This window comes from Monodon monoceros, unplaced genomic scaffold (assembly GCF_005190385.1).
Source record: "Monodon monoceros isolate NGI ecotype Baffin Bay Population unplaced genomic scaffold, NGI_Narwhal_1 Super_Scaffold_21, whole genome shotgun sequence".
NCBI lineage: Eukaryota > Metazoa > Chordata > Mammalia > Artiodactyla > Monodontidae > Monodon > Monodon monoceros.
The window spans coordinates 38,631,228-38,775,406 of record NW_021703778.1 but is presented as its reverse complement, the minus strand read 5'-3'; the positions used below and the strand labels follow the sequence as shown (position 1 = coordinate 38,775,406).

The 144,179-nt window shown below is 44.2% G+C and overlaps 3 protein-coding genes across 11 annotated transcripts; 1 reads left to right on the top strand and 2 right to left on the bottom strand.

The window, feature by feature from the left end:
• Nucleotides 1-60,791: 60,791 nt before the first annotated feature.
• MRPL46 (mitochondrial ribosomal protein L46) lies at nucleotides 60,792-71,346 on the bottom strand. 2 transcript variants are annotated; one of them, XM_029237496.1, is made up of 4 exons: nucleotides 71,114-71,346; nucleotides 69,585-69,774; nucleotides 68,654-68,827; nucleotides 60,792-61,158 (listed from the first exon to the last, which is right to left on the bottom strand). In XM_029237496.1, exons 1-4 carry the CDS (start codon nucleotides 71,339-71,341, stop codon nucleotides 60,908-60,910), a joined length of 843 nt encoding a protein of 280 aa, XP_029093329.1. In that variant the 5' UTR covers nucleotides 71,342-71,346; the 3' UTR covers nucleotides 60,792-60,907. The 2 variants fall into 2 exon arrangements, with proteins under 2 accessions (XP_029093329.1, XP_029093330.1); XM_029237497.1 differs by having other exon boundaries at nucleotides 60,800-61,158; nucleotides 71,103-71,333.
• Nucleotides 71,347-71,471: 125 nt separating this feature from the next.
• MRPS11 (mitochondrial ribosomal protein S11) lies at nucleotides 71,472-83,067 on the top strand. 3 transcript variants are annotated; one of them, XM_029237499.1, is made up of 6 exons: nucleotides 71,472-71,594; nucleotides 71,926-72,054; nucleotides 77,089-77,187; nucleotides 79,305-79,434; nucleotides 80,898-80,963; nucleotides 81,729-83,065. In XM_029237499.1, coding segments are annotated over exons 1-6 (534 nt in total). In that variant the 5' UTR covers nucleotides 71,472-71,592; the 3' UTR covers nucleotides 81,837-83,065. The 3 variants fall into 3 exon arrangements, with proteins under 3 accessions (XP_029093332.1, XP_029093331.1, XP_029093333.1); XM_029237498.1 differs by lacking the exon at nucleotides 71,472-71,594 and adding an exon at nucleotides 71,654-71,793 and having other exon boundaries at nucleotides 81,729-83,064; XM_029237500.1 differs by lacking the exons at nucleotides 71,472-71,594; nucleotides 80,898-80,963 and adding an exon at nucleotides 71,654-71,793 and having other exon boundaries at nucleotides 81,729-83,067.
• Nucleotides 77,223-133,593, bottom strand: DET1 (DET1 partner of COP1 E3 ubiquitin ligase). Of its 6 annotated transcripts, none has more exons than XM_029237493.1 (6): nucleotides 133,437-133,529; nucleotides 126,241-127,333; nucleotides 125,204-125,272; nucleotides 123,272-123,459; nucleotides 113,730-113,921; nucleotides 77,223-78,901 (listed from the first exon to the last, which is right to left on the bottom strand). In XM_029237493.1, the coding sequence occupies exons 2-6, from the start codon at nucleotides 127,321-127,323 to the stop codon at nucleotides 78,895-78,897; spliced, it is 1,539 nt and encodes a 512-aa protein (XP_029093326.1). In that variant the 5' UTR covers nucleotides 127,324-127,333; nucleotides 133,437-133,529; the 3' UTR covers nucleotides 77,223-78,894. The 6 variants fall into 6 exon arrangements, with proteins under 6 accessions (XP_029093326.1, XP_029093325.1, XP_029093327.1 ...); XM_029237492.1 differs by lacking the exon at nucleotides 77,223-78,901 and adding an exon at nucleotides 97,256-97,323; XM_029237489.1 differs by lacking the exon at nucleotides 77,223-78,901 and adding an exon at nucleotides 109,856-110,494.
• Between the last annotated feature and the right edge of the window lie 10,586 nt (nucleotides 133,594-144,179).

The following is a 144,179-nucleotide window of genomic DNA, read 5'->3' as shown; positions in this document are numbered from 1 at the left end:
CCCTCCTCAAGCTCTCCCTGGCTTGGAAGACGATGTCCTTCAAAAGGATGGGGCAGGAGCCCCTCTGACGCTGCCACGGGGTGGCTGTGTCCTAGCTTGCACACTTGGGGACTAGGCCCCCCGGTGATTTATGCCTCCACACAATGAGGAGGGCGTAGCCCAATGCAGGCCCTCTGCTGGGCAGGGGGAAAGGAAAGAGGAAGCCCCTACTAAGCCCATCTGAACAGGACTCAGTGAATACTCACAACCATCCTGTGGGGTGGTGATTATTGTCCCCATTTTACAGAGGAGGAAACTGAGGTTCTAAGAGGTGCAGTGGCTCCCCAGTGTCATCCCTCTGGTAGACGGCAATGCCCAGGGCCAGGGCCAAGAGCTTCTGACCCAAGGCTGGTATTCTCAGCTTCCCCTTGAGGCCTGAGGTAGTGGTCCCCATCCTGACCAGGGGAGCTGAGGCTACCAGGGGAGACATCCCAATGGGCTGAGAGACAGCCAAGATAGGAGGAAGGAGGGCTGTGGGTTCTGATCCCAATGGAGTTCGTACGGAAATATCTAGATTACCCTCCTGTGCCAAGCCCCCCGCCGCCAAGTGAAGAGAAAGGTTTTGCTGGTGTGGTGTGCCTCCCCACGTCTGACTGTGATCCAGGGAACAGACAGAGCTTGCAAACCTGAAGTGCTAGATGGAAGGCCATTAATAAAACTCCTGGCAAGGCATGACCTGGGCTGCGCAGGGGTGCCCCGTTCATAAATCTGCCATGGCGCTCCAGCTTCCACACCATGACCTGTGTGACGGGATGACTTGACTTGAGCAGCCTGAGGAAGAGGCCTAGAGAGGAGCTGGGTGTGTCCTGAGCCCTCAGAGGGGCCTTAGAGCCCCTCGAGCCCTAAGCACTTCTCTCTAGACTCAGCAGTGGGCAGTTCCCACCCAGGGAAGCTACACACTTCACGGTTGAGGACTCTCCCTGGCCTGGAGCTCTGGGATCTCAGACAGGTGCTAGGCTGGTCTTTTCATCCAGAAAATGGACCTGGGGAAGCCAAGATCCTTCCAGCTCCCCGACTCTAGGATGCCTCTGCAAGTCTAATTGTGAGACTCAGTTTCCCTCTTGGGAGGGTAAGGAACTAACATTCTTGGAATAACTACCAAGATCCAGGCACCCTGCTTGTTCCACGCCAGTGAGTCCCCTTAATAACCCAACAAGGCAAGTCCTATCATGATCCCCACTTTGCAGAGGTGAATCTGAGGCTCACAAAAGTTAAAATAACTTCCCTAGGACTATGTATCTATTCCCCCAAATGACAGATTTAGTCACTCAGATCCTTTTGGGATATGACGAAATGTAAGTAAAAATAACACGGACAGAGGCAGGATTCAAACCCAGGCTGCTGGGCCTGCAAAGCCCCCGTGCTGTCCTATAATTTCTTCTTCTATGCCAGTGGTTTTCAATGGGGACATCTGGCAATGTCTGAAGATATTTTGGGTTGTGACTGCTGGGGGGAAGTGGTATGCAATTGACAGTGAGTGAATAGAAGCCATGGATGCTGCTAAACATCCTACAGTAAACAGGACAGCCCTCACCCCCAGCAACAAAGGATTATCTGGCCCCAAATGTAAACAGCACCACTGTTGAGAGACCTTGAACAGGAGCCAGATAGACTCGTGCTCTGGGCTTTCACTGCCCAGCACCTCTTAGGTCAGACCAGAGAGCTGGGCCAGTGATTTCCAAAGTGTCCAGTGGGGTACACTGGGTGTAAATGGCTATTGTGGGGGGGGATGGGGATGAGAGGCGGTTCTTGTCCCTGTAACTTTGGGAAACAAGGGGCTCAAATAAAGTAAGGCGTCTTAGGTACAGGACTTCTCAGTGTCAGTTTTAAGTCAAGCTGTCTAGACTAAATCCTCACTTATTCAGTCAAGCACTAATCTAAGTGTCACTGTGTTACTTTACATCTAAAGTGTCACTTTATAGATGTGATTAAAATCCATAATCAGTTACCTCTAAGTTAAGACAGATAATCCTAGATAATCTAGGTTGGCCTGATTCAATCGGTCCAAAGGCCTTAAGAGCAGAGCTGAGGCTACCCTGTGGAAGAAACACTGCTTGTGGCCTGAAGCTCCACCCCTCCCTGACAGCCTGCCCTTCAGACTCCAGATCTGTCTGGTCAGCCCCGACAGCTGCATAAAACAACTTTTTGCAATAAATCCCTATCGATTTTTCTATCTACCCCACTGGCCCTGTTTCTCTTGTTGGACTCTGCCTGATACAATTTGTACCATGATTCATAATCTCCAAGAGTAGAATGTAGTTTTACAACAATTCCCAAACAGATTTGGTCAGTGGGGCCTTAAGGTTGAGGAGCACCTCATGGGATTCATGTCTGGCAGATCTCCCTCCCTCTCTCTCTCCCTCCCTCCCTCTCTCTCTCTCTCTCTCTCTCTCTCTCTCTCTCTCTCTCTCTCTCTCTCTCTGACAAACTCTGATTTAGGCAAACTGAGCTGGCCGGTCATAAGGGAATGTCAGCTCCCTATGACAGTTGACCATGACCGTGTGCTCCCACTGTGGGCAGACGTTCTCATCACCATCATGTCAGCCACCCTCCAAAGTCTTGGCTGCTCACAAAACACGTCCTCCACATCAGCTCAGGTCGAACTCACTGGGACACCCCGGGCCCAGACGTTTGCTCTCAGTCGACGTCCTAGTCTATAGAGCAGAGCTGACAAGCCCAGCCCTTCACCAAGGGGGTAAAGACAAAATCAGACAGTTCATGGAGAGTCCCTGGCACACAGAGTGTGGTGGGTGTTCAACCAGTGCCAACCCCTCCTCTCTCCTCCCCCTGATAATGAGCTACGCTAAAACAGGCCTCCTATATCTCCTTATATAGATAAAGTATGAGTAATACCTTAAAAACCAATACCTTTAAAACCACTCAGAATGTTCAGCATTTGCCAAAAGATGCTACGGCGCTCTCCTAGGCCCATGGCCCACCCTGAATTTAACAGGCTCATGTTTACAAACCCAAATCCATGCATCTCCGAGGTTCCCACACATATCCCAGCTGTCCTTCCAAGATGTATGTTTGGAGAGTCTCTGGCAGTGTCTCCGCCAGCTGATGCCTCTCAGAGTGTTCCTGACACTCAGTCTGGGCCCCAGGCAGCCACTCAGGGGTGGTGAGAGGGGGAATCAGGCGACACTTCTGTTATCTAAGGAGCATCGGGACCCCAAGCTGCAGGGATCAGGCCAGAGCTCTGAAAGCAGGACATGTAGGAAACTCTAGCAGCTAAGAGCAGGGAATTGGAGCCCCAAGACACTGCTCACTCTGGGCCCCAGATTTTTCTGGCTTTCTCTCCCTCTCTCTCTCTCTCTCTCTCTCTCTCTCTCTCTGTCTCTCTCTCTCTGTCTCTGTCTCTCTGTCTCTCTGTCTCTCTCTCTCTCTCTCTCGGGGTGTATGCATTTACGCTCATGAGCACATGCACACACACCCTTTCCCAGGGCTCAGCCACCCTGTAACAATCCAATCACACCGAACAGTAGCCAAGAACCAGGAAGAAATGCAAGTCCCTTGATTGGACGGAACATAGATCACAGTTGATGCTGTAATGAGCATGCACTTCACACATGGGAGAGCAACTCAGCCCTCACTTGGACTCTATTTATCCTTTCTTACAGCACTGCGTCAGTGAGCGACATCTGAATCACCAGGACAGCTTGTTAAATACAGACCACTGGCCCCACCCCCAGAGTTTCTGATTCATCTGGTCTTGGATGGGGCCCAAGAATTTGCATTTCTAACAAGTTCCCAGGTGAAGCTGATGCTGCCGGCCCAGGGGCCTCACTTTAAGGACCACCACTTCACAGCTTAGATAAGCCAAGTCTGGACTCCCAAGCAATACCTGATCAGAATGGAATCAGTGAGTGTATGTTTTGGGGGCAGGGCAGATGCTGGTAGTGGTGAGCCCTGCCAAAGCCAGGCTTTCTGACAGCTGCAGGAAGTGACAGTTGACAGCCCAATAGCAAAGAAAGAGACAGCAAACTATAAAAAGCAGACATAGGAACTCAAAAAGCAAAGCAGTCTGAAGCCATCTCAGTGGTATAAAATTATTATATACCCCTAAATAAATCCTGAGGAAGCACTCTCTCGGAGCATTGAATAGTCATGATATTCACAGTGGAGGCCCTGAAATATGAAGAAAGTAACTCTTAGCCTGCTTAAGAGGGCAGGGAACATAAAATTAATTTTGAAAAAAGAAAATCTACAACTAAGTTGTTGGCAATAAAACAATCTGGGTGCTCAATGGATTATAAACGTGGCAAGCTGGAAAATTTACTCTGTGTGCTAATTCATTTACCTCGGTATCCATGGTTTTACTTTGTGTGTGCACCTGTGTATGTGTGCACCCACACATCTGCACAAGAACGTATTTTGCATAAATGCATTCCCTAACGCTCATTGCTACCCATTCTCAGGTCTATTCTTAAACATCATTTCCCCCTTGACCATTCAGGCAATGTTAGGTTCCCAACTAAAGTGCCTTAGATGCACCTATTGCATCTTTAATTGTTCAAGCCCTTGTCTTCCTTGCCAGAATGTGAGCATTGTGAAGGAATAGGATCGTGACTGCCTTTTTTTCTAGGAGTTTCCATTACCTAAGAGAGTAAAACACAGTAGGTGCCCATTCATGGCTGTTGACTGCATGACTATCACACACTTGCCACTTTTCCTTCGTGCTTTCACTGCACCTCCCCCCACTACCCCCTTTACAAAGACTAAGAAAATGTAGGGCAAGGAGCATGGAGAATGCACCTTTAAGCAGCCCATGTTCTGAAAGATGGCATAACTTGTGCTTACTCCTGTTAGCTAGGGAGACAGTCCTCTGGAGCAAGGTTTTAATCAGAATTTGCATATTCTGGGTGAGGCAGGGACAAGGAGGAGGATGCAAAATCAATTAGATTATTCCACTCCAAGTCTGCATCCGCTGGCTGTTCCTAACGAAGCCATCTTCTATCCCTTCGCCTTCCACTCCCCACCAACACACACAGGCCCCTCCTTATCCTCTAACTCCAAACGAACCACCCCAAGAAGGACAGGGCTTGGCACTCCTGGCCAAGAACACCAGCAGATGGAAAATGGAGACAAAAATGACTGAGAAAACCATGCTTTCCATAATTGATTCATTTGCCTGTAAATAAAGAGCATTAATGAGAATCAGCCTGAATGCCTCAGTAGCAGGAACACCCCATGGGCTGGTGGGGAAAGTAAAGATCTGTGCCCTCTGCACAGGACTGACTGCATCAGCCCAGCAGCATTCAAGGATATTGGAAGACTCTCTGCCACACTCCCCCGCCTGACAACCCCATCTTCCTCTCCCAGCTCCATCGCAGCCTGCAAGCACACAAATTCACTTCATGAGAACTCTGCAGAACTCCTAAGCTCATGAAGAACCCCACTAATACAGACGTGCAAGGATGGGATGAACTAGCAGCTGCCTCAGCCCGTGAAGATGGTTTTCTTCATTTTGCTTTTGGCCAGTTTCAAATGGGGTTATGATTCTCCCAAAACTTCTATCCAGAAGGTTGTTCCAAGAGAGAACATAACTTTTTTTTTTGAATTTTTGAAATTTATTTTTTTATACAGCAGGTTCTTATTAGTTATCCATTTTATACATATTAGTTGTATACATGTCAATCCCAATCTCCCAATTCATCCCACCACCACCACCACCCCCTCCACTTTTCCCCCTTGGTGTCCATACGTTGTTCTCTACATCTGTGTCTCAACTTCTGTCCTGCAGGCCGGTTCATCTGTACCATTTTCCTAGGTTCCACATATATGTGTTAATATATGATATTTGTTTTTCTCTTTCTGACTTACTTCACTCTGTATGACAGTCTCTAGATCCATCCACGTCTCTACAAATGACCCAATTTCGTTCCTTTTTATGGCTGAGTAATATTCAATTGTATATATGTACCACATCTTCTTTATCCATTCGTCTGTCAATGGGCATTTAGGTTGCTTCCATGACTTGGCTATTGTAAATAGTGCTGCAATGAACACTGGGGTGCATGTGTCTTTTTGAATTATGGTTTTCTCTGGGTATATACCCAGTAGTGGGATTGCTGGGTCATATGGTAATTCTATTTTTAGTTTTTTAAGGAACCTTCATACTGTTCTCCATAGTGCCTGTATCAATTTACATTCCCACCAACAGTGCAAGAGGCTTCCCTTTTCTCCACACCCTCTCCAGCATTTGTTGTTTGTAGATTTTCTGATGATGCCCATTCTAACTGGTGTGAGGTGATTCCTCATTGTAGTTTTGAGTTGCATTTCTCTAATAATTAGTGATGTTGAGCAGCTTTTCATGTGCTTCTTGGCCATCTGTATGTCTTCTTTGGAGAAATGTCTCCTTAGGTCTTCTGCCTATTTTTGGATTGGGCTGTTTGCTTTTTAATATTGAGCTGCATGAGCTGTTTATATATTTTAGAGATTAATCCTTTGTCTGTTGAGTCATTTGCAAATATTTTCTCCCATTCTGAGGGTTGTCTTTTTGTCTTGTTTGTAGTTTCCTTTGCTTTGCAAAAGCTTTTAAGTTTCATTAGGTCCCATTTGTTTATTTTTGGTTTTATTTCCATTACTCTAAGAGGTGGATCAAAAAAGATCTTGCTGTGATTTATGTCAAATAGTTCTCTTCCTATGTTTTCCTCTAAGAGTTTTATAGTGTACAGTCTTAATATTTAGGTCTCTAAATCCATTTTGAATTTATTTTTGTGTATGGTGTTAGGGAGTGTTCTAATTTCATTCTTTTACATGTAGCTGTCCAGTTTTCCCAGCACCACTTATTGAAGAGACTGTCTTTTCTCCATTGTATACCCTTGCCTCCTTTGTCATAGATTAGTTGACCATAGGTGCCTGGGTTTACCTCTGGGCTTTCTATCTTGTTCCATTGATCTATGTTTCTGTTTTTGTGCCAGTACCATATTGTCTTGATTACTGTAGCTTTATAGTATAGTCTGAAGTCAGGGAGTTTGATTCCTCCAGCTCTGTTTTTTTTCCCTCAAGACTGCTTTGGCTATTCAGGGTCTTTTGTGTCTCCATACAAATTTTAAGATTTTTTGTTCTAGTTCTGTAAAAAATGCCATTGGTAATTTGATAGGGATTGCATTGAATCTGTAGATTGCTTTGGGTAGTACAGTCATTTTCACAATATTGATTCTTTCAATCCAAGAACATGTTATATCTCTCCACCTGTTTGTGTCATCTTTGATTTCTTTCATCAGTGTCTTATAGTTTTCTGCATACAGGTCTTTTGTCTCCCTAGGAGGTTTATTCCTAGTTATTTCATTCTTTTTGTTGCAGTGGTAAATGGGAGTGTTTCCTTAATTTCCCTTTCAGATTTTTCATCATTAGTGTATAGGAATCCCAGAGATTTCTGTGCATTAATTTTGTATCCTGCTACTTTACCAAATTCATTGATTAGCTCTAGTAGTTTTCTGGTGGCATCTTTAGGATTCTCTATGTATAGTATCATGCCATCTGCAAAAGGAGACAATATTACTTCTTCTTTTCCAATTTGTATTCCTTTTATTTCTTTTTCTTCTCTGACTGCCAGGGCTAGGACTTCTAAAACTATGTTGAATAATAGTGGTGAGAGTGGACATCCTTGTCTTGTTCCTGATCTTACAGGAAATGCTTTCAGTTTTTCACCATTGAGAATGATGTTTGCTGTGGGTTTGTCATATATGGCCTTTATTATGTTGAGGTAGGTTCCCTCTATGCCCACTTTCTGGAGCATTTTTATCATAAATGGGTGTTGAATTTTGTCAAAAGCTTTTTCTGCATCTATTGAGATGAGATGATTATATGGTTTTTATTCTTCAATTTGTTAATATGATGTATCACATTGATTGATTTGTGTATAATGAAGAATCCTTGCATCCCTGGGATAAATCCCACTTGATCATGGTGCATGACCCTTTTAATGTGTTGTTGGATTCCGTTTGCTTGTATTTTGTTGAGGATTTTTGCATCTATATTCATCAGTGACATTGGTTTGTAATTTTCTTTTTTTGTAGTATCTTTGTCTGGTTTGGTATCAGGGTGATGGTGGCCTCATAGAATGAGTTTGGGAGTGTTCCTTCCTCTGCAATTTTTTGGAAGAGTTTGAGAAGGATGGGTGGTAAGTCTTCTCTAAATATTTGATAGAATTCACCTGTGAAGCCATCTGGTCCCAGAGTTTTAGAACATAACTTTTTAAGGCAGTACTTTTTCCTATTTACCACTAATATCCCAAAGGCACATTCCTTGGACAGACTTCCTTTCTCAGATATAAGTTAGGGTATCCTAGATTACGCTATGGTAACAAACTCTTTAAAATCTCATTGACTCTCAATTACAAAAGATTATATCCCACTCATGCTGCTTGTCTGTCACAGATCAGTTATGGCTCTGCTCCAAGAACCGTATTGAAGGAGCAGCCTACTGGAGATCACTGATCATCATGACAGAAGGAAAGTGAACTTGGCAGAAGCACACGCTGGCTTTTACAGCTTCTTTATTGGCTAAAGCAAGTCACATGGCCATGCTTAAGCTCAAACGGATGGGGATATGTAATCCTTCCCCAGGGAAGAGTACAAAATAAAAAGATACCAAGTATGAGTTGAACAGTTATACAATCTACCATAACCCTTGACTTCCCAGGCTTTCAACTTCCTCACAATACATTTGTAAGTTCTCACCCATACCATCGTCACCCACAGCACCATCATTCTCCATGACCCCATCACCACTTTCACCAGCCTCATCACAACCACATCAATATCCTCATTAACAACATTATCACTACCTGCCTTAACCCACGTTCCCTGGAAAAGAGAGCCTGCCTGGGGGAGAAGCTTACCTACTGACATTTAGTTTCAGAGTGCAATACCAGGGAAAAGGAGACTGAGGCAGGAAAGAAGGGACAGCAAATAGAGGGGATATTTAAGAAGCAAGCCACAGTTTCATAACAAATGCAACTGACTGTTGAGTCTTGCAGATCTTCAGATCTTAATGGTTCATCTGCTGCACCTCTTACAGAGTTTATTTGTGAGGAGGAATGGAGAAGAATTTATCTGTTGATCCCTTCCCAGCTCCCGTCTCCCATTAGTCAAAATCAGCTCTATGAAGCATTTACACCCTTGCTTTTCTGGAACGTGTAACCTGGTCTCCTGGGCAACCTCTAGAGGAGCCAGAGGTTCTGGGGGTCCAGGACAGAGCAGACAGTCTCTTCTTGTTCAAGGACCCTTCATCTGCAATGGTAGCAATGGCAGTGCTGGAGATCTGGTTTTCTTGCAGTGGAACAATAGTGTGAGCTCTCGCTAGGGCTGCTCAGCTGAAGAGCAAGGCAAGTGACCAAGGCCCAGGCAGAGGGAAGGTGTGGCCACATAGACCTGGGGTGGCACACAAATGGGGTCCAGTACAATTATCCACTGTGCCTTTCAGATCTCCTCATACCCATTTATAATACATGGATCTTATATCAGGTCAGTACACTTTCAATTCTTTCCCAAGAGGTGAGAGAGAAAATCCAGTTCTTCAAGGTAATGGCAAATTGCAATATTCCAAAAAGAACTAAAGGAGGTTAGTAAGCCAAACTTGGTACATCCGTACTACTGCAGTTGGTCCTAGAGTTGTTATAACTAACATTCACCATCACACTCATTCAGCATCCATTTTGACTAGTCTGCATTCCTTCCCTGCTGGAGTGACCTACACCTTCATACCCAAAAAGTCTAACTCCCTAGTTGCCTAGACCTTGTAGAGCCATTGTTGCTAGAGTTGCCTGTGCACCAAAATAAGCTCCCAGTGAATCTTCTAGGTTCCAGACATTGTCTTCCTTGTTCCCATTATGTAGCATCAAACCTAGCTCCTCATGGTAATCAGAGTCAATTATTCCCCCACCCAGTAACTCCTTTCTTTTTCTATTGGTTTCACTGGCATAAGGACCTAAAAGTTGCCAAGTGGTAGTTGCAATTTCTAGTTAAGTAGGATCCTTACTGTGCTCCCTGGAAGCCATAATTCCGTTCAATGAGCTCTGGGTCTAAGAACTGATAGAAATCTGGAAATCAGTCAAGGGACCACAATTTTTCACTCTTGTAGGTGACATCAACCTCCTGCTGGGCTGGCAGCTCTGACTTTTTCTGCATCTATTCATAGAGTTTCTCTCCCTTAATCTGTTTAGGTGATGAATTTAATTGATTGATTTTCAAATGTTATGGCAATCTTGCATTCTTGGAATAAGTCTCTTTTAGTCATAATATATTATTCACTGTGTATATTGCCAGACCAAATTTGCTAATATTTTGCTCAGAATTTTAAAATCTATATTCATGAGGGATACTGGTAATTTATTTTCTTTTAATGTCCTTCTCTGGTTTTGATATGAACAAAAGTATTCCTTCCTCCTCTGTCTTCTTAAAAAGTTTATTTAATATTAGTATATTTCTTCCTTAAGTACTTGATAGAGTTCACCAATGAAGCCATCTGGGCTGGGAGTTTTCTTTGTGAGATACTTTATAACTATTTGTATTTGTGAGACTTTTACATTTACACATTTATTTACCATTTCTGGTGCTTTCCATTCCTTCCTAAAGATCAGAATTTCTACCTGACGCATTTCTCTGCAACCTAAAGAACTACCCTTAGCATTTCTTGTAGTACAGGTTTGCTGGCAACAAATTCTCTCATTTCTTTTATCTGAAAAAGTCATTATTTCATCTCATTCTTAAAGAATATTTTCACGGGAGATATAATGCTAGATTGACCTTTTTTTTTCAAATTAGCACATTGTAGATGCTTTTCCACTGTATTCTGGCCTGTATGATTACTGATAAGAAGTCAGTGGAAATTTGAGTCATTGGCACCATACATGTATCACTTTTCTCTGGCTGCTATCAAGCTTTTCTCCTTATGTTTGGTTTTTAGCACTTTGACTATGATTTGCCTAGATGTAATTTTCTTTATATTTATCCTTAGAGTCACTAATCTTGAATCTGTCCATTTATGTCTTCACATAATGGCAATTTTCAGCCATTATATCTTTTTTGTTTGTTTGTTTAGGTGCTATCTACATGACTGTTTTTTTTCTCTTCCACTCATGGAGACATTTATTGAACAGACATTTACAAGCAAATAAGCACAGAAGAACCATATAATCTCTTCTGTATCTTGCTTAAGCCCCAGTCCTTTTTAGGTCAGTAGTTGTCAACCTCAGCTGCACCTGGGAAGCTTTAAAAAATACTGATGCCTGAGTCCCATCTCAGAGATTCTGATGATATGGATATGGGGTGTGGCCTGGGCACTTGGGCATAGGTTGTTTTTTTTTTAATATTGTCAGGTTTATTAATCAGCCATTATATCTTCAAATATTTTCTTTTCTGCCCTATGCTCTCTCTCTTCTCCTTCTGGGACTCCAATTCCAAAGACATTAGACCTTTTGATGTTGTCCCACAGCTCCCTGATCCTCTATTCTCTTTTTTATTCAATCATTTTCACTCTCTACTTCAGATTATAGAATTTCCACTCATCTGTCTTCAAGTTCACTGGACTCTCTATCACCTCCATTTTCTCTGACTTATTTTTTACTTTATTGATTTCTACAGTTATCTTTATTATTTCCTCTTCACTATTAACTTTAGGCTTAATTTATTTCTTTCTTTTTCTAGCTTCTTAAGGTGGAAGCCAGATCACCGATTTTAAACGTTTTTTCTTAATATCAGCACTTCAAGCTGATATAAAGCTATAATGCTTTATTTTTATCCCAAATTCTTACATGTTGTGTTTTCAGTATCATTTAGTTCAAAGTACTTTCTCATTTCCCTTATGATTACTTCCATGACCTATGGTTACTTTGAAGTGTACTGTTTAATTTCCAAATATTTGGGGATTTTCCAAATATCTTATTGTTATTGATTTCTAATTTAGTTTCATTGTGATCAGAGAACATACTCTGTATCATTTCAATCTTTTGAAATTCTTGATGAATTTCATCAAGACTAGTTTTATGGCCCCGTATATGTTCTAGCACAGTGCACATTCCATATGCGTTGGAAAAGAATGTGATTGTACATTCTACAGATGTTGGGTATATTGTTCTATAATTGTCAGTTAGGTCAAGTTGGTTCATAGTGTTGTTCAAATTTTCTACATACTAACTGATGTTTTATTTACTGGTTCTGTGAATGACAGTGACATGATATTAAAATATCCAACAATGGTTATAGATTTTTCTTTTTCTTCCTTTATTTCCAAACATTTTGTCTTCATACATTTGCAGCTTGTTAGTAGACGTACACACATTTAGATTGTTATATCCTCCTGATGAATTGGCCCATTTATTCTTATAAAAAACCCTCTTATCTCTGTGATACTTTTTAACTTGTCTGATATTAATATAGCCATTTCAGTCTTCTTATGCCAAGTGTTTACAAGTTATATATTTTTCCATCCTTCCATGTGTCTAAGTCTTTAGATTGAAAGTAAGTTTCTCATAGAAAACATATAGTTGGGTCTTACTCTTTTATCCCTCTGATCTTTATCTTTTAACTGGAGTGTTTAGTATTAGTCTCCATGTACATTTTAAAACTTTATTGATACGGTGGATTTAGTTCTATCATCTTACTATTTTTTGCTATATGTCCCCTATGTTTTTTGTTCCTCTGTTCTTCCTTTTCCTACTCTCTCTTGGGTTAATCAATTTTTTTTTTTTTTTAGTATTCCAGTCTATCTCCTCCATTGGCCTTTAAGCCATACCTCTTTGCATTATTTTTTGGTGGTTCTCTTAGGATTACAATATACATATTTTATTTAGCACAATGTACCTTGAATTAATATTATGCTACTTCACACACAAGAAGTGTGAAGTAAAACAGTACAACAGTGAAATTCCATTTCATCCCCCACTCTTTGTACTATCATTGTCATATATTTCCCTTCTACACAATACATTGTTATTATTTTCATTCTAGAGAATTGTCATTTAAGTAATTTTTAATCTTTCTTTTCCCATATATTTACATTTTTATTACTCTTCATTTTCTTCCCTGGATTCAAATTTCCATCTGGCATCATTTTCCCTTTTCTTCAAAAATGTCCATTAGCATTTCTTACAGTGCAGGTCTCTCAGCCTTCACTTATCTGATAATATCTTTATTCTTGCATTCATTTTTGTTTTTTTTAAATTTTACCTTCATTTTTGAAAGATTTTTACACTGGATATGGAATTCTAAGTTGACTGATTATTTTTTTCAGATTTTAAATATGTCATTCCATTCTCTTCTGGAATGTTTTTATGAGGAGTCAGCTGTTATTCTTATCATCTTTCCCCTGTATGCTGCTTTTTTAGACTTTTTATCTGGATGCCTTTAAGACTTATTTCTTATCCATTGCTTTCATCATTTTGATCATGTGTGGTTTTCTTTGTATTTATCTTCCTTGGGCTTTGCTCTCTTTTTTTCTATAAATTGCTGGTTTTGATCAAATTGGGAAATTTTTAGTCAGTATTTGTTTAGTTATTTTTTCTACCCCATGCTCTTGTTCCTTTTTCTTTCTTTTTTTCTTTTTTTTTCTGGGACTCCAAACACATGTATTCTAAGCTCCTTAATATTTCTTTCAAAGGTTGTTAAGACTCTATTCTTTTCTTTTCACCTTTTTTCTCTCTCTGTTTCACTTCAGATAATTTCTATTGACTTGTCTTGAAATTCACTCATCCTCTTTTCTATTCTGTCAAATCTGCATTAATCTTATCCAACAGAATTTTTATTTTGGATATTTTATTTTTTAGTGTTAGCATTTCCATTGATTCTGTTTTACAGTTTTCATATATCTTTTGAAATTCCTCTTCTCCTCACCCACTATGTCATCTTTTCCTACAGACTCAACATATTCATCACAATTATTTTAAAGTTTTTGCTAAAACTGACATCTGGATCATCTCTAGGTCTGTTTCTATTTACTGTTTTTTCTCTTGACTTTGGGTCCCATTTTCCTGTTTCTTCTCATATCAAATATATTTTTTTATTACATCTAGGACATTGAGGATGATATGTTATAGGGCTCTGGATACCATTATCTTCCTTAGAAGAGTATTGATTCTTGTTCTAGTAAGCAGTTAAATTACTGGCAGATAACCCTGATCTTGTGGAAGCTTAATTTTACGTTTTGTTAAGGTAGGTCTTTTCAGTTTTTCCTTTATCCTAAGGAGCAGTCTTTAGTCCTTGTACATAGTCCTTACTCCCAGAGTTTGACCCTTCTCACATTTTAACAAAAAGCCTAAGGTATTGTCAAGCTCTTTTACCTTGGCAGAACTTGAACTCTAAATCATGTATCCACAGCACTGGGGAGTTGCTGTAATATCTGCTTAGTAAGATTGCTAGTGTTTTCTTCTGGGATTCCTTGGAGTCTTGCCCTATGTCTTCACAGTCACCTAAGGATTTGAAAAAAGATCTGCAGATTTGGGAGCTCCCTCTTACATGACTCCCTCTTTTCCTGGATATCCCCCCTTAACTTTCAGCCATTCTAGCAGCCCTGAACTCCAACATCTGTCTCCTCAGTCCATTAGTAATTCTGTATGAGCTCTATTCCCATACATTGAACAGACTAGGGAGTGCCCTCAGGGGAAGGAGAGGGAACTGTGAGTCTTACCTAGGGTGTTTGCTTCTTTCTTAGATTGCAGCCCCTCCAGTTTCTGCCTGCTTTTAGTCACTCTACTATGCCTTCAAGTAATTATTTTTTTGTATTTTACCAAGAATGTAAAATTGTTGTCACTAGGGAAGTTAGTCTGATATAAGGTCCTCTGCCATTATCTGAAACCAGAAATCTCTTGAAATATTTTTATCATACAAATTGAGCAACATCCTAGTCAGTTCTCCATATATTTCATCACTTAAACTCAGTCCTCCTGATTTCTGTCATTTATTTGGTGAGTATCCCAGTAGCCTTCCTGGTAAATCCATTTTGGTTTGAATCAGCCAGAGCAAGTTGTTTACAACAAGGGCTGAGACTAATACTTAGGGTTTGTATTGACCTGTATGTTGCTCAAACCTTGACTACATTGAGAAGCTTCAAAGACCTCTCCACAGTCACTGGCTATGCATGGCTCTCCCTGAAAATAGCACCTCAGATCACTGCCACCTTTAATACTTTTTTTGAATTTTATTTTATTTTTTATACAGCAGGTTCTTATTAATTATCTATTTTACATATATTAGTGTATATATGTCAATCCCAATTCATCCCACCACCACCCCCACTTTCCCCCCTTGGTGTCCGTGTTTGTTCTCTACATCTGTGTCTCTATAATATTTTTTAATTTTTAATTAAAATTTTGACTTAAAATAGTTTTATAATGATCATATTTTTGCACTTGGATAAGTAGATTCCTTCTTAATACTATTAAGTCATTTTACCGCCTGGTTTGGACCAGCTTCACTAGCCCCTTCACTCTGTACCCTTATTAGAATTATTCTCCTTTTCATCAATTCTAAGGGTCTAAAACATTCTCACCAAACCATTTGCCTTGCTCTCCACCAATGCTACGCCCACACACAGACACACGTCTTCCTTAGCCAGTAAAGACAGATGTTCCAAACTCTCACATCCTTTCCTCCCAGTGACAGGCAGAGAAGAATTCCAATTAGTAAAGGAGAAAAAGACATATATTTGGAACATGGTGTAAGACACCAGAGGCAGAAGTCAGGAGAGAAAGAAAATTGTGAAAGCAAGGATGCTGATCTAGGGAATTTCAAGAAGTCCTCACGAGCTCATTTGATTGTGCACTGTCCAGTCATTTTCAGAATTCCAAACAAAGTGCCGCACTTGTTAATGAGTATGTTAATGACCCTTTAATTTACTCAGTGAAGACCAATTCATAAAACATTTATGCTCCATTATGTAGAATTTTCTCTGTCCCTTTGAGGTGAATCTTTATCTCCTCAGAGAAACTAAGAATGGGAATGGGCAAAGTCTCTTTACTGGGTCCCTGGATCACTCTTCCTGCTAAAGTGAAGAAGGCATGAAAAGAAGGAGAATGGAATTTGGTAGCAGACAGACACAAAATTAAGTCTCTACTCGGCTTCTCACTAGTTCTGTGGTCTTGGGCAAGTCAATTATGAATAACAATAGTTAATACATACAGAACGTTAGGAACTGTGTATTACTAAAATACGTTAAAAGTTTTATTTCATTTAATCCTTATAAATTCCTATTGAGGTAGGTACTATTATGATTCCTATTTCACAGAAATAGGAGAAAGCATCATGACAACATGCTATCTGAGTCTTGCCATAGTGCACAGCTTTTATTCATGGTGTTTGATGTTTGGTTTCATGAATGCTGTGCATCAGATGAAAGAAGCAGCAGGATTGCAGTCTCACTGTATGGTTGGGTATATCTCCTGGCTGTGTCAATTTCAGCTTTGTGGCTTTCAAGCTTGGGTCCTGAACCTTCTAGGAATTCTGAAAATTGTTAGTATACTGTATTCGTTTTCTATTGCTGTGTAACACATTGCCATGAACTTAGTAATTTAAAACAGCACACGTATATGGAATCTAAAAAAAAAAAATGGTTCTGAAGAACCTAGGGGCAGGACAGGAATAAAGAGGCAGACATAGAGAATGGACTGCAGGACACAGGGAGGGGGAAGGGTAAGCTGGGACGAAGTGCGAGAGTGGCACTGACACATATACACTACCAAACGTAAAACAGATAGCTAATGGGAAGCAGCTGCATGGCACAAGGAGATCAGCTCGGTGCTCTGTGACCACCTAGAGGGGTGAGATAGGGAGGGTGGGAGGGAGACACAAGAGGGAGGGGATATGGGGATATGTATACATATAGCTGATTCACTTTGTTATACAGCAGAAACTAACACAACAATATAAAGCAATTATACTTCAATAAAGATGTTTAAAAAAAAACAGCACACGTTAATTATTTTATAATCTCCATGGATCAAGAGTCCAGCACCTTTTAGCTAGGTCCTCTGCTCAGGACCTCATGTAAACCAAGATGTCAGCAGCTGTGTCCCTTCAGGAGGCCCAGCTAGGGAAAGATCTAATTCCACACTCTCTCAGGTTATTGGCAAAATTTATTTCCCCATGGCCACGCGATCACAGTCCCTATTTTTCTGTCAGCTGGGAGCTACTACCAGCTCCTAGAGACTGCTTTTGGGTCCTTGCCACATGGTCCTCTCTACAATATGGCAGTTTACTCCTTCAGGACCAGTAGAAAGGCATCTGCTTTTCTTCTCATAACTTTTAAAAGATAACCTGATTAGGTCAGGCCCACCCAGAAAAGTCTCACTTTTGATTGATTCACAGTCAGCTGATCAGGGATGTTAATTACAGCAGCAAAATCCATTCTGCCATATAATAAGCATAATCACATGAGTAATATCCTGTCATATTCAAAGTTTCTTCTCACACTCAAAGAAAGGGGATTAGACAAGGCATGTACTCCAAGGGGAGACAATCTTGGAGACCATCTTAGAATTCTGCCTACCACAGTGCCATAGACTAAATGTCTCTGTCCCCCAAAATTCATATGTTGAAACCTAATCTCCAGTGTGATGGTATTAGGAGGCGGGGCTTTGGAGAGGCGATTAGGCCATGAGGGTAGTGCCCTCATGAATGGGATTAGTGCCCTTATAAAGGAGACCCCACCCCAGAGAGCTCCCTTGCTGTTTCTACCATATGAGGACATGTGAAAAGACGTCTATGAACCAGAAAACAGGTCTAACCAGACACTGAATCTGCAGGTTCCTTAATCTTGTACTTTCCAGCCTCCAGAACTATGAGAAACAAATTTCTATTGTTTATAAGCCACCCAGTCTATGGTACTTTTGTTACAGCAGCCCAAACAAACTAAGACACATATATATACTATTTTAATTCTCTTCCTTCTTAAACTTGGCAAAATGGATTCTGTCATCTGCAGGTGAACCCTAAGCAAAACAGTAAATAATATAAAGAGCAATAAATCTTTGAAGAAATCAGAAGACAGGATTAACAGGCTGTCTATCCTGATGGGGTAAGGATACAGTTATCAATAAAAGATGTGATATTGCTAGTTTATAACACTTAGAGACAAAATGATTTCTTAAATTTTGCCTGTGTCGACCTGAAATGAAGAGTACGGAATGAAGACTTTGGTGGTCAGAGTGGCAGCTATGATAGAACATTATTAGAGCCTTGAGGAATACAAGGACTGTGTAGACTAGGATTTATAACTGCAATGGTAAGCTTAGAGAATAAAACTTAAAAGGCTGGGGTTTTAAGTTTTCTGCTCAAAGTATGGTCAGAGAACCAGAGTTTCTATGACTACCAAGAAAGAATGACTCTCTTATCTCTAGCAGGGCTGATGTAACTAAGATCAAACTCAGAGTCTGCCTGTAGCTTGTTTAATTATACATTGCAGCTTGAACTCAAAACCCTATCATGTCTTTTGAAAGGGCAGTTGTTAGAATAGAGTAAGAGCTCAAGAACTGGAAAAGTTATATTCTGGAGGATCCATATGACTCTGAGTACTCCAAGCCCAAAGCCCACCGAGCTTCCTTCCCTGTGTCACCAGGCTGGCTCTACCTCATATAAAGACCCTGTAATGACCTCACCTGGCATAGTTACATTGTAAGAATTCCCCCTGTCACCTAAATCTATCCTCTCATTGCCTCCAGATCTATAGTGAGGGTCAAATGACAGTAATCTCCAAGAGGCCAATTACAAAGTTGTACCTGGCAGAAGATGGCCAACATACCAAAAGAAATGTAGGAGTTTGCCACTTATATTGTCCAAAGTATGGGAAGAGACTTCTGGTTCTGGGTAAGATGGAGTAAGCACACTTTACCATGTACCTCCAAGTTAATAACGCTATAAAACCTGGACAGAATTCATGGAGCTAGTAGAAGGTGGGGAAAACTTGAAGTATCGATGAACTGGTGGTGAGTGTTCTTTTTTTTTTTTTCTATGATATCTCCCAGCCTGGACTCAAGAAAGTCAGAAATCTGAAAGTGGGCACCAAACATGACAGAGAATGCTCAGGAGGAACCCTCTAGTTCTGGCTCCAGGAGCAAGAAAGGGAACTCCTAACGCTCAGGGAAAGTGAGAAAGTCCTCCATTTTTCTTTCTTTCTTTTATTTCCTCCTCTCCATCCTCTTGTGCTCCAACCCCCAGGCAATCTCATGGAGATAGAACAGGAATTAACAGCGGGGAGCCTACAGATCCTTAAATTCTGAGGAAGGGAAAACTTCATCTCCAACTGGAGGGCCCGTGGTCCCAAGAGGTGGAGGCAAACCCCACAGCTTTTTTTGTCTCTCTTATTCTTCCTGTCACTTGCTACCAGATGCAGGCATAGCTGTGGGAAATTTAAGACAGAGTGGCAGTATATATGGCCTCAGTGTTCTGGCTAGAGAACAGAAAAGAGAAGCACCTGGAAAATCCCAGAAAGATTACAGAGAGGGAAAATCTAGGAAAGCGATCCCATAAAGTAGTTTATAAACTCTGAACTCACCCCTGAGCTGCACATGTATGGATCTGGCCCTAACCAGTATACCAAAGACTGAGAATTGGACTATAAGATGGACCACCATTCAGGCCCCAGACTGGTCACCAGGTGGCAGACCAGGTTGAGACACATTCAATTAGCACAACAGACTATGAAGACCCAACTGGCACTGAAAACAACAACCCACAAAAGGCTAGTTGGAATGTGCAGTCTGAACCTAACTGAGTCGATTGCTTGCCATAACAAAATATCAGCATTCTCCCTACGATTTAAATAAGACCTAGAGTCTCCTAAAGTAATATTTTAAATGTTCAGGATATAATTTTTAAAATTACTCAGTATTAGAATAACCCCCAAAATTTCAACTCACATGGGAAAAGACAACCAACAGACGTCAATGTTGAAATGTCACTAATGTGGGAAATATCAGACAAAGACTTTAAAGAAGTTATTTCAAAAATCCTTAAGAAGTAAGGATCAATTAAAAGGAAAATAAAGATAGAATGTCTCTGTCAAATAGAACCTATAAAGGAGAACCAGATTTCTTTAAAAAAGAGAAGAAACAGATAAAAATTTTAGAACTGAAAAGCACAATTCCACAAATTAAAAACTCACTGGATGGTCCAATAGCAGAATTGGAAGACTCAACCAGATAAAGATATCAATTCTCACCAAATTGATCTATAGTTCAATACAATTCCATTCAAAATCCTAGCAGGAATTTTTATAGATATAGACAAGTTAATTCTAACATTTACCTGGAAGGCAAAGGAATTAGAATAACCAAAACAATTTTGGAAAACAAGAAAAAAGTTGTAGGAATCATACTACCCAATAGGAAGGTCTACTGTAAAGCTAGGGTAATGAAGACAGTATAGTATTGGCAAAAGGATAGGCAGATAGGTCAATGGAACAGAACTGGGAGAGTAGAAATCAACACATATTTAGGGACAACTGCTTTTGACCAAAGGTGCAAAACCAGTTCAGTGAAGAAAGTATCTCATTTAACAAATTTGCTACAATAACTGGACATTCATGCTCAAAAAAAAATTAACCTCATTCTAAACCTCACAACTTATTTTCTTTAATGGATCAGAGATCTAAATGTAAAACTTAACAGTATAAAACTTTTAGGAGAAAACACAGGAAAAAAATCTTTGTGGTCTGGGTTACACAAAGGTTTCAAAGATCTATACCAAAAGCATGATCTGTAAAGAAAAACTGACTTCATCTAAATTACAAACTTTTGCTCTTTGAAAGGCATTGTTATGAGAGTGAAAATGCAAGCTACAGACTGGGAGATATGTGAAATCACGTATCTGACAAAGGACTTCTGTCCAGAATGTATTTTTTAAAAACTCAACAGTAAGAAACCAGACAACTCAATTTTAAAATGGGCCAAACACCTGGACAAAGAGGATAGATGGATGACAAATATGCACATGAAAAGATGTACATCACTAGCCATTAAGGAAACACAAATTAAAACATACCTATTAGGATGGCTAACGTAAAATAGAAAACTGACAATACCAAGAATGGTGAGGAACTGAAACTCTTATACATTGTTGGCAGAAATGCAAAATAACATATTCACTCTAGAAAACAGTCTGGCATTTTCTTATGAAGTTAAACTGATACCTACCATATGACCCAGCAATCCTACTCCTCACGTATTTACCCTAAAGAAATGAAAACTTACATTCACACAAAAACCTATACATGAATGTTTATAGGAGCTCTAATCATAATTGCCAAAACCTAGGTATAACCTTCAAAAGGTGAGAGAGTGAACAAACTGTGGTATATCCATACAATGGAAAATTCATCAGTAAAAAGGAACAGACTGTTGATACACACAACAATGTGGGTGAGTCTCAAATGCATTATGATAAATGAAAGAAGCTAGTCTCAAAAGGCTACATACTACATGATTCCACTTATATGACATTCTCAAAAAGACATAACTACAGTGATGGAGAACAGATTAATGGTTTCCAGAAGTTACGTGTGGGGGAAGAATATGACGACAAAGGGGTAGCACAAGGAAGATTCTGGGGGTGAGGGAATTATTCTGTAACTTGATTTGGTGGTAATCACATGAATCTATATGTGTGTTAGAGCTCATAGAATTATATGCCCAAAAAAGAGTCGATTTTACTGTATGTTAATATAAAACTTAAAAAAAATTATGAGGAATATGTGTGGGAATGAAGGGGGTCTCATGGACCTAGAATAGGGAGAGAGGGACATAATTTTAGATCAGGTCAAATTTTCTATGTGTGAACATCTACAAGAGATTCTGGATGCAAAATATTGACTCAAGCTACTGGGAAGGATTCCATTTATTTTCTTGGTTGATGGACTAAAACTAGAGTCAACAGGAACCTACATGAATTTGAGATGCCAGAAAGAACTTGATATAATATAGAGGAAAGAATCCAAAAAGCTGGGGAGATAAGAGTATAAGATTTATCATGTGTTCACAACTCCCACCCCAAAAATAACCCACAAGACAGTTCAGAAGATAATCTCTTCATCATAGTATTGAGAAATACATTGACGATGAAGAGCACCAATACCCTTTAAAATCACATTAGGTAAAATCACACTAACTACTGTGCGTAGAGTATAAAAGTAGGAAATGTTGCCATTATGAAGAGCTCCTTGATTTAAGTGACAAAGATGGAAACAGGATGACAAAGGTCAAGTAGATGTACTCAAATACCAGAGAAAAGGGAGATGCAGTTACCATAATACGTAGCAGAGCCAGAGTAACAAACAAAATGGTTTTACCTACAGGGTTTTACCTATAGGGATATTTGGAGATAATTAGGCCTCTATGACTTAAATAAATGGGTTACCCCCTAAGGTTTTACTCAATGTGCATAACAACAACAACAACAAAAATCCAGCTAGACTTAGTAAGCAGAGAAGATTGATTGGAGCTACTATTATAGAAACTCACTACTTCTCACCCAGTTCCCAGCCCTAAATCAGTTCAAAGAGCCAGACCTTTCTGATTGCAAAGGAGATGGGGTACCCTTAAAAAAGAATTATGTAGTAACATTATAAGCATGTGCCATAACACTTTCACCTGACTGTTACCAAAAGGACACAAATTATGTTTCAGGATCACTGTACCCTAGGGGGGTGGGGGAAAGGAATTCCTAGAACTCTGAGGGACTACTTGACCCTGGCTCAGAGCTAACACTAATCACTGGCAACACAGAATGTCACCATGGTCCACTGCTAGGGTAGAAGCCTGTGGAAGTAAAGGTTATTGGAGTTGGATATGAGTCCCGCCACGGTTATTTCATCAGTTCATGGTTGTATAGCCCATAAGACTGCCAGTTTTGTGGGGGATACAAGCAAGAGAAGGCTCTGCCACACCCTGGATGTTGTGCAAAGCTCTGCCACTAGGACTTCATGACGTGGTAAATTTGTGGCTGATTGAGAGCCTTGTAGAGCCTACGGCCAGCCCCAATATGAGCACCACAGCTGAGCCATCTGGGGCTTTGAAACAAAGCCCTGCCCTTTGAGTGGGCAGATGTTCTCTTGACTGTTTGCGGTATGGGCTACACAGCTTCCAGGTGTTCTTGCTAGCCCTTCTGGTCAGGCAGGGCCAGGCTGCTTTTACCCTGGCCAGACTGCACCACCGACTTGGCTCTGCAGATGAGCAAAGTGCTGGCTGGGCTACTGTTTGTGATCTGCAGGGAAGAACTCGGTCGGCCTAGATCCAAGTGCTAGTTGTTACAAGCCCATACCCCATTCTCCATCACAACCAGAATCCCACTGATGGAACTCCACAGATTCCCCTGCAAACCCCAGGGGGCCAGACCAGAATGGGGACTCCCCAGAAGTGACCCACAATGTTGGGGGAGCTGTAAGTGCCCCTTGGGCTCTCTTTTCCCACTGAAGGATCCATAGGCTCTGGGGAAACCTCACCATATGGTTCTAAGATTCTCTCGTTGGTGTCTTGTCCATGAATAGCTGCTAGTTGCTTTTCTTGTGAGTGTGAGTGAAATCAAGAACTACTATGTCGTCATCTTGGTGATGTCACCTCAACAGTTCATAGCTTGTTATTGGCCCTGGAGGAGACAAAAATGTCAAACAATGGGAAAACTGGTGGCCTTGAAATTAAGTTGCCCATCTCTAACTAGGGGTGGCTAGCCAGCATTACGATGTATCCAAAAACACTTCATGATCAGATGGAAGTGGTACGTAATGTATAAACTTAGCTGATCCAATAGATACAAGAAAATTGCATGACTCATATTCCCAAGATGTCTACTCCCTCCACATTTCCATACCTCCTTCAGCCTATGCCTAGAGCCTTAAGAGGTGTTCCACATGACCAGCTGACTGAAAAGGTAAAAAGTAGAGCCCCATTTTCAGGTAGTTCTGCACAATATGCAGGCTTTAGACGAAAATGGACTATAAGCCCACATAGAGATAGTCCTAAAGAACAGTAAGGAAAACAAATCTCTCCCAGGGGGCACACTTGTAAGAGTATATCTCATGTTCCACTTTATATGGAAAGAGAGTTGCCCTGGGTTGTGGATCTTCTAGGTTTCACAGGCAGTGGCTAAGGGTTTGATCAGACTTGAAGATAACTAGATTGGAGGATTGGTGACAAGGACTATTGGAGAAGAGGCACGTGAATGGACCTCTCAGAACAAAGTGTGGAAATACTTTGTGGTTTCTACTGAGGAGGAAGCTCACAATAAACAGGTTATTAAATAATCTCACAAAATGTAGCCCTACAAAATGTAGTCTATTCTTCAAGGTTTTTTTTTTCATTTTCAGAATTTTTTTATACATGTTTATTGAGTATAATTGCTTCACAATGCTGTGTTAGTTTCTGTTGTACAACAAAGTGAATCAGACATATGCAAACATATATCCCCATATCCCCTCCTTCTTGAGTCTCCCTCCCACCCTCCCTATCCCACCCCTCTAGGTGGTCACAAAGCACCCAGCTGATCTCCCTGTGCTATGCGGCTGCTTCCCATTAGCTATCTGTTTTACATTTGGTAGTGTATATGTGTCGATGCTTCACTCACTTTGCCCCAGCTTCCCCCTCCCCACCCGCCGTGTCCTCAAGTCCATTCTCTATGTCTACATCTTTATATCCTTTAAGTTAATGACCACAGTTTCACCCCTAGAAATAAGAGGTGGGAGCAGCTCCTCGCATCATGATGACTAATGAACCACTTGCTAAATTTTTGCCTTCTGTGACTTTGGGTTCTACTGATGTAAAGGCCTTTGAACCAATGGGAGGGATTCTTTTACCAGGGGACACAATAATAGGCCCATTGAATTGGAACCTGAGACTTCAACATGGACATATGAGACTTATGCCCTGTTGGACAAAATGACTGATCCGGATTATCAAAGTAGACTGCTGTCACACATGAGGGCAGAAAGGACTATTTCTGTAAACCAAGGGACCCCCCTGGGGCACATCTAAAATTACCATATCCAGTGATAAAAAGTTAACAGTTCTAACCCTATATGGACAGAGCCAGTAAGTATTCAGGTTCCCCAAGAATGAAGATTGGGTCACCCCACCAGATAAAGAATCACAGGCAGCTGATTTGCTGAAGACAAAGGGAACATAAATGGGCACTGGAGGAAGGACATTATAAACGCCCTCGCAGTGTCACAGCCAGCTGCATCAGTAAGTTCTGTGGCAGCTAGCCACATTTTCTTCTTTGCCCGCTGTGTCATGTACATATCTAGTATTTAATAAAGTTTCTTTTTTTCTTCCTTCCCCTTTTCTCTAATATTTTATATAGTCTATGTGAGTCTACAATTTAGTCCACAGGCTACAGAGTATCAGTATGATATTACGACAACCAGAGGAGATATGGTCATCACCCAGAAAACCTGAACTTGTATCTAGGTGCAGAAACTAATGAAACTTTGGGTCCTTCCTTTGAGGAAGTGCATTTTGATTGTCCAAGTGATAGTTGTATCATTTTAAGCAAGCACAGGTTATTGCTACTATTATGGTTGGAAATGCAAGTATGAAAACATAGCACATATGGATGCTAGGCAGCCAAGGGGTAGGTCGTAGTAACATCTGTAACTTTTGAATGCTTCCACATTGTAAAGCCTGCCTTTCCGAGATATAATCCAAAAACTACATTTTCCCGGCTTCCTTTTAAATAAGGTATAGACGTGAGACTAGCTTCCTTTAAGTAGATGCATCGGCATGAGACTGGCAAAGCAGAAGGGAGAACAGTGAGGGTACGAGCAAGTGTGAGGTCTTAGGTAGTTTTGCAGGAGCAGTAACAGAAGTTCTGGTGCAGTGGAGGTCCCATTTGTTGCTTTTGTAGGGGTTAAGCAGAAGGTCACAACATCTTCCAGATGATAAAATAATGTCATCGAATGGATAAATATGTGGTCCTTATATATAATGGAATATTACTCAGCCATAAAAAAGAATAAAATAATGCCATTTGCACCTACATGGATGGACCTAGAAATGATCATACTAAGCAAAGTAAGTCAGACGGAGAAAGACAAGTACCATATGATATCACTTATATGTGGAATCTAAGATATGACACAAATGAAACAGAAACAGACTCACAGATATAGAGAACAGACTTGCAGTTGCCAGGGGTGTGGGGGCAGGGGAGGGATGGGTTGGGAGTTTGGGATTAGCAGATGCAAATGATTATATAAAGAATAAACAACAAGGTCCTATTGTATAGCACAGGATATATATTCAATATCCTGTAATAAACCATAATGGAAAAGAATATGAAAAAGAAGATATATATATAACTGAATCACTTTGCTGTACACCTGAAACTAACATAACATTGTAAATCAACTATACATCAATATTTTTTAAATGTCATTGAGATTTTGCTGTCTCCATCCCCAAGCTTTGCTTTCCTCTGCACTGGGTATCCTCAGGTGAGATTTCTGAAGCAGGTTCTCCCTCTCACAGTGGCTCCTGGCAGCTCCAAATTGAGTAGGAAGAGAGTTTCACCTTTGAAAAAAAATAAGTCCCTAGACTGAATCTCATTGATCCAGTTCGGGTCAGATGTTCATCATTGAATCAACTGTTATCCAAAGGGATAGAATATGCCAGATCTGGGTGATATGCATACCCCGAACAGGGAGAACAAGATGAAGTCTGAAGGGGAGAATGGGTTTCATCCCATGTATTTCCTCCCATGTATTTCATCACCCAAAAAGCACCTGGCCTTAAAGAACGGAGGAACAAACTATTGAAGTGATGGTACCAGCAGAGAAACAACACCTGGTGAGGCTGAGGGTTGCCAGACAAAATGTAGTATATACTTTAAGTTAGCAACTACTAACCTAATGGTGGTTCTCAAACCAAATTCAGCATGTTGCTAAAGGAAAAGAGAATGGATGCTGGGTAAGCAGAAACAACAGCTGTCCACCAGCCAGGAAGCCTGGCTCCTCCCTTTAGCTACAAATGGGACAGAGAGCTAAGACCCTGACTATTTCCACCTTGTGATCCCAGCAGCACTTTCAGTTTGCTGGACTAAAATTCAGAAGGCCTGGTACCCAATTCTGATGTCTGTGAACTTGGGAAACTCCCTTAACTTTTCTGGACCTCCATCCCCTCCTTTGCCAAATGAAGAACTAACAAAGCCTGCCTGGTGAAGATTCAACAAGATAAAACTCAAAATTGTTTCAAAATCTGTGAAGCACTCCATAAATGTAATGGATCATCTTTATTGCTCCAAGGAAACCAGGGGTAACCTGAGCCTAGCTCATCCTATTTGCAAACAGTAGGGAAATTGAGGTGGATGGAAGATGATAAGACAAAATAGAGGGGTTTAGGTTGGTACTACTCTCACATGCCCTTCACCACACAGATAGGACCAACCCACCTCTCTCTGGGATACTGATCAAATTCTTCTGAGCTCTTCCCCTTCCCTGCATAAGAGTGAAAATAGCAGGTGAGCTGGGACCAAAGACTTAAACTGGTAAATATGTCTGACGCAGAATTCCTCACTGAGGACATTTCTTCTAGGAAAGTAATTGGATCGAAAAGCAAAGAGTCCTGCAGAAGGAAATTTATTGCAGCAATTATTAGGATAACAAAAGTTTGAAAGTAAATGCCCTGCAATAAAGGATTACATAATTACACAAATGATGGTATTATCTTCTCAGTAGCATGCTAGGAGGTCATGAGAAAGGATGACATGGATATCATATAGAAGGATATCCAGGATCTAATAGCTGAAAAGAGCATATAAAGTATGATCCTGTTTTTATCAACCAATCAATCATATAGATGTGTTCATATGCCTAGACGAAGATTGAAAAGATATAAAGTGGAGTCACATCATACATGCATTTAACTTCTCTGAATTCACCTCTATGCACTCCACAGAGGGTGGGGGTGGGAGACAGAGAAAAGCTTAAATAGTGCAGATCTGACCTGCCACTCTACTCATTGAGCCCATGAGTGAGATGGGGACACGAGGCTGCTGAAATTCCCTCTCAATTCCCATTTGCCTTCCAGGACGTGAGCATCCTCCCATGCTGAGTGTAATCTAATGTTTCAGGATGTGCATTTTTCATACTACCTGCCCCCTAAAAGCAACCACTTTTTCTGGGGCTCAACTACCAAACAGGGATCTGGTCCAACCCCAGAGGAAAATGGTTGGGTTGTATAGATTGAGAAGTGGTATGTCCACTCCCAATGTGACACATTCCTGAGGAATTGTCCAGGGTAATACTTCTCCTTATGGACTGACTTTATATCCTGATCCCCATGGTACCAAACAAAATGTCTACAGCAGGGATCTCTGGGTAAACCTGTTTCTTTTTTCTGCATCTCCAAATTTCCTAAAATGATCATGTATTTATGTAATATATTTTCAAGGGATAGGTAAGACCCCCCTGTCCTCATAGGTACTTGAGGTACCCTCTAGGAAGTTCCACGTAGGGATCTCAGCTTTGCCAGCCCACAGAGGCAGCTTCCTATTGGGGCTCCATAGAGCCGGCTGTCCTTCTGCCGTGGCTTGCAAAGCTGCTCTCTCCCTTTCCCTCGGCCCTTATCAACGAGGATCTCTGTGGGTTATAGCATTAGGCCAGGCTGGGCAGCACTGGATGGCTGCAGGGCCCAGGGTGCCAGGCAGCTCGGGGCCATCTCAGCCCATCGCTCCCGGGCTCCATCAACCCTTGTTAGTCCTCATTACCAGCCCGAGCCCAGACAGGCTGCCTCCACACTGGGTCCTTGATTTTTCTATTTTGAGAGGGTTACTCGGGCCAAATCATCAAATCAAGTTATGCCCCTGAGGTCTTAGGACTGCAGCACTCTGACAGCTCCCTCCCCCTACCAGTCCCCACAGGCTGGGGTGGTCCTACTGTGGTGCCCCAGCAGCATATAAACACACTCTCTCACAAACACACACACACACACACACACACACCCATGCTCACGTACACACACACACACCTATGCTCACGTACACACACACACACCTTCACAGGCTCACAAACACATTCTTTCACCCACACTCACACAAATAAGCATCCTCAATCCCAGAAACATAAACACCCACACTCAGGGGTCCTCAGAAGTCAAGAGAGACCCAGACCACTTGCAGTTTTGAGGCTTCCAGAATATTAAAGAATGAGAAATGGTTATCACCAAGTCCCCGTATTTGTAGCTGTTCTAAATGTTTACATGTAACAAATTATCATCATGTGTCTTAAATGTAATATAATTATCCACAAAATAATGATAGGATTTATGATAGGATTTATGAACTATTAATTCCTAGGGCACTGCAGGCTGTGTGCTTCAGTAATGCTATGTGCTCAGGGCCATGTGATGAATGTCTTCTCCTCTCCATCTTGTCAGCAGATCTTGGACTGCATGTATAACCTCATTTGAGGATAATATCAAGGGCCCCTTTCAGGACAGAGGATTTTCCGTAACCCCCAGATGGTTGGCCACCCTGCCTTGACTCAAGGTCTCTCAGCTCATTCCTGACATGGCAGCCTGGACCAGCTCTAATGAGAAGGAATGCAAAGCCAGCCATCCTGGAACTTCCATGTATCAGCACCCTCGTCCTCTTCCATCAAGCAGCCCTGGGACATGGACCATTGCCACTCCATTCAGGGCTTCTGTTCTGTCCACCTGTGTCTGGGAAAGTTTTGCAAATACACACACATGCACACTTACTTTCTCACTCACACTCATACATGTACTCATGCTCACACCCATACATGTACACACACACTTTAAAAGACAGTGTGGCATTAGGAGAAGACTGGCCTTTAGAAGCAAACAAGCCACCACTGGAAGCTCTCTTCCACCCCTTACGAGTAGTCATTTAAAGAGCCATTTGTCCTCTCTAAGCCTCAGTTTTCGAGATCTTTAAAGTAGATCCAGAAAAGATCTGCCTCATAAGCCACTGGTAGGTTGTCTCTGAGATATTTGTAAAAGCACCCAGCAAGTGCCTGACACATCACCTCTTTGCTGTATTTGATCTTCTTCTCTATCCATTCCACTGCTTGCAACTGACAGTAAGAAATGACTATCCCTCTTAGGGGGGGAAAAACATCCTAAATGCAAAGAAAAACTTGCTTGTCTATACAGTATGGGACAAAGAGTATCAAAATGGGAATCTAATATCTGAATTCTGGCTCCAGTTCTGCCAAAAATGAGTTGTGTGCCATTGGTTTTCCCATCTATGAAAGGGGTACACTGGAGTAAGTCCCTCGGCTCCTTTTCAGATTCAGTGTCTGGAATTCTCCTCAGAGGCTACTCTATTATCCAAAGTGCACACCAGGGACGTCCCTGGCGGTCCAGTGGTTAAGGCTCCACGTTCCCAATGCAGGGGGCACGGGTTTGATCCCTGATTGGGGAACTAAGATTCCACATGCCACATGGTGTAGCCAAAAATAAAATAGAATGAAGTGAAATAAAATAGTGAATTAAAAAAAAAAAACAAAGTACACACCAGCTTTCCCAAACTCAACTGGTGAAATTCATAAATTAGACCTGAGACCAGACATGTTCAATCCTGTCCAAATTTATAGCCCCTCAGGAAGACCATGACTCTGTCATAATACGGGAAGCCTTAACTCTTCCTGTGTCCTGCCCACTGAGCCAAAATGAACCTAGTGGAAGTAAAGGCCATGTAGGCCGCACTGAGGTAGAGGGTTCCAGGAGCCGGGTGGGACAGGTAGCCAGGGGCAGGGTAGTGGGAGGAAGACTCCAAAGGGGAGTTGAGGAAAGAAGGAAGGTTGATTTGCCGAGTCAGAAATAGAAGATCAGAAGCTGGGGCAATCTTGAGCAAGCTGGCATGTGGCATGTGAAGTGCTGAGGAAAAATGGCTCCAGACCAGTTTTAGGTGGTGCCAGCTGTATGGCACAGGGCAAGCCTCAAACCACGGACGGGTAGGCAAACCCTTAGCCAAGGCCCTGGAAATCACTTGGGCCAGTGCTTCCAGAGTGAGGCTAGATGGGGAAGACAGAGATGAGGAAATGACAGTGATCAAAAGGGTCAGTTCGCTTCTCAGTCTTTCCTAAGTTAATGAATCAAAGACACGCACAAGGAAGTATCAATATGGGACTTGACCAAGGAGAAATTCTGTCCCCATCCAGGGAATAAGGTGGCAAACATAGAAAACAAAGAAAAGCTTGCCATTCCTTATAATCCTTTTCTGGCAACCATTTGCACTACAACTTCTAAATAGATTCTCTTCCATGACAATGATCCACTGTTAGCTGTAGCTGCAAAAGCTGAATAACAAAGTTTCAAGACCTTGCCCAGCATCCCTCAGCCAGTAAGCAGTGGAACTAGGTCCAGTGTCAGGCTCAGCACATGCTGTTTAGCTCTTAAATCAAAGACGCCATTAATGTCAATTTTCAGGACAACTAGACCCTCAGTAAAAGAGGTAAGTATGGCTTTTGGAGCCAGGTGGGCCTGGGTTCAAATCCCAACTTCACCCTTTACTAGTTGTGTGACTTTGAGAAATTTTTTTAACCTCTTCATTCTCTATTTTATCATCTATAAAATAGACACAAATAATGCTTACCTCTCAATGTTTGTAAGGTTTTTAAGAGAACCTAGCTTATGTTTGTCACATAAGTACTCAATAAATAGCTATTTTCTTTCCCTCTCCTTTCCTGCCCCCATGTTCTCCATCACATGTCAAAGAGAAATAAATTGTGGTTTTCCTGAGTCTACCTGTGTTTCAGGTGAGCACACCTGAGTATTCATATTCCTTCTGTCTTAGGTTTGGAGCATCATGGGAGAAGGTGTCCTCCAAGTGTCAAGATCCCCCCAATTCCCAGGTCCTCTTCCCAGATCAACTGAGCCTCCATCTCCTTGCACAGCTGAGGGCAGAAAGTCATTGGGAGTCATTGGCTCCCAAGCTCACCATTGTGTCTAAGCACACAGCCAGAAGCCACCCTTCAAGGCCATTAATTAGCCACAGCCATTTGGAATGACTTTTTTTTTTTTCTGGCATGGTTAGCTGATAAGAGTTTCAGAACTAGTTTCCTTTCCATCCCCAGCTTCAGCTGTTTGTTCCCTCTACGTATATTCAGTGGCACAATCATTTCATCAAGAAACACCTCCTGAGCTTACTGGCCAAGCCCTTTGGTCAGAGCTGAGAGGATCCCCTACCCTTTGCTTCTAGAAAGAGAAGTCTTCTGCACTAGGGGTCCCTCCAGGGTCTTCCTGGGCTTTTGGGAAACCCATGGACCAACCACAACCTGGTTCACTCTCACCAAGGATGAGCACCAATTCAAACATCCAAGCAGAAGGCATGGTCCACGCCCCATGGGTGACTTGTTATCATCCTTGATCTGGCCAGATACTAAAGAACACATCATATGTTGGGCAAAGTAGAGTCCTGGACTCTGCCAACCTCTCTAGCCATCCATTTACCTCCACTCCTCCTTATGACCTACATTCATATCTTGCTGAAACACCTGCAGCTCTCAGCCTTCTGGTGTGTATTGCTTTCTGTATTGCTCTCTCTGATTGGAATGTCTTCCCTGTCATCTCCCAGCTCCTCCAGATCAGGAAAGGCTTTCTGGAGGAGGTGAGCCCATGGATCAGTCTGGAGGGGTGAGCTGTATCACCATTTTCCTGCCTAACTCCTATCCATCCCTCCAAAACAGTGCACATAGCTTCTCCCCAAGAAAACCTGCCTTGATCACCCTCCCCTCAAGCTAGATTGGATGCTGCAGCAGGTAACATTCTTCCATGAGTGTTTCTGGTTTGGGGTTGAGATGTGTTTTAGGAAACAGATGGCACACTCAAACTAGGTAATTGAGAAGAGTTTCATAAAGGGGCAGTTTACAAAGGTGTGAGCAGGGTTTAGAGAAAACAAAAAAGAGATAGTGCTGCACAGAGACTAGCAACAGAGGGCAACCTTAACCATCCAAGGCCTAAAGGAGACAACAGGAGGAGCTGCCAGCTGAACCAGGAGATAAGGCATGGATGGAGTGGAAGCAGCAGGGCTAGTCGTGGTTAATACCGTATATCAGGATGATATTAGCTTAGTAATGTTTGTATAATGTTAATACTTTAACACTTTTAGTTGATGTTTTGTAATATGTTTATACGTATTTTATATTTGAAGGTATTATGGTTTTAGTTTCACTGATTATTTAAAAATGAATTTCAAATACTTAATTTTTAAATACCAGTATTAATGCTAGTATTTTCACATCACATAAAATGAACAGTAAAATACAGTATTATAATTTTGTCCTGATATTGAAAATCAGTACTCTTGTGGTTGTAAGTATAAGAAACCCAACTCAAACTGGCTTAAGCAAAAAGAAAATTTATTACCTCACCATGTCTGAAAATTCCAGGGGGTGGGCTAGCTTCAGGCCTGGCTTGGAGCAAGGGCTTAAACAATGTCACCAGGACTTGCGTGACTCCGTGTTCTAGCCTGACTCTCTTCTCCTTCATGGGTTGTCTTGATTCTCAGACAGCCTCTCTCCTCAGGATTGCCAAGGACTGCAGCAGCTCTGGACCTCATACCAACTCAACTTCACATCTAATGGGGAGAGCCTCTTTCCCAAAAATCCACTGAAGTCACACTGCCTCTCATTGGCTCTGGTGGGGGGTTGGGTCCTTTGCTACAGCAATCTCTGTGACCTGGGTTGTGAGCTTCAACCACCCTGGAAGTCTGGGGTAGGCCCAGCTTTTCCTGAAACATAAAAGACTGAGAGTAGGAAAGAGGTGATTCCCCCAAAGCATAGGAAAGTACCCCCCAAAAGGGAAAGCTGATGCTGGGTGACCAAAAAACACCTCAGATACACCCACTGGGGTTCCCACAGAATCCTGGACTTCCCTCTAAAATGACTCCATTCACGTTATTCAAAAACAAAAACAAAAAAACCTCTTAGACAAAATTCCTAACAGACAGGAACTCTCTTGTACCCCCAATCCCTAGGAAGTGTCTAGCATTCTCTAGCTGCTCCATAATTGTTTGTACAGTGAACATATGACTACAAGTTCTTTGTGAGGGTGTCTTGCTGGAGACCCTCTCTCCAACAGGCTGATGGGACAAAGCTTCTTAGTTACCTTCTGAGTTTTGAATATACACTTGAGTGTGCCTAGGAATTTCTTGGAGAGCTTTTTAAAACACAGATTTCTTGGTCTCAACCTCAGAGATCCTGTTTCAAGAGGTCTGGGGTGGGGCCTGAGATTCTGCATTTTCAGCAAGCTCCCAGGTGATGCTAATGCTGCTAGTTTGGGACCTTTTCTTTGAGTATCACTGCTCAAGAGAACCTACAAGAGAGGCCCTGAGCGGGAAAAGCATTGTTCTGGTCAAGAGTCAGGCTACCCTTCATGATAAAACAACTACGTATATTCAACACGATGCTCCAGTGACTGCTATATTAACTGAGCATTTTCAAATGGCTTTGCTCGATGGGGCTTCTAATGAAAGGACTAGAATTTTCAGAACTATCTGGTAAAAGATTCATTCAATTAAAGCAATTAGATTTTTAAAGGTATTTGTCCCTTCATGAAGGCAAAGCCATGCTTTTCTAATTAAAAGCTAATTACTGGCCAATATGCCAGTCTCACTGCTTTCTGCACAATGAGGCAGAGGGAGCGGGAGGGCCTGGTGGCTGTGCTGGAAACCCCAAGAGTGAAGAGTGAAGAGTGAAGAGTGAAGGGTCCTGCAGAATGAAACTTACATATAGTAGCTTTGTTCATCCAACAAGCATCTTGAGCATTTTAAAAGAGAGATTTTAAAATACCTATGTAAACTGGACTGGGTAACTCCCCTGCTTAAGACCCTTCAAAGGCTCCCAAATGCGTGCCTCATCTCGTACCACTTGCTCCCTGACTTGGGGGCCAGTCACACCAGGCTTCTCTCTGTCACTTCCTCTAATGCAAACAAGTCTGCTCCTGTCTCAGGGCCCTTGCACATGCTGTTGTCTCCACCTGAAAGGCCCTGCCAGCCTCGGCTGAAATATCACCTCCTCACATAGACCTTCCCTCCTTCAGTCTATTTTTTACCTTTAGAGAACCCATCGATGAAACAGATTTCAGATTCTAGAAACATAACCAAATACAAGCAAAAATATAGCACATGGTCAATATCACATTTCAAGTCAGTAGAACAAAGGATGCAGTATTCAATAAATGATGTTGGAATAAGCTGTGTCTCTACCAAGAAAAAAAAAGGTTTAATCTCAACCTTCTTCCTTATACCAAAATAAATTCCTGATGGGAAAAAAAGGTTAAAATGTATAAAATAAAACCACAAAAGTACCAGGAGAACTTTTACATTCTTGGAGTGGGAAAGGCATTTTTAAAAGTATAATACAAACCCAGATACTATGATAGAAAAGATTGAATACACCGACAAAAAATAAAAGTCTTCTGTGAAAAAAAGAAGAGTTACACAAGAAGAGTAACAAACTGAAGGAAGTATTTGCAACATATATCACAGATAAAAGTTTAATTCCCTTAATATATGAAGAGCTTCTACAAATCAATAAGATCAGCAGTCTAATAGGAAAATATAGACAAGATAAAATAGTTAACAGTAACTGGAGTAAAATGGATTTTAAACATACAAAACCTATCAGGTTGGATAACTTGACAAAGCTAACTAACAGATTGTTGGCATGCATGTGAAGAAGCCGACATTCTCCTTCTATGCACTTTCAATGCATGTGACCTTTATAGAGGCAATAAACCATAATATTTAAAATGTGTAGAGTCTTCAATATAGCAATTGCAATTCCAGAAGATTATCCTTCGGATATGCTTGCCCATATATGAAATGACATATGTAGAGGGATATTCACTGAGGCATTGTGAAAAATTCAAAAGACTGGAAACAAATTTAATATCCTTCAATATCAGAGACTGGTTAAATAAATTATGATACAATCCATACCACTGAATATTATACAGCCTTTAAAATGACTGAGGCAGCTCCCATGAATTGACGTGGAGCATTCTCTAAGATGCATTATTATGGGGAAAAGCAAGTTATTGAAAAGGGTGTATACCATGAGAGAATGTGTGTTTAAAAATAAAAGAATATGCATGCATATACTTATATGTGCATTGATTAACTTTGGAAGGAAACTCAAGGGGCTGGTAACCAAGGCTGCCTTCCAGGAAGGGAACTGGGATGGGGGAGACTTCTCTTTTACTGCATACCCCTCTGTAACATTTGAATTTTGTATGTATTATGTATCAGATTGAATTCTTGATTAAGAATAAATGAATTAAAAGCCATTTCACAGAGGGAAACTACCAAAAGGAAAAAAAGCAGAAACAAAATATTACTAGTGATTGTGTGGTGGTACAAGGAGTGCCTTGTTCTTTGTATTTTTCTATATTTAACCCTGTTTCTTTAATGAGCATGTACTGATTTAAAATGGGAAAAAGAATCATTTTTAAAAAGGATTGGCAAAGTCACTAATCACCATCTTTCCCATTGAGCCGCGTGTGTTCCCAGCTGGATATGGCATGAAATACCCCAGCCATATCTGTTAATCCTGAGCCATTCTTGTAAAGACCCTCTGAGCCTCTGCATGTGGCTTTGGGGAAACAGGTCATCCCAGCTGCTTCTCTGGTCCCACTCCAAGCATGTTGGGGGTGGGACCTGTGCTTAAATGACAGCAGAGCTCTGTCTCCAGAGCCACAGTGGCCCCCTGAAAACTTGGAAAGACCACAAAAACACAGTTAGCATTTGAACAACACTCTGGAGTGTGCCAAAAGTATCTTGTACAACAAATGCCATGAGATGAAGCTCTAATTATTTTCCCCTTTTGAAAGCTAATGGAATTGATGTTGTGAGAAAGTGACTCATCCAAGCTCACACAGTTCCATGCCATAGGGTCAGGAGTTCAATCCCCATCTTCTAACTCCAAACTTGAAGCTTTTGCCACTTAATTAAGTTGTGGAGGTAGACACTAAACGTGCTCACCAAAACTGATCTCTTTTTCCTGGGCACACATCTAGATTATATTTCCCTGCCTTTGTTATAATTGTGTGGTCACTGAATTAAGTATGCCTTTTTATTCTGATGTCCTTACTGACCCTGGGGAAATGGCCTTCCCAGAGTAAGCAGATTTCTAGAGACAGTAAACTCTCCCAAGAGCACACCTCTCATATGCAAACTAACCAGTCCAAACCCAAACCCCCAACCCCTGATTTCTCAGGATCTTATCCTATGGGACACCATCCCTCTGCCCTAATCACCCCAGGGCCAGGTATCAGACAACTAGGGGCTACCCCTACACCCTGAGCCCCCAGAAAGTATTCAAACTAGTCAATCCTAAACCTGCTTACCCTGCCACGCCCATTCCTCCCCACTGAAAATACAATAAAGGCTTTTCTGCAGTTCCCCTCTCTCTCCCTCTGCTTCCTAACTGACCCTACTGCTTCCCCATGTGGTCATACATGGCCTAGCATGACCCTTCCTCTTGGGAACTGTGAGTAATAAACTATCTTTTCAGTGGCAGTTGTCTCCTTAGCTGCTAGCCTCACTGATGGAATGTGATCGGAAGTGAAAGATAACACTTCCAGGGCTGACCCATAAAAGCCCCCATACAAGTTTCTTTCTCTCTGTCTCTCTCAGTCTCTGTCTCTGTCTGTCTGTCTCTCTGTCTCTGTCTATCTCTCTCTCTCTAACTTGGATGTAGAGCATCCCATTAGCAAAGTATTTTGAGGTCCTAGAGGATGGTAGAGCTGCAAAATGGAAGGAGTCTGGGTGCTTGAATTACCACATGGGAGGCCACCTGTCAAACACACACATCTGAGCAAAAAATAAACTTCTATTGTGTTAGGACTTTGCAATCTTGAACTTCTCTGCTGCAGCAGTTGGATGATCCTGATTAATTCAGTTGCCAAAACGTGTCTTTGGTTACATCCACCACCTACCATAGCCCTGTCTTTCTCCCAGACTTCCATTCCCCCTCTCCTCCGGTCCCCCACCAACTTGAAGCTCTACAATCCTAAGTCCCCCTTGACAAGCATCCTATTATATCAGGTATATGCTCCCCAAATTCAATGCCACAAATGTCTCCTGGCACCTACCATGTGCCCGGCCCAGAACAGGTTGTGACACACAGGTGCCAGCCCTATGAAAGGGCTGGGGAGCAGCTACTGGAGGTCAGGAGCTAGGCTGGGCCCGGGGGACACAGGGCTGAAGCAGAGAATATCTGCCACCTTGGATTACAGACTCTTTGATGGGTAGGTGTGCAGGTTTCAACATCCAAAAAAAAAAAAAAAAAGGAGAAAGAGGAGGAGAGAGAATGAGATTGCAATTAATTGAGACTCAAAGAACTGAGGCAAGATGGATTATGGGTCCCAAAGAAGACCAGGGAGCAACTTGAGAACCTCAGGTCACAGGCAAAGGGGAGGCCCAGGGGCTCTAAAAGTGTAGGTAAGAACACTGGAGAGCACAACACCCAAGTCCCCCTTTTTGGGGGAGTTGCTAGAGCTATTTGCCTTCTGTCCTTGAAACCAAGCCTCCCTTAGGGACATCCCAGAAACACGCAGCGGCTCACCCTCTCCAGTGTCCCCATCCAGTTAAGAAGCTTGTGTCTACAGCCCTGGTCATGGGCCCTGGGCCCGCTGGACAGCTGAACACTCCTCCATCACAGTCGCACAGCCCTCAGCTGCAAACATATTTGCATTCAGCAAACACGTGGGGCTTGCTGTGAGAAGCTGGGGATGCAGCACGTGTGAGACACTGTCCTAATCATTGTTCCTAATCAAGGAACAGAAATGCCTCAGATAAGCTCAACTAGTAGAGGGTGTGATGGAAAGGCTACCAGGGAAACCCAAGGAAATATTGAGCAGGAAGTGAAAGTAACTCTCACAGGAGCTGGAAAATCATCCAGGGCATCTCTCCTCCTCTCTGTCCCCTGTCCCTGGGTGGCATAACCGTGTGTCCAGTCCGCTCTGTAGACTGGCTTCATCTAGGTACTATGTGGGTTCTGGCTCATCCACAATGTAGCTGAGGTTAAGGGGGAGAAGGGTGCCATGGAACAGAGAGTCCCTTCCAGCCACTGGGAGCGCTGTGAGCCGGATAAGTAGATTGTACAAGCAGAGATGCAGATGCACTCACATACCCACTGCTGACTGGCCCCAGCCCTCAAAAAGCTCACCGTCTACTGGGAGAGCTTGCCCTCAAGTATACTCTCCAACAAGGAAATGAGAGCAAGGCATCAGTCCCATTTCCCAGGGTGGAACAATAAGTTCAAAGAAGAAAGTCCCTATCGCAGGTGAGGAACTTAACTGAGTCCCTATGGGAGTGATCCACCGACACTTCACACAAACCCATCCTGTGTCCCACAATGACCAGCCTGGCATTTGGTTCACCTGAACCTGTAGCCCCACACAACCTCTCCATCCTCAGCCTGCCATCAGAAAGTCCTGTCATACTCTTGCATGAGCAGGATGCCAAATCAGAGGTAGCTTTATGACTCAACCAAACAGCACCATCCTTGCTCCCTAGGAGTGTAAATGTCAAGACAGACCACACTGGTCTAAAAGTATCTAGGATGTCCCATGCAAAAATACAGAATGTAAACAAAAACTAGTCACATGGTGGCAGAAGGAGGGCTGGACTTGAAATGCAGAGACCTGATTGCTTGTCCTGAAGTGGAAACCAGCTCATCAAATGAGGGTGGACAAGTCACGTCCTCTCTCTGCATCTAAATGACTTCTACAGTCTGCCCTTCCAGGTTCTTTGGTTGAGGAACATCTTGGGCAGTGTTAGTGGGGTGGGATGTAAAAGAGAAGATGATTCAGGCCTTCCCCTACTTAGTCAGAAAAGATTCCCTGCATGACATCAGGTCCCAGCATTGGTTAAAAGAGGGCAGGGAGAGGGCAGTAAACGACATCGAGAAAGAGTTTTCAGGCCTGGTGCCACTGGGGAGAAGGCGAGTCGTTGTCACAGGACAGGTACATCTGGCTGAACAGCAGACCAGTATCCTGTTGAAAGGTTTGCTCAGCCATTAAAAAAAAGAAGAAAATCTTGCCAGTTGCAACACCATGGATGGATTTTGAGGGCCTTATGCTAAGTGAAATAAGTCAAAGACAAATACTGCATAATCTCACTTACATGTGGAATCTAAAAAAGCTGAACTCGGGACTTCCCTGGTGGTCCAGTTGTTAAGACTCCATGCTTCCTCTGCAGGGGGCACGGGTTCAATCCCTGGTCAAGGGACTAAGATCCTGCATGCCATAAATTAAAAAAATTAAAAATTTAAAAAATAAATAAAAAAGCTAAACTCATAGAAACAGAGAGTAGATTGGTGGTTGCAGGGGGCTGGAAGGTGGGGGAAATCGGGAGGTACTGGTCAAAGTTGACAAACTCCCAATTACAAGATGAATAAGTTCTGGGATCTATTGTAAAGCACGGTGACTATAGCTAACAATACTGTATTGTATACTTAAAAGTTGAAAGAATAGATTTTAAATGTTCTCACCACAGCAATAACAAAAAAATGGTAACTATGTGAGGTGACGGATGTGTTAACTAGGCTTATTGCGGTAATCATTTTGCAATATACACCTGTATCAAATCATCACATTGTACACAATTTTCTATGTCAATTTTACCTCAGTAAAACTGGGGAAAAAATGATCTGGGTCCTGATGCTGCTTCATGGTCTTCAGTAGGTGAGGGTATGTATATGAAAGAGCCATAATAGTAGGGGGCAACCATGAAGTGAAATACTTGGCTTGTGTGGTCTTCTCCAAAGAACCTATTGAAGGATTCTTCAAGGCATCCTGTTGTGAGTCAGGAGGCACAAAAAAACCCATCCAAATTGTTCTAAGTCAGGAATTTCCTGGCAGTCCAGAGGTTAGGACTCCATACTTTCACTGCCGAGGGTGTGGGTTCTATCCCTGATCAGGGAACTAAGATCCCGCAAGCCACACGGCACGGCCAAAAAAAAAAATTGTTTTAAGCCAAAAGAGAATTTAATGATACATGTAGCTGAAAAGTTGACAGGCAGCGCTAGCTTCAGGCATGGCTGGATCCAGTCACTCAAAGAGTATCACTAAAACCTGATTCTTCATCTCTAAGGTCTTCTTTCTTTGGATACGATCCATTCTCAGAAAGGCTCTCCTGACAAAACCACAAGATGACTATAATTGCTCTAATGCCACATACTTCCAGGTTCAAGTCCTGTGAGAAAGCATGAGACTACTTCCCCAGTACTCAAACAAAAATCCCAGAGTTAAATCTCAATGACTCTGATTGGCCAACTTGAGCTATGTGCTTGTTCTTAAAACAATCATTGTCAGCAGGGGAATGGAATGCCCTGACTCTATAAGACTGAGCCTTATGTTCTACCCCTACCAGGGATGGAGTCTACTAAAACCACATGGGCTGAGAGATGGGGAGAGGTGGACCCCCAGATAAAAATGGAGGATACTATTACCAGATAATGGGGAAAGAATACTTGAGAGGCAAATAACACATGTCCACTATAACAAGTTATCCTAAACTTAATATATTGCTAAAAAGTGCATTTCCATGGCAGATGTAAATACACATTAAAAAAAAGAATTCCATCATAGCTACTTTCAGTGTATCTTATCTTCCTCCCAAGGGCTGATTCTTATTCATCATTCTACCTCTTGAGGTGCCTAATAGAGGACCTGCCTGGTAAACAGTAGTGCTTAATACCTGTTTCTTGGATTGAAATGAATATCTGCAGTGGACTTCATTAGCGCTGTATGCAGCACTTTATACAACTTAGCAAAGCATTCTTGTATCCATTATCTAATTTCATCTTCCCAAAAACCCTGTAAGAAAGGCATTATTAGTCTTACTTTATAGGTAAGAAAACTGAAGATGAGTGAAGCTAAATAGCTCATCGACCGGTAAGTGACTTGTCCAGCTGGTGAGTATCAGAGCCGAGTCTCAATGCAGGACTTCTCAGCCTAAAGTATGGGCTCCTTCCTCTCCACTGTGTGGTCACCCAGGGGAACAAGGAGAGGACATCAGCACCATGGTTTGGGTCCCTGCTGCCCCAGCCCAGCTAGATTCAGACACAATAAACCACTGCCCACCCAGTAAACTGGCCAGCAGGGTCTCTATCCCTACACATCTGGAGATAGTCTTGCTGCTAGGTCATGTGGCCTGGGGACTAAGCCCTGGGGGCAGGAATGAATGCTGGGCTGAGAACTGTGGTGCCAGGCAACCTAATGGATTCTCTGTTAGTGCCCCCACCTCCTGCCACCCTTCAGGTCTCTACTGAGGCTGAAGCAAGGCAGGGCTGAGTTATGAACCTAATTTATTGACGTATAAAATCCAAAGGCTTATTTCCCCAAGATTCCACTGATCATGCATTTTTAAAATAATAACTACAGCCACTGAAAACATGCCTATCCATTTGGTGACTGCCTTTGAAAGAATTGATATGCTTCTGAGCATTTGTTTACCTAATATTTCCAAATTAAATTTAGAATATTTACATATTGATATTAAATGTGTCACCTATTTTGAACTGTATATAAAAGTGTTTATAAAAACGATATACATTTCCAAGTATTTACTTAATCTTCTAAATTAACCTTTGAATTTCTACAAAGTGCCACGTTAAGCATGTCACTTATTTTTCTCTTAATGCAGTACATAAAAATATTCACAAAAATTGCATTGTTTTGGACTTCCCTGGTGGCGCAGTGGTTGAGAGTCCACCTGCCGATGCAGGGGACATGGGTTCGTGCCCCGGTCCGGGAAGATCCCACATGCCATGGAGCGGCTAGGCCCGTGAGCCATGGCCGCTGAGCCTGCGCGTCTGGAGCCTGTGCTCTGCAACAGGAGAGGCCACAACAGTGAGGGGCCCACGTACCGCAAAAAAAAAAAAAAAAAAAAAAAAAAATTGCATTGTTTTGATCATTTATCTGCTTGATCAAAAGCAGAAAAATCTGTATGTGTTTGTGCATTTATTTAATTAATTAAAGGTTTTAAATTTTCAAGAAGGGAAAAGATGGCCAACCAAGTATAAGAACTCCGAGAAACCACAAAGGAACTACTTATACAACTTTAGAGATGCAATGAAATAAACTGTCATGCTGAAATGAAACAGTCACAATGAAGATGTGCAGGAAAGACTACAAATTGGAGGAAAGAAAATGTTGCAGAACTGACTAGACAAAGAGATGGTGTGATATAAATCATCAATAAGTACCATGGACTGCATGTTTATGTCTCCCAAAATTCATGTGTTGGAGCCCTAACCCCCAATGTGATGGTGTTAGGAGATGGGGTCTTTGGGAGGTAATTAGGTTTAGAAGAGATATTAAGGATGGAGCCCCCATGATGGGCTTAGTGCCCTTATTAGAAAAGGAAGAGACACCAGAGTTTCTTCGGTCCCCCTTATGAGGACAAAGTGAGAAGGCAGCCATCTGCAAGCCAGGAAGAGAGCCCTCACCAAGAACTGAATCTGCCAGCACCTTGATCTTGGAGTTCCTAGATTCCAGAACCATGAGAAATATATATCTGCTGTAGCCACCCAGTCTTTGGTATTTTGTTATAGCAACCTGAGCTATGATCAACATGGTTGGGGCCCAAGATCGGAAATATGTAACAAATATGAACATCACAGTGAACTCAGACACTATTCACCTCTCACTCCCGCTGTTCCCCTCCATATTCAAAAGAACAGGTTCCTGATTTTTCAGTGATCACCTACCTATAAGCCCCCAGGTAAAAACTTTTGGCACAACTTCAAATACTGGAGAAGGATATGCTCTGTCAAGAGTTTTATCACAGAGCTCATTAAGGGTTATATTTGAGAAGAGTCAGATTAACTTTTCACAATGAGATAGATAAAAATATATAGATATGATTTTATTAATATCACAATGAGATCTGCTGAAATGAAGTGTGTTAGTTACACTGGATATGGCTCATTTCCCGGCCTCTGCCCCTGGGGCTGTTCTCTATCTTTTGGATCCTTCTGACAGAATTCCTGATCCATGCCTCAGGCTCTCACTAGACTTAAAAGAGCAGCCTTGCATTCTGTCCAGGTCTTTAAGATTATACACTATACTGGACTTGACAATTTGGACTACCAGTTAGCCCTATGCAGCTAATTATTTTCCCTAAGTGCTCCCCATCCCCCAACGCTGCGCGCACACACACACACACACACACAAACCCTAGCAATGTCAGTTCTTTCTCTTCCCCCCACAAAGAGATCCCATCCTATTTGCATTCAAGGTAGGGCTTGCTGTGATCCAAGGACTTAAGTGGTTGAAAGACTGTTGACCATGGGCACAAATGGCTTTAACAAGCAGATTCTTAACATTTTCTCTATCATAACACTTGTGAAATATGTGAAGAACATAAGCATGATAGACTCTCTAAGTACAGGAAGATTTTAACAAAAATCTCAAACCATTTTTGAGAGAAGTAAGATACTACAATAATTCACAGTTATCTCATCAATAATGGTGAATTACTTTATTTTATTTATTTTTTAAACATCTTTATTGGAGTATAATTGCTTTACAATGGTGTGTTAGTTTCTGCTTTATAACAAAGTGAATCATTTATACATATACATATGTCCCCATATCTCTTCCCTCTTGCATCTCCCTCCCTCCCACCCTCCGTATCCCACCCCTCTAGGTGGTCACAAAGCACCGAGCTGATCTCCCTGTGCTATGTGGCTGCTTCCCACTAGCTATCTACTTTACGTCTGGTAGTGTATATATGTCCATGCCACTCTCTGTTTGTCCCAGCTTACCCTTCCCCCTCCCCATATCCTCAAGTCCATTCTCTAGTAGGTCTGTGTCTTTATTCCTGTCTTGACCCTAGGTTCTTCATGACCGTTTTTTTTTTTTTTAGATTCCATATATATGTGTTAGCCTACAGTATTTGTTTTTCTCTTTCTGACTTACTTCACTCTGTATGACAGACTCTAGGTCCATCCACCTCACTACAAATAACTCAATTTCGTTTCTTTTTATGGCTGAGTAATATTCCATTGTATATATGTGCCACATCTTCTTTATCCATTCATCTGTCGATGGACACTTAGGTTGCTTCCATGTCCTGGCTATTGTTAATAGAACTGCAATGAACATTTTGGTACATGACTCTTTTTGAATTATGGTTTTCTCAGGGTATATGCCCAGTAGTGGGATTGCTGGGTCATATGGTAGTTCTATTTGTAGTTTTTTAAGGAACCTCCATACTGTTCTCCATAGTGGCTGTATCAATTTCCATTCCCACCAACAGTGCAAGAGGGCTCCCTTTTCTCCACACCCTCTCCAGCATTTATTGTTTGTAGATTTTTTGATGATGGCCATTCTGACCAGTGTGAGATGATATCTCATTGTAGTTTTGATTTGCATTTCTCTAACGGTTAATGATGTTGAGCATTCTTTCATGTGTTTGTTGGCAATCTGTATATCTTCTTTGGAGAAATGCCTATTTAGATCTTCTGCCCATTTTTGGATTGGGTTGTTTGTTTTTTTGATATTGAGCTGCATGAGCTGCTTGTAAATTTTGGAGGGTGAATTATTTTAGATCAGGAGATGCAAACATATGGCCTATGGCCTAAAGCAATCTAGCCCACAAAAGTATTTCCTTCATCCTACATAACATTTTTTAAATATTGGAATTTTTTGCTACCCTGAAAATGAGATGATTTCACACTAAAAGAACAATCATCTGGGTTTCCAATTAATAGAGCAGGTCATAAAAGACAGTCACTCTTACCATAACAATGAGAAAACATCAGATAAACCATAAAATCATATTTTGTAAACCCAGCAAAGAGTTAAGGATGGAGAGAGATCTAAATGAACTAAATTCTAGACAGAGACAAGCCTTTCATAAATGAATAGAGACCAGTGGCTGTTTTAATTCTTGGGAACATGGGCAGGCAGAGAGGCAAACTCGTAATAGATAGGGGTATTTTGCTGAATTAAAAGGAAACCAGATTAACTCATAATGACCATAAGGGCTGGCATAATGAATTGGGTTCTGATTGAGCCCTCAGGTAGAGATGGCAGTCACTACCTGCCAATCCTCCCCCAAAGGATGTTTATCAACTATGCAGCAGCATGTGGACTTGGGCTGGAAAGAGAGCAAGAAGTCTCCCATAGAATGAAAATATGACAGCAGGAAAGGAAATCAGAGAGAGAGATTAAAATCATTTAATATTTAGATCCCAGAGAAGAGGCCTGATCCCATCCTCAAGGCATTTGAAACCAATGATGATGAAACCACTATTTTACTGCTGAGAGAAAAAAGGACACCACCTTTCTGGGGATAAATATTACCTACTTCAGTTTCTACTGTTCTCTTCTACAAAACATCTAGCTTTTGATCCAAAATGACAATAAATGCAAAGAAGGATGACAACTCTAATCAAGAAAAAAATGGTCAATAGAAGCAGACCTACAGATGACCTAGATAATGAATTAACAGACAAGGACTTTGAAATGACAATTACAAATATTTTAAGAAATAAGTAGAAAGTATAAACATGATGGGTAAAATGATGGAGAATTTCATCAGAGACAGAAACTCTAAAGAAGAATCAAATGGAAATTTCAGACCTAAAAAAAATCTGAAATAAAGAAGCAACTCAATAATGGACTGAATAAAGCAGAAGAAAGGACCAGTAAATGAAAAAATAAAACAAAACAAAAAAAAAAGATCAACAAGAAAATAACAAAACTGAAGCACGAAGAGAAAAAAAGAACTAAAGTTTGAATAAATTGGTCCTTGGAGAATTAAAAAAAAAAAAGAACTTAAAAAAAATGTAGCATCAGAGTGCTGTGGGAAAAAAATCAAACAGTGTATACAAATACAGCTGGAGTCCAAGAAGAGGAAAGAGAAAATTAAGGCAAAAGAAATATTTGAAGGGAAGATGACCAGGATTTTCAAAAGTTTATGAAACATATCAATCCACAGACTCAAGTTTAGCAAATTTCAAGTTGGATAAATACAAAGAACATCACATCTGATGACATAATAGTCAAAACACTGATAACCAAAGATGAAGAGAAAATTAAGCAGCCAAAGAAAGGAGGGACATTAAATTTAGAGTAATAACCATATGATTTACAGAAAACTTCTCAGTAATATAAACATTGTTTACAGCAAACAATAGAATGACATTGTTTAGGTGCTGCAAGAAAAAACAGACAACCTACAATTCTATATGCTGTGAAAACATTATTCAAAAATGAAAGCAAACTAAAGACATTTTCTGGGACTTCCCTGGTGGTCCAGTGGTTAAGACTCTGCACTTCCACTGCAGGGGGCACAGGTTTGATACCAGCTCAGGGAACTAAGATCCTGTGTGCCACACAGTGTGGCCTAAAAAAAAAGACATTTTCAGAGAAATGAAAGAAGAGAATATTCAGCACTAGTAGACTGCACCAAAAGAAATACTATAAGAAGCTCTTCTGGCTGAGGAACAGATGGAGATCCAGATCTTCAGGAAGGAATGAAGAGTAAAGGGAAAGGGTAAATATTGGTGTATGTAAAATATCTGAAAAAATAACACAAATGGTGGGAGAGGAAGTAAAAGGAATCATACTTTCCAAGATTCTTACATTATTAAATGGACTAATACTAATTACACAATTTGTTAAATGTGAAAAAGTTAAGCACACGTATTATAATTTCTGTAATAGACATTTAAAATAATATAAGAAAGTACAGTTTAAAAGCCAACAGAGGAATAAAAAGGAATAATTGAAAATACTTGATTAATTCAAAAGAAGGCTGAAAATAAGAAACAAATATATAAGAAAGGGATTGAGATTGGACACAAAGTAAAAGGGCAAACTTAAAGCCAGCCATAATTATACTAAATGTAAATACACCAGATACTTCAATTTTCTTAAAAATAAAAGATTGTCTGGATAAAGAACTGAGCTCAAATTATGCTATTTTCAAGAGACACTTTAAATATAAAGATATGGTTTGAAAGTAAAGGGTGAAAAGAGATACACCATATAAATGTTAATCAGAAGAAAGCTGATGTAAAAAAAAAGAAGTAAGCTGGTGTAGCTATATTTATATCAGACAAATAGACTTCTAGACAAGGAATATTACTAGAAATAAAGGGAACATGTTATAACGATGAGTCAATTCATCAGGAAGACCCAACAATCATAAATGCATATACACCTAACAATAGAGCTTCAATATACATGAAGCAAAAACATAAGTAAAGGGCTTCCCTGGTGGCGCAGTGGTTGAGAGTCTGCCTGCCAATGCAAGGGACATGGGTTCATGCCCTGGTCTGGGAAGATCGCACATGCCACAGAGCGGCTAGGCCCGTGAGCCATGGCCGCTGAGCCTGCGCGTCCGGAGCCTGTGCTCCGCAACGGGAGAGGCCACAACAGTGAGAGGCCCGCGTACCACAAATAAATAAATAAATAAATAAATAAATAACGGGAGAAATAAATCTACAATCATAGATGAATATTTTTAATTAATAGAACAATTAGTCAAAAAACCAAGAGGTGTATAGAAGATCTGAAGATTATCAACTACCTAGATTTAATTAATATTCATAGAAAACAATATTCAACTGCAGAATATAACTTTTGTTAAATCTACTTGGAACAGTCGCCAAAATAATCCATATGCTGAGACATAAAGCAAGTCTTGATAAATCTAAAAGGGTTAAAATCATATAGAGTATGTTCTCTGACCACAATGGATTAAAATAGAAATCATCAACAAAACAAAACCCAAAAGTCTCTAAATATGTAGGAATTAAGTAGCGCCCTTAAAAAAAAAAAAACAACAACATAACTCCAAGCATCAAGGAAGAAATCCCAGGGAAATGAGAAAATATTTTGAAGTGAACAAAGAGCATACTAAAATCTGTGGGATGCAGCTAAAGCAATGCTTACAGGGAAATTTATAAATTATAAATTTATAGAGGGTATTATAAATTATAAATTTATAGAGGGTATCTATTAGAAAAGAATGAGGTATAAAATCAATGGCCAAAGATTCTACCTCAAGAAGCTAAGAAAAGAAGAACAAATTTAACCCAAAGTAGAAGAAAGAAAATTAAAATATAAGAGCAAAAAATCAATGAAATAGATAAAAGTAATAGAGAAATCCAAAAAGCGAAAATTGTGTTATTTAAGACTAATAAAATTGGCTAATGTCTAGTAAGAATAGCCAAGACAAAAGGAGATTAGACATAATACTAATATTAAGAATAAGAAGGAGGATGTTATTATACATCATATAGACATTAAAAAGACAATAGGGGATATTATGAAGCACTTTATGTTAATAAGCAACTTAGAGGAAATGAAAAATATCCCTTGAAAACACCACTGAAACTGAAACAAGAAAAAGGAAATCCTATTTTTGTTAATTTAATCTGTAGTTAAAAACCTTATATAAATTAAACTTCAGACCCAGATGGCTTCACTGATGGATTCTACCAAACATTTAAGGAAAAAAATAACAGCACCACCAAGAAAGTGAAAAGGCAAGCCACAGACTGGGAGAAAATATTCACAGCACACATATCTGACAAAGGACTTGTGTTCAGAATACATAAAAAATAGAGAATATATATATGTATATATATATTATATATATATCATATGTATTACATAAATAAGGCACCCCAATTTTTAAAAGAGGGCAAGGAATTGAAAAGGAACACCACAAAAGAAAATACTGAATGGGCAATAGATATATGTAAAGGTGCTCAGTATCATTATTCATTGGGATATACAAATTGAAACCACAATGAGATACCACTACACACCCACTAGAATGGTTGAAAGTGCTGGTGAGGATATAGAGCCACTAGAGCTCTCACACATTGCTGGTGAAAATGTAAACTGACATAACCTCTATGGAAAACTGTCCATGTCTAATAAAGTTTCAAAGACTTATACCATGGCCCAGCAATACTACTCCAATGTGTGTATATAGTATATATGCTATATATATCCCCAAGATAAATGAGTGCATATGTCCAGGAAAAAAGACTTACACATGAAGGCTCATAACACCTGTACTCACAATAGCCAAGAAGTAAAAACAATCCAAATATCCCTCAAAGGGAGCATGGGTAAACAAATTGTGGTATTTGGTAGTACTCAGCAATAAAAAGGAATGAGCTACTGATAACATGCCAGATGAAAAATCTCAAGAGTACTGTACTGAACAAAAGAAGCCAGACTCAAAAGAATACATACTGTAAGATGTTAATCATAAGAAGTTCAAGATCAGACATAGCTCACTTATGGATATAGAGGTCAGTGGTTACCTTTGGGGAGGGAGGGGTAGCTACTGACCTAGAAAGAAGCACAACAGAACTTTCTGAGAAATGGAAATGTTCCATATCTTTATATGGATGGTGGTTACGTATGTAAAATGTATACATATGTAAAAAATCATTAGGATTTATATATTTTATTGTATTTAAATTATGCCTCAAAAATACAACTCCACATATACCCTCTTTCTTTTGAAAAAATGAGAAAATTTGGCAACACAGGGCCCACATTTGGCCACATTTGGCTGGGGGAATGCACGTGCCACTTCACCACAGACGCCACCACTCTCTATTTTCACCTACATACAACTCATCACACTCATTTCTGCTACCTGCCTGGCTCCAACCAGATCCAACCACCTTGGCACATGGGTCAAGCTGGGAGTCCTGAGTGAGGGCACCACAGCAGCCACCCACCAAGACAGCCAGGGAGTGGACTAGTCAGACTCTAGTTGTCTTTCTGCCTGGTATTTGGAAGTAGGTCTTCTCCTTCATACTTAGCCAACGATTCAAGGGGCAGGAAGCCTCAAAAGAGAGACCGTGATCTTCTGAATAATAAAGATTGTTCAAGCAATCAACTGAAGGAATAAAAGAAATGTGATGGTATTTGCATTCCAAGCTGGCGAAGCAGGTCATATTGATTACATTTTTTAAATCACTGAAGCAAATCATGTGCAAACTCTACATTAACAGAGATGTACACTATTGCCCCTGTTCAACCTCCAGATAGATGCAGGGCTCCATCTTTGTCTTATGGCTGTGCTGGGGAACACTCTGGGGATGGGGCCTCTCAAGGTAGCCAACAGTGGTGGGCCAGGCATCATGTCCACAAGCCATGGTCACTCAGCTTACTGGCCTGATACTTCTAGTCTATAGACCTGTGATACCCAAATAATTTATCTACTGGTCTGGCACATCAGAACTGATACTGGCCAAATCACAGGGGCAGGGTCCTCATAACTCTTTTAGTTAAAGGACCAGTGGGAGCTCCGGGAGGATCATGAGGGGAGGCCAGGGTCAACGGAACAGTAGGAGAACTCTTGAGGCAGTGGCTATTTACCAACCAGTACGAAAAATTTTAATATTTATTAAGCAGCCTTATCACACCAGTAGTAATGGACCAGAACTGTGCTGAAACCAGATCACACCAACTCCTGAGAGCCAACTATGAGCACCTCTTCCCTATCCCTCATTTAGTGGCACCACAGTAGTGGCTCAAAACCAGCCATGGTGGGAGTGTTAACACCATGGAAATTGGCAAATGCTACAAAACAGCACTCTCTCCCCACTGCCCACCACCTCCAAGAACCTGTTCACCAGCACACTGCTGGCACCGACTAAATATCAGCCACAACCCCACACACAGGACAGTCTCTGGACTCGGGACCCTGGTGCCAGGCAATCTTCTAAGTGCTTTAATATACACACTCATTTGATCCTCACAGCTACCCCACAAGGTATGTTCCATGTGTATCCCCATTTTGCAGATGAGGCACAGAGAGGTCAAATGACTTGCCCAAGATCACAGAGCTACCAGGGGGCAGAGCTGAGTTCAAACTTGGCCATCTGGAGCCAGAGCCCACATGCTTCTCCCCTACATGACACTGTCCTGCCTCTTGTCTTCCTCCCTCAAACATTTCAGTGGGCTATGGGCTTTCTGTCAGCCATGAAAGCAGAGCCCAAATTACTAGCTACAGAAAACCTGACTTCCCATTCCTTGGAGGCAGGAAAGGCCTGGGCTTCAAAAGCACACTCTACCTCTTAGGCTAGACTTCTTATGGAGGATGGGAGATCTTTGCATCTAATCTTGAGAAAAATTCTCCTCCCACCATCCCAACCCCAGAAATGTGCCTAATGAGACCTTCTAAAATGCAAGTTTGAGTTTTCATTACAAGAGCAGGTGGACTGTCCATATGTAGTAGCATTGGTAATGAATGGGTTTCCACATCCCTGCTTGAGCTACAGCTGCCCTGCCCTGCCTTCCTCTCTCTGGTACTGGGGGTAGAAATCCTTCCAGGACCCTTGGAAAATCCTGGCCTGGCCCCAGGCACAACAAGCACATCCAGCCCTGGCCCCAGCCCTGCTCAGGGGTCTGAGAAGACCTCTGGGAGGTCCTGGCTGGCAGTGCCGAGACCAGATAGCAGGGGAGATTACTACAATTTGATTTCCACATAACCCATAACTTGGATGAGTGAATGTTCCTTCACATGCATTATCCTGTAATCCCAGGGAAAGTTGTGCGAAGAGCCCAGCTCTCCCTACCTCCACAGACCCTGGTATGCTGAGTAATCCCTGCTCTACTGGGTGGGGGTTATGAGGGCCAAGGAGCCCTGCCAGGGGCCCGAGGAGAGGCTCTCCCCAGGGCCGTGCTGGCTCCTCAGAGCCTGGTGTTTGTGAGCTGGAGCAGAGTTCCCGAGGCTTCCAGAAGGCACCAGCTCTCACACTGGAGCCAGGCAGCCTGCACAGGGCATCTGGGAAAAAGCCTGGGGGTGGGAGTCAGGACTCCCTGGGTCTCCTGCCTTTGCCTCTGGCTCCGTATAAGGCCTGAGATAAGAGACCCTCCATCTCTAGGCCTCGTTACCCCAAACGTAAAGAGAGGAAGTAGAAGCACAGGTGATTTGAGGGGCTCACCCATTTCACCTGCTGCCATGTGTGACCTGGTCAGCACTGTCTCCCTGTCGCAGCTGACAGAATCACCCAAACCACCCTGAGGCGGGTGCCCACCCTACTGACTGTTTCCAGTACCCAGGGGTATCCTTCATGGCTCATGGGGACACTGATCTAAGTCCCAGCTCTGCCGCTTACTAGGTGTGTGGCAAGGGCCATGCCACTCCACTTCCCCAGCTCCTGGTTCCCTGCACCTGTCAATTAGGGATACCTACCTACCTATAGTGTGCTGCTTTCCTCGAGCACACTATAAAAATCACATAAATTTAGGACACTGGACTACAGGGAGAATATAGCATACCAGTCAGCTCGAAGTAAAGCTACATTAAACTGAATCAAATATGTGTGAAAACGCTTGAATGTTGGTGTTAATACTTTTTCTCTCCTGGCTCTGTCTTCCCTTTCAAATTTTACCTGTCCTGAGTGCCCACACCCTCTTCATGCTTCTGTTTAATCCTATGAGCTATAGTAATTCTAATGTGTTAATGACTTGGTGACTTCTGCCTCACCCTATCCTTCCATATTTGCAGTCATCTCCAATGCTTTAACTCAGTTTGTAACAGGCATAGGGCCACTCAGAGGCACTGGCATGCAGGGAGGCTCTGGGGAAGAGGAACTTGGGCTTTCTGACTCCGTGGGCCGCACAGCTTTTGGCCTGGGGTGTCTGGGGCTGTGCATGTCTTTGTGTGTGGCGCCTCCCTGTGGACGATTTATGTACTGCTTGGGACCCACCCTGACCACCAATCACCAACCCAAGGCAACGCCCACCAGCATTGCGAAGCCAACTTCCTAAGGCTGCAGATGAGAAAACCGAGGCCCACATGGGGGCATATTACTTGTTCAAGACCAAATAGTTCCTTAGACATTTTATAAACATGAATAAGTGATGGGTCATGGTCCCTCATGATTCTATAAGCAAGAACTGAGATAAGGAACAGCTTGCCCAAGTCAGTTTCACAACTAGGAATTTAGATTTGGGGGTATTGCTCAGACAACAGGTGCACCCAAGTCGTGAGGGACAGACACTCCCATTCTTCCCTATTTATCTCCGGCACTGAGAGTCCCCCTGCTTCTGAAACCATGTCTGGCCCCGTGATGCAAAATCGTGAGGCTCCACGAAAGCTCCCACGACTCAGCTGAAGGCCATTTACCCTCCGTTCTCCAAATGGGCTCCGTCTGAGATGGCCTGGACCCTCATGAGGCTGCGCTCACTGTCATCATTTGTGGTCCATCTAGAGAGGATGTGCCCCTGAGCCATCTAATCCCGGGGTCCAGCAAGCTCTGTCCCAGAAAAATCCTGGAACAGGGAAGGAGGCACTGTACTCATGCTTCCAACAAATACTGAACACCTACTCTGTACCAGGATTCCATCCAACAAAGACCTGAGCACAGCTGGAGGAAAGTGTCGGTCAGGGATGAGAATATTTTAAAGGGTAGGTGTTAGAGAAGCAGAAGTCAGGGTCCAGTTAGGGAAAAGTAACCCATTCCAGGTAGTTCAGAAGAGGGAATTTAATACAGAAAAACAGTTACAGAAGTGTTGGAAAGTATGGAAAACAGAAACAGAGGATGATGAAGCAACGCAGAGATTAGCAAGAGTAGAAGCCACCACCACCCCTAGAGCTGGAGGGACAGAGCAAAGAGGTGGTGCTGCCTGGACCCTTGCCATCTTGCAAGAACTGGAATCATGAATAAGTCTGCTAGCGGGAGACGGGACCACAGAGGGATGCTGGGAAGGCCACCCAAGCAAAGAAGGAGGAGAAATACCTGGCTTCTCCCTTCATCCTCCCACCTCTCACTGGTAACTCTTATTGGCCAAACCCAACTGGAATCCAGTGGCAAGAAAGCTTGGAAAATGTAATTTTCAGGGGTCAGCACCCCCCTCAACACACAGACACACACAGACACAGACACACACACACACACACACACACACACACATTGCAGAGCAGGGGAAGGGCAGGGGATAAATCTGAGAGCAACAGGCAAATGACCTGCACAGCGAACAGCACGTGAGGTGAATCTTCAAGCGTCTGTGTGTGATGTGAACGTGCAAGAATCTGCATGTGTATTCTGCTATCAGTTTCAAAGGCGTGTGCTTGCAGAATGTGCAGTGTGTGTTTCAGTGTGACTGTTCAAGGGTACATATGTATCAGATGGATTTCAGGGGTTTGTATAAGAGTGTGATGGGAGCAAGCATCCAAGCGTTTGTGCATGATGTGAACATTCAAAGGTATGTGTATATGTGATGAAAATATTTAAAGCTCTTGGGGGGTGTGTGTGTATCCTGTGAATGTTCAAGGAGGTGGATGTGTGCTGTGCATGCTCAAAGCTGTGTGATGTGAATGTTCACAGGCGTGTGACATGATGTGTAAGGATGTGTGTGAGAGACTAGTGAGAAGTAGGGATGGGAGAACGGAAGTGCACAGAGATGTTCTCTATGGACATGGGAGAAGATGGGGCCACGTGTCTTCGTTGGGGACAGATATGTAATCAAAACTTTTCATTCTCGCCTATAGACACAAAATGGCTATGAAGATGATGTTCAGAGAAGGTTGTATATGAGGTGTGACTAAAAGAAACGTACTTCTTTAGCAAACATACTTTTCCATCCAAATGAGTGTCACCTGCTTCAAAGCAGTCATCTTAAAAAATAATATTCTTAAAAAAAAAGAAAAGAAAAAAAGTTAAGTTCTTATTTTATTGACGCAGCCACAGTGCAATGAAGTTTCAGGACCTGCCTTCAGTTGGTTTGTATGCCATACATGAAATCTACACTCACTACTACAATCATCACTTATTCTTATTGGCTGAGGCTAGAATTACCCAACTGTAATCACTTAATCACTCTCATCACTAGCTTGACTTGGAACGTTCCTAAAATGCAAATCTCTCATCTTAAAAAAAATGTTAATTTGTCACCTTTGAGGCCAAGCCTCCTTTGGGTATATTGGTTATTTGGGTATAAGCTTCATTGTTTGATAATTAGCTCCTGCCGATGGGAGTATACTGGGAGCTACAGAAACAACTGGGAACCAAATGAATCCATAGAATCCCATCATACTCTTAAGAACTCAAACTATTATACTGCAACTTTTAAAGGGGAGACCAATAATCTGCCAATAGTGCAGGCATTTCCATCCACTGTTGATGAGCTTACTGCTCCCAGGGCTCCTGCTCTGGAACGAGCCTGAGATGGGTGAGGCAACTCCACTGTGTCCCGAATGCCTATCTTTGTGTGAGCATCTCATAATGCTGAGTGTGATTCTGAATCTCCTTCAAGTTCAACATCTTCAATCTCTTTAGTCTCCATTGTTCTCCACTCCAAATCCTCTTCATGTTCTCCCAAATTGCCCCCGTTCAGGCCTTTCCAGGGGTCCATGGGCCTGCAATAGGTTGCCCCTTGATAACAGGTGTGGGAATTCTGACACAAAGGTAATTGTCCAGGTAGCACCGGGCAGTGGGGGCTTTAGAATCACACAGCTCTGGGTTCAAATCCTGGCTCCACTGCACGCTGGCTATGGGACCTTCACAGAGTCCCCTCACCTCCCCAAGCTTGTCTGCTGATCAAAACACGGCGAAAGTAAAAGCTGCCACACAGGACTAACACGAGAATCAAGAGAAGCAGAGTATGCGAACACCCCCGGCATCTGTCCTGGCCAGTGCATGTCTCACCCCCGAGGACAGGGCACCGAAGGCTCTGCAGAGCCTGGGAAAAGAAGCTTCTCCAAGGCAGCGGCCTAAGGCCAGGCCTGGTGAGGCTGCAGGAGACAAAGTGGTTGTCAGGCAAATCCTGCCACCTCGTGGTGCCCGTGCGTAAGAGACCATCCTACCCGTCCTGAAGCCCCGCCTTACCCCCTCCGCCTCCAGCCTTCTTCTTATTCTGAGGGCGTCCCCTCCCCTCTTCTCAGCTCTGCCACCCCAAGGCTTCCTTACGTGTCCTCCCAAGGCCCCTAGTCCCGGGGTGTTCTCAACTTTAACTACTAGTCCTGTCATCCTCAAAGAGCCCTACTCTCAGTGGTCCTCATGTAACTGTTATTAGGGCCATTTTCTCCCTCCTGGGCCCAAAGAGAACCTGGGGCTCTTTCCCCGCCCCCATCTCCGTCTCTTCTTCAGCCACTCAGCAGCTAGCTGAACAAAACATGTTGCTGGCTCCCCTGGCGCATCTGAGGATGGCTTGGGGCAGGGAGAGAGGGAGAGAGGGAGGGAGGGAGGGAGGGAGGGAGAGAGAGAGAGAGAGAGAGAGAGAGAGAGAGAGAGAGAGAGAGTGTGTGTGTGTGTGTGTGTCTGTGTGTGTGTGTGTGTGTCCCTTGCTGTGGGCTAGCAATGGCCTCCCCTCCCAGTGCCAGCCCCTCAGCTGCAGCAGTGACTCACTGTCTGGACCCATCCCTGAGTCTTTACAGAGGCACCTATTCTAGATACTTCTGGAAGCAAGGACAAGAACAGTTTCCTCCTTCATGTCCTGTGGTTTAAGCACTGACATTCCAAGGCAGGTGGGAAGTGACTGATGGCCTGAAGTGACTGGCTATATCCAGGCTTCTAGGAAATAAAGCAGAGAAGGGCAGGGGGCTGAGGCTGCCCTAACATTGCAGGCAAACAGGCTTTAACTTGCTGTGTGTGCTTGCAGCTTAGCGACCTGTGAGCTCTTAATAATTGGGTTGCTGACCCTTCCACTGTGCTCCTTTTCCCCCTGCTGGGGTAACGGAATGGGTCAGCCAGTCCATTCTGGTTTTAGTGCCCCCAAGCCTGTGCCTAACAGTAGCTCTGGATTTCCTGGCCCAGGGTGGGAATCATGCCCAGCCAGATGGATGTGGTTATGGGACTGACCTGCCATCCACTCACTCTGAGATGGGCTGATGGAATCCATCAATGTCCAAATTACCCATGTTCCTCTCCAAATGGGTCAGAAATGCTTGGCTGTCACATGTATAACCTGAAAAAGGTGAGAATGGGAGTTGCAAAAGCTAAAGATGATACAGCTGAACTCCGGAGAATTTAGCAGCCTAAATATGTCAGAAGGAGGGAAACATTTACTGAGTGTTTATAATAAGCCATGCATGGTGCTAAGTACTCTTACATAAATTATCACATTACCTGAGAAACAGTTTCATCTTCATCTTACAGATGACAAAAATTAAGAAAGGTTAAGGGCTAGTTTTATACACAGATCTGGGTTCAAATTACTAGAGAGTAACCCTAAGCAAGTTAACTAACCTCTTTGAGTTTATTTTCTCATCTATAAAACAGGAATAACAATGTTTGCCCTGCTGTTTTAAATAGAAATGTACATTGTAGGTACAGGCTCCAGCCCCAGTACCTGGCACTCAGGGGTCATTCCACTGTTGTAAATAGTGACAGTAGGTATAATTTGCCTAAGGTCATAAAACAAATTCAAACGCAGGTTTTCTGATTTCCAAGTTCAGCGCTCACAGGGAAAGAAGCTGATTCACTTGAATATGTCTGTGTATGGCTATGAGGCAGGCCCTGCCCTAGGATTTGGAAGTTCAGTTAGGTGTGGGAGCCAGACCATTGTCCTATCAAGTGCTACGTGTAGAGACATGTTCAAGGTGCAGAAATGGCCCAGCAGGAGGTGACTCTTGAGGATCTGTTATCAGGAAAACAAGTTTATAAAAGTGATATTTTCTCCATAGTCCCCGCAAAGGGGAAAAACATGTGACTGGAAATCATTGGGGAAGAAAATGACCAGGTGAGGGCTAAACTTCTGGAGGAGACTTCTAGTGAGATGGTCTGTTTTTCAGGTTACACACACACACATACACACACACACACACACGCAGCAGCAGCAGCATTTCTCTTCTTAGAGCACACAAACACACCTCAAATTGCAACTCCTAACATCACACACAATATTCCTTCCTCCTCTCACTGTTTTCTTTAAGGACATCCCTTAAAATACAGAGATCATCACCTTTTACTTTGTTCCATGGCAATCTTTCCCCAAGGACAAACTAGAAATAGTTTTTTGGTTATGCTTGGCAGCCAATGGACAATTCAGGTTGGCACTCAGCATATGTGGTCATTTCTATATAATGCCAAAAAACACTTGCATTCTGCAAAATCACACTCCCCAAATAACAGGGCTTCTGGAGAAAGGGGATTGGGGCAGACCACTCAAAACCTCCAGAATTTTGTAGCCAGGGTGCTAACAAAACAGAATCCAGCCCCACATGATGCTAACACAGTTAAAACCTCCACTGGCATGTACACTGGTCCCTTACAGCCTGAAATCCTAGGGTTCTTTTCTTCCTGAGATGTAGGGTCTTTGAGATGCAGGTCCTAGCAGAGACTAGTTCCATCAAAATCAAAAATGTGATCCAGGACAGAGCCTTCTTCATCAGTTTTGTAAAACAAAGCAGGATTGCGGGGGTGGGCCGTGGTCTTCCTTTCCACTCAGTTTCCCCAGACAGCCTAACATAGTGGAAAAGCTAGTGGTGAGTCTTGAAGCTACTAAACTAGCCACTACTTGCAATAAAGAAAGTCACTTCTACACAATTTTCAGCTTTTTTCTTAAGGTATTCTATCCTTTCCCTGATCTCTTCAAAATATTAAAGTCTGGGGAAAACCTCACAGGAAGGAACCTAATTCCAGGTTATCCTGACACCATTTCTCTACTTACCAATTTTATATATGCTATTTCCCTTTAAAGAAACAACCCTGCAACAAAACAGACCATCTTATGAATGGCCATTAAGATTCTGGTATCAACTCCACACCAAGCAATTCTGTGACACCAGCTAGATGTCCTACAATTCAACTCAATTTTGACACTATCTACCTGAAGAAAGCATTGGCTCCCACAGGTTAAGGGCTCCATCCTACCAGACTCCTCCTCTCCCCCCTTAGGTGTCAACCACAAGTCCAAGTGGTCACTTGTGCTTCTGACCAACTGGTTATAAATCAGAGGTTCCAAGGACTCCCTCTTGTGTGCAATTAATTTGCTAGAGGCCAGACTGTTTAACCCAGAAGACGGCCTTCTGAGGGGAAACCAGGAAGTTTGATAGGATCCAGGACTGCAGTCTTGTTACTGGAACCACTATTCTGGGCAGAAAGAAGCATGCCTGAGACCCTCCCTCCCTTTCCCTCATTTTAGCAAATGCTCACTGAGTGCCCTCCATTGTGCCAGGCACCGGGCCCAGCGGTGACCCAAGCAACCTGGTGAGGGGTCAAGAGCCCCGACCCAGAGGCAAGAGATCAGCAGTCTCCTCCTGCACCATCAGTGACCTGCAGTAAGACTCTCAACCAATCACACCTGGCCACGACACCCACCCACCTTTTCTAAAATGGGAGATAACAGGCTGACCCTGCTTATTTCACATGACTGTTTCAAAACATGTAAGAAGTGATTATATTGTTTAAATATAAAATGCTTTAAAAAAAGAATGAGTGAAAATAGGAAGGGAGAGAAGGAGGGAGGAAGGGAAAGGAAAGGGAAGGGAAGGGAAGGAAAGCAAAGCAAAGCAAAGCAAAGAAAACAAGGAAGGAATCATTTCCTAGGCTAGATTGATACATTCTCATATCAAGTAGAAAGGGAGAGAAATACAAAACAGAAAATGGAAACTACATAGCAGTAGGTTTTTTTTTTCAGGGGCCTAGAAGCTTTCACAGAACTCAAGGCTTTTAGAAGGTTGATTCACTTCCTTCCATTCTTTCTTCCTGGGTCCATGAAGCCAGTTGATTCACTACAAAGTAATACAATCCTACTCAATTATGAGCATGGGAAAAAAAGGGAAAGGCACCCTAACAGACAGTTCTCTCTTGACAGAAAGAAGCCAGTAGTCCTCAAAGAACAAATCAACAGAGACCCACACAATGATAAACTTGTTTATTTCTCAGAATTTAGTTTGCTGCTTGATATTCCCTACAGAGAAGAGGCAACCCAACGTCCTGAGGCCCGATTGCAGACCTGTCTGGGCATTGTCCATCAAAGGTCCAAGAGAAACCTCCTAACCTGGGCCAGGTATTTTGGTTTCAAATAGTCACCCAGCTCCTCCTTACTGACCCACACATGATGGCCCTTCTTCCCAGCCTCGAAAAAGTCTCCAGTTAGCAGCAGTGCTTTGAAGAAGAATATTTTGGCCCCAAGGCTGCTCTCTGTCCGCATTGCCTGGGGGAACTTGAACTTGTAGTGGCCACAGGGTGCATTTCCCAGGAACTTGGCTTCCATGTTGTTCTCTGAGAAGGGGGGAACAGAATCGGAAGATCAGGATACACCCACCTGTTTACTATGGCGCCCAAAATCATTGGGGGTCTCTGCGAGAGCCACTTCCAGCCTGAGGTAAAAGCAATCCCTGAGAGTGAGAACTAGGGTCATTCCTGAAGACGCTTGTCTCCTCTCAATCCAAAGGTTCCTGGCCCATAGGCTCCAGATTCACTGAGTCCATTCCTCGTGCCAAGCTACTGCTCTCAGGCTGAAGTCAGCAATGCAGCCCAAATATCACTACCTGGGAGTCAGAGCACCGAGCTTCTAGACTCAGCCCTGTCACCATCTGTTGATGAAGGACCAAGACACTTGGTATCTGTAAAGCAAAGTTCGTCAGGCTTTTTTTTTTTTTAACATCTTTATTGGAGTATAATTGCTTTACAATGGTGTGTTAGTTTCTGCTTTACAACAAAATGAATCAGTTATATATATACATATGTTCCCATATCTCTTCCCTCTTGCGTCTCCCTCCCTCCCACCCTCCCTATCCCACCCCTCCAGGCAGTCACGAAGCACCGAGCTGATCTCCCTGTGCTATGCGGCTGCTCCCCACTAGCTATCTACCTTACGTTTGGTAGTGTATATATGCCCATGCCTCTCTCTTGTCAGGCTTTTAAACGCAATGTCATGTGGAAAGTAGAAAAAGGACCCAATTTGACTGCTGCAGGGTGAAGACCAAAGGTAAAAGGCAAAGACAGATGGACAGACAACATCTGCAATCTACAACAATGGGTTAATAACCCCAACCCAGCAATTCAAAGGATGGGAAAATGATGGATTAATTACTAAATGGCATTGGGAGAATGGGCTAGCTAAAAGGAAAAAATAAAGCTGGATCCCAACCTCACTCCTCACATTAAAATTGACACCATATAGGTCAAAGATTTAACAGTAAGTTAAAATTTTCATAAATGGTTTGTTCATTCTGGATTGATGGTTTCATAGAGGTTTAATATTTTCTGAATTTTTCTGTATTTAAAAATTTTTCACAAAGAAAAAAGAAACCATAAGAGTACCATAAAAAAAAAAATGTGGGATATTTTCTGTATCCTTTTTGAGAGGGGAATTCCTAACCAAGACACAAAATTCAAAAATCCAAAACAGAAAAAACATTTATCTACATAAAAATTAAAATCTTTCTGCAAGGAAAAACGAAGCATACAAAAGTCACAGACAAAATGACAAACTAGGAAAAATATTTTCAACACATTCAACAAAGGAATATCTTAAGGTATAAGTACTACTTAGAAATCAATGAGGAAAAAAACAACTCTAAAAGAAAAATGAACCATGCATATGAACAAGAAGTTCACATGAAAATAGTTATCAATGAACTATAAACTCATTAAAAGATGCTCAGTCTTATTAATAATTCAAGAAATACAAATTTATTTTCTATTTGATGTGTAAAACACATCATTATTACCGAAGTTCAAAAACTTTGAGCTGCAACATCACTATTAGAGAAATGCAAATCAAAACTACAATGAGGTATCACCTCACACAGGTTAGAATGCCCATCATGAAAAAATCTACAAACAATAAATGCCGGAGAGGGTGTGGAGAAAAGGGAAGCCTCTTGCACTACTGGTGGGAATGTAAATTGATATAGCCACTACAGAAAACAGTATGGAGGTTCCTTAAAAAACTAAAAACAGAATTACCATATGACCCAGCAATCCCACTACTGGGCATATACCCAGAGAAAACCACAATACCAAAAGACACATGCACCCCAATGTTCACTGCAGCACTATTTATAATAGCCAGGTCATGGAAGCAACCTAAATGTCCACTGACAGGCGAATGGATAAAGAAGATGTGGTACATATATACAATGGAATATTACTCAGCCATTAAAAGTAACGAAATTGGGTCATTTGTAGAGACGTGGATGGGCCTAGAGACTGTCGTACAGAGTGAAATAAGCCAGAAAGAGAAAAACAAATATCATATATTAACACATATATGTGGAATCTAGAAAAATGGTACAGATGAACCAGTTTGCAAGGCAGAGATAGAGACACAGATGTAGAGAACAGACGTATGAACACCGAGGGGAGAAAGGAGGAGTGGGATGTATTGGGAGATTGGGACTGACATATATATACACTAATATGTATAAAACAGACAACTAATGAGAATCTTCTGTGTAGCACAGGGAACTCCAATTTGCTGTACAGCAGAAACTAACACAACATTGTAAAACAACTATACCCCAATAAAAAAAATAAGTAAATTAATTTAATTTAAAAAAAAACTTTGAGCTGTACACTGCTTGTCAAGGATAAGGGAAAACTGGGATCTCTCAAACATACTGTGGGAGTGTAATTAGTACAAGTGCTATATTTGGCAAGAGATACCAATTTTAATTATACAAACCCTTTGATTTAGCAACTCTGCTTCTAGAATTCATCCTCCTGGATATAGTTATTTGCCCATGTGAGCACAGAGGAGTGTACACAGATGTTCACTGCAGCTTTGCTTGTAAAAGCAATACACTGGTTAAACAAACTGCAGTACATACATATATGAAGTATTACACTGGCGTTGAAAGTGTAAGATATGTCTTCACCTGCTGATATAGAGATATGCTTAAAAGCTGTGTATAAGAAGAGAAAGGAAGGTATGTAACCATGTATATCCCACTGTGTGGAAAAAAGGAACAGATAAAATATGTATGTGCTTGCAGTTTCTAAAAGGATACACAAAGTGTTCATGGTGATTGCCTCTAAGATGGGAAAATTACTTATTACTTCTTATACTACATTTAGCAGACACTGTTTGATAGTTTTTCACCATATACAATGAATTGCTTTTCTCAATATTACAAACAATAACAACAGCATCAGCATTAGATGAGGAATTCACGTATTATGTGAAATCACCTATGATACAAAATGTCAGCAGTGGGGATCTGTGGGTGGTGGAATAATGCTGGCATGTTTCTTTATACTTTTCTGTATTTTCCACTTAATTCAATGAATACATATTACTTTTCTATAATCTGGGGAAATGGATTAAATGTAATTAAATCAAAAAGAAAAAAAACAGTTCATTACAAACATGAGCAAAGAATCTGAACAGGCGGTTCACAGAAGAAGAAATACAAATAGCCATATGAAACATATGAATATATGAAAAGATGATCAATTAGCAATCAGGAAACTGCTAATCCAAAAGAGATCATTTCTTTTACTGATTGGACAGGCAAAAATTTTAAAGAGAGACTATTTCACATGTTGGTGAGGTCTAGACAAACAGGCACTCCTATACCCAACTCCTGAAAATGTCACATGCTGTGTACATTCTGAAGGACACTTGGGTGGCACCTATCAAAAATGTAAATGTGTCCATCCTTGACCATTAATTCCACCTCTAGGAATTCCATCTTGCAGAACTACTCGGGAAGTGCACCAAAGGGGAGGAAAAGAATAGACTTTGACTGTTTTATATTTATACTTTTATACTGCTTGACCTTTTCTTTGCCATTTTAATTATTTTATTTATGATTTTAATGAATTTGAAATAAATCAACATATTTTATATGCACCTATAAAATACTAATATATCCTTTCACACTTATTTATGGCAACGGGAATGTTCAAAGGAGGAAAGCGTGGTGCCAAGGAGAGCCCCTTTCCACGTGGTGCACAGGAGGTGGAGCTGAGCACCAGTCGTGAACATGAACGACTGACCGAGGGAAGCTAAGCTTCTGAGTCCAATGATCCTGGCAAGAAACCCAGCTGCCAACTCTTGTGTGATGGCTAAGGAAACCGAGAACGCAGCAAAAGCCCCTCCCATTCCATTCTGTCTTGCTCCCTCTCCTGCAGGCCACACAGGTCACTCTCAGGAAAGGATCAAGGGGGTGCACACTGGCTGCTGACATTTCATTAGCAGGTACTTACGCTGCTGGCAGAGCCAGAAAAGTGGCTGTGCACTTACACAACCAGATCATTTACTCAATAAACATTCAGCAAGTACCTACTATGTGCCAGATACTTTGCTGAGAGTTGGGATGACTGAGAGGGATAGACAGTATCCATATTTTCAAGGGAGTCAGAATTCTGGCTGGGGAGGGACAACGTGTTAATAAACAATTAAACGGCAATGGAATACGTGAAGAGCGCCTTCTCCACTAGGACATAAGCTTCCAGGAAGCATGGGTAGTGTTCTGTTCATCACTGTGACCCCACTGCCTGGAGAGCGTCCAGCAAATGGTAGGCAGAGAGTAAATGTTTGCTGCATAAACTGAGTTAAGGGCACACACAAGTGCTATGGGAGCCTAGAGGGAGGAGTAGCTCTCTCTACCCAGAAGGTTCCACCACAGAAGGTAGAATGTACTGACCAGTCAGACTAGGGAGGAGTAAAGCATTCCAGTCAGGGACCAGCAGGTCCCAAAACAGGGACGTATGAAAAACCACATTATTCATGGGATGCAAAAGGTTTGCTAGGTTAGAACTTGGAATATACATTAATGAGTGGCAAGACGAAATACTGATGAGCTCAGGACGAGAGCAAAAAGGATTTGTAGGCCCTGCTTGAAAGTCTGCTTTTATGGGGAATCTTTCAAGAATTTGAGGCAGAGAAGTGACAAGGGATTTGTGTTTTAGAAGGCTCATTCTGGCAGCACTGAAGAGGACAACACAAAAGCAAGGGGGAACTCACTTGGCATCTACCTCAATCGTCCAGTGTAGCGGTTCTCAACCACTGTAATTCCACTCCCCACGTAATGTCTGGCAGTGTCGAGAGACATTTTTGGTTGTCACACTAGTGGGAGTACGGATGGGTTAGTGCTACTGGCATCTAGCAGGTAGAGGCCAGAGATGTTGCTAAACAGCCTACAAGGCACAGAAGCCCCCACAAAGAATTATCCCTCCTCAAATTTCAATAATGCCAAGACTGAGAAAATCTGGACAAGTGAGAAGTGAAAAGCCTCCCAGAAAAGCTGCAGGAATAAAGAGGGGACTATTTAGAACAGACTAGATAGGACTCAAGAACTTATGGATATTGCAATGAGGTCAAGGATAACTCTGAGGTTTCTAGTTGGGTGAATGGGTAAGTGGTGATGCCAATAAGGAAGCCTGCAAGGACAAAAAGAGAAGCAGGCTGAGAGACTGGCAGGAACATCAATTTTGAATGTAATAAATTTTAAAATCTCTGTGGGGGTGAGGGAGAGCACAGGGACGGCATCTGCCAGCCTCTGTCCCCACAGGATATTTCCACAGGCCCCCAGATGTGTGCTGAATTGGATGCCTGCTCCCCCAGACCGATGCTTTATGTTAAACAAACAAGCCTCTTTCATAGAAAGTCGGGGTGTTTTTCAGTTGGCTGCCTCTGCACTGGGCTCTGGGGTAGAACCTAAATCACAGGTCTGTCAGGGATAACACAGATTGTCAAATACTGAACAAAATGGAGCAAAAGATGATAACCAACCAAGGTATCTTCCTCAAGATGATACCAGATGGCCAAGAAATGAAAAATCTCATTTTCAAAGAGACCCAAAATTCAAAGTCAATTTTAGAAGGCAGTGGGTTACCTAGAAACAGGTTCTGCAAAACTGAGTACTTCTTCAGGATCTGAAGTATGAGCTGAGGAGAAAATCAAGTGTGGATAGACCATATTCTAGATGCGACAGAACTAAAGAAATTCCATATCCTCTAAGTTCTTAGCACAACAATGCTGCTTTAAAAAAAAAAGGGGGGGAGGGGGAGTAACTGTGCAAAGCAAAAGATTCATACTATGCAGAGGCACAAAAAAAAAAATCCACTTCCCGAAGAATCCATAAATTATAAGAATCAAAAATGTAGGAAAAGAGAAAACCAGGGACTTCCCTGGTGGCATAGTGGTTAAGAATCCGCCTGCCAATGCAGGGGACACAGGTTCAAGCCCTGGTCCAGGAAGATCCCACATGCCGCAGAGCAACTAAGCCCGTGTGCCACAACTACTGAGCCCGCGTGCCACAACTACTGAGCACACGTGCCTAGAGCCCGTGCTCCACAACAAGAGAAGCCACCACAATGAGAAGCCCGCACACCACAACGAAGAGTAGCCCCCGCTCACCGCAACTAGAGAAAGCCCACACACAGCAACGAAGACCCAACATAGCCAAAAAATTAATTAATTAATTTTTTTAAAAAAGAGAGAAAACCAAACAGCTAATCCTGATCATTTTTATGACAAGAAACCATGAAAAATAAATAATGAAGCTTTCAGTGTCATAAGAACTGAAGCACCTTTTAATGTAAGTATTGATTACCAGAATCCCACTGGAATGAATAGTATCACTGGTGTTGAGTGGAGAGACAGAAATGCCTGAAGGGAAAGCGAGTAGGATCTATTAAGCCAACAGGACCCCTCATAGCTACACCCTATAATGACAAAATATTTTACAATACTGGGCCCCAAAGAAGATCTGGGCCAATTAAACAAAAAAAAAGTCCTAGAATCACCTACTCCTATGGAGAATGCGAAACTGTAGAAACCAGAAGGTGAATGTTTTGCACTCTGTTGGGAAGACAAGTTTTAGTGATCAGAAGCGGAAACTCTCCATCCTTCAGGTATGACAGCAGTTGTTAATTCATTGAGTACAGGAACTATGAAGAAGCCGCTACTAAACAACATCAGGCCCATTCAAATAGGGAGATGGGAGGAAGACAGCATCTACAGCCAAACTCTTGAGCCTCGTAGAGGAGATGATGGCCAGCCAAGACGATCCACTCAGCCAACCCAGCAGCTTTACCAACCTCCCCCGGCTCAGAACGAGTACGACAAGAGTCTTTGTTTAGAAACAAGCCAGTGACTAGACCTCCTACTTTCCCTTTAGAATAAAATGCAGCCACTGTGGATATTATTATTTGGAGAATGAAAAAACAGATTTTAGGGGAAAAAAAAAAATCAACCCACACAAAGAATGGGAAAAAATATGGAGCCAGATAAAGCAACTACCTTTTACAAGTGAAAGAATTTTTTCTTCTGCCATCAATAAAACCAATATGTTATTTTAAAAAAAAGAAAAGAAAATAGTTTAAAAGAAATAAAATAAAATTTAAAAATCTCAGTGCCAGGACTTCGCTGGTGGTCCAATGGGTAAGACTCCCTGTTCCCAACGCAGGGGGCCTGGGTTTGATCCCTGGCCAGGGAGCTAGGTCCCACATGCGTGCTGCAACTAAGAAGTCTGCATGCCGCAACTAAGAAGCCCTCATGCCACAACTAAAGATCCCGCGTGCCACAACTGAGACCCGGCGCAGCCAAAATAAATAAATATTTAAGAAAAAGAAAATCTCAGTGGCACAAAAAATCTCACTTGATCTAAGATTTTTTCTTAGCTGAAATTTTATAAATATCAAAGTTTCCATTAACCTTCCAACCTCCTACCCTTAAAGCCAGGCCCACAGCCAGCCTGCAAATCCTCAGGCTGAGTCTGAAGTGTGTCTTGTGGGGTTTAGAGGGAGGCAGAGAACTCACCTGAGAGTGTGGCCAGGGTTCGTTCAGCTGTTCGGCGGAGGGTCTCCCCGGGCTGCCACTCTGCCTGGGGCAGCATCCAAACGTCCTGGTCTCCAAGCTTCTCTCTGACCAACAGAATGAGGTTCCTGTCTAGCTTCCGGTGCACTGAGGTTCGGTCATTCTTTACATCGGCTTCTGTGAAGAAAAGAGGGGGTCACAGGAGACAAGAGGACTGTGTTCTGCCAGAACAAAGAAGATTAGAGTTTTAGAGTCCTCCTTTAAGGTAGAGCCACAACCTCTGCCCTCAAAGAACTTATAATCAAATTAGAACCCTGACCCGTCTCTCTAACTCTGACCTCTCTCAGGACACAGTCTCACAATCTTGAGGAAACTAAAATTTAACAAGAAGAAACCAAAAGCTGAACTCCTCCTTTGAAGAGCCAAACACAAAGTACTTTGAGCCTCTGGAAAAGAAGCAATACCCGGACACTACTATTTCATCGGTCTTGACACTGTTACTGACTTAACCAGCCCCTACTTTCTCTGTTCTTCAGTCTTCATCGTGAAATAAGAATAAAAGAACTCAACGCCCTGCTTTGGGAGGGATTTCAGATAAAATACAGGAGACTAGTGGAACACTTAATTTACCCCACTCTTAGTCCCAAACTAGGAGTTAAACCCAGATAACATTCCTGAGGCTTAACTGAAACAGATAAGGCTATCCCAATACCCTTACATCCCACTCAAAAATAACACAGACCTTGAAAAAATTATATTAGGGTGGATGTGAGGAACAGGGAAAAGAATTTCTTTTTCTCCCACGTGAAAGAAGTTCTATCATTTGAAATTATTTGTTACTTAAAACACAAGCAGGGGTTAAGCAAGAATCCTTTCTTTGGGAACCAGAATACCCCCCTTTTCTACCTCTAACTGGCCTGAAAAGACCACAAACCTGTTATTCGAGCTCCAGGTTTGAACTGTAGGAATTTCTGCTCCCACATGTCTTCCAAATCCTGCAACAGCAATATATTCTGCTCATCTTCTTCTTCACCATAAAGGTCGCTTTTCTTCTTTGCCAGTTTCTGGGCTTCATCCAAAGCACGAAGCTCATGGTCTGAATACAGGCTTCTCTCTATCTCGATCTGGGAAAATTAAAAGAGCAAAAATCTACCCCAAACTGGGAAAATTAAAAGGACAAAAAAAAAAAATAAAACAGAGCTACAGTGCACTTGACAGACTCAGAAGTTTACCACCCAACAGACATACAACCAAAACACCACAGAGAAAACAGAGAAAAAAAGATCAGCTGCACTTTGGGCTTGAGTTATATTTACTAAAACATTAGAATGTGTTTGGAGGTCAAGACTGCCACAAAGAACAGCGGACTAGGACAGGCATTGCCTGCCCACTTACCTCCCTCCAGTCAGGCCAGTCTTTGATTAGAATCTCACTCACCATGAACGTTCCTGCTTCAGGGAGTTTACAGATGCCATTCCTTCTCCCTAGAATGTTTTCCCTCATGCTCTCCTGGGAGATCCCTACTCATCCTTCAAATCTCAATTTAAATATCACTTTTTTTAAAATATCACTTTCTTAAGAAAGATATTCTATGACACCTCCCATTAAAATCAAATTAATGTCCCTGTTAAACACTATTACAGTACCCTGTGTTTTCCTTTACAACACTTACCAAAGACTTCAATTCCATCATCATGTGGTTATTTGGTTATTGACTGATGCCCCCTCCACCAAATTGAAGTGCTCTGAGAACCACAGCTATGTCTGTCTCATTCACCACTACATCCCTAGCACTTAGCAGTGTCTGTACAAAGTGGGTCCTAAATGATTATCTACAAGGCGATTAATAAAATGCTTGCAGAGTAAATTAATAAGCCAAGTAAAAAGGACAGAAGTGAAGTTTTTATCTCTCAGTAGCCAAGACAAAAACGTCTCAGGTTCTGGGGGAACATAATATCCTTTAATCACTATGGGGATTTAAGATCCTCATAGCCACTACACCGCTTTTGCCCATGTCTCTTCACTTGCCCCTCACACAAAAGACTTTATCACAGACATCTTACGGATGTGCCCGTTGCCTTTTCCTTACGCTCATCACATAACACTTTCTCCTCTCTAAACTGTCAACTACCTATGATAAGGGCTGAATCCGTCTTGTTCACCATCGCATACCCAGTATATTGACTGAAAAAGGAGAGCATCTCCAAAGAGTTGCCGACGATAACAACAGAAAAGCTCAATGAAAACGAAGTACCTTTTATTGAACGCGTACTACGTACCACACCAAACCAGTAAGGTAGGCACCATTTTGCAGGTAAGTATACTGAAGCTCAGAGAAATGAAGTAAATTGCCCAAAGTCACACAAACTAATCGGTGGCGGAATCGGGATCAAACGCAAGTCAGCGTGCCTCTACTGCTTCCCCAACTGCACCCAGAAGCGACGACCCGCACCTCAATCCCACCTGCTGTAGCAAAGCCGCCATCTCTTCCTGCAATGGGGTCAGCAGCTTCGAGACCAGCGGTGGCCGCTGCAGGCACAACGCGCCCAGCAAGCGCCATGGAGACGCGCTGCTCGAGGGTGCGGCCGCGAGAGCCAAGCTGCGAGAACTCAGACTACGGGTCCAGGGGCCCTCGAACTGCCGCCAGCACCTCGCCACCCCTAATACAGTCAGCCTTACACACCCCGCCATCTGTCAACCTTCCCACAATGTACCGCGGCTCCCAGCGAGGTCCTGGGCCAATCCTATATTCCCACAAGGCAGTGCGGGCACAGCATGACGGGAAAAGCTAGGTTCCCCGGAACTAGTAGAACGAACCATTCCAATATGGAGGGGTGGGCGAAGATCTCATGTTAGAAAACTAGGAAAAGGGAGGAGGACTCCCAGTTGCCACTCTCAACGATAGTTATTATGGAGCATTTAAATGGGAATAAAAATCTTTAATGTACGTTATAAAAAGGAATCAGGTGACTTTTCCTCTGCAACGCCCCCACAAACGCTCGTGGTGCTGGCTCCGCTCCAGCCCCGCCAAGCTCCGCGGTCGCCGCGGACGGGAGCTGAGTGGGGTCAACTCACGTCATGCAGGTTGTAAGAAACGCGGGGTTTTGGCTCTTGCGGTTATGGGCTGGGCCACCGACGACCAGGTAACAATGATTATCCCCTCCGAGCCTACGGCCACCCGCGGGAATTCGCTCCTGCCCGTGTCCCAGGAGACACCTGGACTCCAGTTAGGATTCGGTTAGGCCTGGACCTCACCGAGCTTTCCTTCTCCACAGGGTCGCCGTGGCCGGAGTGCCGGCCCCCACCATCCACACTATCGCCCAGCAGATGCAAGACGCAGGGACCAAGCCGGAAGTTGAGAAGGCGAAGGCTCCGGCGCCAGCTCCGAGGCGCAGCAGCTTCAGGTGAGGGCCGCTTAGGTCCAGCCCTCGGGAGACTGGCACCACTTTCCAGAGTCAGAGAACCAGTGAATTCCCAACTCTTTGTCACTTGCCATCTGCGGGACCTTATGCAGATTAATCTTTGAGCCTCAGCTTTTTCGTCTGAAAGTGGAGATAACGCCGGAAGAGGTTGTGAGGATCAAATGAGATGAGCTTTGGCACAAAATGAATGCTCATGAACATTTGATGAATGAATGAGTGAACGTCGAAGTTGTATAGTAAATATCACCTTTGTTTCCCTCTGGGATCACGTCAGACTAACAACCTTCCCTGGGTCTCGGACACAAAAGCGGGCGGGGATGGGTGGCTACACTAGGGTGTATGTTACGCACTTTTTTGAGTTGGTCTAAGGTCCAGGGTGGTTTCTGTGCTTAGCCCCAGCGACTTGGTAACTTGCTTTCCACAGTGCCACTACCTCTTTGTGCTACTTATACTTCACTATATTTAACAAACCTTTTCTAAGAACCTGCTTGGTGCCAGGCACCGTGCTAGGTGCTGGGGATACAAATGCAGAGGATCATTTCTCCCCACAAGCAGTTCATAGTCTACCAGGGAAGACAGACATACAAATGTTTTCACCATAATCTGACCAGTGGTATATTGGAGGTAAGAGATGGTTGTTTTGCAGTATGAAAGAGTGAGTGTCTGACTCTGGAGGAAATCAGGCAAGAGTGCCAAGAAAATAATGTGAAGCTAAGAACTGACTTGAATGGGAGTTCAGCTGGAAAAGATGAAAAGTCGTTTTAGGCAAACTAACAGTCTGTGTAACGCATGCATTGTGAAAGAATGCAGTGTATTCAGGTGTATGTGTGATGGCAGATGAGGCCAGCAGGGTGAGAAGGAATCCGAATGCTGAGGGTCTTATCTGTAACACTGGGGCTTTTACGCAGTCCCCACTGTAGGCAGTGGGGAGCTGCCAAAGGAATTTAAGCCAAGATTCTTTTATAGTCACTCAGCAATGTCAGGCACTGTTCAAGGTGTTGGGTATGCATTGGTGACCAAACACACAGAAGTCCCTGCCCCCGTAGAAGTTAAATTCGAGTGGATAGGGGACAGTATATAGAAAACAAGAAAAACAAATACGACAGATTGTAGGAGTGTGTCTAGTGTTTGAGAGCAGCAGCAAGAAGGCCAACGTGGAGTGATGAGTAAAAACAGGAGGTGGGGGCAAGAGGACAAAGGGGTGCAGCAGGCACGCAGGGCTACATCCTGTCGGCCTTGTGGGCCATCATGAGGACTTCAGCTTATTCTCTGAGTGAAGTGGGAAGTCACTGGAGAATTCTGAACAGAGGATTGACATGATCCTGCTTACATCTTAAAGGGTCCCTTTGGCCACTGTGTTGATATTGAACTGTAGGGAAGCAAGGGTGGAAGATGGGAGAAGTCTCCTAAGCAGCCAAAAAACTACTGAAGTAATCTAGGTAAGAAATGATGCTGGCCTGGACCAGAGTAGCAGCTGTGGAGGTAGTATAAATGGTCAGACTGATACATTTAGAAGATGACCAACAGGGTTTGTTAATGTAAGACGTAAGAAAAGGAGAGGACTGAAGGAGCACTCTAAAATTTTTGGCCTAAACAGCTGGAAAGATAGAGTTGTCATTAAGACAGGGGAGACTGCAGGAGCTTGGATTTGGGTGGTTAAGTTTGAGATGCTTTGTTAACATCCAAGTGGAGATACAATATTGACTATTAGAAATGGAGTTCAGGGCTTCCCTGGTGGTGCAGTGGTTGAGAGTCCGCCTGCCGATGCAGGGGACACAGGTTCGTGCCCCAGTCCGGCAGGATCCCACATGCCGCGGAGCGGCTGGGCCCATGAGCCATGGCCGCTGAGCCTGCGTGTCCGGAGCTTGTGCTCCACAATGGGAGAGGCCACAACAGTGAGAGGCCAACGTACCGCAAAAAAAAAAAAAAAAAAGAAAAAAATGGAGTTCAGGGGACAGATCTGGGCTAGAGGTATACATTTGGAAGACTCATCATATAGATGATTTGGGGTTTTTTTCTTTTGCCATGAGGCTTATGGGATTTTAGTTCCCTGACCAGGGATCAAACCCAGGGCCCCCTGGCAGTGAGAGCACCGAGTCCTAACCACTGGACCACCAGGGAAGTCCCTAGATGATATTTAAAACTCTAAGATACAAGATCATCAAGAGAGAAAGGGTAAACAAAGAGAAGAAGAGGTCCAAGGACAGCACCCTGGAGCCTCTGGCATTTAGAGATTTGGGAGATGAGGAAAAATCAGCAAAAGAAAAAGAAGAAATCTCCAGAGAAGTACTAAGAAAACCTGGAGGGTTTTGTGGGGCTTTTTTTTAATGTGGTTGAAGGGCAGAGAGATTAGCTATATCAAATGCTACTGATATGATAGGTCCATAGACTGACGACAGAATTGCTCATTGGGCTTAACATTGTGAGTTGGTCGGTGACCTTGCATTTTCGGTGGAGGTATGAGGGGCTAAGGTCTCAATGGCGTGGGTTCAAGGAGAATAGAAGACAGGAAGAAACAGCAGGTATGGTCATTTCTTTGAGCGGGAATATAGAAATGGGCAGGTGCTAAAGGAGGCTTTAGGATCAAGAGGTTTTTGTTTGTTTTTAGGTTGGGGAAATGACCACATGTTTTGCTGATGGGAATGATGCAGTAGAGAGGGGAAAGAATGAGGATGCCGGACTGCTGTCCTTGAGGGGCTAACACACAAGTGGAGCATCATAACAGGAGAGAAGGCAGAGATTGTGGGCACAGATGTTTGGTAGTGGGAGCTGGAAGAACTTCTGATTGCTTCTATTTCTCTGTGAAGGTCATCAGCGGGCAGTGAGGAAGCAGGAAGGAGTTGGAGGTCTGAGGGGACAAAAGAAGGTACAAAATAGTCATCCAGGACAGTGAAAGGGTAATTGAACTGTGGATGCGCTGTATGATTGCCAGCAATGAGGGCCCACTGGATGTTAGAAGTCATTAAAGTAAAGCAGCGGTTCTCAGCCTGGGACGGCTGTGCCTCCAAGGGGACTTTTAGCGATGTTTGAAGACATTTTTGGTTGTCACAACTTGAGGAACAATGTCTAGTTGGGTAGAGGCCAGGGATGTTGCTAAATACCCCACAGTGTGCAGGACAGCCCCCCTTCAGAGAATTCTCTTGCCCAAAATGTCAGTAGTACTGAGGTCAAGAAACTGTGATAGAGAGAGAGAGACAGTAGGTACTGCTGCACTACTGTCTATTTTTCTCTACCCAACTGTGCAGGCTATTTTCAATCCTTGTCAGCCATTTGCAAGAGATGCCGTGTGTGCGGGCCTGGTTTGAGGATGGGTATGAAGAGGCAGCAGAACAGCGGCAGAAAGCTTTGTCTTTCCTGTTTCTGGGCTGCCTCGGGGTGAACCACTTGTTCGTTTGTACATTGGACCTGGGAGGCTTAAAAGCTTGATCTTGTCTGTGCCTTCAGTTAAATGGTTCAAGCTCCAAATCCTTCCTAGTTCAAAAATCTTGCCCTATATAAAAGGTATTATGCTGGTATATTCAGACTTTAGAAGGCTTAAGTTTTTGACCCACAAGTCAATAGGGGAAATTATCAATGGGGAAATGATAATGTTTTAAATATTAATGTCATCTCAGAGCCTCGTCCACATTCCACCTCAGTGTAGGCTGATAAGCTGGCAACCTGCTGAGATGCTAAATCATCTCTAAGATCAGGCCAAGCAGGAAAGAATACACTTGTAACTCTTGAATACCACTGTGTTTACTGTTTTGTTTTTTTTAAATCTCTCTAGGGAAGCCAGTCAAGAGGATAATGCTCAGCTAACAGTGCATTCTCTAAATCAGAACCCGTTGTAGTTCAGGTGGCTGAGGGGATACAAACACTGATCTGATCTCTACGTGTAAGCAGGGTGCAGCAGCAGGTTTGCTCGAGTCTAGAATAAAAAAAAGCGCAGGTGGTGAGCAGAGCTCTGGACCAAGGTAGAGCCCCTCGACCCAAGGCCTGGCTTCCCTTGTTAACCCTGTTCCCCTATTTGTACTCAGTTTCTCCACCTGAAAATGAAGTCCTGACCGAGAGACAGCCAGAGGACAGATCGGACTGAGATAGAGAGGGGTCTTGAACTCAACATGATGTCTAGGCCAGTGTGCTAAACCCTGAGTTCACATTCTGACTCACTTGGGCTACTTCAGAAATGGATTCTCAGGCCCCATCCAGAAGTCTGGGGTGGAGTGTAAGCATCAGAACCACGTGATCCTGCTGTTCAGCCAGCATGGACAACCGCTGGTCTAGGATAGGGGTTGGCAAGTTGGCCCCTACCTAGATCTGGCCAGTTTCCTGTTTCTTATTGGACAGTAGTCACACCTATTAACTTACTGTTGTCTGTAGCTGTTTTTGCACCACAGTGGCAAAGTTGAGTAGTTGCAACAGAAATTTTATGGCCAGCAAAACCTAAAATATTTACTATCTGGCCCTTTACAGAAAAAGTTTGCTGACCTCTATTCCAGGGATTTTCTTTTAATAATAATGATTTTTATAAGTATTATTAAGATAATTTTGTCTTTTTTATTAAGATAATTTTGTCTTATCAATATGATATGAAAAATCATATTGTTTGTACAAACAAACAATAATATAGTCAAGATATCTGTGGTTGATAAAACAAGAAATAGAGATTCGACTTTATTTTTTTTAATGCAGAAAGAGTAGCTTATAGAGGACTGGAGAGTGATCTGATTACACTAGAAGGAACAGGGGAAGATGGGGAGCATGGATTAAATTCTCTTTCCTCCCAGCAGAAAGTCACTAGCTGTGTCTAGAGTCAGCAACTCAGGAAATGGCTGCTGAAGCACCGTGTTCACAGATGTGGCAGCAGCACCAGAAGGGTTGGGGGCAGTGACCTCAGGAGCAGGTTGAGGCAGAGAGCTGCTGTTTCTTATTATGAGTTTGTCTGTACTGTTGGCTTTTTTTAAACCTTGTAATTTTTTTTTAATTAAAAAAAAATCAGGACAACTTTACCTAAAATTTTTCTTCTAATTGCAGCATTTACCCTCCAATTCCAGGACAAGAGAGTTCTCTGAGGTGGGCAGGAAAGAAATTTGAGGAGATCCCAATCGCACACATCAAAGCATCGTACAACAAGTAAGCAGGGAAGGGAGCACCTGGTAGGGCTAGAGTGGGCTTCTTTCCCCTTCAGAGGGAGCAGACAAGTCAGGCTGCCACGTTCTGCACGCAGATGCTGATGCAGAGGTTCCCCCAGGCTCCCTCCTGGTTTGGGGAGACCACCTCTCTCTTTATGTAATTTGTTCAGATTTCATGAAAATGTGAACTAGGTTAGGCATATCCCATTCATAAGATTTCATTGCTGTCCTTGGGAATTGTATTTCCTGGTTCTGCTCAAGAGTTGGAGAAGAGTATATTTTAGGGCCAGAAAGTCCCTCTGTGAAAGTATTTGTTAAGTGTTAGTACTGGGGATGGGTGATTAATAAATGAGAGAGATTATTTCAGAATATATGATTTACTAACTAAGCAAAATGGAAACCACCAAATAAGGGTTGCTTTAAAGTACTCGCTTTGGGCCACCGTGCACCGACCTCTGCCTTTGTAGGGCTGCACAAGGTTGGAAGACTAGCGTTCTGTGTGGCTTTCAGACAGTGCTGGGTAAGTTCCCAACTGTGTGTTGGCAACAGAAACCTTGCTGACATCAGTAACATCTTTGCACACCAGCCCCCATTTGGAGATGGGATTGGTGTTTGGTCAAGAGTCGCCTATGAAGCAATTTAGAGAACAATACAAGAGACTGTTGGTAGTCAGGGCTAGAGGGTGAGCACAGGCGAGGTGCCATAGGATGCATTTCAGCTTTCATCTGGTAAGCTCGGAATGAGAGCCTCTGGATTTTCCTCTTCTCAGGTTGCTAAGGACATAGGTAAGCTCTCTTTGTTCGTTTGCTTTTTTAAGGGTCTGTGGCCCACTCTGTAGATTTCTATTGAGGTTGTCTCAGGGACAAGCCATTCTCTTGTCTATTTCTACTCTGTTCAGTGTAGAAAACCCAAGAAGCCGTGGTAGGGAAATGGCAGCCATAGCCAGGCCAACAGCAGGTGGCCTGAACCCAGGGCCAGCTCCAGCAGGTCTCCCCATAACCAATCTCTACTTCCCTCTGTGGTGAGTTCTCAGGGAGCTCTTCAGACCAGGAAACTGGGCAGTGATCAAGAGGGAAATGGAAAGCATATCTAAGGATTTCTTGAAGTTATTCTTAATTTTAATTTAACTTGTTAAAGAGTCCTTATCTTTTAGAGATATATACTGAAATATTTACAGATGAAATGATGGGTCTAAGATTTGCTTCAAAATAATCCATTAGTTAGGGGATAGAGGGGTGTAGAAACAGGGTTTATAGGTGAAACCAAATTGGATATGAGTTAGTAATTGTTGAAGCTGAATGGTGAGTCCATGGGAGTTCAGACATTATTCTATCCACTTTTGTGTATATTTGAAACTTTACCAATGAAAAATCATTAAAAATTACCTGATGTGAAAATCTAATTTCTTAGGGGAAAAAAAAAAGAAGAAGCCAGAAAGGACCCTGAATCTAATTAAACACTGGCTACAGGGAAGATACTAGGAGGAAAATATGCCACCTTTCCTCTGGATGACACTTAGCACCCTCAGATTATGGAGCTTCTGTTAGTCAGCTCAGGCCACTATAACAAAATACCACAAACTGGGTGGCTTAAACGGCATTTATTTCTCACAGTTCTGAGGCTGGAAGTCAGAGATCAGTGTGCCAGCAGGATCGGGTTCTAGTGACAGCTCTTCCAAGTTGCAGATGGCTGGCTTCTCGTTGTGTCCTCACATGCTGGAAGAGGGAAGGGAGCTCTCTGGGGTCCCTTTTATAAGGCACTAATCCAGTTTATAAGGGCTCCACCCTCATGACCTAATCATCTCCCAATGGCCCCACCCCCCAATACCTTCACATTAGGGGTTAGAATTTCAACATGAATTTAGGGGGCGGAGCCCAAACCTTCCATGCATAACGGCTCTCTTTATATGACTTGTCAGTTTTTAATGAGGTTTAGGGGTTGATTCTGACCTTTCCTGGCACCTCCTACAGGATAAGCTCAGAGTGAAAGCAGCTAACGGTCTTTTTCTTTCACACTCGGTCTTTTTCTTTCACACTCGGGCTTGTCTGGGCATGGGTTAGCGCTCTCTTACTCCCTTGAAGAGCCATTATATTCTGTACCCCTCCCCTCCTTTCCCAGCACACAGATCCAGGTAGTCTCTGCCGCTCACCAGCCCCTTGCCCGCGCTTCCTGTGGCACGGAGGGGTTTCAGAATGCCAAGAAGGGCACAGGCATTGCAGCGCAAACAGCAGGCGTAGCTGCCGCGGCGGTAAGTGTGTGTTCTTTCTGGCTCCCTCTGTGCTGGGCTCCACTTTTTGCATGGCTGATCACTGGCAGGAAAATTGTCCTTGAGGCGGCTCTTCAGAAGCAAGAGTATTGGCCAACTCTTGTTGGCTACCCTAACATGGGGGGTGGTTTGAAGAGGCGTGTGAAAACGCTTCTCTTTTCTCTTTCTCTCAGCTGCAGTAGAAGTGAAACACTCGGTTCATTCTAGAAGAGGCAGGAGCCAGGTGCTGAAGGCTCACCAAAGCCTCCTGGATTTAAAGACCAGTGCGGTGGGTGGGGTGTGGCTGTGGTAATGGTCCATCTGGAGAAGGTGTGGCATGTGAGGACTCTCCTGCAGTATCAGAGGGAGCGTGAACTGTTGCAGACCTTTCTAGAAGCAAGGTGGCAGTGAACTGCAGTTGGTGTATTTATTCAGTATCTACTATATGCCAGACACTTTACATTCATTATCTTGAATCCTCAGAAGACCCTTGGTATCACCCATGTTTTTAAGAGTCATTTGGGATTCAGAGTGTGTGGCTTGCTCAGAGCCATGCAGCCAGTCCAGTTCTCTGAACTGACCCTGCCAGGTCTGGGACCAGAGCCTGGGCACTGTCTGCTACAACACAGGCCTCACTGCCAAACCGGGAGTATCTCTGGAAGGAAAACCTTGACCTTCAGACAAAGCTCGATGCCCTAAAATACTGATTGCTATGTATCAGTGATCATCAAAACACACTAAATGGCCACCAGTGGGCAGGTTTATACACTTAAATATGTCAGTGTTAACGGTGGCTTCTGCATGGTGGATTGAGTGACCTGTGTGTTTTCCAGATTTTCTGCTTAAACTGCCTTTATAAACAAGAAAGAAAATTTTTTTTCTTTTTTTGCGGTACGCGGGCCTCTCACTGCTGTGGCCTCTCCCGCTGCGGAGCACAGGCTCCGGACGCGCAGGCCCAGCCGCCATGGCTCACGGGCCCAGCCGCTCCGCGGCATGCGGGATCCTCCCGGACCGGGGCACGAACCCACGTCCCCTGCATCAGCAGGCAGACTCCCAACCACTGCGCCACCAGGGAAGCCCAAGAAAGAAAATTTTAACTGTAACTAAAGATTAAAATGATAAGATAACACTTTCTAAGAGGGTACTGAGGCTTAGCCTTGGAGTCCAGGGCACTTTATGTTCTGAAATTCTGCCTTTATCCACCTGGGAAAAATCTGAGCAATATTTAGAAGTATCCACTAGGTGGCAGTGCTGTCCTGGGCGGAAAGAGATCCCAGCTGACTGGTGGTGTCTGTCCTGCACCTCGGCCATCTGCTCTTTGCTTCCTTCCCTGTCTTCTGCCTGTTTACATGTGTGGGTGCTTGTTCCATGGAGCTCATAACCCTGTTGCTCCAGGTGGCAGTAGCAAGGGGTTTGGACGTTGCACTTCTCTCTCAGAGCACTAACCACTTGCTGCTCCTCTTCAGAAAGCTACGGGGAAGGGTGTGACCCACGTCCGAGTTGTGGTTAAAGGCCTGGGGCCAGGGCGCTTGGTAAGTGACCTCGCTTCTTCGCAGCCCAGCATGTGTGCTTGCTTCTTCAGTTAGTGAGAGAAACGGGAGTGAGAGCAGAGGAGGGAGAGTGGACCCTGTAGTGGATTCCCCTAACAGCTTGAAGTTTCTTTCCATTGCCTCTAATCTCCTAAGCTTCTCAAAGCAAGCCCTGATCACTTAGTTTCAATTCATCACACACTTACAGAGTGCCTGCTGTGTGCCAGGCACTGGGAACAGAAAGGTGGCCCCTGGGGGCCTGTCACAAATGGGTCCCTCAGTACAGACTAGTGAGTGCAGTGGTAAAGCTTGTGCCCAGGGTGCTGGGAGCCTGTTGGGTGTGATCAGGAAAGTGTCCCCAAAGAGGTGACATCTCTACTGATTTTTTGAGAATGACGAGGGACTAACCAGGTATGCGTATGGGATTGGGGGAGGGGGGATCATTCCAGGCAGAGGAAACTACAAAAGCATAATGCTTAAGATGCGTTGAGATTTACAACAGTCTTTGTTCTTAGATTGTAAAGCGCAAGGTGGGACGTGGCAGGTGGGATTGGAGATGTGGGCGACGTTGAGGGCTTGGTGAAGGGGTTGGTAGGGAGAGCTCTGTGAGAGCATCAGGTTGGGACTGTAGATATCAGAGCCAGTGAGCTTTCTCATCCCTACGCTGCACCCCCCTCACCCCCGACCGGTTCCTCTCTGAGCCCTGTCTGGACACACTGGGGCATCGTTTCTGGGACCGTGCCATCCTGCTATTCCTTCTCTTTCCAGTCTGCCATCAAGGGACTGACCATGGGGGGCCTGGAAGTGATCTCAATCACAGACAACACCCCCATCCCGCACAACGGCTGCCGCCCCAGGAAGGCTCGGAGGCTGTGATGGGCAGGAAGCCTGCACCTGAACCTGACCTCAAGTCCCACCTCCAGCTGGATGTCATGGAAAGCACACTGTCAGAGCTCTCTCCAGGGAGGGCTTGTTAGAGACCCTTCAGACAGTAAGGGAGAGCTCTGCCTCCTTATGGGATGGCCTTTGCTTGTTCCTTCGACTGGAGACCAGTATGCCCAGAAGTGCCTCTCCTGGACAGGAAGGGAGCTACAGGAGCAGCTGTGGCCCAGATGCCAACCAGTAAATGCTGCAGCTGCTCTGAAAAAATAAAAATATCTCCACCATCTGTAGTAATTTGTGGGTTTTTTGCTTCCAGCATTGCAAACAGTAACCCCCCACTTCCTCCTGAAAACGAGATTGTGAATTGAGGTGAGACCCTCAATGGAAGGATTAAGATGTAAATGTGGGCCGCTAAGTACCAGGCACCTTCCTCTTTGGTTTCACATATTTCCTTTTTAGCCCCCTAACTAAGGGTTCCAGAGCTCATTAGGAACTTTTCTTACTAACTTGTAATTTGGCCCCAAATTGAGAGCTTTGTGCCTCCTACCTCTGGAGTATTCTGATAGCAGGTTGCACTGTTAGCAGGCGTGTCTAAAGTTAGTTAGCCCTAACAGTACGGGAGAGTGGTCCTGGAACCATCAGAGATTCCCCACAGTCAAGGCTGCGTTACACACTCCGTGGGCGTCAGCAACCCCAACACCCGAGACTGCATGACCCTAAAGGAGGGAGGGTAGAGTGGTATAAAACAGGGTTCTCTAGAAATTAGGGGAGGTGGAGGGATGGGCGAGAGCAGAGCCCAAATTGAGACGTGCAGGAAAGCGAGTCCGGGTGGTGCTGACACAGCGGGCTCAGCCAGGCTCCCAGGCAGCACTGACTGCTCAGTCGGGACTCTGGGGTCCCTGGATGCCACACAGAAGCCAAAGGTGGGGCCTCTGGGGACCCAGCAGGAGAGACCCCCCTCTTCCTTGGACAGAGGACCAAGGATGAGAGCATTACCAGGAGATGAAAAGGTGCATGTCTGTCGGAGGGGAGTCTGCAGGAAGGGCCTGCCGACCACCGAGGGGCTCCACGCCTGCACAGCCAGCCGAGCATTGCGAGTTGCCTGAACCCTGTGTAGTAAATGCACAAATGCCCTCTTATGTAGGGAAGCTGCTGCGTTACACAGGTTAGAGAAAGGGAAAGGACCAAGACCTGAATGTGAATTTAGAAGGAAAATGTCTCTCTACTGCCTTCTCTTCCATCCTTAGCAGGACCTATGAAGGTTAACTTGTGACCAATGACTAAAGGAACCCAACTGGAGGCTTCTTGTGTCGAAACCACCGACGGAAGGAGTTACACTTTAAAACTATATATAAACACGTTGCGTAAAAAACATGGGGCTCGTGAGAAACCGCTCTGTGATGTGATATGGTTTGGCCTTTATTCGGGTGGACAGAGGGCCTGGAGCAATTAGTTTAACAGAGCAAGAAACAGGCGGTTCAAAAGAGAAGCTTAAAGAAAGTCCTTTAGAGAGGCGTGGGCAGGGTCAGGGGATAAAGAGGCTGCAGCACTCAAGGACTAGCAGGAGCCGGGGAGGGACAAGCCCCCAGAACCTGGCGGCGCTCTAGTCACAGGGATGCGGCCTCTGCCAAAGCCGTGGCCCGCAGAGGGAGAGGACAGAAACACGCTGATGGCTCCAGCCTCTGGCTACCTGACATGCCCAGTGGCTGAGCCCAACAAGAACCAGAGCAGGGGAGCAGGGTGGTGCCATCCCTGGAGGGCCAGCCTCGCAGGCAGAAGAATGGATCTGGAGGGGCACGTGGAGAAGAGGAAGCACAGGCGGTCTCCATCATTCCAGAAGTGAAATCTTCCATACACTGTGGTTTTAGAAAGTGTTATTTTATTCCCAAGAGAGCATCGAAAAGGAAGGTACTGCCTGAGAGGGCCTACAAGTAGACAGGACACAGGGGACCCTAAAGGATCAATGGTCTTAGGGCCAGAAATGGAAGCCTGGCACCACCGCCGGGAGCCAGGTGGGGGGAGCACCGTCGACAGGGCGCCCAGGGGGAACGCACACAGCTTTGCTGCTGGGAGCCTCAGTGCCCTGCTGCGTCCAGGCTCTAAGAGGCCAGTGAACTTGTGCTCTCTTAGATTCTATCACCTCTTAATCGTGGGGTCTTGACCTCAGAGGCTGGCCCCTCCTCAGGGGAGGACCTTCACTGACCACTTAAGGCAGTTATCGTTCATCTAAATGCCAGGCTGCCCTTTCCCCTGCTGCCACAAGCCCTTCTCCGAAGCCAGCCTCTCGGTCCTGAGACACAGGTGACCGTGTGCTTGCACTTCCCCCTGGCAGAGAAGATGCAGAGCCTGGCACTGGGTCCTGAGTATTTGCACAAGCAGAGTGTTGGCATCAACTTGTGTGACAACACACTTACTTGTTTCCTGGCAGCAGGGCCTTGCGTTATTGCTATGAGTACATCAAAGCACAAAGCTCGTGGCCCAGGACTAGCTGCATAAGGAAAGCCTCTCCTCCCCTCTCCCCTCTCTTCTCTCGTCTGCAGGCAAAAAGGCAAATATAATTTTTCTCCTTTCAGCATAGATGCAATGTTTTCCCTTCTTTTGGCCAAGGTCATCACCCGACACCAAGCTATACCTTCACCACCAAAATAAACCTGTTTAACAGTAGAGTACCTGGATGCTGGCAGAATATAACTCAGCAGTTTAGGAGAAACCATTTTGCAATCGCCTCTGCCTGCAACCTGACTCTCATATGTCCATTTTTTTTAATGCATATTAAATTAAAAGGCATTTAATGCATATATGCCTTCCCCCGGACTCCTTTATTCTTTCTTTCTAGTCATTTTTTCCTACCCTGGATAGATACATTGCTTTTTAAATCTGAGTATTATCAGCCCACAGTGATGGAGTGGTCACTACCAAAGCAGAAAAGTCTATTCAACCAAAGTGAACAAACGTGGGCTATTGCACAAACACAGGCTAAGCACAGGGAGAACAGATATGGCACTGTCATTCCTGTCCTGGAGCTCACAGACCAAGAAAGTGGACAGGCACATGGCTGAATTAGTCAGAAGGAAGTTCCATACGAGGCATGAATGTTATTGGTGTTTGAGTGAAAGGATGATCCCCTCAGTTCATCCCAGCAGGATCACCAGGTATCTTTAGGATTGGAAACTGGCAAAGCAGCATTGCCCCAGGTTACCGGATATGGCTTAGTTGGTGTGGTGGGTCATGATAGGAAGACGAATGGTGGTAAAATCTTACCAAAGGATTGGGAGAAAAGGAAGGAGGCAAAAAACATGTGGCCACACAAGATGTGATGGAGAAAGGGAGGTGGGCGTGTAGAAGGCTGCAGTCAAGCTCATTTGCAGGCGATGAAGGTAGGTGTGTAGGCATCTAAAATAGAGTAGAAAGAGTCACTGAGGTTTAAGTCAAGAAACTATGAGATGTGGACAAAGAAAGCTGTCAATCTTGATGCTGAAATCCCAAAGTGGACATCAGGGCAGGGGACAGAAAAGTCTGGGAGAATCAAAGTCCCCAAACAACACAGAGCAGCCAGAGTACAGGAAGCATATGGGTTTAGGAAGAGGGGAGTAACAGCACGAACTTCAAAAGAGAAGGACTGTTGGGAGGAGGTAGCAGAACGATGTCCCAGAAGGGAGATGAGGCACTGGCCGCATGCTGACCCGCATCCCTGGGCGCTGGGGTGAGATGTGCAGAGTTGGGGAGGAATGGGGAGGAGTGTGGTGATGAGAGACTGTCTCTTCTCAGTGGAGTCAAGCTCTGGGGACCACAGAAGGAGCGGGGTGATGAGAGTCCTGGAGGAGAATGCAGGCTGTGGGCTGGGTTGGGGGTGTCCGGCGTGGTGACTTCACAGATGCTGAGAGGATGTGGAGAGAGATGAGGCCGGGGAGGGCCTGGAGGGGGCAAGGACAGGGACCTGCCATGGCTGTGGTCTGGACTGGAACCTGTGTCCAGTGTCTGCTCTGCTTCTAAGCTGCTTTCATAAAGAATACAGATGGCCGGAAGCCATGAAAAGATGACCCTTCTTACAAGTAATCAAGGAAATGGGAATTAAAATGCATGACCATGGGCTTCCCTGGTGGCGCAGTGGTTGGGAGTCGCCTGCCGATGCAGGGGACACGGGTTCGTGCCCCGGTCCGGGAAGATCCCACGTGCCGCGGAGTGGCTGGGCCCGTGAGCCATGGCCGCTAAGCCTGTGCGTCCGGAGCCTGTGCTCCACAACGGGAGAGGCCGCAACAGTGAGAGGCCCGTGTACCGCAAAAAAAAAAAAAAAAAAAAAAAGCATGACCATCACTCCCTAAATGATGCTAATCCAAGCCACAGTGGGGATGAGCTCTCCCAGGAAAAAAGCAGAGAATGAGGAAAATAAGACGACCCAGTGTTAAATGCTGCAAGGAGGGCAAGGCTGCAAAGAGGCAGGGATGCAGCAATCAGAGAGACAGCAGGTGTGGCGTCTCAGAAGCCAAAGGGCCAAGCACTTCAGAAGAAGGGAACAGTTGGGGTGCACGGTGCGGCTGAGAGGTCAGCTGGCAGGTCAAGCAAGGTGAGGACTGGGCAATGGCCATGGATTTGGCAATGTGGAGGTCCCCGTTCACCGAAGGGAAGGAGGGTGGAAGAGAGTCAGGATGCCTAGTCTTCCGTAGAGGCTGTGTCATGGCAACAGGGGTGGATGAGAAGATGGGCTGTCTCCCTTGAGACATGGCAGCTGTGAGTCGGGGTGTGAAGGACCCTGGACCTGAAGGAGGCGGGAGGGAAGAGGCCTCAGCAAGGCAGCCGGAGGCCAGGCCTCAGGGGGAGACAGCCAGAGTGGGGCTCCAGTGACAGGCAGGAACAGCAGCGTCCAACTCCAGCAACGTGGCATTGACAACGGAAACAGAACGTCCTTGCAGTTGGTACACGGGGAACCTTTCTTTTTTTCCCCAATATCCCATAAATTGTTCTGAAATAAAAGTGCTCTCAAATGTAAATAGCTAGAGCCTCTTCAGAGGGAGATCTGGCAATATCGTTCACCACTTGCGATGTACAGACCTTCACAGTTCCCTTCTAGGAATTTCCCACATGGAGCAGCGCTGTCCCTGCTCATGGACGTGCCCTGGAGCTGCATGGTCAGCACAGCAGCCACCAGCCCCGCGGGACTCTCCAGCACTTGCGATGTGGCGAGCAGGACCATGACTGAGGAATTGGCAGTTCTGTTTTATCTAGTTCAAATTCACTGAAATGTAAGTACAGCATGTGGCTGGTGGCTACTGTATCGGACAGCGCAGCGGAGATAGGCTCTCATGGGGGTGGGAGTAGGCAGAGGTATATACTCACTGAGGCATGGCGAGTAACGGAAGAAGATTGGAACCTAAATGTCCATCAACAGGGCACTAGCCAAGGAAATTACAGCCCATCCGGATAATGGAATGTTAGCCCTGAAACAAGCCAAGATATATTGCTAAGTGAAAAACGGGGGTTGGGGGCGGGACAGGCAAGACAGTGCGGAGTACAGTCATGAACTGCTGTAGAAAAGGACAGGATATGTGTACATAAATGTGGATGCACTGACTATCTGGAAAGACATACCCCAAATGGGAGCATTCCCTCCAGGGAGAGAAACTCAGTGACTGGGTAACAGGCAGAAAGAAGATTTTTTACCTTTTCCACCTTCAGAAGAGGGTGCCATGTACAGCTGACCCTTGAACAACGCCAGGGTTAGGGGCGCCCACCCTGCATGCAGTGCAAATCCATGTATAACTTCACAGTGACCCTCCGTATCCATGGTTCCGCATCCCCGGATTCAACCTTGGGTGTCGTAGTACTGAACGGATTTAGTGAAAAAAATCCACATAGAAGTGGACCCTCGCAAATCAAGCCTGTGTTGTTCAAGGGTCAGTTGTCCATGCTGTTGCTTATTCAGGTTAATTAATGAATCAATTAAAATAAAAATAGAAATAAAAAACTGGTTTATAAGAAATGCGTAGAAGCTGCAGAGTCAGGCACTATATAAATTATCTCAAGTGGGCAGATCACATTTTTTCAATAGACATTTTGACACACACAGATCTGTAACACCCCCCAGCGCTGCAGCTGGCCCAGTATTTGGGGGAGGACTTCTGACTTGGCTCTGAAATTTGTTCTGGTAATCAATCTGGCTTCTCCCCTCTGCCCGCCCAGGTTCAAATTAAATTGTACACATGCTCTGCGATTCAGCCTAACAAGTCTGGCCAGAAAAGTTGGCCTCAGTGTCATTGTTGCTTGGCTGGAAGGAAGGGGCAGACAGAGCACAGCGCCCCGTTTCCATAGTGCCCTGTGGCAGCTTAACCACCTTGGATTTGCGTAATCCCCTTGAACGGAAAGGAAATGTCAACTGAGGGGCAGTGTGGTGTCACAGGAGGCCCTGGCTGGCAGGACACCTGTTGTCTCAACCCAGCTTGAGCACAGACTCAGCAGCCTGTCAGCCACACTCCCGTTCCCCAGATGGACCTCAGTTTCCCCCTCAGGACCAAGAAGCGGTTGAGTGGGCTGTAGCTCTGGCACCCAGGAACCCACAGCTCCTTTGTGGCTGGGAGGACAGCGTGGGTTCGGATGCACTAGCCCACACTGGGGGTGACCCTCAGGGCTGCGGCACAGGCCTGACTGGATGCCACGGAAATGCCCTTCATTCTTCTCCCCGTGTGCTCTCCCCAGGGCTCCATTCCCCCTGCCTGCTTGCAGTGGGGAGGGCCGGGGCTTTGGAGACACCCAGCCCAGGTTGGGACCCCGGCTAGGCGTCAGTCTGACGCTCAGCTACTCCACCTCCACGGGACTGTTAGGAGCATTCGCCCAGACAGCTGTGTACCCGCTTGTACACAGCTGGTGCTCATGAAGGATGCCTCTGCGCTCTCCCCACACTGCTCCCTCGGGCTCCAGTCTGTGGGGTTCTGGCTGAGAACGGTGGTGGATGCAGATGCAAGCCCATTTTGCTGCCATTATTATTATTACTATTCCCAAAGCTTTCTTTCCTGTGATTTTAATCAGAGAAGGTTCTGATGGAGCCAACCACCCATCCTCCTACTCCCTTAAACCCACTCAATTGTAGATTAAGCCAGATTGTTACAAATTTGCAGCCAAAAATTAAATTAAATTTAAAAGCCAAATGATTCCAGAATCGATCCTTCAAGAACCTTTCTTCCATCCCTCCTTCCTCGAAAATCTATCCATACTCAGATAAAATATGTCTAGAACCTGGTAGCTGCCCTCAGCAGCTTCGAGGCTGGTGGGGGAGACAAATTCAGAAAAAATCCATTGTAATCCCGCAGGTGCTACCACAGAACAGGGATGTGTGTGATGAGAAGAGGTATCAAGGAACACTTCCTGGAGGAGGTGACCTGAGCTCAAAATAAGAGTAAGCATTAGGAGGCAAATGCGGGGGATGAGGGGTGAGGGGGGTAGTTTCCAGCAGAGAGGATGCACGCATGGACAAAGGGCAGGGGGCAAAAATGACAGTCTGTGCCGTAAACTACCAGCAGTTTAGAACATAATGTGAGGGAGGAAGGGAGGCTGTAGCAGGCTGAATAACAGCCCCCAGAGATAACAGATCCTAACCCTGGAATCTGTATGTGTCACTTTATTTGGAAACAGGGTCTTTGCAGATGTGATCAAGTTAAGGATATAAAAATGGGGAGATTATCCTGGATTACCTGGGTGGACCCTAAATGAGATCACATGTACCCTTAAGAAATGGAGGCAGCAGGAGATGTAACTGCACAGAGGAGGAGAAGGCCATGTGACCACGTCGGCAGAGACGAGTGATGCAGCCACAAGCCAAAGACCTACCGGAGCCACCAGAAGCTGGTAGAGGCAAGGAACAGGTTCTCCCCTGGAGATGAGATGAGAGATGAGAGTCTGACAGAGAACAGACAGTCAGGACTGCTGCGCAGGGCCCATTCAAGAGCGGTTTATGAGACAAAATTGCTCTCTGGGTTAAAGGGGGCCGAGAAACCCCAGAGCTGCCACAGGGCGTGTCTAACAAAAGGGACTGGTAGGGCTGCAGCAGTTCCCACTTCACACGGACACCCTGGGCCGGTGGCCCTGCCTCTGAGGGACCGACAGGGCTCCCTTCCTGGGCCTTGCACCCAGGCCTCTGAAGGGAGGGATGAGCCTCAGCCATCGTTAGGACCCCTCTCTAGCCCCTCAGGTGTGCGAGCGGAGCGCAAGCTGCCTCTGGGAGAGGACAGTCGGGATCCTGACGACACATCCTTAGGAGCCGGCATAGCACAGGTTTTTGTCCTGTTGGGACCAAGATAATTGGGGCATTAATGGAAATGCATTTCTTACCTATTTTCTGTCTGATTGAAAAGTACTTTGCAGTCATTTAGGGCCCTCACACCCCTATAATCAGAGCACATGTCGCTCAGACAAGGCAGAAAACTGGGTCACCACACAGGCTCCAGAGCCTCTTGGATGCAATAAGCAAAGAGTACAGGCCCACCCCCTTCCTGTGCCCCACCAAGGACATCGCCAGCTCTGTGCAGCCCCTCAGTGATGGCCAAATTCAGCAAACAGGCTGAATTTGGACTATCAGGGTACAACTTTATTTTTCTCCCATCTCTGCCTCGCATCAACTATGTCAGAGCTCCTTTTCTGTACCCCTGAACCGCCATCTCAGGAAGAGTCCATGGCCTTCTTTTAGTTTGAAGAATAAGTCTCATTTTGATAGTTCAACTCCCTTCCAGGGATCTAAAAGTCCAGTCAAATCTATTAGAAAACTGTGATCTCGGACCTTTCGCAGCTTCTCCCCTCGCCCCTCTGTAGACCCCGTCTTCACTCCTCCAGGAACAGATGAGGGAGGATGGAATGAGGGGGGAAGGGCAAAGTCGTCCTGCTCTCTGTGGGGCTCTCTTGGCCAACACCGGCCGTCACACCTTCGTCTTGACAGGCTGGCTCTCGTGTGGGCCCGTGGTGGGATCTCTGGAACCAGTCCCCAGCCCACCACCCACGCAGAGACCTCTGCCCCGGGCCTTCTGTGGTGGACATGGAGATGGCTGCCCAGACACCCCCGCAAAGGAAGGGCCTGTTGCCCAGCTGCTGTCAGCCCCAGGGACAGTCACAGAGAGCTGTTATCCTTCCAACGGCAGGTCCACCGATGGCTGATGGCGGCCCGGGCATAGGGCCTGGCCAGCTCTGACAGGCACCTTTGGGTCGGTTTAGGCCTGCAGCACAGCTCGGCTTCCCTCTGCCCACCCTGCCTCCTCCCCTCCCTTTCATAGTGCTGCTCCTGGGCCACTCCCTAATAAACAACCCCACACAAGCGTCTCAAGTCTGCTCCCCGGAGAACTCGCACGTGACCCCTTTAGCAAGAAGCACATGCACTCGGGCTGACGCCTCCCCACCCATCTCAGCTCCTGGCCCTGTGGCCCACCCCACCCAGGGTGCTGCGGCGGGGAGCCCTGAGCCCCGTTAGGTGAGTGGGGTACCGGCAATGCTGGCTCAAGGCCAGCTCCCTGCACAGTCCCCCCTGAGCCACAGGGACCTTGGGGACGCCCCACTTATCCCTGCCCCACCAAACGCCAGCAGCATGGCCTACCCAGCTGCTGCCCCATCTCCCTTTGCCCCACTCTGCCAGCCTCCCCGCTCCAGGCTTCTCCCAGCTGGAAGCAGGCACCGCCCTCCGTCTTCATGTATATGCCCTCCCCACTACCTGTGAGATACCATCAATGTTTTGCTCCCAAGAACTCTCTTGAACCCTGCCTTAGAGGTGGCATGGAGCAGGTTCTGGTTTTCTGCAACTCAGTACGCTCCCAGCCAGGGCATGAGACACCACCCTCCCCTTCTGGTAGGGGCCCCAAACTCTGCAAGCTCTTCCCCCATCACTTGACTTCAAACCAGGGCCAAGCAGTCCTGGCTGTACAAAGCAGTCCTGCGAATTAGTTGTGCTTGCACTAGATTTGGAAGGAAGAAGAGAGGCAGGGACCATGGCCTCCCCGCTGCTTTGGCTGGGGAGATGTTGGGTTTTTCGTCAGTGTGGAGAGGTGGTGGCGGCAGTGGCCGCGGCGGCGTCCCCATCTCTGGGTCAAAGAGAGGCAGTGGTCTGGGGTCGCCCACAGCCTCAATCACTCCTGAAGCCCTGCCTTCCTGATGGGGCAGAGGCAGCAGCTCTCTAGAGGGTCTGCAGGGGTGTTCTGGGCCCTTCCAACAGTGTTGTAAACACTGAATTTCCAGTAACAAATCCTCTTCTACCTAAAACAGCCAAAGTGGTTTCTGTTTCCTGCAACTGTGAACCTGACTGGCACCGGACACCTTTTCAAATTCCGAATCTCTTCCCTCGCCTGGATGGGGTGGCGATTGTTAGATTCGTCTTGCCATCTTTTAAGTCCCGCATGGATATGACTAGCCCTTCTATTTATCAGCCCTTCTCATCCTCAACTGAGCACGTGAAATCCTTGGGGATCCTTGTTAAAATACAGGTTCTGATTCGGTGGGTCTTGGGTGAGGCCTGAGAGTCTGCATTTCTGACAAGTTCCAGGTAATGCCTTTGCAGTATTCCCACCCCAGACGTGCTGAAGAGCACAGCTTTAGTTTGTGAGGGTACTGAGCATCTGTGCTCCTCAGCTGGGCCGTTAGTGGAAGTTCCAGGGCAGCAGGAAGAAGCCCCTTTACCGTAAATCCTGCGTAAGCAGGGCCTGGGCCAGGTGCGTGGGAGGCGCAAAGATGAGTCAGACACACTCGGGGCCTCCAGGATCAGTGAGCCATCTCCTACTGGGCACAGAGCCCGGTGGGCCGTGGGGACACAGCCTCCCGCCTTCTCCATGCCTGGTGACTAAAGGATTTGTCCCGCTCCCCAGGCACAAGCCAGCAGTGCTTCCTGCTTGGATAAGGGTTTCCGCTCCTCAACAGACGAGCACTTTAGGAGCACAGTGGGGCAAGGTGCTCATCCCAGAAGTGGACTAAGGAAGGAAGGCGCAGGGGGCTGCAGTTGCCGAGCTGGGCCTCTGCCCCAGTGACAGGGTGAGGGCGTCATGGGTGGGCGAGGAGCAGTGGAACCACTGCTGGAAGGCCAGGCTGGGTGGCATGCTCTGTAAACAGTCCTCCTGAGCCATGCGAGGGTCATCATGGGCAGAGTGGGGGCAGGGTCGGGCTTGGAATGCTGAGGGAAAGGACTGACAAGGGGCTGAGGCCAGACTGGGAAGGCCCTGCAAGGGAATTTGGGGGGCCCCTAAGGATCCTGAGCAGGGCTCTAATCAGAGGCATGACAGCATCGGGAGGAGATGAAGGTGGTGGCCCGAGGAGCAGAGACACAGGATAAAAGGGTTCCAAGGGCTTCCCTGGTGGCGCAGTGGTTGAGAGTCCGCCTGCCGATGCAGGGGACACGGGTTTGTGCCCCGGTCTGGGACGATCCCACATGCCGCGGAGCGGCTGGGCCCGTGGGCCATGGCCGCTGAGCCTGCGCGTCCAGAGCCTGTGCTCCGCAAAGGGAGAGGCCGCAACAGTGAGAGGTCCGCGTACCGCAAAAAAAAAAAAAAAAAAAAAAAAAAAAAAGGGTTCCAAGTTCACATGTCCTCCCACCAGCCCCGGATTATAGGAGCCCAGCTCCGTGGGCCTTATTAGCTATCTTTTATAAACAGACCCATTCACTCAGCTGGCTTTCATGTTTCTTCAAAAGCAGAACACTAAATGGAACACCAGAAAAGAACATGTTGTCCATTTAGATCACACCAAAAGCATGTGCTTTTGAGGGGCAAATGGAAAATAGCCAGTAGAGCACTCAATAAACACGTGTTGAATGTGTCAAATGCATGAATGAATGTATAAACCTAGAGCAAGCTGCCTTGTGCGGGGGCGGGCGGGGGGGTGTTCCAGGGGAGTCCAGGTCTGCCCTGATCACAGGCAGTGCGGCACTGGGCAGCCTGTTCCTTGGGACCATCCCTCTGCTCCAGCACACCCGGTCCAGATTCACTGAAGTGCTGACTGATCACTAGAAGTTTACAGATCTCTTTACTGACATGACATCTTGACTTAGTATGGCCAAAATAAAACTCTTGATTCTTATCCTCTCCCCAGAAACCCTTTCCCTCTCCCAGTCTAACGTAAGGTAGCTAATGAAACCACTTACCCAGTTCCGGCCAAAAAACTTTGGATGCATCCTGGATTCCTTTGTCTTACCTCTACGGGGAACTCATTAGCTGGTCCAGCTGGCCCTACCTCCAAAATATGTCCCTGTCTGACCACCTCTCACCATGTCTACTGCTACACATGTCTACTGTCTTGTCTGGCTTGTTGCCTTGGCCTCCTAAGTGACCTCCCTGTTTCCTACCACCCCTTCCCCTGAGCACAGCCCATTTTCCACGTAGCAGCCAGAGGGATGTGTTTAAAATATAAACCAGATGTCACTTGTTTATCAGTTTCCTAGTTTATGTTCTGTCTTGTCTACTAGAACGGAACTCCATGAAGGCAGGGACTTGTGGATTTGCAGTGCCCAGGGCCTAAGAAAGTGCTCAGTAAACACCTGTAAATCTCACCGAATGAAGGAGCCTAAGCCAGTGGCTGGAGTGAGGACCTCATCTCCAACATCAGTCACCCAGGCTGCCCTGACTGGCCCATACTGCAGGGAAGCTGATACCCAGCTGCAAACTCAGCCATGTTCCAGATAATGCCATGAGAATGTTGACGAGCATTAGAAAATGTAATTTTTTAAAAATGGTTTTCTAGAACATTCCTGGAGAAATGGTCCAAAACGATAAGGAGAAGACTCTGGATTACCAACAAGACGAACAACTAAAATGATATATAGGAGTGGATTCTGGAGTGTTATCTAGAATTCAAAACATTAGCCAGTGTCTGATTCTGAAAGGACACCATACTGATGTCCCCAGAATGTGACAAAAGAATTTAGAAATGAAAACAGTGGGGATGTTTTTCTTCTTCTTTTTTTAAATAGGTACTTAATAGGGCTTCCCTGGTGGAGCAGTGGTTGGGAGTCCGCCTGCCGGGGTGGGGGACGCGGGTTCGTGCCCCGGTCTGGGGGGATCCCACATGCCGCGGAGCGGCTGGGCCCGTGAGCCATGGCCGCTGGGTCTGCACGTCCGGAGCCTGTGCTCCGCAATGGGAGAGGCCACAACAGTGAGAGGCCCACGTACCGCAAAAAAAAAAAAAAAAAAAGGTACTTAATAAATATTTATTGAATGAATCAACTGCCTATGTAAATGAAAAAGAAAATATTCCCAAAATATCATTCTAAGTTTTAAAGTATAAGACAGATTAGAATGGTTCCAGAAGCAATATTCTGGAAAGGGGTCACTAAGGAATCACAGCATTCCATACACTCCTCCAGTGGCTTACCATATAGTCCTCTGGCCCCAAGCTACTCAAATATATATTTCATTGTCCTATTACTTTCAATGTATTTTTGAGAGCTGCTTCAAATCCTTTGTGAAATGAGGCAAGAAACAGACAGAAGGGCAGACAAAACCAATGAAACCAGCAGGCCCAAATCAAAGCAGATACAGAGGACGTGGACAAGAGGCGGACTGAGTAGGACAGGAGAGATACCACTCACCAGTTACAGACAGACACTGGGCCCATCATCTTAGTTTTACACCTCACTTTCTAGAAGGGAGGAGGTTCTCTGAACCTTTGGAAAAGCTCCCTGGCCATCAAGAGGTGGAAGATTCCACGGCCTTAGCGATGGCCCTGTCACCTCCTGCTGCCATGGGGACACAGATTAGCAAGCACTAAGCTCCCCGGGCTCGGAGGTGTTGGAAGGGGCAGCCAAAAGGGCCCACTGTGCATCTCCACCCGGTGGTCACTGAGGTTGCTGGGCACACCTAATCCAGCTGTCACCACGCACTTGCCCTCCTCTGCAAACAACAGCTGGTCGGGGCTGGGCTCCACGGCTGCCCATCTGCCACCCGCCCTCCCTGGCCAGAGATGCTCAGGTGTCCTCAAGACGGCCCTTATCGCTCACAGCACCACCCCTCCCATCCCCCTGGCTTGGTTCTGTGGCTCGGATGGGGCCGGCCGACTGCCAGCAGTGAGTCCCAGATATGCCATCTGCCCTCAACTATCCCACGCCCTTCCCCAGGGCCCCTTACCATATGCGGAGGGTGCAGGGGGCTGAGCTGCAGACTCTGAAGTCCATTTGAATTCTGGCTCCAGCTTTGTGACCTTTGGCAAGTTACTTAGTCTCTCTGTGCCTGAATCCTTATCTATAAGATGGGGACAAAGCATTTCAGAGAGCTGAGCTGAGTCAGTAAGTCAACATAGATAAAGAATTTTACACAGTGCCTGACTCAGGTGCCCGAGAAATGTTAGCTCTTTATTTTATTTTTTTTATATTTATTTACTTATTTATTTGGTTGTGCTGGGTCTTAGTTGTGGCATGCATGTGGGATCTAGTTCCCTGACCAGGGATCGAACCCAGGCCCCTTGCATTGGGAGCTCCGAGTCTAAACCACTGCACCACCAGGGAAGTCCCAACTAGCTCTTTTTAGACCCCTGCATTCCCTTGGACCCTCCAGAAGGCACCCCGACAGCAGACCTCTCCTTTAACTCAAACAGAGCCTTCAACTCCATCTGTCTGCACTTGATAAGGAAAGCTAAAGAAGCACCTTTATAACCCTCTTCAGAAAGCATCCTGAAATCTATGAGGACCTTCAGAATCTAGTGGAAAGGCCTGCACGCTAATTCTGGCTCTGTCAGTGACTCCCTTATTCTTGTTCTCTAGTTGGTTGCCTAGTCCATAACCTGGGAATCATGCCGCCTAATCCTCATTACTCCAGCGGCAGAATCCCACTAATTGTATGCTGTTTCCAGATGTGAACTGGATTTAGAAAACACAGTTTTATACTAAAATATCAGTATTTGGGGGCCACTGCCCTAGGAAAGGGTCTCTCCATGTACCCCTCCTGTCCAGCAGAGTAGGAAGTCTGCCACGGGTGGGCCAACCGGCAGAGCCTCAGCTGTGAGGCCCCTGTAGTGGGAGCTGGTCTTTGCTCCCTATTAGAACTCAGAAAATATAGAATCCCACAGACCCAGAAAGAGGTTCCAATGCTGGGGGAAGCAAACAAATGACAATGGCACTCGATGGTCTGAAAAGCAGAACTGCGGGGGACAGCCCACGAAAGGCAATGTAAGGGTGAATGGAGGCCTCGAACCTGAAACTGTTGGGCGTTTCTGAATTGCATGGCCTCTGACTCGGTGATGCCTCACCGCGGTGATGCTGCAGCGCACGACTGCCTTCCGTCCTGGGATCCCTGCAGCACCAGGTGGCCCGAGCCCAGTCTCTCTGCTCTATTTTCTAGAGAAGGTGTGCAGAGGACATGCTCTTCCCCGGCCTTCCTCCACACCCACCCGAGCAGGCGTCCTGCTGTGTTGTGCCTCGCACAAAAGAAAACACATACCTGGTAGGTGTCTGCAGGCTGAGATGAGCTGGCCTTTGCCTGCGCAGTGGGGGAACTGGGAGGGGGTGGCTTCCTATTTTCACTTCCTCCATAAGCAGCAGCTGGAAGGGAAGCCAGGACTGAGGGCTGCCATCCCCCACGGCCTCTCTAGAAACGGAAAAGCTAGTCCTTTCTCACCACGGGTAGAATGATTTGAAAATGCCAGATTAACCCTTCAAACACTCACTTGTGCCCACCCAAACCTGGGGAGAGGGTGTGTGCTCCCTGGGAGAGGGGCTGCCTAGCCTGGCACTTGACGAGCGCTTTCTGCCATGGGTACTGGGCACCAACTACACAGCAAAGGGGGTCCAGATGTGCAGTCTCTAATTTCATCCTCACAACAACCCTCGAAAGTCAGTATTATCACGCCTTTTTATATGTGAGAAAACGGGCTCAGAGAGGTGATGCTCTAGCGTCATAGACTGAGAAGGTGTGGAATGAGAATTCTGGAGACCAAAGTCCCAGCCACTCACTGGACTCCCTCCCGCAGGGAGTGGTCAATGCCTCTGGCTGGGGTCCACTTCTCTTCCATTTCCCCTCCTCTCCCCTCTTCTCACCAGGCTAACCCCTCTCATCCTTCAGAATTCAGCTTAGGCCACAGCTCTGCCAGAAGCCCTCCTGGACCCCACCAGCCTAGGTCAGGTGCCCAGGTGTCTGCTCCCCTGGCTCCTATGCACCCATCTCTCACCTGTTCTCAGTGAATCCTCACCTGCTCTCAGAGCTTCTTTCTCTGCCTCCCCATCTGGTCTGTCAACTCAGGTCTGCAAAGACCATGGCTTACTGTCCTTTCAGCCCAGTGCCTAGCTCAGGCTGCGATGCTCAGAAGCTCAAGAAATGTTTGTGAAAAGAATTAATGAGTAAATACAAGAGGACCCCTGCAGAAGCAGCCTCCCTCACACTGCTGAGGATACAGAAGGGTGCAGGGGTCACACAGCAAACAGGCCAATGGATCGGTGAGGTGGGTTATGCAAGCCGGAGGCACACACGCCCAGTCTAAGACGGCCCCAACCGTGGGACTGCGGGCCTCCTGACGGCAATGTGAAAATGCAGGATATTTTATACACCTTCAAATCTGTAAAAACACCACATACACCTAAAAGGCATGTCACTGAGCAGCATCTCATCTCAAAGCGTCCAGTTTGCAGCCTCTGCAGAAGCATTTGGGAAGAACTGGGGCCCAGAGTCTGGTTCCTGAGCAGCCATCTCTCACACCCCTTAAGGAGTGGCAAGTTCAGATTCGGGGCTGTGGCTGCTGCTGACATCTCTGTCCCCACTCCCCTTTCCAAAGCCCCTGGAAACCCAGAGCAGTTGGAGCCACCAGGAACGAGGCTTTCCTTTTCCCCTTGCCTGGGACAGGGTGCCCCCAGGGCCTCCAACACCCACCAAGTCCTTCCTGAAAGGTAGGCTCCGCCTACTGTGGGGCAAGATCTCTCTCTTCCCCTAAAGTCTCCCAGCTGCACTTCACAATCCCAGCAGACTTTTTTGGACCATGTTGTTCTGTCTGTATTATAGCTGGTGACATTCTTTCTGCTCTCATCATGAACTTGAAGGAGTGGGGTGGAGTAGGCAGGTCAGGAGCTTTAGCACCATATCTGGCTTTGCAGGAATAACAGGTTCAGATCACTCACTTCCCCTGGAGAGCCAGCCCTAGACCCAGGGACCACCCCCGCTCACCCCCACCCCAGGCTGTGACAGCAGGTGGGCCGGCCACCCACCTTGTCTGGAGAGAAGCAATCAGACGTGAGTGCTGCATGTTGCTAGGGAGCAACTGGTAACAGCTGGCTGAGAAATAAGTCGTGTCCCTCGGAAAGCATGTTCTTGGCCTCTAATTAAATGCTGCTGCAGCGTCTCTTCCTTCAGGGAGCTATAGAAATGTGCCGAATCAATGCAGGCAGGAGCAGGCTGGGAGCAGCAGGTTCACAAGCCTGTTAAGGCCCCTCCTGTCTGTGTAGAGGAAAGGCTCAGGGGACAGGAGTGAAATTGCTAAACCTCCAGGAGGTTGGTAAAGTAAAGAAAATCCTGGCCTCAAGACTACTCAGCTCAACTAAGCCCACAGAGTGGCTACCTAATACCACTTCTGCTGTTACAGGTGAATTCATTGGTTAAACACTTTTTAAAAAGCTCATTAAATCCTACTTCTGGGTATATATCCAAAAGAATTGAAAGCAAGATCTCAAAGAGATATTTGCGCACTTACATTCATAGAAGCATGATTCACAATAGCCAAGAGGTGGGAGCAACCCAAGTGTCCAGCAATGATGGATGAATGGATAAACAAAATGTATAATACTATATACATATAATGGAATATTATCCAGCCTTTATAAAGGAAGGAAATTCTGACACATGCCACAGCATGGATGAACCTTGAGGACATTGTGCTAAGTGAAATAAGCCAGACACAAAAAAACAAATACTGTATAATTCTACTTATACGAGGTAACTAAAGTAATCAAATTCATAGAGACAGAAGGTAGAATGGTGGTTACCAGGAGCTGGGGTGAGGGGGAAATGGGGAATTATTGTTTAATGGGTATAGAAGTTTCAGTTTTGCAAGTTAAAAAAGTTGTAGAGTTTCAGTTTTGCAAAATGAAAATGTGTAGTGGGCTTCCCTGGTGGTGCAGTGGTTAAGAATCTGCCTGCCAATGCAGGGGACAAGGGTTTGAGCCCTGGTCCGGGAAGATCCCACATGCCGCGGAGCAACTAAGCCCATGCCCCACAACTACTGAGCCTGCACTCTAGAGCCCGCGAGCCACAACTACTGAGCCTGCATGCCACAACTACTGAAGCCTGCGCGCCTAGAGCCCGTGCTCCACAAGAGAAGCCATCGCAATGAGAAGCCCGCACACCGCAACAAAGATTAGCCCCCGCTCGCCACAACTAGAGAAATCCCATGCACAGCAACAAAAACCCAGTGCAGCCAAAAATAAATAATAAATTTTTTAAAATGTTGTAGAGATAAGCTGTACAACAATGTGAATGTACTTAACACTACTCGACTGTACACTCAGAAATAGTTAAGATGGTAAATTTCATGTCACGTGTTTTTTACCAGTTACAAATTAGGAAAAAACTCATTAAAAAATTTTAAGTAATACATGTTTACAGTAAAAGAATCACAAAGATAAAGGGGATAAGGTAAAAATTAAATATCCACCTTCCCTCACCCCCAGGCCCACTCTCCACAGAGAACCATCGTTAACAACATCTTCTGTGGGCCTTCAAAAATGTTTTACGGCTCTAAGAGCATGTATGTATTTATGTCTTTATTGATTTCAATTTCATTTCAGATTTTAGTCGTTTTTCTTTTTTATAAAAAATAACATCACACTAAACACACTTGTTCAATTAATATGTCTCAGAGAGCTTTCCAAATCAATATGTATGGATCTGTTTCATTATTTTTGACAGGTGTATCAGACCCCATTTTAGGGACATTTCATAATTTATTTAGTCTATCTCTACTGATGCACATTTAGTAGTTTCCACTTTTTCATAATAAAAAAGTTGCAATGAAAAGCCTTAGGCATACACCTTGGTCACATATGCACACGTTTTGGCTTACTAACACAGAATTTAACTGGGCTAAAAGATATGCACATTTATTAAGACACTACTCTTTGTCTTTCAAGAAATCTGAATCAACTTTCTCTCCCACTAACAGTGGGTGAGAGCACCCTACCTTCTTGACAATACTGGGTCATCAAACATTTTTAACCTTTGCTAATCTGATGGGTGAAAAATAAATATTATAAGCATTTTTCATACAGTTGTTGACCACGTGTATTTATTTTTCCTGTGAACACCCTGATAATAATATTCTGTGCCCGTCTTTTCTTTGGGATTGCTCATCTTTTTATTATATATTTTTTAAATGTTTTAAGCTAAGGAAATTAATCCTTTGATAAATGGATTGTCATTTGCCATTTGATTTTGTTTTGATATTTTTTGCCAAGTTTTCATTTGTATGTATTCAATTTTATGGAGGGTTTTTTTTTCCCCTTCTTAAAAGGGGCTTACTCACTGCAAAATTATAAACAGAAATCTAGAAGACAATGGCACCTCAGCAATTACAGGCCCATTTTGTGTCCCTTATCTTTCTCCGACCTTGGCACTTACTGCCTGCCCCTCCCTGAATCTTCTCTTCAGGAGATTCATAGAAATGTTCCTTCTCCAACTTTTTCCATTAAGTCTTTTTTATGAAACTTGCCATCTTTCTAACAAAATGTTTTCCAGTCTTCCAAAAGTCATCTCCCTACTTGATAACCAGGAAAATCCCCTCTCCCTCTAGGATTTTGAGTGGATGTATTCCGGTTATGAATCCCTGTATCTTCTGCTTAACCTCATCAGATAAGGTTTTTTTTCCTCAATGTCTCCGCAGTTTGTAATGTGAAAACATATGCATTTTTTCATTTTCTCAATAAAAATGATACAGACTTGTTTTTTCAAAAGGAATCTCCATCAAGATTCTAGCATGCCCACTACTTCAACTTTTACTCTAACTTACACTGAGTTGAGAACCACTTTTCAGATAAACTTTATTTTTAAAAAAACATAAATAGAATGACATTTAAAGTTTAAAAAATTGACTTGGAAAAACAATCTAGAAGCAATTTATTTTGAGTAACACATTCCTCCATAAGGACATATTTCAAACCTCATAACGCCCAACAAAAGCTGTTGAGGGAAGCCTGAAAATTACCCTTTACTTCTTTGTTCCTCTGTTCAGAATATTTCCATCCTTCCTTTTTTTTTTTTTTCTTTTAGTAGAAATATAGACCCCTCTCTATTCTCTCAACAATTTACTAAGGATAAGAGACAGCCTCTTCTTCTAATCTTGGAAAGTTAAGTACTAAGCTTGGAAGAGAAAGGGTAGTTGAAGACCAGGCAATCTCCAGTCTCAGGAAGCCGAACGGGACCAGCCAGGAAACCCGCTTCTGCTATTAGAGTTACCGTGTACTACTTACTGCCAGCCGGCAGTTTCAACAGCTCTCCTGGGGCACTGTAACGCTGCCTGCAGGGGACAGAACTTCATCATCAGAGAGTTAATGAAACAAGGAGAAACAGTGGACTCCCACAAAAAAGCAGTCCACCACTCAGTTTTTCCATCCTAACTCCACACACTCAAAGACTGGTTACCTGGTCGCTTTACTGATGGTGGGATGGGTGAGCCGGGGAGAGGGCAAGACACCTCTTTCTTTCAAAGAGAAGGAGATCGGTATCCGAAGACATTACCAGACTGGAAACTCAAAGGCTGGGACTATGACTTACACAATCTTATATTCCTAGTTCCTGGCATTTAGTAGGTCCTCCATAAGTGTTTAATAAATGAATGAAATAAGCCAACCAGGGTTTTTCATGAGGCTGCAGTCACCTGTAGGCTTGACTGGGGTTGGAGGATCTGCTTCTAAAAAGTCACACGCACATTTTGAGTGAGGAAGAAGCCTCATTTCCTTGCCAAGTGGGCCTCTCCAGGAGGTTATCTGCGTGTCCTCATGATATGGCAGCTGGTTCCCCCAGAGCGAGTGATTCAAGAGGGGCAAGGTAGATGCAAAAGCCAAGCCTTGAAATGTCTTTTATAACAGAGCCTTGAAAGTGACACACCACCACTTCTGCTGTGTTTACTGCTCACACAGACCAATCCAAATACAATGTTGGGAGGGGACTACACACGAGCATGAATCTAGGAGATAAGATCACTGTGGGCCATCTTGGAGGCTGGTTACCACAATGTATCACTAACAAAAAGAACCCAGATAATTCAACCATGGCAATGCTTTTTATTACTTGCAATTACTATTTTGTACAGTATGAACCATGCCTTTTATTTTCTGATGTTTTGACATCTTGGGGCCTTGGTGACCCTGTAGGGAATGCCCCTCCCAGGGTTAGCTAATTCCTAGGGTTAGCAAACAACCTGCCTGGGAGTGTGCCTTTCATTACACACCAATCCAGAGTCAGTACCTAATCAGCTCCTTTATGGCATTATCCAGCTGCCCTAATCACCCAGGGCCTGATATGAGACAACTAGTGACAGCCCTTTGTCCCAGAGCCCACCAAAATTATTCAAATTAGCCAATCCCAAGCCTATTCACTCTGACTTGCCTGTTCCTTCTTGTAAAAACCACCCTAGAGGCTCTTGCACACATTTCCCCCTCACTCTCTCTGACTCCTGATTGACCCGGGTGCTTCCCTATGCCATGCTTCCTATTTCTAGTGACTTCTGAGTATAACAAACTTCCCTCATGACAGTCATCTCCATGTCTGTGTGTCTTACCATAACTGATTAAAACAAATCTCGATACTCTTAAAATGTACACCTATTCAAAGAGCATTTTAGGCCTTTTTTAGATTGGAGGCATCCAAGCCATGATGAAGAATACCTAGCTTCATCAGCGCTTCCTATTTGACCTCATGTCTAATTTCATTTTCTTCCTATATTGAATCACATATCCCTAGAAGCTAATCAGCTTCTGCTCAAAGTCAGCATGAAGTTTCTGACAAGTTGGTTCACACCTTAATGATTAGTCCTGTGATCTGCATGAAATGGTCACACTAGACCTCTCACTACATTAAGAAATTCTTCCATTTATTCCAAAGGATGGAACAGTTTCCCCTTCATTCATTTACCTTGCTTGGTGTTTGATAGGCAAACCTTTCACACCAATCTCAGCATGTCAGTAAAATTTCAATTACTAGTGTGGATCTTTCTTTCTTTAGTTCTAAGCAGCACTTAGTTGCTGCTTTGCAAAAAATACAGCCTCACGTTCATTCCTCCAATGGCAAACCTTTGCTTCACTAATACTGAAATGATCCCCACTGCTCGGCTTCTGTACCTTTCTGAGTACAAAATAACCTTTCATTGTAATATCAAATCACAGTGCATTCTTTTGGAAGACATCTTACACAGCACATACATTTAACATATGGCATCAATAATGCATATTACTTGACAGAAGTGATGACAATATGAAGAGCATGCTCAACGTGCACATGCACAGGTGGTGACAGCAGTGACGTCACAACTGCTGCCTGGCTGACACTCACAAGATGCCAATTAGATACACTCCGATTTTGAAAAATGCATCCCAGAACTGATGCAGTGAGGTAAATACCTTCCCATGTAAGGTGCTTAGCAGAGCTTCTGGTCCGTGGTAAGCCCTTACTAAATGCGAACGATCAAAAACAACAACAGGGCTTCCCTGGTGGCGCAGTAGTTGAGAATCCGCCTGCCGATGTAGGGGACATGGGTTTGTGCCCTGGTCCGGGAGGATCCCACATGCCGCGGAGCGGCTAGGCCCGTGAGCCATGGCCACTGGGCCTGCGCGTCCGGAGCCTGTGCTCCGCAACGGGAGAGGCCACAACAGTGAGAGGCCTGCGTACCGCAAAAAACAACAACAACAACAACAAACTCGTGGCAAATGAAGCTCCCTCTGTCCAATGTGTCTGGCTGCAAAGAGGGTTAGGGATGTTCTGATCTTCTCAGACCTGGGTAAGTTGGGACAGAGGTAATGCCACCAGTCTCCTGTGGGTGATCAGGGCTGGACCTGGAGAAGGGCAAGCTCTTGTTGCTTGGTCACCAAGGAAAGGAGGAGTGTTTAGTTAATGCTCATTTAGTGCTCGCATCAACCCTGCAAATGAGAAATTATCCCCATTTTAGAGGAGGATAAACTGAGACTTCGGTCAAGTTCTTATTATCAACCCTAGGGCTACAAAGCTAGTAGCACAGACCTCATTTGCAAGCCCAATCTGTTCTCATAATTCTATCAGAGCATGCTCTGTAAAGAATCTGAGTCTGGGACTTCCCTGGCGGTCTAGTGGTTAAGACTTCGCCTTCCAACGCAGGGGGTGCAGGTTCGATCCCTGGTCTGGGAACTAAGATTCCCACATGCCCCGTGGCCAAAAAACCAAAACATAAAACAGAGGCAATATTGTAACAAATTCAATAAAGACTAAAAATGGTCCACATCAAAAAAATCTTAAAAAAAAAAAAGAATCTGAGTCCTACTATGCATCTCTCTGCTTCCTACATTGTTTCTGCCTCTGATAATCAAATGCTGTACGATGGAGAGAGCCTTCAGAATTTTTTTTTTTAAACAACAGAGGGTTATAGCTATAAAGGGTATACACTGAGCAGATTAATGTTGTAAACAAAATTACCCCCAGAACATCAAAACCACTTAATACGCTCCATTGCTTTGGAAGCACACACTGCAGAGAACCATTATGCTGATTACCAATAATTATAATCTACTCATTAAGGAAAGTCCCTAAGGGCTTCTACAAAGGAACACTTCATGGCTGACATGGAGTTACTCTGTGTACTTGAAAATAATGAAGGTACTGTTCTTTTAAAAATTATCTAATTTAGGCTTTTCACTGATATATGTGCTTCTCTGTAAGGACTCTAAATGAAAGAGGTTCTGCTAAATTTAAATGGAAGTTTTCTCTCAAAGATCCAGAGCAGCTTCAAACTGACTGTTGACATGCCAGCTCCCTGCCGAGTAGGGCTGAGAGGACAGAGGTATTTAATCTGAAAGGTATATTCCCTGAAGTCTCTGCTTTTCTTAAACATTTTGGTTTCAAAGAACTTGTTTCTCCAAAGATTCTCGAGATTTATTGGATGAACATTTGTGGAGAGAAGACACTAGGATTTACTTAAAGCAGCTTTAAATCCTTTAGAAACAAAGTTAATGTAAACACATAGGGGTTGAGAACTAATTATGGGTCAAGTACTCAGTGGGCTGAGTGCTTTACCTCCCATTTTAACTATAATCCTTTTAGGTACAAGAAACAGCCAGGCCAGCTCAGGGATGCCTGCACAGGAGAGCCAGAAATCTTACAGAAATCCACTAGGAATCATAATTGGGCCTCACGGACACTGGAACTGAATCTAAGAAGGTCCCCAGACAGCAGGAATTTCATGACTCTTTCCACAGGCGATCTGCCTTTCTCTTTGCATCTATTAATTTGCTTTCAACTGCAAGAAACAGAAAATCTAATTCAAAGTGGCCTAAATAGTAAGGAAATTTACTGCCTCACCGAACTGGAAATCCAGATGTAGGGTGGGTTTCAGAGTTGGGTCTGAATCAGCCAACTGTGTCATCTATGATTCAGGTTCTTTCCTCTTCATTTTCCCATCCAGAAGGCCAGCTTCATCCTAAGGCTGATTCTTACTGAATATGATCATAGGGTGTTGCATGGTGAGAATATGGGCTACATGTTTCCTCACTAACATATTCTAAAGAGAAATGTTTCCCCAGAAGCCCCAGAAACCTTTATCTCATGATATCATTGACCTGAACTAAGTCACATGATATTCCTAAACTAACCCCTTATGCTGACTGGTCTTAGTCTAGTTCTAGTCACTATTAAGGAGTATAGGACTACCATGATTGGTTTAGACTGCTCAGGGCACACCCCTAGAGTGAAGTCATATATGTGGGGGATGGAAAAAAGAAAAACTGAGAATAATTCCTAAGTTTTTGCCTCTAGTAAATGGGTAGACACTGAAGTCATTTGGGAAATCTTGGAGGAAAAACAGGTTGGAGGTGGAGGTGAGAATCAAGAGCATTGCTCTGAATATGCTAGTTCTGAAATGCCTGTTAGATCTCCAAATGAAGAGGCCACATAAGCCATGGGATATATGAATTTGGTGTTCAAGGAAGGGGTCAGGGCCAGAATTATCATTTCGAGAATCATCAGCTTATACCTAGAATTTAAAACCATGGAATGGATGAAATCAACTTGAGAAAGAATATATAGAGAAAAAGAGGTGAGGATCCAAAGCCAAGGGCTGGGCACTGCAACATCTAAAGATAGAGCAGAGAAGCAGCCTGCAAGCAGGACCAAGAAGCAACAATTAAGGGCTTCCCTGGTAGTGCAGTGGTTAAGAATCCACCTGCCAGTGCAAGGGACACGGGTTCGAGCCCTGGTCCGGGAAGATCCCACATGCCACAGAGCAACTAAGCCCGTGCACCACAACTACTGAGCCCGCAAGCCACAACTACTGAAGCCCACGTGCCTAGAGCCCGTGCTCTGCAACAAGAGAAACCACCGCAATGAGAAACCTGCCACACTACAACAAAGAGTAGCCCCTGCTCACCGCAACTAGAGAAAGCCCACGCATAGCAACAAAGACCCAATGCAACCAAAAATAAATAAAAATTTAAAAAACAAAAAAAAGAAGCAACAATTAGTAAGACAGGAAGAAAACCAAAAATACGTACTATCCTAGAAACCAAGTGTTTCTTGATATACAGAGAAATCAATTATGCCTAATGTCAGGAGGCTTCCTAAGAGAGGGACAAGAGGTGAGCACTGTATTAGCAACATGGAATCACTGGTAACTCAGACAAGGGCAGCTTCAGTGGAGTAATGGGGACAGAAATCTATCAGAGTGGGTTGAGGAAAAAAGTGGGGAAGTGAAAACATGTACAACTCTTCTGAGAAGTTTTTCTGTGAAGGTCCCAGAGAAATGAGCAGTAACTAAAGGGGGAAATGGGGCCAAAGCAGGAGTTTTTAAAGAAGAAACATCCTCGAACATATCTTTATGTTAATGGGAATGACCTAGCAAGAGAAAGATGGAGGAGAGAGAAAATAATTGCAAGAGCAAAGACCTTGAGAAGTCAAAAGGAGACAGGATTCAGTGAAGAGGTGGAGGGGTTGGCCTTTTATAGTAGCAGGGCTATTTCATTCAGGAGGAAAGGCAGAGAATGGGCATAGAGGCAAGTCACATGGTTGACATGGTAAAGGAAAGATAAGGAATCCCCACTTGATCGTTTCTATTTCTGCCATGAAGTAGGTGGCAAGGTGATCAGTGAGAAATCAAAGGAGGGGCTTTAAAGAGAAATGAAGACATTAAATGAAGAAATGAAAACAGCAATTTCAGGGAGTGGGAAATTAGACAAGAAAAGTATATGAGGATTGCTCAGCAGTTAGAGGTGATGAAAAGATCTAAGATATGACCAAGGGAATGCATGACTAAGGTGGAGGGAAGTGTAAATTAAGCCTCAGAAAGGCTAGGAAATTGGCCCACTGGTCACACAGCTAATGAGCAGAAGAGCCAGGATTCACAGTGAGGCCCGAGTAACTCTACACTCTGTGCTCTTTCTGCTCTGCCAAGTCTTCAGGTACAATCACGCAACCTGGTACAAAGAAAAAGCTACAGGTAAAGGGCTTCTACCAAGAAAGGTTCACTCAGCTCCACAAACATGTGACAGCTTTGGGACCCTGATTTCCTCATGACCTACATAGAATCTGGGAGAATGCTTCAGTATTTCATCCATCCAGATGGCCAGTGATAGTGTTCAAGCTCTCCCTTTGGATTACCACTGACTTGTCTGGCCTATCTCTACTCCCTCCAAGCCACCTTCCAGACCACTGAAAATTATCTTTGTGAAATTCATACTATGCCTTCCATTGCATAACACCCTAGCACCGTGCACAAGGTTTCTCTTCGTGACTCAGTCCTGTTGCCCTGGGCCCCCCACACATCTTGTGCTGTAGCCATTAGATTATTCACCGTTTCATAACCGTGACAGCCCTACTGATGCTTCCATGCCATTGCACATGCTGGATCTCTCCTTGAAATGTCCTCTGCCCTGGTTCACATGACAGATTCCCATTTACCCAGTTTCAGTGTCCCTTCCCCAGTATAGCCTTCCTTCTCTGCCTCTCCTTCAGCCCCCTCCACTGTTCCCAGATATACACTATTGGGGCTTTTACCATTTTGCATTATAATTCTATTTGCCTATTTCTCTCCTCACCCTCAACATCTTGGCACAGCATCTACCTGACACACAGTAGGTGCTCAAATCTTATGTTGAATGCTGAATGAGAATTAATTTAGCTGTTCAAAGTTGAAGATTATGAAATAAGCTGAACTGCTTTTGGTGGGGCTCAGCATCTCATATCACAATTATGTTCCCAAGGGAAGTCAGTACCTAGACAGTAGAGGGATATAGGATCCAGCTGTCTGCATCCACGGCTCCTTTCCCAGCCTGCTCTGAAAGCTACCTTCAAAGTCAAAGGCTACTAAACAAGCTTACTACATAAATGGTGGGCACAGTATGAAGATGAAACATAAACATCCTGACAAGTCCTGTGGAGGAGGCTGAGAAAGTGACAGAAGGATGCTGACTGGTGGCTGGCAGGCGTTTATAGGAGAGCAGTGATGGCTCAGCCGTCCAGGAACAACCTGTCTGATCTCTTTAGGGACACCTGGAGCTTGCCAGCTCCCACTACCCAAATTACTGTAAGTGCTGCACAGTGTTTGTTTCTGCTGTGGCAGTGAGAACCGCTCACTCTTCCACCTGCACAACACAGATGGTGCAGATGGGAGCGTGCTTCCACATGAGGATGTGCAATTATGCCCAGTTCCTCCAGCTGTAACAATTACCAGGAGAACACCCGAGGGAAGGAAACAATCCCGGCAGATAGCTGTCTTCCACGCTGGCACACACCACTTAGTCCTCCCAAGAGCAGCTGCTGGATCTATGGCCTCTAGTCCCTTTCACAGTCCTTCCTGGAACTCATGTATTTGAAAAACATTTGGTGAGATCAGAACATAAGGCAGTCATTAAACAGGATATATTTAAGTAAGAAAATACCAAGTCTTTATTTTTTTTTTCTTATAAAGACAGCCCTGCTATTGGCTAAGTGGAAAGATGTACACACTTCTCATGAGTAAACAAGATTTACCTGCTTCAGGCTGCATACCATAATGCCAAAGTGACATGAAGGAGGCAGAGGTGTAATGCTCTCATCTTCATAGCAATAAAATGCAAAATAAAAAAAACTTAAATGGACTTAATTAATGCTAGGCATTCCCACAGGGAAAAGGCAAGAGGACTTTAAGTCGATCGGGTTGTACTGTGTACGACAAAAAAATTCCGTCAGGCTGAGCCACCTGGCTCTCCCCATCTGAGGTATACAGTCTAGAACCGACAAGGCTGAGAGTCAGGAGCTTCTGCTTTACAGTCCACTGAGATATGAAGGAGGCAGAGTCTTGGAAGACCGGATGACCCACTCTGGTGAGGCACCTACGTGCAGCAGTGTCGCATATGGAAGTTGACAACATACTCAGCGTTAGTCCTCTGCACAGAGATAGCAAAAGGCTCGAAAGGGTGGAAGGTGAAGGCAACAAGGCGTCGCACCGTGTGGTTGATGGGACGGCCCAGTAAGCCTGCCTGAATCTCAAACTTGAGCAGACCAGAGTCCCGGGCATAGAACCTAAACAGAACAAGAGAGAAGGAGAGGATGGGACAGATACTGACCACCATCTTGAAACCTGAACAGCAGGAAAATGTGCCAACTCGTTATTTAACCTCACTGGTGACATCTCCTCTAACAGCAGCCCCAGGTTATTGGAACTGCAAAATCACCTTTGTCTGATCAGCTCACTTTATGGGCAGGGTGATTATGAACTTCCCCGTGCTGTCCTGAGTCACTGGGTCATTTCTCTTTCCCAAGATGACCCTTAGTTACAGCCTTAACTACAGCCTCCCCTTTTCCAGTAGCTACCTGCCCAAGATTGCCTAGTACAGGACTGGAAATGAAATGTGAGCCACATACGTTATTTTAAATTTTCAGGTAGCCACATTAAACAAAGTAAAAGGTGAAATTAATTTTAATAATATTTTATTTAACCCAATATTGGTATCTAAAATATTATCATTTTAACCTATAATCAATATAAAAGATACTAAAAAAAATTTTTTTTTGTACTAAGCCTTTGAAATCTGATGTGTGTTGACACTTGAGCACATCTCAACTTGGACTAGTCACACGTTAGTGATGTCAGTGCTCAACAGCTACATAAGGTTAGTAGCTACTATAGAACAGTGCAGATCTAGGCCTATATTTGAGTTTTTCACTTTCAAGAATAAATTCCTTTAGAAGGTTCTTCTTTTTCACACACAAATACAAAATACTAAGTAGTTTTTACTTTTTCATCTAACGCAGTAAGAATAAAGATGCTTCCATCCATCCCAATACTTAAATAAATGCCTTTTTCCCACATGCAAAATAAGTGCCCTGTGAACTTGGGAACTAGAGATGATCAGCAGCGTTGGGGCTGAACTGGGGGAAGTTCTAGAAAATAAAGAGCTCTGAAATAAAGAGCTCTATAATTTCCCTTTTGGGAAGCAAATATATACTAGACGTAAAGATATTCATACCCCTTGACTCAACAATCCCATTTCTAAGAACTTATATCCTTAGAATTTAATTTAAATGCAGTAAATAGTGACATGAATAAAGATGCCTACTACAGCATTAGCTCTAATGTAAAAATGCAGAGAGAATAATGCTCAGTAATAGGGAAATAGTTAAATCAATTATGGTACACCTACTTGATGGAATAATATGCCACCATTAGGACTGTAACTGTGAGGACTATGTAACAATATGGAAAAATGTTTATTAAATAAAAGCAGGCTACAAAGTATTATGCCAACCATGATTACAACTGTGTAAACATAAACATGCATACTGGCAAAGACTAGAATGGAATATACAATGAGTGTTAGAGTAATGGCATTACCTCTACAAATGACTTTTATATCCCTACATTTCTCATTTTAAATTAAAAATAAAGAATTACAAGAAAAATCTTTTGAGTCAGGGTCAATGGCATTTCCAGATTTGTTTAATCTTTTCAAATCAGAAAGGCAGGGAAGTAAAAAAGGAGAGAAATGTATCTCGTGCTTCGTGACAATATCAAATGAGGCCAATTATCTGCTTTCATGTGTGAAAAACACATTCACCTTACCCACATAGTCCCCAGCACACAAAGGGCTTATAATTTAAAGTGAGCTGTTTGAGCTCCTAAATCTAACTACCAGTTTACAGGAAATATGGGGGAATGAGAAAGGCAGTAAATACACCAGAGATGCAATGAGCAAAATCTAGAATATGGTGAATACTACCGGACGAACAACCTGGTTTCTTCAACTATTTCACTGCAAAGAAAGTAAGAGGGAAGCAGAACCCATAGAATAAAAAAGACTTAAGAGGATAGCAACCAAATACAACATACACACCTTGTTTAGATCCGGACTGGAACAAACTGTAAAAAGACTATGCACAAGACAATAGGGAAATGTGAAAACTCACCAGATATCGATGATCTTAATATATTTTTGTTAATTTTCATAAGATGGAATAATGGTATTAAGGTTGTATGTTTTTAAGTCCTTACCTTTTAGAAATTCATACTGAAATATTTACAAGTGAAATGCTATGACACCTGGGATGTGATGGTCCAGGGTGGCAGTTGGGAGGGGAGAAGTGGTGGTGGAAAGAGATGAAACAACACTGACCATGAAGTGATAACTGTTGAAGCAGGGTGATGGGTACAGGGAGGTTCATTATACTCTTCTACTTTAATATGTTTAAAAATTTCCATATGGCTTCCCTGGTGGCGCAGTGGTTGAGAGTCTGCCTGCCGATTCAGGGGACACAGGTTCGTGCCCCGGTCCGGGAAGATCCCACATGCCGTGGAGCGGCTGGGCCCGTGAGCCATGGCCACTAAGCCTGCACGTTCGGAGCCTGTGCTCCACAACGGGAGAGGTCACAATAGTGAGAGGCCTGCGTACCGCAAAAAAAAAAGAAAAAAAAAATTTCCATAATAAAAAAAATTTTTTTAACTGGCTTTTGGAACCTGACTGCAATTTCTCAAAGGATATATTACAAATGGTGATTAAGTGTTCAGAGTATGTTACACAAGCCTATTTAATACACAATGAAGCTGGATTATGAAATACTATCTACCACTATTTCTATGTGAAAAAGACCTTCCAAAATCCAGCTCAGGGCTCCAGGAACACACCTCCCTTGAAATAACCCCACTAGTGGCAGTGGTGCCACTTCCTCTCCCTAGTACCTATTATAGCACACAGAACCACCCAAGCTCCCAGCACAGACAAGCGGGTCTGTGAATTGGACATACGTGAGGAAGGCATTGCTTACAGGAGATTAGTTTCAAGGTTCTAGCAGTAATACAGTGATCTGCATTCCAAAATTCTTCCAAGTGAGGAAGCATGAGTTTCTCCAAAACCTGCCTGTTTCCCAAACCGTCTCTGCTATCATTTCTATTAGGTAACATGAGAGGATAAAATAATTTGAGCTGGATAAAATTTAAGTCTCAATTATAAACACTGTTAAGAAATGGTATTAGATTATTAAATTGAAAAGTATGGTTTCCTTCTCTGGATACCCTGAAAAAGGAACAACACTTATCTGAATTTGATGTTTTGATGAGAAGCAAAGAGCAGAACTAATTAATTTATGAGATTAGTGCCTGAATGATCAAAGTACCCACCATATTATAGAAATAGCCTACCCTCTGAATTCAACCCATGAGTACAAGTGGACAGAGTCACAGTGAAATGATGTTTAAGAAGTAGAGAAAGAGAAAGCAGGCCACCTCCTCAGGCAGTGTGCAGCTGAAGCAGGGATGGTGTACCTGATAGGGTGATCTCCACAAGTCTTGGGCCGCTCCATGACTGACACCCACTTGTCATCGTAGCTGAAGAGAGACAAATCAAGGTAGGGGCTACCACTGTAAGACTGGGCGCTGATGGGGAGCTGACCCAGCAGCCGGCGTACTGCCTCCGTGTGCCCTCCATACTTGGCATTTACAATAGTGTCTTTAAACCTAAAATAAAGCACCAGTGAGGAAGGCTATGTTAGTGGCACACAAACTGCACTGGGTTTTAAATTGACAAACATATGTCTAAAAACAACTCATTCTGAAAACAAAATCTAGATATTGAATTCTGACACATCACAAATCTGCCTAGCTACAAATATTCTCAAAAAGCAAAAATAGAATGAGAAATTGGGAACATTAAGTTACTTTAGAAAAGTTAGCAAATATTCTACAAAAGTTAACAACAGTATGACTAATCTATGACAAATATTTCTACTCAAACTTATTTCCTCCAAATAGCAGCCTTAGACTACATTAAAAAGGAGTTACACAGAGTAGAAAATCCTGAACAGACACAGCCTCTGACTCTTCTTGGGATCAGTTATAAGCCAACTTACATCAAACGTTTTGACAAATTACTCATTCTTTGTTTAAATAAAGTTTGGGAGCTTGCTACTTATACTTCTGCCAAAACTCCAGTATCTAGAAGAACAGTAACATGGATACAGAATCACCTATCTGACTTATCATTAATAATAACAATAGAGCAGTTATTTCTCACAATTATAATGAATACTAAATTTAATACCCTTTGACTAAGTATTTCTATTCTTCTGGAAGTTTGCCCTAAGGAAGAAAAATCCCTGTGCACGTTCAATATAGCACTGTTTATGACAATGAAAAATTGAGAGAAAAATTAAAAACCTAATAGAAAACCATAATTTTCAAAGATTATATGGTAAAAGAGGAAATGTTTATCATAATGGTAAGTAAAAGAAGTAGGCTACAATCTGTATATATAGTATGATCAAAAACACACACAGGGGCTTCCCTGGTGGTGCAGTGGTTGAGAGTCCGACTGCCGATGCAGGGGATACGGGTTCGTGCCCCGGTCCGGGAAGATCCCACATGCCGCAGAGCGGCTAGGCCCATGAGCCATGGCCGCTGAGCCTGCGCGTCCGGGAGCCTGTGCTCCACAACAGGAGAGGCCACAACAGTGAGAGGCCCGTATACCGCAAAAAACAAAAAACGAAAAAAAAACACACACACAAATTTATGCCTTAAAAAAAAAAACTGGTGGAAATACATCAAAATGGTAATAGTTGTGTTTGTGTAATGACATTTTAGATTTTTTTTTAACCTTTTTCACTTTCCTATAGTTTCTTAGAAAATATGTCAACTGTTTATCAGCTTGATTTTTCTTTTATTCTCTATATTGAAGCATATCATATAGTTTAACAATCAAGGGGAAAATAATTTTTTTAGTCCAGGGGAGAAAATACGATATAACATTTCATCCCTGAAACTAATGGAATAAAAAACTTGAACGTTCAGGACTTCCTTGGTGGTGCAGTGGTTAAGAATCTGCCTGCCAATTCAGGGGACACGGTTTCGAGCCCTGGTCTGGGAAGATCCCGCGTGCTGCAGAGCAACTAAGCCTATGCGCCACAACTACTGAGCCTGCGCTCTAGGGCCCACGAGCCACAACTACTGAACCCACATGCCACAACTACTGAAGCCCGCGTGCCTAGAGCCCGTGCTCCGCAACAAGAGAAGCCACTGCAATGAGAAGCCCATGCACTGCAACGAAGAGTAGCCCCTGTTCGCCGCAACTAGAGAAAGCCCACGCGCAGCAACAAAGACCCAACGCAGCAAAAGATAAATAAATAAATAAACAAACTTGAATGTTCGTAACTTTGATGAGACCAGAAAGATTGATTAGATGGGTTTTGATTTGTTTTCACTGCTAGCCTGCAGTGCTAGATGGACATTAACACTTCTTAGTTCCCCCAAAAGAAAGCCTAGTGTTAACACTGCTCTTCCATTATTTCTCGACAGTAATTTTCACAGCCTCAGTGTAAATCATAAAATTAAACCCTGGGCCACAAAGAACTTATTTCTTTCCCTTTCATTTGAGCTGATATCAAAGATCCTGGGCTCTTTGGTTTTCAGCCCTTTGTCAGTGAAGATCTACTACTCCAACACTGCCTGACTCACTGGCTTCAAAAGTTGGCTTCGAATGATGGGGCTGGCCCACAGCTTCATGATAACCACAAATCAAAGCCTCCGTGACAATCCACGGGCTGAAGCAGCTCCTATTCCCCGGCAGCACCCACCACCTCTACTCTCCAGGCTCCCCAACAACTAAAAGATGAAGCAGTGGGCTTCCCTGGTGGCGCGGTGGTTGGGAGTCCGCCTGCCGATGCAGGGGACACGGGTTCGTGCCCCGGTCCGGGAAGATCCCACATGCCGCGGAGCGGCTGGGCCCGTGAGCCATGGCTGCTGAGCCTGTGCGCCCGGAGCCTGTGCTCCACAATGGGAAAGGCCACAACAGTGAGAGGCCCGCGTACCGCAAAAAAAAAAAAAAAAGATGAAGCAGTCATCCCTCTGATGTCTTCACCTGATTAACTCCTAGCTCACTGTCACTGTCCAACTACGCCTCTCTTAATTCACCATTTCAAAATTCTCAGAGATGATCCTTCCAACACCACGGCTTCCTAGTTCCTGGACTTCCTTTCTGCCTCAGCCACTCGTTCCAATGGTCATATCCTCAATCTCACTCTTACCAATGACTGCACCCCCCTGTAACAGGGTGCAGCACCACAGACTCCAACTATCTTCTCTCCTACTTTTCCAGCTAACTCCCTCTACTCATCCCAGCTTCAACATCCTTCAGACCCAATGGGACCTAAATTCCATTGACTCTACCAACTTTTTGCCATCCTACGCCTTCATCATGACCTCTTTTCCTTCCTTAGCCAGCTTAAATTTCACAATCATTAAAATCACAAAATTTATATCCATAAATTCACGTGGGCCCTTAATGCTGCAGGACACTCATGCTGCATTCCCACAGTCCAGCGAGTCTCCTACTCACTTAGAAGACTATTTCATCCCCCTCCTCCATGTTCATCCTCACATAATGGCACTACCTTCTTTGTAACTGACAAGTAGAAGAAATGAGAAGAAAACTTTTTAAAGCTCCCATTAGCACATCTGTACCTATTTAACTGTATGTGCTGCCCTAGAAGGCTAATCCATCCACTTGGGCACTAGTTTCTATCCTCTGACCTCATATACTTAACCAATTCTGCCCCCACCCCAACTTTTCCTAACCCATCAGTTTCCTCCTATGTACAGATCAGTCCCATCTGCAAACAAACATGCCATTTTCCCCTCCCATTTAAAAAATAATATCAATAAAAGCAGAAACTTAACACCACTTGCCCCTCCAGCTAACGCACCATTTTTCAGCTCTCCTTTACAGTAAAACTCCTCAAAGCACTTTTTCCTACTGTCTCTTCTCCTCCCATTCTTTCTTAAACCCACCCCAAAGAGGCTTTCACGCCCACCATCTCACTGAAACGACTCTCATCAATGTCTCCAGTGATCTCCATGTTGATGACTCTAATCGCTGATTATCAGTCCTTACTGTACTTGACCTGTCAGGAGGATCTGACACTCCTTCCTCAGAGAAACTACTAGACCTCTCCACTTACAGAACTTCTGGTCTTCTCGCCTAAACCTGCTCCACCCACAAGCTTCACCATCAGAGTTTAATGGTAACACTCTCTTAACAAGTTGACTGGGCCAAAAATGTTAGAATCATCTTTGACTTCGCTCTTTCACAGCCCATATCCCATCCTCCGCTAATCTTCTGGGCTCTATCTTCAAAATACATTGAGAATACAATTACTTACCACCCCCAATGTTATCACCCTGATCCAAGCCACCATTATTCAACCAACAAATTATTACTGATAGCCTAGAATGGGCAAGGCACTCTTCTAGGTGCTTAGGATACTATAAATGAGCACAAAAGAACTTAAATCCTAGTGTCAGGAACAAAAGGTAGCAATTTTATTTATTGGATCATTGCAATGGTCTACTAACTTCTACCCTATCCCCCTATGGTCTATTCTTATTTATTTATTTTGCGGTACGCGGGCCTCTCACTGTTGTGGCCTCTCCCATTGCAGAGCACAGGCTCCAGACGCGCAGGCCCAGCGGCCATGGCCCATGGGCCCAGCCGCGCCGCGGCACGCGGGATCCTCCCGGACTGGGGCACGAACCCGTGTCCCCTGCATCGGCAGGCGGACTCTCAACCACTGCGTCACCAGGGAAGCCCTAATGACTTAATTTTTTATATATAAAATGTATGTGATCTTTCTGAAAGTTTTTACAATTTTCTCTTTATCCCCAGTGTTCTAAAATTTCATGATGATATGCCTCAGTATGGGTTTTTTATTTATTGACTGTACTGGTTACTTGATGGAGCCGTGATGTGCTAATAAGTTTAATAATTATTTCTCTGCAGGGAAAAAAGCCATGATTTGCAGTGCCTGCCAATTTCTGTGGTGTAAATCCTCCTGCTGTGGTCAATTTCAAGGTACCAAAGTGACATCACTGAATGCAGAGTTGTCAAGAGATGAGCAGTAGCACATCACTATATAATATTTTTACCAGATAAAATAGATACAAATAACCTCAAGAGTACGACAGTAAAACAATTATGAATTAATAATTAGAAAATAATTTATTTATTTATTTTTGCGGTACGCGGGCCTCTCACTGCTGTGGCCTCTCCCGTTGCGGAGCACAGGCTCTGGACTGGCAGGCTCAGCAGCCATGGCTCACGGGCCTAGCCACTCCGCGGCATGTGGGATCCTCCCAGACCGGGGCACGAACCCGTATCCCCTGCATCAGCAGGCGGACTCTCAACCACTGCGCCACCAGGGAAGCCCCAAAATAATTAATTTTTAATAATGGCTGTGTTTAACAGCTTGCAGAAACTCCTGAAACTTTAACAGTTGGCTCTCACAAGCCAGAATGAGCCAGCTCCAGCACACCACTGGATGGTCCTTGCCAATCTGGAAGAGAGAGAGAGAGAGAGAGAGAGTGTGTGTGAGTGTGTGTGTGTGTGTGTGTATGTGTGTATTCGCACATCTTGCGGGACCTCAGTTCTCCAACTAAGGATTGAACCTGGGCCACGGCAGTGAAAGCCTGGAATCCTAACCACTAAGCAACCAGGGAACGCCCATGGAAATGTATATTTTTCAGTACTAGAAAACTGTTTAGGGTCTTCCCTGGTGGCACAGTGGTTAAGAATCTGCCTGCCAATGCAGGGGACATGGGTTCAATCCCTGGTCCGGGAAGATCCCACATGCCGCGGACCAACTAAGCCCGGGCGCCACAGCTACTGAGCCTGCGCTCTAGAGCCTGCAAGCCACAATTACTGAGCCCACCCGACTGAAGCCTGTGCTCTGCAACAAGAGAAGCCACTGCAATGAGAAGCCCTCGCACCACAATGAAGAGCAGCCACCACTCGCTGCAACTAGAGAAAGCTCACACACAGCAGAGAAGACCCAACACAGCCAAAAATAAAAATATATATATTAGCGGGCTTCCCTGGTGGCGCAGTGGTTGAGAGTCCACCTGCCGATGCAGGGGACATGGGTTTGTGCCCCGGTCCGGGAAGATCCCACATGCCGCGGAGTGGCTGGGCCCGTGAGCCATGGCTGCTGAGCCTGCGCGTCCGGAGCCTGTGCTCTGCAGCGGGAGAGGCCGCGGCAGTGAGAGGCCCACGTATGGCCAAAACAAAACAAAAAAATATATAGATAGATAGATTAAAAAAAAAAGGAAAAAGAAAACTGTTTACATTATTTCCTCCCCTTCATTTTTCTACTGCTCCTTCTGAAATTAGCCAGATATCGGACCTCCTGAGAAAATCCTCTAAATTTTTATCACCTCTCTCCCATTTTCCTACTCATCTTTGTATTCTACCTTCTTGGAGAGTTCCTAAACTATATCTAACGAAGTTTAAATTTCTAAAGCATCTCACTTAGCATTACTGTTCTAGGAATGTTCCTGTTTTTATAGTTTAAATTATTTCAGTGACTACCATGTTGTTTCTTTATTTTTTATACTGTTTGTTTTATTTGGTCTCTATCTTTTAAGATAAAGGCTTTAAGTGACTCATGATCCCTGATGTCCATTTTTTTCTTAAACATTTATTCTAACCTAAAATAGAATCCATTTTCATTTATTTTTACCAAAAGTTTATTGAAAACTGTAAAATTGAGCATTCAAATCCATGTGTTCACAAGAAATAAAAAATAATTTTGATTTATATGTACACTATATTTTCAATGCAGCAAAGTATGATAAGATGATTAATAAAATGTTATTAGGACACAATTCTCTGGGGGAGATAGAACAGACATATGAATTTGAAAAGAAAAAGAAATATAAAATTTCAAACAGTACAGGAATAACTTGCTCTGTATGTTTTTTTTCTTCTTTTGGCCACGCCATGCGGCATGCGGGATCTTAGTTCCCTGACCAGAGATCGAACCCCCGCCCTTTGCAGTGGGAGCACAGAGTCTTAACCACTGGACCACCAGGGAAGTCTGTACTTGCTCTGTACCTTTTATGTGAAATAGAATACTAAATTACTATGGTATTAGATTCCCTTGGATATATTTAAAATGGCATATAACATTGGCTACCTTCAACTTAGCCAATGTTATATGCCAATTATATCTTGCAATGCTTTTTTTAAAAATGTCAATGTTTAATACATTGAAAATTGCATCCTTTGCAACTATTTAAATTTAACAGTAAAAAGTTTAAAGATTAACTTAATAATTGATGCATGAGGGTATCTACAGTTTTTCAAAATCTTTGCTGGTATGAAGCAAAATTTTGAAGATAACAAAGCTAGAATGCCACCTTTCTCTTTAACCTTTTGTTTTCTCTTCCAGAGCTTCCTACAATTTCACTTAATTATAGGTATATTGTGAAATAAATTTTCAGAAAACATAGCTTCCTCTAATTCCTAATGACATTATTCATTCAACAAATATCTTACATGCTGCTCCCACATGAAAGACACTGGCCTAGGTGCTGTGGATATGGCAGTGTATATAACAGACAAAAATCCCTACCCTCATGGAGCTTACCTTCTAGTGACTTCTTTGATGTTTTAACTGAGTGTACCCAGTTTTTGTTACTAGTCGATAATAATCTGCTTAATTTTAAAGTTAATTTTAAAAGACAACAATTCATTTCAAAATGAAAAAAGCAAGATCTGATCCATGTTCTGCTCCCAAAAATCCTTCTATACTGAATAGAGATGCTAGTAAGGCAGAAAATTTGTGTGAACCAGAGAAAAAAAGGCATGTTTAGTTGTCTGAAAATCAATATCCGTCTATTTTTAATCAATTACTGTCATTCTGTATAAATACAATGCCACTGAATTAGGTGTCTGCTTTGCTTGTTTTTCCCAGTGGCAGTAATGCTTATTCTGATTCATCCACTCATTCTGGTCTGATCTATATTGGAACCTAAAGCAGATATTTTCCATAACTGGCTAAAGTTGGGGAAGCAATTTAGGTATGCGGAATGTGACCAGGCACTGACTGACTAGAGTAGAATTGAGTCCTTGGTCCAAAATAACTAGTCATTTCACAATAACGTATTCAGATAATTATGAGCAGCTCTGGTTCATAACAGGTGGGTATCAATTTAGGGTGACCTAGGTGTTTTAAGAGGGGCCTCCAAGTGTCTCTTCTTTGGGTTGGTCAGTTTCCCTGAGTAATTTATCTCTAATCTCCTGCCTGGGGAGCATAAGCTTGGATGCCATAACTGATAAGAGGGATAGGAGTCTTCCCCAACAGTATGACAATTTTCACTTAATTCTTGTTTTAAGCATGACATGTCTCATCCCTACTCTCAGCCATGCCTCATGAACATGAAACCAGAGCCTGCACGGTGCAATTTCTCCAGAGAATAAACCTCTAGCCTTTTGATGAGGTGGGGAAGAGACAGTCATTTGGCAGTGTAGGCTTAAAGAAAGGAGCTAGAGCATCTGATTGCTCCTTTTAAGAATGTCATCCAGGGACCTCCCTGGTGGTCCAGTGGGTTAGGACTCCGAGCTTCCACTGCAGGGGACAAGGGTTTGATCCCTGGTTGGGGAACTAAGATCCCACAATCCACGTGGCATGGCTGGAAAAAAAAAAAAAAAAAAGTCATCCAATCCTCCAGAGGTATGTAGGGCCTCCAATTTCTTGAACTTTTCCAGAGCTCTCTGGTGCAACGCTACTTATTTCTTCGTGGATAAACTCTGCATTTTTTTTTTTTTTTTTTAATTTTGGCTGCTCTGGGTCTCAGTTGCAGCATGCGGGATTGTTTAGGTACAGCAATGTACTCTTACTTGTGGCATGAGGGCTTCCTAGTTGTGGCACACAGACTTCTTAGTTGTGTCACACGAACTCTTAGTTGTGGCATGTATGCAAGATCTAGTTCCCCGACCAGGGATCGAACCTAGGCCCCCTGCATTGGGAGGATGGAGTCTTACCCACTGGACCACCAGGGAGGTCCCTAAGCTCTACAGTCTTTAAGTTTTTGTCCTCTGAGATATGTCAAGTTAGTTATCACTCATCCACTGGCTCTTCAGCTTCTAAAATTCTCTTGATATCTCCTCCCCATTCTCTTTGTTCTTGTAGCTTTATACCTCTTTTTTTTTTAAGATTTATTTATTATTTATTTATTTATTTAATTTACTTTTGGCTGCGTCGGGTCTTAGCTGCAGCATATGGGATCTTCGTTGAGGCGTGCAGGATCTTTAGCTGCAGCGCGCAGGCTTCCCTCTAGTTGTGGCATGCGGGTTTTCTCTTCTCTAGCTGTGCAACGCAGGCTCCAAGGAACATAGACTCTGTACTTGTGACGCATGGGTTCCAGAGCATGTGGGCTCTGTAGTTTTGTGGCACACGGGCTCTAGTTGAGGTGCGTGAGCTCAGTAGTTGTGGCACATGGGCTTAGCTGCCCTGTGGCATGTGGGATCTTAGTTCCTCGACCAGGGATGGACCCTGCGTCCCCTGCATTGCAAGGCGGATTCTTTACCACTGAACCACCGGGGAAGTCCCTCTTCTTCCTTTATTGTCATTTTAGTGGGGTTTGGGGATGGAACAGAGATAAATGCACATGTTCAACACACATGTTTAACCAAAATTTATAAAATTATGTCCTTAGTCATTCATTCAAAAAATATTTAAGTGCTTGACAGTGCACCACTGAAGATATAGCAATGAACTAAACAAAGACAGGGTCTCTATCTTTCTGCAGCTAACATACAGTCTAGGAGGAATCATGGACAACACACAAGTAATTCCTCAGGTGCTAAGAAAGAGAAAAGAGAAGTTTAGGATGACACAATGGGTTATGACAGGCAGACTGACCCAAGCCTAGGTGGGCAGAAAGAATATGAGGTTTCCTGAAGTAAATGACTGTTGGCTTCACACCAACAAATTTTCTGAAGGAAAATTAAGCTTGTTAAGCCTAGTGGAACAGCTTACCGGCGCTGGATCTGCCGTGCAAAATTGTTGCTGGAAGCTGAGCAGGGAAACTGTACTTCACTATGCAGGGTAGCGTTACGGAAGAGATCACAGAAGTTCTCAAACAGCTCCAAAAGCTCATCTGATGTATTCTCAAACACAGCGATCACCTCTGTTGTCACCATATTGTACACCACAAAGAAAGATGCCTGCGGAAGAATAGATAGACCTAAGGAATAGCTGAGTATAATGCCTTGCCTAGCAAATATCATTTTGGTTGAAAATCAAGCTGCCCAAGTAAAACAGGCAAACACCTCCACTCCGGCACTATGGCGGAAACATGGTGCCAAGAGGTCCTGGAAAAGGAGGAAGCCTCAGTGGACTTGATCAATCAAGTGCCTCAGTGTTGCCTGATTTCCCACTGTATCTGCTGGAATTACTGAGTTGTTCAGCATATATGTATAAGAAGGTTTTCAATCTTTCATTTCAAGCTGTGTGAAAATTTAATATTTTGCCTTCCAAGTGTTATTCCCTACTTACTCCCCAACCCACTTTTTTAAAATGCCAGATTTAATTTTCCTTCCTGCTGCGAAAGTGATTTGTAGCCAGGAGCTGCCTGTTGGCAAATTATTTTCTCTTGTATACGTACAGTTGAAAGTTCAATTTAGGGGCATTTCTTTTTCTCTCTTAATATTTCTAACATGCAGAAAGACATCTTAAGTACACTGTGTCCACCTAGGCAAGTTGTAACCAAGCAGGGGACTGCTGCTGAACACATGAAAAATCAGAGAAGCATTTTCCATTTCTTTCTTTATAAATGTTCTTTCAGCCAAGAGCATTTGTAACATACATTTGAGATTCGTAACAATTAATTTCAGAGGGGGAACCTGAAAACCATTCGAATGCCATAGGTGGCAGAGTTACTGCTTTCTCTGAATAAGCCCCTGGGTGACTGGCCCTCTTCTTTAAACCTCCAGTGCTCTGCTCAGCCTAACAAGGAAGCACCAGGTACCTCTAGTTTTTATCACAGTGAATGTGGCAGTGTGAGTCAATCTGCAAGCTTCCAGCAGGACTCTAGAAGTTTTCAGAACACTAGGATTAGTATTCCGCCTCTTATGATTGAATTTAAATCTCCATTACCAATTTCTGGAGACATCTGGCCCACCTGTTTTAATAGTAATTAGTCCTTCCCAAAGCTTATATTACATGACTTTTGCGGTCACCTGGAAATTAAATTTGGCTGTAAATTAAAGAGGCTGGAGAGTAACCTGAGAATAATACCCATAATATTAGCAAGGCTTTGTGTTTAGGTGCACTTTTTACTTATTAACCTTATTGGAACCTATCAAATTAAACTGGGAAAGGAGGAGGGAGGACAACAAGGGCAGAGAGATTGGGTTTAAAGTTACAAATTCTGTAAGCAAAGCATAGAGCCCTTGTAATGTTTCTGGCTACAACCTACTGTAGCTACTGGATATAAGTAGGTCATGTTTTAGCAAAGGAAAAAAGGATAATCTCAAATGCAGCAGTCACACAACATATTCCCTCCAAAATAAAAAGGTAATTATAGCTCAAACCTAAATACAAGATTGATTCATGTCCTTTCTATAAACCTGGACAATGCTTTGATCATATTAGGGCTTCACCAGGATCCATCATAATTATGTGAATATAGAATTATACAAACATTTACTAGCCTTCCCACCAGGCCAGACTGGGAAATACAGGACAGGAGGGTACAGAAGTCAAGGGCTTCACGGACAACCTCCCATGACTCATAACATGAACTAGATGGGCTCACCCATGATGGCTCAATGGGTGACTTCATCATTAATAGAGAAGAAAAAGAATTCAGAAAAAAAATGATCTCTAACCATTTTACTCACCACCCCCCCTTATATTTTAGAGTATACAAGGTATGATTCAGAAGAAAAATATTAGAAAACATTTTACCATGGATGGCTGGTACGGTCTTAGGAGACAATTCCTTATACAGTCTCTAACTGTTACAGGCAGAATCAGCTGCAAGTCAATGAGAGAAACCAGACTCAGCTGACTTCGTGGTTTACTGGTTTGTTCTGTTCTAAATTTCCAAACTAGTATCTAAGGAGACACTCTGGAAATAGGAGAATAGGGGGGACAAATGTACAGAAAAGTAGGTCTCTCACTTGGTCAACACTAAAGTAAGGAGCTTCTCAAAGGGAAATGCCCAAATTACCCTGAATTTCAGCATGGTATTTCAACCCAAAAGTCTTAGAGGTTTCCATGCTCTTAACACCACGTTATTCCTATTTGTGAAATGCCTCTCTCCCCTACCAACATCTTTCACCCAAACTGAAAAACCCTCAGAACCTGCAGTCTTGATTATTCACTTGGCAGATCAAAAATTTTGGCTTCCTTTTAATCTTTTCACTGCTCTACAACCTATGTTCCAGCACATGGGCAAGGTCAGAGTACAGTCATAAAGCTTAATTCCATCAAATGAACTTACCTGTTACAATCTAAAGAAGATTTGGTGAGGAAGTATACTGACATCATTTAAGTAGGAAAGAAAAACTAGATTTTTAGAAGATTTTCTTTTTCGTATGGTGGGTTCATTCTCATTGCCAGAACTAAGCAGACCAATAAGCACAATCTTATACAAAATCAAGGCAGTATCCATAGGGAGTCAAACCTTGACCCTGTAGCATCTGGGCTTCCATTTCAAGGGTACTGAAAATGCTCTGCAGAAGAATTAGGGTAAGAATCACAGAGTTGACTACCTACATGTCAATGGCTTACGATATAGCTTCCATTTGTCCAAATGAGAAAAATCATTTTGAGAAATGATTAGAAAAGTCGAGCTGTTTTAAGTATGAGCCCGAAGACAGCAAAAATTCAAGATTACATAAAATGTGTTATTTCTGAGAGACTGGCTATAGGCAAAGAGAGAAACCTTCCCATTGTGCCAAGGAGACTGGAGGGGTAAAGGGCAGGAGAGCACCTGGTACCTGTGATGGATCTGTGACCCGCAGGGTTACGACATCCTCACTAGTATACTTGATAAACAGATGGTTTTCATCCAGAAGCTGCATTTTCCACATGCGCAGCTGCCGTAGTTGGTCAAAATACTGGAAGAAGCGCCTCTTGGCCATTGCACTACCATCCTGCTCTGCCCGGCGCCAAAGGTACACGAGCAGCCGGTGTTTCAGGGAGTTGATGAAGGGATCCCTGAAAGGATTGGCCATGCCTGTCTGACTGTCCCGCTGCACCTCAGGAAAAACAGCTGACACAGTGAGCAGGTCATCCTCATAGCAGAAGCGGCCAATGGTCCTCACATCAATGAAAGTGCCTTCAGGAGTCACCTGGAAGACATGGATGGTCTGCTGCTGCACTGACAAGATGGCCAGGATGTTCTTATACAAGTACAACCCTTGGTTGTGTGACAGGACCACTTTGTCACACTTGAAGGTACGTGTATCACATAAGCGGCCAGTATGAAGGTCAATGATATGGAGGGAGTAGTCCTCCAGGGGGGACCGGGGGTTGGGGGTCACGGACTCACTGTTCCGATATACCTCATAAAAAGGAGGGTGAGGCTCGTCTGGGAGATAGGCAGCTGAGCCCACGATGACACAGCGGCAGTCATCAGTGAAGAGGCTGCACTCCCGGTTCAGGTGCTCGCCATTGGCCGCCACATTGGTAATGTGCAGCAGGACGAAAAAGCGTTCGAAGAGCCGGCCACGGATGTTGACTGACCGCTGGTCATTGCCATTGGACAGGATCTCCCCCTCATAGCCCTGCAGTAGGTCCTCAGCTGCCTGGCAGCCCTGGTACTCATAGATTTCGAGAGATGTCTGGTCTGAAGAGAAAGCAATGAAGTAGCGTCCATCAGGTGAGAATTTACGCAAGAAACAAGGCGGCTTTTCAACATTGACGACCGTGAAGTTGGGGAAGACATTCTGGTGGAACACTCGGACCTGGTGCCAGTGGGTGCCTGCCTTGCCTGAACTGATCCGCCGGCGTTCCAGGCGGTGAATGACATTTTGGTTTTGGATTCTTCGAGGTTTGATGGTGGAAACATGATGATCCATTATCACATCTCTGCAGGGAGAAGTAAAGAAGAAGTCAAGAAAATAAAACAAAATTTACCAAAACATAAACACACTTGACCTTTGAACAATGCAAGGGTTAGGCACACCAATCCCCTGAAGCTGAATATCCAAGTATAACTTATAGTCAGCTCAGTATACATGGTTCCCTCCTATCCATGGTTCCTCCACATCCACGTATTCAACCAACCGGGCAAGTCTAGTACTGCAGTATTCACTGATGAAAAAAATCCATGTGTAAGTGGACCTGCACAATTCAAATCTACGTTGTTCAAGGGCCAACTGTGTATATACAAGTCAAATAGATTTCCTTCCATATATCCTGGACCTAGGAGCTCCCAAGATGACAGTGATCAGCATTCCTTCTTCCCAAGTTATAGTTAGAAAGTGGTCAGGACATTTTTGAGTCTAGAAACAGGTTTGAGGGAAGGAACTAATTCCCTAGGAATACCTTCAAAGCATGCTTAGCTGTTGGGAATGTTCAACAGAGCAAACCTTAGAACTACATCAAATTTGTTCAGTGTAAACACCACATTCAATGTACATTCATTTAAAAAATATATTTATTGGGCTGTTAAGATGTCCATCCTACCCAAAGCAATCTACAAACTCAATGCAAAATCCCAAAATCCCTATCAAAATCCCAAAATCATTTCTGGCAAAAACAGAAAAATTCATCCTAAAAATTACATGTAATCTCAAGGGACTGTGAAGAGCCAAAACAATTTTGTAAAAGAACAAAGTTAGAAGACTCAGACTCCCTGATTTCAAAAACTGTTACAAAGCCACAGTAATCAAAAAAGTGTGGTACTAGCATAAGGCAGAAAAATATACCCAATGAACAGAATTAAGAGCTGAGAAATAAACCCTCACATATATAAACCTGAGATTAGAAGTTCAGAGAACCCCAAACATGATAAACCCAAAGAAATCCATGCCCAGGGACTTCCCTGGTGGCGCAGTGGTTAAGAACCCACCTGCGAATGCAGGGGACACGGGTTCAATCCCTAGTCCAGGAAGACCCCACATGCCACGGAGCAACTAAGCCCGTGCGCCACAGCTACTGAGCCTGCACTCTAGAGCCCGCGAGCTACAACTACTGAAGCCCGCGCACCTAGAGCCCGTACTCCGCAACAAGAGAAGCCACCACAATGAGAAGCTCGTGCACCGCAATGATGAGTAGCCCCCGCTCGCCACAACTAGTGAAAGCCCATGCACAGCAATGAAGACCCAACGCAGCCAAAAATAAATAATAAATAATTTATTTTAAAAAAAGAAAGAAAGAAAGAAATCCATGCCCAGGCATACCACAGTCAAATTGTGAAAAACTAAAACACAAAGTAAAAATCTTGAAAGCAACCACGTAAATGACACATTACCTATAAGGGAACAACAATTCATTTATCTGTGGATGTCTCATGAGAAACTATGGAGACAAAAAAGGAGCAAAGCAACATTTTTAAAGTGCTGAAACAGCTGTCTGTTTCATCATTCAAATCTCAGCCAAAATAGCAACTCTTCAGAGTTTTTGCCTGACTACCTTACCTAAAGTCATGACTTTTTCCATCCACATCAACCTACTGTTTTATTTTCTTCAGCCCTTATCACCTTCTGAAACCATTTGTTTACCTTTTTAGCATCTTTTGCCCCCACACAGGACAGCAGAGGCCTTGCCTAATTCCTTGCTGAATCTCCAGCACCTCGGACAGTGCCTGAGGCACAGTAAATGCTAACAAATGTTGAATGAATGGAACAACATTTGACAAAGGTCTTAAAGGATAAAGAACTCACTAGGCAAAATAAAGGAGGAACATTTCAGAAAGAAGGTAGCTTAAAAAATATACTTAAAAAGAGTGTAGCATGGCACATTTGGGAAACACAATACCAAGTGGTTAGAACACAGGAAACACAGAGTGATAAGAGAAGCCTAGAAAAGTAGATTGCAGACAGATTGGAAAATCCTTTGTATGCCACGTCATGCAAGTTATTACAGGTTTTAAGCAGAGGAGTGACTATCCAATCTATACTTTAGAAATAAAAACATACAGACAATGGGGAATTTGTTTATATTCTGTCTCCTAAAAGAGATATGAAATGCCTTATATAAGTATATATACTACCCAGTCAAGTCAGAAATGTGCATACCTTATGATTGAGCAAATCAAGTTTCTCAAACTGCTAGTCTCAACTCACTGATGGAGGCTTGAAATCAATCTAGTGCATATACTAATTGACATTTCAAAAAATGGAATAAAACAGAAAATACCAAACTGTATCACATATTTTCAATACATATGTGAGTTACATGCACTGGGTGAGGATATAAAATATATTTCCTACTGATCTAGACTAGAGCAAAAGACTGCAAACAACTAGCCTCAGACCAGTCTAGGCTGCCTGCCTATTTTTGTAAATAAAGTTTTATTGGAACACAGTCATACGCACTCATTTACATCTTGCCTATGGCTGCTTTTGCCCTACAAAGGCACAGTTCATTTATTAAGACCAAAGACCACACAGCTCACAAGCCTGAAATATTAACTACCTGGTCTTTTGCAGAAAAAGTCTGTCAACCCCTGATCTTGAGCACTGGTTCCCAAATGGGGCAATTTTGTAATATATGAAGATATTTTTGGTTGTCATAACATGGGAGGGAGGAAGGGGTGCTTGGGGTGTCCATCAAACAGAAGACAGGGATGATGCCAAACATCCTACAGTAAACAGGACAGTCCCTCACATCCAGCCCAAAATGTCAATAGTGCTAAGGTGGAGAAATCCTGATGTAGAGAAGTGTCTGCACATACGTAACAGGAGACATATACAAGGATGTCTGTAGCAGGACTGTTAGCAACAGCAAAAACTAACAACACTCCAAATGTCCATCAACAGTAGACTAGATAAATTCATCCACGCATATTCATGCAGCGGAATCTTTTTTCTTTTTTTTAATGTTTTTGTTTGTTTGTTTTTTGGCCACGCCACGTGGCTTGCAGGATCTTAGTTCCCGGACCAGCGATAGAACCCAGGGATCAAACCCGGGCCCCAGCAGTGAAAGCACTGAGTCCTAACCACTAGACTGCCAGGCAATTCCCCAAGCAGTGTAACCTTATGAAGTAATGAATTAATGTACTACAGTTATATATAACAACACAGATGAATCTCAGACACAGTGTTGAATGAAGAAAGCAAGCTACAGAATACATACAATGTGATTTCCTTTATATAAGCTTCAAACAATTTTCACTTTAATACAAATATATGTGGTATACAATTACAAAAAGCAAAGGAATCATAAACATAAAATTCAAAATAGTGGTTACCTCTGAGAAAGTAAGAAATGGGATGGGAGTTAGGGAAACATTGTAACTTTTAAGTGTATATTTTTTTCCTTCAATCAGCATTCATTGTACTGTTATTCTTTTAAAATTACATATGTTTTTTAAGTAATATTTGTGCTTACTCAGAATTTTTTTTAATTAGAAAATAATCATTGTGAAGGGAAAACAAAGGTAGGACAATAAAATGAAGTCTGAAGTACACAAAAATTCATGCCATCAGGACCTGCAAAACTGCCAAGCTTCTAATTTGGCTCTGACTTTCTCGGCAGACAAGGCAGAGGAAAATACAGTCAGTTACAGAACTTGCACTGCCAAGAAGATAAAAACTTAATAGCTGCTTGGAAGAAGCACAGCAATACCCATCACTGGATTTTAAAAGAAATCTCTCTCATGAGTTTTCTCAAAGGACCTTGGCATGATACAGTGAGCAATATCCTCCACTTCTGAACAATAAACACAATGCTGAGTTTCACACGGCTACTCCTTTTAACAGTGACATAGTTGATGTGCCCATTTTGATACAGTCCAAAAAACATACTGGTAAGGTTTAAGCATTTTAAAATACCAAGTACTGTACAAAACTGCCTCCCTCAATCCCTGCCCAGGACACCTCTGACACTAGCACCCTGCGAAACTAAGATGCGGGCTGGAGTCAGAGAGGGAGACCAGAAGGGGATGCGACAGGCAGGTAAGGCCCATGAATGGAAGAAGGAGTAGGCATCAGACACCATCTAGCAGACTAACCACATAAAACTGAATCAGATAAAGTAAACTAGCTGTTCGACTTAGAGCCATTGATCATTTTAAGCAAAGCAGATGCTTAATTCTAAAAAAAATTTGTATATATTTTTAACAGTCCCATCTTAAATTCTCCAATTTGTCTTTTTAAGGGAAAAGCCACCAGTACTGTGGTGGAGGGAGTAGAGGGGTGGGGTGGGTAGAGGTGAAGGCCTGCTGGCTTCAGCTCCAAATTGGACAGAAAATCCACACTTAATTTCCTAACCCTTCTCTCAGTGGGCTCTCTCTCCCTCTCCATATTTTACATCACACAATTATGGTTTTTAGAGAGATGGTGGAATTCTTAGTATTTTTCAACTTGTTATTCCAATTATAAAATACATGCTCATAAACTCAAACCATACAGAAAAAGTACATCACGAAAGTCCCTTCTAGTCAGAGTGGGAGTTATGAAAAACATTAGAGTAACTTATATTTTTCCCAGAAGCCCTCTACCCATTTCCCTAGTCCAGTAAATGGCATGGCCATTCACCTGCTAAAAGGAACCAGAAAGCTGAGAGTCTCCCTTGATACCTCTTTCCCTCAGCCCCCATACCTGATCAGTCACCAAACTCTGGAGATTTTACCCCCTAAACAGTCCTCTAATGCTCCACCTTCTTCTATCATGACCTGCCAGCACCCTTACCCAAAATTTTATAACTTCATGTCTACGTTATTGCAACCGCTTCCTAAGTGGTCTCCCTAAATCCACTCCTATCCACTTCCAATCCACTTACCAGAGCAATCTTTTCAAAATGCTTTTTTGATCACATCCTTTCCCCTACAGATTAAAACAAATATCTTTCCATTGCTCTTAATGATACGGATCAAAATCCTTGCCGTGCCAACCAGATGTCTCAAAGGCTCAGTGCTGCCTCTCCAGCCTCATCTTTTCCCATTTCACTCTAATCATTTCTTCAACAAGTGGCCTACCTCCTGCCTCTGAACCTTGGCACATGCTCTTCACCTCAATCTAAAAAAAGCTCTTCTCTTCACTTTGCCGAGTTAACTCCTATTTCAGGTTATGAGCCTAATCATCACTTCCTGAGAGAAGTCCTCCTTAACCTTTCCCACAAGATAAAACACCAATACACCAGCCATACCTCTCCTTCTTAGCACTTACCACGCTTGCAACTTCATGTCTGCATTTTACTTATGTCTGTGGCACTAGATGGTGAACTCCTGACCGGTACACAAACATTATATCCTGTATGCCCATCACAGCATTTGACCCATCGAAAGCCTCCTTTCCTGAACGTTCTTTACCAACTCAAATATCCACAGGTGCTGTTCGCTCTGCCCAGCATATATTTCCTCTGGCCCTTGCCATACTTCTCAAGCCGCAGCTCAAGTGTCCTCTCGTTCAGGAAGTCTGCTCTGACACCCTTGCAGAAAGAGATCTTTGCTGCTTTACCATTACTTTTTCTGTTCATCTTTTCCATGGCCATTGCCACAATTTGAATTTGTACTTTCAGCGGCATGGTTAGGTGTTTAATGTTCGACTCCCCCGTAAACTATCCTCTCCAGGCAGGACGTAACCATAGCTACTTCAGTCACCTTAGTTTTCAGAGAGCCTAGCACTAGGGCTGCCCCACTGCATGCGTTCGTACGTTATCTGTGGAACGAAAGAAGAAAGCCTGACTGAACTGGGCCACTAACTCGTGCGGTACTAAGCAAGACCTTCCTCCCTGCTAGGTCTGTTTCCCCGGGCAGGCAGGTGCACGTTAACCCTCAACTCCTTCTGACGGCTTCCTAAACGGGAAGGGGATACCCAGGGGCGGGCACACACGCCCAAGGGGCGCCCCCGGAAAGAAAAGCCCGGGGCGGGGCCTCAATGGGAAGAGAATTCTGAGGGAAGGCGGGGGCCGCAGGGCCTCGGCGTCAGGCGGGAAGGGGGCAGCCCCATGGCGGTAACTCGAAGAGGCCTCGGGGAGGGCCTGACGGGTTTGGAGGCTGGAACAAGGAAGGAGAAGTCCTCACCTGTCCGGTCCGGGCTCAAAGGGCCGGGGCGAGGGGCTCCCCGGCCTGCTCGGCGCGCGCCTCGCCCAGCCCCGCCCCCGCCATGCTGTGGGACCAGATGCCCGCAGCTGCCGGCTCCCGCTTCCGCTAGCCACCGGAAGTGCGGTGCAGCGAGAAGGAAAGTGGAGAGAGCGCGGCACCCGTCCGGCCGGCCCTGAGAGACGGTATAGCGCACCCTGCTGCCCGGAGGGGGATCGAAGCACTAGAGGCCCAGGGGCTGCGAAGGAAAAATTGAACCAGGCGCCGTAACCTCGGCACCTGAGTGATCTCCTATGGCAGTGTCTCTGCACCCGCTGGACACACTTGCAAAAACATGAATAAAAATTAATTTTTCACCTCTTGATTAAATGCACCATTTCATCAGCTGAGAAACTATCCGTTTTCTGTTATCTCCTCCTAGACAGTGAGCTCTTTAAAGACCGAGGCTGTACTGATCTCTGAACGCTGTGCCTAATACATTTACTAGCACACAGTGGACTACAGTATAAGCTTATTGCATTAAATTAATGCTATAACCTTTACTTGACTTTTACTTACATTGTCTCTTACAACCTGGTTCCTCCCCCGAAGCCTCTGCTTTGTCCTATTTCTGGACATCCTGCCCCCAAATTTCCCTGCCTCAGCCTCCTTCAGATAATTCAGGTCTCAGAGTAAATGCCACTTCCTCAGAACTCTTGTCTGACCACTCTCATTTCACCACCATCGTGCTATTTCTTCCTAGCACTCATCACTATCTGATATTACCCCCATTTGTTTTGTTTTCTTTCTTTTTTCTGTTTCCCTTGCCCCGACTAGAATGTAAATTCCGTGAAAGGACGGGTTTCGTCCTCTTTTCTTTTCTACCCTCACCTAGACCAGGATTTAGCATCTTGCTGGTGCTCAAGGAAGGTTCAGTCCGTGAATGAATGGCTCTGCCCGTAGGGCTCACAGCATCTCTATGAGGAAGGAATGTTTATTGGCTTTGTTAAGTGCAATTTTATTAACTTAACCGTCTTGGTTGACGTTGTTATAACAAAATATCATAGACTGTTTAGTGGCTTTTACAGATGAGGAAACTGAGGCTCAAGGAGGATCCATGACTTGGAGATGAGGGTGGTTAAAAGGAAACACCGTGGGTTCTTGGTCCAGTCTTGACATTTCCAAGCTGAATGTACTGACTTCAGAGTCTCTATTTCTTCTTCTAGGAAACGAAGATATAGTATGCAGAGTATATCTCAAGTAGAGAAAAAAGAAGGAGAAGGAGAAGAAGACGGAGAAGAAGAAAGGGGAGAAGAAGGAGAGGAGGAGAAGAAGGAGGAGATGAAGAAGAAGAAGGAGAAGAAGAAGAAACTCTAAATTTCAGGTTGCCCCCAGCTTCGGGGCTGGGTGGCCCATGGAGCCAGCTCTGAGTGGGCTGCCAGCCTTCCCCTTCCCCATTCAGCTTGTCAGATGATGCCCCCAGTAAGGGGTCAGCCCAGCACCCTCTCACACACACCCCCACAGCCCTCCCTGGACACTCCTGCCCACCATGGGGGAGGCAGGACTTTCTCCAGCTCCTCTGATTTCTTCAAGGAAAGCTTTTCCTATCGAGTGGAGTGGTTTAGGACAAAAGTATTCTGGGACATTGAATTCATCATACTTTCCTCAACTTTTGTATGGGTTTGAAATTTTTCATAACATCAACAACAGCAAAAGCTGAAGCTACCCTGCAGCCTGCCTGGCACTCAAGTATCACTTACCGATTAGCTTACTCTCATGCTTGACCTACAAGAAGAGAGAGGAATGGTAGGAACTCCCTCTCCTGGAATGTACACCTGTACTGCCCTGTCCCTGGCATGCCACTGCATGAGGATGACAGGTGAATGGGGGCCATGCTTTCCCTTCTCTGCTGACTATTGGCCTGTAAGTTTTCCCCAAGAGCTTATTACTTTAAAAAAAAAAAAAAGGAGGGAGTTTTGCAGTAAAACTGGTTTAGTTATTTTTATATATATATATTAATTTAGTTGTTTTTTTTTTTTTTTTTTGCGGTACGCGGGCCTCTCACTATTGTGGCCTCTCCCGTTGTGGAGCACGGGCTCCGGACGCGCAGGCTCAGCGGCCTTGGCTCACGGGCCCAGGCGCTCCACGGCATGTGGGATCCTCCCAGACCAGGGCACGAACCCGTGTCCCCTGCATCGGCAGGCGGACTACCAACCACTGCGCCACCAGGGAAGCCCAGTTATTTATTTATTTATTTTTGGCTGTGTTGGGTCTTTGTTGCTGCGCACAGGCTTTCTCTAGTTGCACCGAGCGGGGGCTACTCTTTGTTGTGGTGCGTGCACTTCTCATTGCGTTGGCTTGTCTTGCTGTGGAGCACGGGCTCTAGGCACGCGGGCTTCAGTAATTGTGGCACGCGGGCTCAGTAGTTGTGGCTTGCGGGCTCTAGAGCGCAGGCTCAGTAGTTGTGGCGCACGGGCCCAGTTGCTCAGTGCATGTGGGATCTTCCCGGACCAGGGCCCGAACCCGTGTCCCGTACATTGGCAGGCGGATTCCCAACCACTGCACCACCAGCGAAGTCCAAAACTGGTTTAGTTTTGCAGTGAGACTGGTTCAGTTCAGCCTCAGGTACTTCTTACCTACAAGTTACTTATCTGTACCCCAGTTTCCCCACCTGTAAAATGGGGATAACAATCGTAGTGCCTGTATCATAGGATCAATGGAGAATAAAATTAGTTATTGCACGTAAAGCTCTTAGTACTGCCTGACACATAATTAGCACCCATAAATGTTAACTCATTAATTTGACTCTTACCATGCTGGACTACCTTGTCTTGGAATGTTATGGGTTTGTCTCATCAGTGAGGCTGTAAGCAAGCCCCTTGAGAATTAAGATTATGTTTCATACCCTCATGCTCCCACCTCAGACTGACAGATATAACTTTCCTGTGAATATCAGCTCCATCCTGGGATCCTGCCACTGGCTTATGTGGCTTTGGCAAGTCACTTTTCTCTGCCTGCTTTCCCATCTGTGAAATGGGTGTACGAGGGAGTTGAGTGTGGAAACCACTGTGTTTGTGAAAGACCTAATTTTTACATGAATTTTTAAATCAAGTAAATAATATATGAGTACATTTACACAAACTTTTAATTACACAAATCATACAGGAACACTCTACTCTTGTAAAGCTACAAATAATATAGCAATAGAGTAAAAAGTGAAACTCCTCCACATCTTCAATCCCACCTCTCCCACTGTAGTAAGTGTATATCTATCCTTCCAGGACTTTCTATGCATTATTGTTGTAAATGGATGAACATACAGAGATCTATATATAGGATTTTGCTTCACTTTTTTCTTTCCACATGAATGGATATTGCCTTAATATTGTTTTGTAACTTGCTCCTTCAGTAAACACATTTGTCATTATGTTTTGGAGTTTGTTCTATGTCAGCACATAGATGTCTAATTCATGCACACTATCCCACAGTATGAATGTCCCATGATTTAACTATACTCCTATTTATGGGCATTTAGGTTTCTGGCAGTTTTCACCTTTATAAGCTGCCTCAGTGAATAATCTATATATAACTTTGGACACAAGTATACACATATGACATATATTTAACAGTAAAATTACTAGGTCAAAATTTAGGCATTTAAAAAGTTTTGATAGAGAATGCTAATTACAAAAAGCTTGTACCAATTTGCACTCTTATTTCTCCACATCCTTGCCTACACTCTATATCATCAATCTTTCTTGTTTTTGCCAGTTGCATTAGCAAAAGATGATATTTTGTTGTTTTAACTTGAATTTTCCTGATTACTAATGAGGTTGACTAATTTTTTCAGATGTTTATTAGCCATTTACAGTTTTACTATGAGTTGCCTTTGCATATCCTTTGCCCATTTTTCTACAAGAATATTTTTTCTTATTGATATGTAGGAGCTATTTATATATTCCAGATATTGATCTTTTGTTAGGACTGCAAACATTTTCTTCCTGTCTGAGGCTTGTCTTTAATTTTTAACTTTATTTATAGTGATGTCTTGAAAATGCTCTGACCTTCCACTACTGTTCTTGCTATTTGTCGATTTAATGCAGAGTCTAACTTGGGGAGGGCATCACACTGTGCTTCCTGGAAAATCTGCTAGTGGCACAGGAGGCCTAAGGTTGTCTTTTCTCCCTGCCTTTTCTAGGAAGTGGATGTTGTTTCATTTTTCCAGCTGTTATTGCTATCAGAGTATGATGGGGTTAAAGAGGCATCCAAAGGCAAGACCATGACTGTTTGTGGGTCTTTGCAAGGACTTTGCCTTCAATTTGTAGTGAAATCAAGAGCCGCAGGAAGGCTTTGAGCAGAGGAGTAACATAAGCAGTCTCATGTTTCCGAAGGTTCACTCTGGCTTCCACGGGGAAAGGGGGCTATTAAGAGACAGTCAGGAGGCTACTGCAATGGTCTGGGCAAGAGATGTTGGTAGCCTGGACTGGTGTTATAGAGGTGGAGGTGGTGAGAAGTGGTCAGATTTGGAATATATTCAATATATGAAGATGGAGTAAAGAGGACTTGCCAATGGATTGGATAAGTGGTGTGAGAGAAAGAAAGAGAAGAGGCAAAAATATCCCAAGATATTTGGCCTAAGTAACTGAATACTCTTGTTCAGAAAGTAATAGAATATTTGGATTGGGCTACATTTGAAGTCAGCTCCATGAGGACAGGGATCATTTCTATTTCGCAGCTACTATTTTGCAGGTCTATGCCTCAGGGGGGCCATTTTCAAGGATACCGGATGCCACTTTCTATTTCCACAGCTCTTCAGCCTGCCTCTCCCAGATGTTCCAGATTCTAATTCCCCACTGCTCCCTCCCATTGCGCTCTCACACTGGGAACAACACTAAGTCCTGAGCCCCCACTGCATCCCCAGGCCCCTGCCTTTTTCTTCCCTCTTGGGAGTCTCCATACACACAGGGTCCCCAAAGGAGTGGGATGATGGAGTGATAGGGAGGGGGCCTGAAGGGCTTGAGAGCATCTCTCCCCTCACTCCAGTCCTTCTGTCGCCCTTCTGCCAAGGCTTTTAGCAACTCTGCTCGCTTTCTGCATTAGCCATGAGAGGAGGAGATGGGCACAAAAGCAGGAAAAGAGGCTCTTGTTCTTTCTCCCCTTCTTGAAGAGGCTGGTGAGCTCCTTCTACCTCTATATTCAGTGGCAGACATTTCTTACCCTGAGTATCACATCACAACCACCACCCCATCATCACCATCATCATCATCATCATCATCAATCTTTAGTAAAATAATTGAAATTGGGGACTTCCTTGATGGCTCAGTGGTTAAGAATCCACCTGCCAATGCAGGGGGCATGGGTTCGATCCCTGGTCCGGGAAGATCCCACATGCCGCGGAGCAATTAAGCCTGTGCGCCACAACTACGAGCCTGCGCTCTAGAGCCCGCGAGCCACAACTACCAAAGCCCGCGCACCTAGAGCCCGTGCTCCGCGCAACAAGAGAAGCCACTGCAATGAGAAGCCCACGCACCGCAGCGAAGAGTAGCCCCACTCGCCGCAACTAGAGAAAGCCTGCGCGCAGCAACGAAGACCCAATGCAGCCAAATAAATAAATAAAAAATAATTGAAATTGTCGATGGGACTTCCCTGGTGGTCCAGTGGTTAAGACTGTGCTTCCATTGCAGGGGGTGCGGTTCGATCCCTGGTCGGGGAACTGAGATCCCACAGGCCATGTGGCGTGGCCAAAAAAAAAAAAAAAAATGTAATTGTCATTTAGTACATATTTACTGTACGCCAGACCCTATACCAGTCATTTCCCTTAGGTGATCTCATTTACTCCCCTGAGTAACCCTGTGTGTTAGGTATTAACCCCGCTTTACGGGTGCAGAAACCGAGACTAAGTTTCACTCGACCCTCTTGTGGAAACCCCACCCAATTCTTCTTGCTTTACAAGGCTCACTTCTTCATATGTCCCTTATTGATATTTGCAAGAAGTGCTCAGTTTCTGCTTACAGTTCCTCAGCCCTCAGATTTCAAATCCAAGTTCTTACCAACTGTTTGAAGACGTACCTTCCCCCCGTGCTCTCGGCTGAATGCTCCCTGTCCCACGAATATGTTTGGGCTTTTTTTTTTTTTTTTAATCTTCAGTGAGGCTGCAGCCTTCGATCTTTCTCAGGCATCTTCCCACTGCCTCTTGCACTTATGACTTAGTGCTCAGGAAACTGGATGAATTTTGTTCTGCTCGGTTTGGGGTTGGGGGGGGAGAATAACTTCCAGATTTGGGTCAAGAGGAACATGGCAGCTGCTGTTTGGAGCTTTCACTATTTTACCCATTTCTTACCAAAAATCAATCTCTCTCTCTCTCTCTCTCATTCACATGGCAGAGAAGAAAAGTATGGGCTTCAGAATAGATTGATCTGGGTTTAAACAGGCTGTCCCTTGCTGTGTCTGGACTGGGACCCTGGGGAGCGAGAATGGGGCTAAAATCTAGTTCTTACTGGCTCAGCCAAGCTCTGAGACCCTCAGGCTCAGGGACCTCAGCACAGGGCTGCATCAGCAGCTGGGAAAGGAGTGCTTTTTCTCTCTGGTCCGCCCAGAGGACTTGCCTTTTTTGCAATCAATCTGCTCAGAGAGGGAGCCTTGTCCTAATTCACACAAAGATGCCTTATGGTAGCAGCAACAATGGTTCAAATCTCATTTTTACCCTATGCCCTCAGTGTGACTTTAGACAAGTGACTTCACCAATCTGTTCTTGTTCAGCTAATCTTTCTGGAACACTGGCTCTGTGCCAGGTGCTGTTCTGGGTGTGGCAGGACCAAGGTGAATAAGTCATGCTTCTTGCTTCAGAGAAGCCTGCAGTTTAGTTGGAAAGACACTCACAAACAGCTAATTTCGATATGATATAGTGAGCACTCAGTTGGAGGTCTGTGCAGGGTAGGTGGATGGACACCTAACCCAGGACTCCAAGGGTAGATGCTACAGAAGATGCTGAAGGAGAGGTGGGGATGGCACTCCAGGCAGTAGGGACCACAGGGGCAAAGGTATGAGATGCAAAATACCATAGTGTCTGCAGGCACCAAAGCGCAGTTGGGCGTTACTGAAGCAGAAAGGGTAAGGTAGGCAGGGATCGGGATCGGAAAGAGGGCTAAAGGCCCTGAGGCTCACTTTTCTAATCTCTAAAACCGGGGTAAGAGTATTACCTCCAACAGGTAATACTAGATCCAGTTAGGTATTCAATCAACAATCGCCAAGCAGATTTGAAACTTCCCAAAGACGGTTACTTTGTCTTAAAATCATGGCTAGGGCTACACCTCACCTGGGCACTGTGCTGAGAATAAAGTCTGATTTAAATAAGACTTTTTTTTTTTTTTTTTCGGTATGCGGGCCTCTCACTGTTGTGGCCTCTCCCGTTGCGGAGCACAGGCTCCAGACGTGCAGGCTCAACAGCCATGGCTCACGGGCCCAGCCGCTCCATGGCATGTGGGATCTTCTCGGACCGGGGCACGAACCCGTGTCCCCTGCATCGGCAGGTGGACTCTCAACCACTGCACCACCAGGGAAGCCCAATAAGATGTTTTTGATTGTCTAGCGCCTAGCACATATTAGAGACCTAATGAATATTTGTTGAGTGAGTGAATGAATGAATGAGTTAAGCCAAAGCTAAAGTCTAGTTCTCTCCTCCTTCTAGATGTACCTGAGATACGGGGTTGGAGGAAGGTCTCTGGAGAGGCAGGAGAAATGGGAAACACATCAGCCCCTTCCCTTTCCTGTGGAAGCAGCCGCTTCAACCACAGAGAAGAGCCCTCAAACCGGGGGCCCTGGGGGTACCCCAGGGCCACCCTGTTCCACCTTCTCAGGGGCAGGACAGGGGAGGATGGCTGAGGTGTGAGTTTGGGGGTGGAGATGTGCAGGCAGAGCTACTGGAAAACAATTGCTCAAGTTACTTGCTGGAAATGAAAGAAAGAGGCTGGGCGGCCGAGGAGGCAAAGCCCAGGGAACATAAAAAATCTTAGCTGCAGGGGAAAGCACTCTTCTTCCCATGAAGGCAATGAAATTAGAGGTAATTGTGTGACACAGAGATTCGAGAAAACCTAGGGAGGCTAGCAGGTAAGGGGAGCCAGGACTGGATTCGGAGGTGGAACAGCTGGTCCTCCCCTCCAGCACCTGGTAATCGCCCCTCTGTTGTGACGATTGAACAAACAGTCCTTCCTGGCCCCGCACCGGCGCTGTCCTGTAATGGGGGCAGCTGGGACAGGTGGAGGACATAGGTGGCCTGGCCACCCACAAGGCAAGAGCCTCCCCCCAGCCACCACCCCATGCCTGGGGTCTGGGAGCCCACGAATCGTGAGCTGGGACCTGCTTGGGGGCAGAAGGCTAACAGGGGTGGCTAAGCCAGGACTGACCTTCCAACAGCTTGTAGACCACAGGCCACCAGAGGGGCTGGGAGGAACCAAGGAGCAATCTGTGGGGGAGGAACAGGCATCCCGTCCCTCCCTTTCCCTCTCTTGTCCTCCCTTTCACCCACTGAGGATCTGGGTGAGTAACTCACACAGTAAAACTGAAGATGGGGTGCGGAAAGTGCTGGTTAGGGAAGCACCGGGCCATGAGGATACACACAGCAGGCAGTTAGATACACACAGTTAGTCGTTAGTCCCGCTGTCCCTTAGTTAGGAAAGAAGTGATCTCTAACTAGGTCTGGTGCACGGCTGTCGGAGAGAAGGCAGCAGAAGGGGACAGTAGGTGAGAAAGCACAAGGCAAGAGATACCTTCTATTATTTTTATGATTTACATTTTTCACTGTATTTTCACAAACTGAAAACATTATAGGTAAGGGTGAGAACAATGTACCAAGGGGAGGCTGGTTAAACAAAGAACGGAGGAATATTAAGCAGTGATTAAAAGGTCTGGGATGAGTGTTGGCCAGAAAGAATACTTGTGACTGCCGTTAAGCGAGGAAAGCAGTATGTAGATGCTTTCCCCCATTAAAGGGGGAAAAGTTTACATGGATGATAAAAAGTTAGCAAGTTTATACACTTACCTGCTGACAATGGTTATTCCTGGGAGGCATAATGGGGAGAGATTCACTTTCTACTTTATACATGTCTTTGGTTTTGAGTTATACTGAGCATGTTTTGTTTTAACAATCAGCAAAATCAGTACAGATGTTTATACTTGAGGTGTTTAAAGTAAAACACAAATAACAGCAAAAAAAAAAAAAACGTAGGTTGAGAAAAATGCTGGGTTTTCAAGCTGCTTATAATCCCCCCTTTTACCCTCAGAACAATGTCATCTGTGGCCAGAGCATCTCAGAGAAGACAGATTATGTTTCCTTCATTCTACAGCCCAGAGACACTGCCTTCTGCTAAGCTCAATTCAGCTTGGAGGAGGGGATAAATCAGGAGTTTGGGATTAAAACATACACATTACTATATATAAAATAATCAACAAGGACCTACTGTATATAGTACAGAGAACTATACTCAATATCTTTTAATAACCTATAATGAAAAAGAATCTGAAAAGGTATATATATATATGAATTACTTTGCTGTACACCTGAAAATAACACAACATTGTAAATCAACTATATTTCAATAAAAAAATTTTTAAAAATTCAGCTTGATGAGCTCTTTACATGAGCATCTTTCTGTACAGTGCCTGGCTAGGCATTGAGGGTGGGGGGCATGGGAAGGCAACAAGAAGAACAAGATGAGCCCATCCTCACTGTGACTAGAGTATAGGGCTGGGGGAGGAAATTCGGTTAGAAGGAAAAGCATGGAGGTCTTTGGAGGGTCTCCACTGCCTGGACTTGGTCTGCAGAGAGAAGGGCAAGGGGGTGACAGGATTAGCATTGATCCTTAAGAAGATCATTCGGGGAGCTGTGGGAGGACAGACAGGGAGGGTGGGGACAGGTGATGGAAGAGGCTGGGCCATCCTTCCAGGTGATGAGAGCTCAGGCCAAGGGGTATATCCAGGGAGCCCCCCTTATTGACTGGCGGGCTTCTCTTTAAGATTGCAGGCAGGGAACAAGCTGAATCACCCCCTCCCCAGTGCCCAAAAGAAGAGTGTCCTCTAGACCAGCAGTCCTCAACCATGGCTGCCCGATGAACACAACTGGGGAGCTTTAGAAATGCTGAGCCCTGGGTCCCATCCCCAAGTATTCTGATTTAACTGATCCGGGGTGCAGCCTGGGCATGGGGATATTTCAGAGCTTTCAGAGGATTTTAAAGTACAGTGGAGTTTGAGAGCCACTGCTTCAGAGCATCATCGAACACAGCAGGAGCCTCACGGGTCTATTCCCAGACAAGTTCTCCCACCTCCTCCTGGAACAGATGCCAAGCAGCAGACCACTCTCTTTGTCAGACTCTGGTTTTGGAGGTTTTCTGGGGAAGTGACAACTGTGTCTTCAGCGGCGTTGAGAATATTCAGCTACTTTTGTTCAGTATTACCCATGACTTTCTGCCTTTCCGCTGTTGATCCCTCTTCTTGTTTTCCTCATCATTATGCATCTATTTCCTTCTGTCCATCACTGCCTTCACCACGGGATTTAGAGAAGGCAGGAGGAAAGCACACGTGTGCAGGGAGCCACTCTGGCCTGGAGGCTCCTTTTGTCTTTTATGGGAGCAGACGTGAGGGGAAGGATTGTGGCCCTCGGGGCATCCAGCCTCCCCGGTCCCCAGTGGTTGAATACAGGAAAAGGACACCACTTTAGGTATATTCATAAAGAAGCTGGGTTCTGTTCCAAGA

Coding starts and splice junctions, on each gene's coding strand:
- MRPL46 (XM_029237496.1), bottom strand. CDS start 71,341: ATGGCGGGGTGTGTAAGGCTGACTGTATTAGGGGTGGCGAGGTGCTGG. Junction 68,828..69,584: donor ACCTGGAGCTCGAATAACAG/GTTTGTGGTCTT, acceptor TTTTCTTCACAG/AAGCCGATGTAAAGAATGAC. Junction 61,159..68,653: donor AACCCTGGCCACACTCTCAG/GTGAGTTCTCTG, acceptor CCCCCTTCTCAG/AGAACAACATGGAAGCCAAG.
- MRPS11 (XM_029237498.1), top strand. CDS start 71,729: ATGCAGGTTGTAAGAAACGCGGGGTTTTGGCTCTTGCGGTTATGGGCT. Junction 72,055..77,088: donor CCGAGGCGCAGCAGCTTCAG/GTGAGGGCCGCT, acceptor TTCTAATTGCAG/CATTTACCCTCCAATTCCAG. Junction 80,964..81,728: donor GCCTGGGGCCAGGGCGCTTG/GTAAGTGACCTC, acceptor TTCTCTTTCCAG/TCTGCCATCAAGGGACTGAC.
- DET1 (XM_029237489.1), bottom strand. CDS start 127,323: ATGGATCATCATGTTTCCACCATCAAACCTCGAAGAATCCAAAACCAA. Junction 125,273..126,240: donor GGGTCACAGATCCATCACAG/GTACCAGGTGCT, acceptor ATTGACTTGCAG/CTGATTCTGCCTGTAACAGT. Junction 113,922..123,271: donor GCACGGCAGATCCAGCGCCG/GTAAGCTGTTCC, acceptor GCTTTATTTTAG/GTTTAAAGACACTATTGTAA.